This window comes from Somniosus microcephalus, chromosome 1 (genome assembly GCF_052327205.1).
Source record: "Somniosus microcephalus isolate GS21.2 chromosome 1, FLI_Smic_1.0, whole genome shotgun sequence".
In the NCBI taxonomy this organism is placed as follows: domain Eukaryota; kingdom Metazoa; phylum Chordata; class Chondrichthyes; order Squaliformes; family Somniosidae; genus Somniosus; species Somniosus microcephalus.
Genome location: NC_140987.1, coordinates 329,133,298 through 329,277,476, shown reverse-complemented (window position 1 = coordinate 329,277,476; position 144,179 = coordinate 329,133,298). Strand labels below are relative to the sequence as shown.

The window sequence follows — 144,179 nt, the reverse complement described above, 5'->3', positions numbered from 1 at the left end:
TTCTTCTCGGGTCAAGCTTCAATTCTCAGGGGTCAATCTGTTCTTCTCAGGGGTCAATCTCTTCTCAGCGGTCAATCTCTTATTCTCAGGGGTCAATCTCTTATTCTCAGGGGTCAATCTCCAATTCTCAGGGGTCAATCTCTTCTTCTCAGGGGTCAATCTCCTATTCCCTGGGGGTCAAACTCCTATTCTCAGGGTTCACGCTCCACACTCGGATGAATCTCCTATTCTCAGGGGTCAATCTCCTATTCTCAGGGGTCAATCTATTCTGGGGTCAATCTCCTATTCAGGGGTCAATCTCCACACTCGGGTCAATCTCCTATTCTCAGGGGTCAATCTTCTATTCTCGGGTCAATCTCCTATTCTTGGGTCAATCTCCTATTCTCGGTCAATCTCCTAATCTCAGGGGTCAATTTCCACACTCGGGTGTCAATCTCCTATTCTCGGGTCAATCTCCTATTCATTGGTCAACCTCCTATTGTCAGGGGTCAATCTCCTATTGTCAGGGGTCAATCTCCACACTCAGGGTTTAATCTCCAATTCTCAGGGGTCAATCTCCTATTCTTGGGGGTCAACCTCCTATTCTCGGATCAATCTCCTATTCTCGGGGGTTAACCTCCTATTCTCAGGGGTCACTCTCCTCACTCGGGTCAATCTCCAATTCTCAGGGGTCAATCTCTTATTCTCAGGGGTGAATCTCCAATACTCAGGGGTCAATCTGTAATGTATATACGTTTAACGGGGGAACTACTGGGAGGGGTTTAAATGAAAAGCCTTGCCAGGGCTTATGTGTGGTGGCCGGGAATCGATAAACAAATCGAGGACCTGACCAAGAGCTGCTCAGGATGCCAGAAAGCCCAAAATGCACCACCACATGCCCCTCTCCACCCATGGGAGTGGCCCTCATCTCCATGGCAACGGGTGCATATTGATTTTGCTGGTCCATTCATGGACTCAATGTTTTTAATAGCCGTGGATGCGCACTTGAAATGGCCTGAGGTCATCAAAATGTCCTCCACCACCACGGAGAAAACTATTGCAGTCCTACCGACCATTTTTGCCAGGAACGGCTTGCCAGAACAGATTTGCTCCGATAGCGGACCACAGTTTGTGCCGAAGAGTTCCGGAGGTTTATGAAGAAGAATGGGGTAAGGCATTACACATCCGCCCCATATCATCCAGCCACAAATGGATTGGCTGAGAGGTTCGTACAAACCTTTAAGAAGGCAATAAAGGCTATGTACAATGACAACATTCCGCTGCAGCATAAGGTGGACAATTTCCTGTTCGCCTACCGGAATGCGACACATGCAGTCACCAACCAGGCCCCGGCCATGATGCTCTTTAACCGAAGGTTAAGATCTCGCTTGGATTTGCTCAGACCAAACGTACGAAGAGATGTTGAGAGTAAGCAATTCCAGCACATCCATCAGAAGCCAACAAGGAGCTTCAATGTAGGGCAACCAGTCTTTGCCCGCGACTACCGAACAGAAAAATGGCAGCCAGGAACGATATGCACACGGCAGGGCCCACTAATGTACACAGTGGACGTTGGGGAGAACATCGTGAGACGCCATGCTGACCAGAAACTAGAGTCACAGGAACAAGTCAACCCCATGCCTCGCCCATACGTACCTGGTGAGGAACCCGACGTACAGGTCGCATCACCCCAGAAACAGTAGCATCGGAAGATGATGACCCAACCGACAACAGGGTGCCAGAATCGCCTCCGCACCAAGCGCGAGTGATGCGCTATCAATTACTCATAAAAGACTGAGGGTTAGAAGAGTAACTAAAGGCTTTTATTAACAACAGAATGGAGGTCTGCCTCGCGTGGTCGACCGGTCCATGATACTAAGGGCTGGGGAGCAGTCACCTTTATACTAGGACCTGTGGGAGGAGTCAGCCGAGGCATGTCCAGGCATGTACACAGTGGAATACAAACAGGACAAACAGGAATACAAACAGTGGTTTACCACATTCACCCCTTGTTTAAAATTGAGTCCGGCGGGGTGAAGTGTATTAAAAGTTAGTGTATTGGAGTCTCTCCGGAGGTCTTGTCTGCCGCTGTGATCTGCGTGGCGACGGCAGGGGTAGTGAAGTTTCCGGTGTCGAGTCCAGCGTAGGCTGTGGCACAGGCGTGTCGTCCTCGTAGATGTCGAGCGGGTCGCGGGGCCCAGGCCTGCCGTCTGCTGGGGCTGGATATCGGATCGTGGGGGGGGGTGGTAGTGGGTAGTGGGTTACTGCGGCCCCCGAGGGTGCAAGGTCTCTTATGGAGACTGTGTCCTCCCGCCCGTCCGGGTATGCGATGTAAGCATACTGGGGGTTGGCGTGGAGGAGGTCGACCCTCTCGACCAGGGGGTCCGTTTTATGGGTCCTCACGTGTCTTCTCAGTAGGACCGGCCCTGGGGACGTCAGCCATGGCGGTAGCGATGTCCCCGATGTGGACTTCCTTGGGAAGACAAACATTTTCTCATGAGGGGTGGCGTTAGTGGCAGTGCAGAGCAGTGACCGAATAGAGTGGAGCGCATCGGGGAGCACATCCTGCCAGCGGGAGGTTGGAAGGCCCCTAGACTTTAAGGCTAGCAGGACGGCCTTCCAAACTGTCGCATTTTCTCTTTCCACCTGTCCGTTCCCCCGGGGGTTGTAACTGGTGATCCTGCTTGTGGCAATACCCCTAGTTAGCAGGTACTGACGGAGTTCGTCGCTCATAAACGATGAGCCCCGGTCGCTATGGATATAGCTGGGGAAGCCGAACAGGGTGAAGAGGTTGTTCAGACATTTAATGACCGTGGCACTGGTCATGTCCGGGCAGGGGAAGGCGAACGGGAAACGGGAGTACTCATCAATAATATTGAGGAAGTACACATTGCGGTCGGAGGAGGGGAGAGGCCCTTTAAAATCGACGCTCAGGCGCTCGAAGGGGCGAGTGGCTTTTATCAGGTGGGCCCTGTCTGGTCTATAAAAGTGCGGTTTGCACTCAGCGCAGACTTGGCAGTTCCTGGTCATGGTCCTGACCTCCTCAATAGAGTAAGGCAGGTTGCGGGCCTTGATGAAGTGGAAGAACCTGGTGACCCCCGGGTGGCAGAGGTCATTGTGGAGGGCCCGCAGTCTATCGATCTGCGCACTGGCGCAGGTGCCACGCGATAGTGCATCCGGGGGTTCATTTAGCTTCCCGGGCCGGTACAAGATCTCGTAGTTGTAGGTGGAAAGTTCGATTCTCCACCTCAAGATCTTGTCATTTTTGATTTTGCCCCTCTGCTTGTTGTTAAACATAAAAGCAACTGAACGCTGGTCAGTGAGCAGGGTAAATCGTTTTCCGGCCAGGTAGTGCCTCCAATGACGCACAGCCTCCACAATCGCCTGGGCCTCCTTCTCAACAGCGGAGTGTCTGGTCTCCGGGCCTTGGAGGGTTCGTGAAAAGAAGGCCACGGGTCTCCCCGCCTGATTGAGGGTAGCGGCCAGGGCAAAGTCAGACGCGTCGCTTTCCACCTGGAAGGGGATGGATTCGTCCACTGCGTGCATGGTGGCTTTGGCAATGTCCTCCTTGATACGGTGGAAGGCTAAGCGGGCCTCTGCCGTCAAGGGAAAAGAGGTGGACTTGATCAGCGGACGGGCCTTGTCCGCATAGTAGGGGACCCACTGGGCGTAATAGGAGAAAAACCCTAGGCACCTCTTCAGGGCCTTGAGGCAGTGGGGCAGTGGAAGTTCCATAAGGGGACGCATCCGGTCGGGGTCGGGGCCGATGACTCCGTGTTCCACAACACAGCCAAGGATGGCGAGGCGGTTTGTGCGGAATATGCACTTCTCCTTGTTATATGTCAGGTTTAGGAGTTGGGCGGTGCGGAGGAATTTTTCGAGGTTTGCGTCATGGTCCTGCAAGTCACGGCCGCAGATGGTCACATTGTCCAGATATGGGAAAGTGGCCTGCAACGCATTTTGATCTAACATCCGGTCCATCTCCCTTTGGAAGACGGAGACCCCGTTGGTGACGCCAAAGGGAACCCTAAGGAAGTGATAGAGGCGGCCGTTTGCCTCAAAGGCAGTGTACTGGCAGTCCTCAGGGCGGATGGGGAGCTGGTGGTACGCTGATTTCAGGTCAATGGTCGAGAAGACGCGGTACTGCGCGATCTGGTTGACCATATCAGCTATACGGGGGAGTGGGTAGGCGTCCAGCAGGGTGTAGCGATTTATTGTCTGGCTGTAGTCGATGACCAGGCGCTGCTTCTCGCCGGTCTTAGCGACCACAACCTGGTCTCGCCAGGGGCTGGTGCTGCCCTCAATAATCCCTTCTTTCAGGAGCCGCTCCACTTCGGTTTTAATGAAAACCCTGTCCCCGGCACTGTATCGCCTGCTCTTTGTGGCGATGGGCTTACAGTCGGGGGTGAGGTTAGCAAACAGTTGGGGGGGGGTGACTCTGAGTGTGGAGAGGTTGCACCTGGTGCGCGGCGGGCAGTTTGGAAGCTGCTGGCTGCGGACTGTGAGTGGGGGTAGGGGTCCACCGTACGCCATCGTAACACTTTTAAGGTGGCACTGAAAATCTAACCCCAGCAGGACGGCAGCGCAGAGGTCAGGCAGGACCAGAAGTTTAAAATGATCGTACACGGTCCCGTCTACTACGAGTGTCACCACGCAGTAGCCGCCGATGTCCGCCGACTGGGACTCGGAGGCCATAGAAATCCGCTGTTGCGCAGGCAGGACTGGGAGAGAGCAACGCCGCACCGTGTCGGGGTGGATGAAGCTCTCCGTGCTCCCAGAGTCAAAAAGGCAGATTGTATCGTGACCATTTACCTTAATGTCCATTGTGGAACTGGCCAGTTGGTGCGGTCTCGCTTGGTCCAGTGTAACGGATGCCAGCGTAGGGGTCGGTGTGTCGCTGCGGGTATCAGATGAGGCGGTGTCGGGGGCCTGCTGCGTCCCGGCTGTCGTCCAAGATGGCGGCGTCCATGATCCCCATGTGGCTGGAGGCGTCCAAAATGGCTGCTGTACCGGTGATTCGCACATGGCCGGGGAGGTCCAAGATGGCGGCCCGCATGGCCCACACGCGGCGCTGCTGGGGTTCGGGGTGGCTTTGGCCCTGCAGACGCTAGCGTAGTGTCCCTTCTTCCCGCAGCCCGAGCAGATCGCGTTTTTCACCGGGCAGCGCGCTCTGGGGTGTTTTGCCTGGCCACAGAAGTAGCATTTCTGGCCTTGGGGCACTGCTGTCTGGCCTTGGGACACTGCTGCGGTAGTTGGGCCGTTGTTGGGGTGTGGCTGGGGTGGCACGGCGCTATGAGGCGGTCCTACCGTGTCCCAGGCTGTCATTCCCCGCGGCGTCCACGGTGCAGAGGAGTAGGCATCCATGCCCTGGTAGGCTGCATCCAACGATAGTGCGAGTTCAGAGGCCTTGTTGAGGTCGAGGTTACTCTGCTCCAGCAGTCGCTGTCGGGTGTAATTGGATCTGTGGCCCGCTACAAAAGCGTCCCGGATAAGTTCCTCTGTGTACACGGCGGCCTTTACATCCTTACAACCACAGGCCCGGCGAAGCACAGACAGTGCCTGAAGGTATTCCACGGTCGATTCCCCAGGTTGTTGCTTACGACTCCCCAGGAGGTGCCTGGCGTACACTTCGTTCACTGGGCGCGTGTACTGGTCCTTGAGGAGCTTGATAGCGTCCGCGTACGAGGTCGCATCTTGGATGACCGAGTACACTCGGTGGTTCACTTTGGAGGTCAGGACATCCAGTTTGTCCTCGTCCGATTTGATTGCTTCGGAGGCGGTCAGGAATTTTTCGAAACACTTAAGCCAGTGAGTAAACTTGGTGGATGAGTCCGCCTCCCGATGATCTAAGTCCAGGCATGCTGGTGTGAGGATCTTCTCCATTATAAAAATGTTGTTAATAAAATTGATGCGCTATCAATTACTCATAAAAGACTGAGAGTTAGAAGAGTAACTAAAGGCTTTTATTAACAACAGAATGGAGGTCTGCCTCGCGTGGTCGACCGGTCCATGATACTAAGGGCTGGGGAGCAGTCACCTTTATACTAGGACCTGTGGGAGGAGTCAGCCGAGGCATGTCCAGGCATGTACACAGTGGAATACAAACAGGACAAACAGGAATACAAACAGTGGTTTACCACAGCGAGACACTCGGGAAAGGCGCTATCCAAAAAGGATCAGGAAGCCTCCCCAAAGACTGAATATATAAATGGACTATTTTCAGCTGACGTTGTGTGATAAAAGTATTAATTGTAATTAGTTTGATATTTAATTGTTAAATGAGTGTTATGGTACTGTTAATATAAAAGGGGAGGAATTGTAATGTATATACCTTTAAGGGGGGAACTACTTTTTACAGCTCATGTAAACTGTAGTACCGGCAGTGACCACACCTGTATATAGCACTGAGTAGAATTCTGTACAGTTCAGTTCCAGAGTGAGCCACGTTGAGTAAACACCTGTTGTACCGTTCTCCTGCAGTCTGTGTCTTACTACTGATGGACACAACACAATCTCTTCTTCTCAGGGTTTAATCTCTTCTTCTCAGGGGTCAATCTCCAATTCTCAGGAGTCAATCTCTTCTTCTCAGGGGTCAATCTCCAATTCTCAGCGGTCAATCTCTTCTTTTCAGGGGTCAATCTCTTATTCTCGGGTCAACCTCCTATTCTCAAGGGTTAATCTCCTTTTCTCAGGGGTCACTCTCCACACTCGGGTCAGTCTCCTATTCTCAGGGGTCAAACTCCTATTCTCGGGTCAATCTCCAATTCTCGGGGGTCACTCTCCATTACTCGGGTCAATCTCTTCTTCTCAGGGGTCAATCTCTTCTTCTCAGGGGTCAATCTCCTATTCCCTGGGGTCAATCTCTTATTCTCAGGGGTCACTCTCCATTACTCAGGGGTCAATCTCCAATTCTCAGGAGTCAATCTCTTCTTCTCAGGGGTCAATCTCCTATTCCCTGGGGTCAATCTCTTATTCTCAGGGGTCAATCTCCTATTCTCACGGGTCAATCTCCTATTCTCAGGGGTCAATTTCCTAATCTCAGGGTCAGTCTCCTATTCTCAGGGGTCAATCTACTATTCTAGTGTAAATCTCCTATTCAGTGGTCAAACTCCATACTCGGGTCAATCTCCTATTCTCAGGGGTCAATCTCCTATTCTCAGAGGTCGCTCTCCACACTCGGGTCAATCTCCAATTCTCAGGGGTCAATCTCTTATTCTCAGAGGTCAATTTCCTATTCTCAGGGTCAGTCTCCTGTTCTCGGGGGTCAATCTCCTATTCTAGTGTAAATCTCCTATTCAGTGGTCAAACTCCATACTCAGGTCAATCTCCTATTCTCAGTGGTCAATCTCCTATTTTCAGGTGTTAACCTACTCACTCAGGTCAATCTCCACTCTCAGGTTCAATCTCCTATTCTCAGGGGTCAAGCTCCTATTCCCAGGGCCAATCTGCTCACTCAGGTCAATCTCCACACTCAGGGGTCAATCTCCTATTCTCAGTGGTGAATCTCCTATTCCCAGGGGTCAGTCTCCTATTCTGAGGGGTCAATCTCCTATTCTGAGGGGTCATTCTCCTATTCTAGGGCGTCAATCTCCTATTCTCGGGGGTCACGTCCCTATTTTCGGGGGTCAATCTCCTATTCTCGGGTCAATCTCCTATTCTGAGGGGTGATTCTCCTATTCTTGGGCGTCAATCTCCAATTCTCTGGGGTCAAACTCCTATTCCCTGGGGTCAATCTCCTATTCCCTGGGGTCAATCTCCTATTCCCTGGGGTCAATCTCCTATTCTCGGGTCAATCTCCTATTCTCAGGGGTTAATCTCCTATTCTCAGAGGTCGCTCTCCACACTCGGGTCAATCTCCAATTCTCAGGGGTCAATCTCTTATTCTCAGAGGTCAATTTCCTATTCTCAGGGTCAGTCTCCTATTCTCGGGGGTCAATCTACTATTCTGGGGGGTCAATATCCTATTCTCAGAGGTCAATCTCCTGTTCTCGGGTCAATGTCCTATTCTCAGAGGTCACTCTCCAAACTCGGGTCAATATCCTAATCTTGGGGTTCAATCTCCTATTTTAAGGGTCAATCTCCTATTCTCAGGGGTCAATATCCTATTCTCGGGGGTCAATCTCTTCTAGGGTAAATGTCCTATTCTTGGGTCAGTCTCCTATTCTCGGGGGTCAAACTCCTATTCCCTGGGGTCAATCTCCTATTCTCGGGTCAATCACCAATTCTCTGGGGTCAAACTCCTATTCCCTGGAGTCAATCTCGTATTCTCGGCGGTCAATCTCCTATTCTCGGGTCAATCTCCAATTCTCAGGGGTCAATCTCTTCTTCTCAGGGGTCAATCTCTTATTCTCAGGGGTCAAGCTTCAATTCTCGGGTCAATCTGTTCTTCTCAGGGGTCAATCTCTTCTCAGCGGTCAATCTCTTCTCAGGGGTCAATCTCTTATTCTCAGGGGTCAATCTCCAATTCTCAGGGGTCAATCTCTTCTTCTCAGGGGTCAATCTCCTATTCCCTGGGGGTCAAACTCCTATTCTCAGGGTTCACGCTCCACACTCGGGTGAATCTCCTATTCTCAGGGGTCAATCTATTCTGGGGTCAATCTCCTAATCAGGGGTCAATCTCCACACTCGGGTAAATCTCCTATTCTCAGAGGCCAATCTGCTCACTCAGGTCAATCTCCACAGTCGGGTCAATCTCCTATTCTCAGGGGTCAATCTTCTATTCTCGGGTCAATCTCCTATTCTCGGGTCAATCTCCTATTCATTGGTCAATCTCCTATTGTCAGGGGTCAATCTCCTATTGTCAGGGTTCAACCTGCTATTTTCAGGTGTCAATCTCCTATTGTCAGGGGTCAATCTCCTATTCGCAGGGTTCAATCTCTTATTCTCAGGGGTCAATCTGCTCATCCCCAAGGTTCAATGTCCACTCTCAGGTGTCAATGTCCTATTCTCAAAGGTCAATCTCCTGTTCTCAGGGGTCAGTGGCCACTCTCAAAGGTCAATCTCTTATTCTCAATAGTTTATCTCCTATTCTCAGGGGTTAATCTCCTATTCTCAAGGTCAACTTCCTATGCTCAAGAGTCAATGTCCACTCTCAGGGGTCAACGTCCTATTCTCAGGGGTCAATCTCCTATTCTCAGGGGTCAATCTCCTATTCTCAGGGGTCAGTCTCCTATTCTCGGGGGTTAATCTCCTATTCCCTGGGGACAATCTCCTACTCTCGGGTCAATCTCCTATTCTCAGGGGTCAATCTCAACTCTCAGGGACAATCTCCTATTCTCGGGGCAATCTCCTATTCTCAGTGGTCAATCTCCTATTCTCAGGGGTCAATCTCCAATTCTCAGGGGTCAATCTCCAATTCTCAGGGGTCAATCTCCTATTCTCAGGGGTCAATCTCCAATTCTCAGGGGTCAATCTCCTATTCTCAGGGGTCAATCTCCAATTCTCAGGGGTCAATCTCCAATTCTCAGGGGTCAATCTCCTATTCTCGGGTAAATCTCCTATTCTCGGGTCAATCCCCTATTCTCAGGGGTCAACCTCCACTCTCAGGGGTCAATCTCCACTCTCACGGGCAATCTCCTATTCTCGGGTCAATCTCCTATTCTCAGGGACAATCTCTTATTTTCTGGTCAATCTCCTATTCTCAGGGATCAATCTCCTATTCCCAGGCGTCAGTCTCCTATTCTCAGAGGTCAATATCCTATTCTGAGGGGTCAATCTCCTATTCTGGGGGGTCAATCTCCTATTCCCAGGGGTCAATGTCCTATTCTCCGGGGTAAATCTCCTATTCTTGGGTCAATGTCCTATTTTCAGGGGTCACTCTCCAAACTCGGGTCAATATCCTAATCTCGGGGGTCAATCTCCTATTCTCAGGGGTCAATCTCCTTTTCTCAGTTGTCAAACTCCTATTCTCAGAGGTCGATCTCCTATTCTCAGGTTCAGTCTCCTATTCCCAGGGGTCAATCTCCTATTCTTGGGTCAATGTCCTATTCTCAGGGGTCACTCTCCAAACTTGGGTCAATATCCTAATCTTGGGGTTCAATCTCCTATTCTCAGGGGTCAATCCCCTATTCCCAGGGCCAATCTGCTCACTCAGGTCAACCTCCACACTCAGGGGTCAATCTCCACTCTCGGGGACAATCTCCAATTCTCGGGTCAATCTCCTATTCTCAGTGGCAATCTCCTATTCCCAGGGGTCAGTCTCCTATTCTCAGGGGTCAATCTCCTATTCTGAGGGGTCATTCTCGTAGTCTTGGGTGTCAATCTCCTATTCTCGGGGGTCAATTCCCTATTTTCAGGGGTCAATCTCCTATTCTCGGGTCAATATCCTATTCTGAGGGGTCATTCTCCTACTCTCAGGGTCAGTTTCCTATTCCCAGGGTTCAATCTCCTATTCTCAGGGGTCAATCTCCTATACTCAGGGGTCAATCTTCTATTCTCGGGTCAATCTCCAATTCTCTGGGGTCAATCTCCTATTCTCAGGGGTCAATCTCTTCTTCTCAGGGGTTAATCTCCTATTCTCGGGGGTCAACCTCCTATTCTCGGGTCAATCTCCTATTCTCGGGGGTCAATCTCCTATTCTCAGTGGCCAACCTCCTATTCCCAGGGGACAGTCTCCTATTGTGAGGGGTCAATCTCCTATTCTCGGCGGTCAATCTCCAATTCTCAGGGGTCAATCTCCTATTCTCAGGGGTCAACCTCCTATTCTCGGGGGTCAACCTCCTATTCACAAGGGTTAATCTCCTATTCTCGGGGTCACTCTCCACACTCGGGTCTGTCTTCAATTCTCAGGGGTCAAACTCCTATTGTTGGGGGTCAAACACCTATTCTCGGGTCAATCTCCTATTCTCGGGTTAACCTCCTATTCTCAGGGGTCACTCTCCACACTCTGGTCAATCTCCAATTCTCAGGGGTCAATATCCTATTCCCTGGGGTCAATCTCTTATGCTCAGGGGTCAATCTCCTATTCTCACGGGTCAATCTCCTAACGTCGGTGCTCAATCTCCTATTCTCAGGGGTCACGCTACACACTCGGGTCAATCTACTATTCTCGGGGGTCAATCTCCTATTCCCAAGGGCCAATCTCCTATTCTCAGTGGTCAATCTCCTATTTTCAGGTGTTAACCTACTCACTGAGGTCAATCTCCACTCTCAGGTTCAATCTCCTATTCTCAGGGGTCAAGCTCCTATTCCCAGGGCCAATCTGCTCACTCAGGTCAATCTCCACACTCAGGGGTCAATCTCCACTCTCGGGGACAATCTCCAATTCTCCGGTCAATCTCCTATTCTCAGTGATCAATCTCCTATTCCCAGGGGTCAGTCTCCTATTCTGAGGGGTCAATCTCCTATTCTGAGGGGTCATTCTCCTATTCTTGGGCGTCAATCTCCTATTCTCGGGGGTCAAGCAGCTATTTTTGGGGGTCAATCTCCTATTCTCGGGTCAATCTCCTATTCTGAGGGGTGATTCTCCTATTCTTGGGCTTCAATCTCCAATTCTCTGGGGTCAAACTCCTATTCCCTGGGGTCAATCTCCTATTCTCGGCGGTCAATCTCCTATTCTCGGGTCAATCTCCAATTCTCTGGGGTCAATCTCCTATTCTCAGGGGTTAATCTCCTATTCTCGGGGGTTAACCTCCTATTCTCGGGTCAATCTCCTATTCTTGGGGGTCAATCTCCTATTCTCAGAGGTCAATCTCCTATTCTCAGAGGTCACTCTCCACACTCGGGTCAATCTCCAATTCTCAGGGGTCAATCTCTTATTCTCAGAGGTCAATTTCCTATTCTCAGGGTCAGTCTCCTATTCCCAGGGGTCAATCTCTTACTCTCAGGGGTCAATCTAATATTCTGGGGGGCCAATCTCCTATTCCCAGGGGTCAATCTCCTATTCTCCGGGGTCAATCTCCTATTCTCGGGTCAATGTCCTATTCTCAGAGGTCACTCTCCAAACGCGGGTCAACATCCTAATCTTGGGGTTCAATCTCCTATTCTAAGGGTCAATCTCCAATTCTCAGGGGTCAATATCCTATTCTGGGTGGTCAATCTCCTATTCTAGGGTAAATCTGCTATTCTCGGGTCAATCTCCTATTCTCGGGGGTCAAACTCCTATTCCCTGGGGTCAATCTCGTATTCTCGGCGGTCAATCTCCTATTCTCGGGTCAATCTCCAATTCTCTGGGGTCAATCTCCTATTCCCTGTGCTCAATCTCCAATTCTCAGGGGTCAATCTCTTCTTCTCAGGGGTCAATCTCCTATTCTCGGGGGTCAACCTCCTATTCTCGGGTCAATCTCCTATTCTCGGGGGTCAATCTCCTATTCTCAGGGGTCACTCTCCACACTCGGGTCAATCTCCAATTCTCAGGGGTCAATCTCCAAACTCGGTTCAATATCCTAATCTTGGGGTTCAATCTCCTATTTTAAGGGTCAATCTCCTATTCTCAGGGGTCAATATCCTATTCTCGGGGGTCAATCTCCTCTTCTAGGGTAAATGTCCTATTCTCGGGTCAAACTCCTATTCTCGGGGGTCAAACTCCTATTCCCTGGGGTCAATCTCATATTCTCGGGGGTCAAACTCCTATTCTCAGGGTTCACGCTCCACACTCGGGTGAATCTCCTATTCTCAGGGGTCTATCTCCTATTCTCAGTGGTCAATCTATTCTGAGGTCAATCTCCTAATCAGGGGTCAATCTCCTATTCTCAGTGGTCAATCTATTCTGAGGTCAATCTCCTAATCAGGGGTCAATCTCCTATTCTCAGGGGCCAATCTGCTCACTCAGGTCAATCTCCACAGTCGGGTCAATCTCCTATTCTCAGGGGTCAATCTTCTATTCTCGGGTCAATCTCCTATTCTCGGGTCAATCTCCTATTCATTGGTCAATCTCCTATTGTCAGGGGTCAATCTCCTATTGTCAGGGGTCAACCTGCTATTTTCAGGTGTCAATCTCCTATTGTCAGGTGTCAATCTCCTATTGTCAGGGGTCAATCTCCTATTGTCAGGGGTCAATCTCCTATTCGCAGGGTTCAATCCCTTATTCTCAGGGGTCAATCTGCTCATCCCCAAGGTTCAATGTCCACTCTCAGGTATCAATGTCCTATTCTCAAAGGTCAATCTCCTGTTCTCAGGGGTCAGTGGCCACTCTCAAAGGTCAATCTCTTATTTTCAATAGTTTATCTCCTATTCTCAGGGGTTAATCTCCTATTCTCAAGGTCAACTTCCTATGCTCAAGAGTCAATGTCCACTCTCAGGGGTCAACGTCCTATTCTCAGGGGTCAATCTCCTATTCTCAGGGGTCAATCTGCTCACTCAGGTCAAACTCCAATTCTCAGGGGTCAAATTCCTATTCTCGGGGTGAATCTCCTATTCCCTGGGGACAATCTCCTACTCTCGGGTCAATCTCCTATTCTCAGGGGTCAATCTCAACTCTCAGGGACAATCATCTATTCTCGGGGCAATCTCCTATTCTCAGTGGTCAATCTCCTATTCTCAGGGGTCAGTCTCCTATTCTCAGGGGTCAATCTCCTATTCTGAGAGGTCATTGTCCTATTCTCGGGTGTCAATTTCCTATTTTCTGGGGTCAATCCCGTATTCTCAGGGGTCAATCTCCTATTCTCAGGGGTCAATCTCCTATTCTCGGGTCAATCTCCAATTCTCTTGGGTCAAACTCCTATTCCCTGGGGTCAATCTCCTATTCCCTAGGGTCAATTTCCTATTCTCGGGTCAATCTCCTATTCTCGGCGGTCAATCTCCAATTCTCTGGGGTCAATCTCTTCTTCTCAGGGGTCAATCTCCAATTCTCGGGTGTCAACCTCCTATTCTCGGGTCAATCTCCTATTCTCAGGGGTCACTCTCCACACTCGGGTCAATCTCCAATACTCAGGGGTGAATCTCTTCTTCACAAGGTTCAATCTCTTCTCAGGTGTCAATCTCCAATTCTCAGGGGTCAATCTCTTCTTCTCGGGTCAATCTCCTATTGTCAGGGGTCAATCTCCTATTCGCAGGGTTCAATCTCTTATTCTCGGGTCAATCTGCTCATCCCCAAGGTTCAATGTCCACTCTCAGGTATCAATGTCCTATTCTCAAAGGTCAATCTCCTGTTCTCAGGGGTCAGTGGCCACTCTCAAAGGTCAATCTCTTATTCTCAATAGTTTATCTCCTATTCTCAGGGGTTAATCTCCTATTCTCAAGGGTCAATCGCCTATTCTCAGGGGTCAATCTCCTATTCTCGGGGGTCAATCTCCTATTCTCAGGGGTCAATCTCCTATTCTCAGGGGTCACTCTCCACACTCGGTTCAATCTCCAATTCTCAGGGGTCAATCTCTTATTCTCAGGGGTCAATCTCCAATTCTCAGGGGTCAATCTCCTATTCTCGGGTCAATCTCCTATTCTCGGGTCAATCCCCTATTCTCAGGGGTCAACCTCCACTCTCAGGGGTCAATCTCCACTCTCACGGGCAATCTCCTATTCTCGGGTCAATCTCCTATTCTCAGGGACAATCTCCTATTTTTGGGTCAATCTCCTATTCCCAGGGGTCAGTCTCCTATTCTAAGGGGTCAATCTCCTATTCTGGGGGGTCAATCTCCTATTTCCAGGGGTCAATCTCCTATTCTCCGGGGTCAATCTCCTATTCTTGGGTCAATGTCCTATTTTCAGGGGTCACTCTCCAAACTCGGGTCAATATCCTAATCTCGGGGGTCAATCTCCTATTCTCAGGGGTCAATCTCCTTTTCTCAGTTGTCAAACTCCTATTCTCAGAGGTCGGTCTCCTATTCTCAGGTTCAGTCTCCTATTCCCAGGGGTCAATCTCCTATTCTTGGGTCAATGTCCTATTCTCAGGGGTCACTCTCCAAACTTGGGTCAATATCCTAATCTTGGGGTTCAATCTCCTATTCTCGGGTCAATCTCCTATTCCCAGGGCCAATCTGCTCACTCAGGTCAATCTCCACACTCGGGTCAATCTCCACTTTCAGGGACAATCTCCAATTCTCGGGTCAATCTCCTATTCCCAGTGGCAATCTCCTATTCCCAGGGGTCAGTCTCCTATTCTCAGGGGTCAAACTCCTATTCTCAGGGGTCAATCTCTTCTTCTCATGGGTTAATCTCCTATTCTCGGGGGTCAACCTCCTATTCTCGGGTCAATCTACTATTCTCGGGTCAATCTCCTATTCTCAGTGGTCAATCTCCTATTCCCAGGGGTCAGTCTCCTATTCTGAGGGGTCAATCTCCTATTCTCGGCGGTCAATCTCCAATTCTCAGGGGTCAATCTCTTTTCTCAGGGGTCAATCTCCTATTCTCGGGGGTCAACCTCCTATTCTTGGTTCAATCTCCAATTCTCTGGGGTCAAACTCCTATTCCCTGGTGTCAATCTCCTATTGTCTGCGGTCAATCTCCTATTCTCAGGTCAATCTCCTATTCTTGGGGGTCAACCTCCTATTCTCGGGTCAATCTCCTAGTCTCGGGGGTCAATCTCCTCATCTCAGAGGTCACTCTACACACCCGGGTCAATCTCCAATTCTCAGGGGTCAATCTCCTATTCTCAGGGTCAGTCTCCTATTCTCGGGTCAATGTCCTATTCTCAGGTGACACTCTCCAAACTCGGGTCAATATCCTAATATTGGGGTTCAATCTCCTATTCTAAGGGTCAATCTCCTATTCTCAGGGGTCAATATCCTATTCTCGGGGGTCAATCTCCTATTCTAGGGTAAATCTCCTATTCTCGCGTCAATCTCCAATTCTCTGGGGTCAATCACCTATTCCCTGTGCTCAATCTCCAATTCTCAGGGGTCAATCTGTGCTTCTCAGGGGTCAATCTCCTATTCTCGGGGGTCAACCTCCTATTCTCGGGTCAATCTCCTATTCTCGGGGGTTAATCTCCTATTCTCAGGGGTCACTCTCCACACTCGGGTCAATCTCCCATTCTCAGAGGTCAATCTCCTCTTCTCAGGGGTCAATCTCTTCTTCTCAGGGGTCAAGCTTCAATTCTCAGGGGTCAAACTCTTCTGCTCAGGGGTCAATCTCTTCTCAGGGGTCAATCTTTCATTCTCAGGGGTCAATCTCCAATTCTCAGGGGTCAATCTCCTATTCTCGGGGGTCAATCTCCTATTCTCAGGGTTCACTCTCCACACTCGGGTGAATCTCCGATTCTCAGGGGTCAGTCTCCGATTCTCAGGGGTCAATCTCCTATTCTCAGGGGTCAATCTCCTATTCTCAGGGGTCAATCTATTCTGGGGTCAATCTCCTATTCAGGGGTCAATCTCCATACTCGGGTCAATCTCCTATTCTCAGGGGTCAATGTTCTATTCTCAGTTCAATCTCCTATTCTCGGTCAATCTCCTAATCTCAGGGGTCAATTTCCACACCCGGGTGTCAATCTCCTATTCTCGGGTCAATCTCCTATTCTTTGTTCAATCTCCCATTTTCAGGGGTCAATCTCCTATTGTCAGGGGTCAACCTGCTATTGTCAGGGGTCAATCTCCTATTGTCAGGGGTCAACCTGCTATTGTCAGGGGTCAATCTCCTATTGTCAGGGGTCAATCCCCTATTGTCATGGGTCAATCTCCTATTCGCAGGTTTCAATCTCTTATTCTCAGGGGTCAATCTGCTCATCCCCAATGTTCAATGTCCACTCTCAGGTATCAATGTCCTATTCTCAAGGGTCAATCTCCTATTCTCAGGGGTCAGTGGCAACTCTCAAAGGTCAATCTCTTATTCTCAACGGTCAATCTCCTATTCTCAGGGGTTAATCTCCTATTCTCAAGGTCAACTTCCTATGCTCAAGAGTCAATGTCCACTCTCAGGGGTCAATGTCCTATTCTCAAGGGTCAATCTCCTATTCTCAGGGATCAGTCTCCTATTCTCGGGGGTCAGTCTCCTATTCTCGGGGGTCAATCTCCTATTCTCAGGGGTCAACCTACTCACTCAGGTCAATCTCCACTCTCAGGGTCAATCTCCTATTCTCAGGGGTCAATCTGCTCACTCAGGTCATACTCCAATTCTCAGGGGTCAATTTCATATTCTCAGGGGTCAATCTCCTATTCCCAGGTCAAACTCCTATTCTCAGGGGTCAATGTCAACTCTCGTTGACAATCTCCTATTCTCGGGGCAATCTCCTATTCTCAGTGGTCAATCTCCTATTCTCAGTGGTCAATCTCCTATTCTCAGTGGTCAATCTCCTATTCCCAGGGGTCAGTCTCCTATTCTCAGGGGTCAATCTCCTATTCTGAGAGGTCATTCTCCTATTCTCGGGTCAATCTCCTATTCTCGGGGGTCAATCTCCTATTCTCAGTGGTCAATCTCCTATTCCCAGGGGTCAGTCTTTTATTCTGAGGGGTCAATCTCCTATTCTCGGCGGTCAATCTCCAATTCTCAGGGGTCAATCTCTTTTCTCAGGGGATAATCTCTTATTCTCGGGGGTCAACCTCCTATTCTTGGGTCAATCTCCAATTCTCTGGGGTCAAACTCCTATTCCCTGGTGTCAATCTCCTATTGTCTGCGGTCAATCTCCTATTCTCGGGTCAATCTCCAATTCTCTGGGGTCAATCTCCTATTCTCAGGGGTCAATCTCTTCTTCTCTGGGGTTAATCTCCTATTCTCGGGGGTCAACCTCCTATTCTCGGGTCAATCTCCTATTCTCGGCGGTCAATCTCTTATTCTCAGAGGTCACTCTACACACCCGGGTCAATCTCCAATTCTCAGGGGTCAACCTCTTATTCTCAGAGGTCAATCTCCTATTCTCAGGTCAATGTCCTATTCTCAGGGGTCACTCTCCAAACTCGGGTCAATATCCTAATCTTGGGGTTCAATCTCCTATTCTAAGGGTCAATCTCCTATTCTCAGGGGTCAATATCCTATTCTCGGGGGTCAATCTCCTATTCTAGGGTAAATCTCCTATTCTCGCGTCAATCTCCAATTCTCTGGGGTCAATCTCCAATTCTCAGGGGTCAATCTGTTCTTCTCAGGGGTCAATCTCCTATTCTCGGGGGTCAACCTCCTATTCTCGGGTCAATCTCCTATTCTCGGGGGTCACTCTCCACACTCGGGTCAATCTCCAATTCTCAGAGGTCAATCTCTTCTTCTCAGGGGTCAATCTCTTCTCAGGGGTCAAGCTCTTCTTCTCAGGGGTCAATCTCTTCTCAGGGGTCAATCTTTCATTCTCAGGGGTCAATCTCCAATTCTCAGGGGTCAATCTCTTTTTCTCAGGGGTCAATCTCCTATACCCTGGGGGTCAATCTCCTATTCTCAGGGTTCACGCTCCACACTCGGGTCAATCTCCTATTCTCAGGGGTCAATCTATTCTGGGGTCAATCTCCTATTCAGGGGTCAATCTCCACACTCGGGTCAATCTCCTATTCTCAGGGGTCAATGTTCTATTCTCGGTTCAATCTCCTATTCTCGGTCAATCTCCTAATCTCAGGGGTCAATTTCCACACTCGGGTGTCAATCTCCTATTCTCGGGTCACTCTCCTATTCTTTGGTCAATCTCCTATTGTCAGGGGTCAATCTCCTATTGTCAGGGGTCAATCTCCTATTGTCAGGGGTCAACCTGCTATTGTCAGGGGTCAATCTCCTATTGTCAGGGGTCAATCTCCTATTGTCAGGGGTCAATCTCCTATTCGCAGGTTTCAATCTCTTATTCTCAGGGGTTAACCTGCTCATCCCCAAGGTTCAATGTCCACTCTCAGGTGTCAATGTCCTATTCTCAAGGGTCAATCTCCTATTCTCAGGGGTCAGTGGCCACTCTCAAAGGTCAATCTCTTATTCTCAACGGTCAGTCTCCTATTCTCAGTGGTCAATCTCCTATTCCCAGGGGTCAGTCTCCTATTCTCAGGGGTCAACCTCCAATTCTGAGAGGTCATTCTCCTATTCTCGGGCGTCAATCTCCTATTCTCAGGGGTCAACCTACTCACTCAGGTCAGTCTCCACTCTCAGGGGTCAATCTCCTATTCTCAGGGGTCAATCTCCTATTCTCAGGGGCCAATCTCCTATTCCCTGGGGACAATCTCCTATTCTCGGGTCAATCTCCTATTCTCAGTGGTCAATCTCCTATTCCCAGGGGTCAGTCTCCTATTCTCAGGGGTCAATCTCCTATTCTGAGAGGTCATTCTCCTATTCTCAGGTGTCAATCTCCTATTCTCGGGGGTCAATCTCCTATTCTCAGGGGTCAATCTCCTATTCTCAGAGGTCAATGTCCTATTCTGATGGGTCATTCTCCATTTCTCAGGGGTCAATCTGCTATTCTCAGGGGTCAATCTCCTATTCTCGGGGGTCAATCTCCTATTCCCTTGGGTCAATCTCCTATTCTCAGTGGTCAATGTCCTTACTCAGGGGAGGGGGTATGGGGGAGGGGTTGTGGGGCGGTGGAGTAGGGTGGAGGGTGAATGGGATGGGAGAGGGCGAAGGCGAAGGGTTGGCCCAGTGTGGGGGTGGGTAGGGCAGGTCGGGTCGGGTCAACGTAGTGTGCGGTAATAATGAATTAATCTGCGTCACATAAAGACTGCTTTTCCACTTGACTAAGCTGCTGCTTTCACAAAATTATGAAATCATCAGCCCAGTACAAGTTGTGCAATGAAAAGTTTGTCATTTCCTTAAATGCCCTGTGGTTGCACTCTGCTATCTGCTGATTGTGCTAAATGGATTTGGCAATTTTGTGGTCCAAAGGAAAGCCCCATTGCAAGATTGAGTTTAGTCATTGGCCACTTCCTGGGCAATGCACAGGGTTGGACGCCTTGGATCAGCAATCCGGACATTGCACCGTCTAATCCATGTTAGCACTGAATGCAAAGCACGTCTCCTGCAGTGGCAACGGACAGCTTGTGCTCACTGCTCCAGAATTGATCATGTGACTCTGGTGTGCCAGCTTCACACAATGACTTCTCACAGCAAAGGTCATGGTGGTGTAGTGGTTATGTTACTGGACTAGAAATTCAGAGAACATATCTTAAGGTGACCATATTTTCTGAACTGAATCCGGGGAGAGACAGGGCGGGAGCACAGCAAAGTACCAGGACAGAAAATGTAGGTTGTGCAGCGTAGCGAGGCAAAAATTTAAGCAGCCTATATTTTAACAGTTGCACAGATACACTACAAATGCAAAACAAATGTGCATATAAGCCTGGCTAACTCTTAATCTCAGGGTCGTGGGTATGTGTCAGCACCCTTGCCTCCGAGTCAGAAGGTTGTGGGTTCAAGTCCCACTCCAGAGAACTGAGCACAAAATCCAGGCTGATACATCCAGTGCAGTGCTTAGGGACAGCTGCACTGTCAGACGGTGCCATCTTCCAGATGAGACGTTAAACTGAGGCCCCGTCTGTGTATTGATTTCTTTGTGGGTTCAATGACGAGACATTTATGAAAGAGAATGTCTTTTAATCTAAAGTCTGTTCAACTCTTTATACAGCTTTACAGGAGACACGATGCTAGTGATGCATCTAGAACGAAACTGAAACTAAACTAAACTGCCTTGCTTGTCTCGGTCACATGCCCTCTGCTGGTCAGGCACAAGCAATCAATACCTGCAAACATGCTGTTAAGGCATCATAATCGAACAGGCAAATACCATCTCTATTTGCTGATATCATTACATCTCCTTTTCTTAAAACAAAAGTATTTTACTTTTAACTAACAACATGTTTTCTTTGTATTAATCTGCATTTTAACTGTAACACTTAATGAACTTACATTATCATTATCATGATCAAGGTTTTTTAACCTTGCTTTGTGTGTTCACATGAAATATGTCAATACACGAGAACTTGAAGAAAGAATAAGATAACATTACTTCTTTCTATAACAATAGTCCTTAAATTTGCTCAATGAGTCTCTCAGGAGGCTTCACGTGTCTTGAGGATTTTCTGATTGATTGTCCTTGAATCTGAGTTGTTGCCTCAGATGATTGGTTCTCAGCTGTGTGATCAGGTTGTTCAACAGTATCAGTCTCTTGACCTGCTGTGGCTGGACCCATGAGAAGATCTCGACAATTTCTTCTCAGAACAGCACCCTCATCTGTCTGAATGGTGTATGATCTTGGTTGAACTTCACTCAGGACAGTTCCCTTCTGAGTCCATGTGTTTGTTTTGTCTTTCAACCTTACTTGGTCACCAGTGTGGAGTTCAGGTAGGTTTTGTGTTCCTCTGTCATAGTAGTACTTTTGCTTTACTTTCTGTTGTTCTTTGAACTTCCTCACTTTCTCCCCCTCTTTTGTTTTCAGGAGGTTCTCCGGGATGGGTAGGTTTGACCTTAGCCGACGTCCCATCAGGAGTTGGGCTGGTGACTTACCACACTCGAGCGGCGTTGTGCGGTATACAAGCATGCTTTGGTAGAAGTCAGTTCCACTGTCTTTTGCCTTGTACATCAGTCTTTTCACTGTCTGGACCGATTTTTCCACTAGTCCATTGGACTGTGGATAGTGAGGACTTGACATTGTGTGGACAAAGTCCCACTCTTTGGCAAAGTGTCGGAAACTTGCATTGTAAAACTGGGGTCCGTTGTCTGTGAAGACCTCGCTTGCCACGCCATGTCTGGAGAATATGGCTTTCATACATGTTATCACAGCATCTGCACTGGTGGTGTACAGTCTACAAACCTCTGGATACAGAGAGTAACAGTCTGTGACTACAAGATAGTCCTTCCCTTGACATACGAATAGGTCAGCGCCTACCTTCTGGTAAGGTCTGTCTGGTGCTGGGTGTGGCTTTAGTGGTTCTACCGGATTGCTTGCTCGATATTTCAGGCATATTGTGCAGTTTGACACCTCATTTGTCACATCTTGGTTGATTCGTGGCCAGTACATCACCTCTCGTGCTCTTTTCTTACACTTTTCGATTCCCAGATGTCCTCCATGGATCTTTTTTAACATTTCTTTTCTCAGACTCTTTGGGATAACTATTTTACTTCCTTTGTAGATGATGTCTTCGACCACTGATAGTTCCGCCCTGCAGTTCCAGTACTCTGCCATGTCAGGTGAGCAGTCTTGCTTCATGTTGGGCCATCCATCCAAGATGCTTTTCCTCAGTCGTCTCATTGTTTCATCTTTGTTTGTCTCAGTCTTTATGAGCTCCATTTTTGCATCTGCTATGGGCAGTGCACTTGTGATCATGTCCACGTAGGCGTTCACTTTGTCATCCATTGTGGTGTTTCCGGGCTCACTTGGGTCAACAGCTCTGGACAACGTGTCTGCTGTATACATCAGCTTACCCGGTGTGTACGCAACATTCAGCGTATAGCGTTGCAGCCTGATCATCATTCTTTGTATTCTAAGCGAACAGCTATTTAGTGGCTTTTGGAACAATGCAATCAAGGGCTTATGGTCAGTCTCTACACTGATTGCTTGTCCTGCCACAAACTGGTGAAATCTTTCACAGGCGTATGTGATGCTGAGCAGCTCCTTTTCTATTTGATGCATATGCAATAGGTTGCCAGTAGTCATATTTTTGCAGAAGAACGGCACCGAGCCCACTCTGTGATGCATCTGATGACATCTTGATGGGTCTCGCTGGGTCATAAAACCTCAGAACTGGTTCCTCTGTGAGCAGCTTCTTTAGATCGCTCCATGACTTCTCATGCTCATGATTCCATTCCCATTCTATGTTCTTTTCAGTTAGTCTTCTCAGTGGCACCATCTTTTCTGAGAGGTTGGATATAAATTTCCCCATGTAGTTGATCATTCCATTAAACCTCTGCACGTCCTTTTTGCATTGTGGCTTTGGCATATTCTCAATGGCGGACACCTTTCTGGGATCTGGTCTGATGCCCTCACTGCTAAGGATATTTCCCACGAATGTCAGTTCTGTCACCCCGAGCTGGCATTTCTCTCTATTCAGCTTCAGGTTTGTTTTCCTTGTTGCTTCCAGCACTTTTTTCAGTCTCTCGTCATGCTCGGTTCTTGTGATTCCCCATACTATGATGTCATCCATTGATGTATCAACTCCCTCCAGGTGCTCATAGATCATATGGATAGTCTTGTGATACACTTCAGGAGCTGAGGCAATGCCAAATGGTAACCTTAGGAATCTGTATCTGCCAAATGGACTGTTGAACGTGCACAGTCTTGAACTTGCTTCGTCCAATTTCATCTGCCAAAATCCTAATGATGCATCTAACTTGCTGAAATACTTTGCATTTGCAAACTGTGCCATGATTTCCTCACGTGTAGGAAGCTTGAAGTGCTCTCTCTTTATTGCTCTGTTTAGATCTCTTGGATCCAGGCAAATTCTGAGCTTTCCATTCTTTTTGTCCACAACGACGAGGGAACTCACCCACTCAGTTGGCTCATCTATCTTCTGAATCACGTTCAGGCTTTCCATCCTATCCAACTCTGCCTTCAGTTGCTTTTGAAGAGCAAACGGAACTTTTCTGCATGGATGTATGACCGGTGTCATACTTTTATCTACTCTGATCGTGTGTTCTCCTGGAATGCAGCCTAGACCCTTAAATAGGTCTTTGTACTCTTTCATGAGTTCATCATAGACTGCCTCTCCTTCGCTTTCCACAACGAGGACTCTCTTTACCAGGTTCAGTCTCTCACAGGCTTTTAAACCTAGTATGGCTTGCACCTCCTTTGGCAACATGATTAATGCTAACGTGTGCTCTCTGTCCTTGTGTGTCACTTTGAAAATGCATCTTCCTTTCACTGGTATTTCAGTACCTGAGTATCCTGTCAATTTCACTTTGATTCCATGTATCTTTGGTCTGGGTCTAATTTTCTTAAAATCAGTCTCTGATATCACATTAACTTGTGCTCCAGTATCCAATTTAAATGGAATGTGTATGTCATTCACTTTTAGTGTCAACATCCAGTCTCTTTCTTCTTTTTTGTTTTCAGACGCAACATCTACATAGAACTCCTCTATGTCGCTTTCATCTACTGCATGGACCTTGCTTTGTTGCATTTGGTTCTTACAGCAACGGGCATAATGGTTGTTTTTGTTGCAACTATTGCATGTTTTACCATATGCTGGACACTTTCTTGGTGGATGCTGTGTACCGCATCGACTACATGACTTTCGATTGTCCCTTTCATTTTCGTTCGCTGGCCACGCCTCTTTTTTCACATTGGCGCTCTTTTTGTTAAACGGTTTGTATCCGTTCATTCTCACTGCATCCACGTTGCAGCTACTGTCACCGAACAGCTCCTTTGCCTGCAACTTCACAGTCTCTGTAGCCCTACACAGTGCTATGGCTTTTCCCAGGTCTAGATCTTGCTCTCTTAGCAGTCTTTCCCTTAGACCATTATCTGGAATACCACACACCAGTCTGTCTTTTATCAGCGAGTCTGTCAGTCCCCCAAATTCACACGATTTGCTTCTGTTTCTCAGTTCAGTCACATACTGATCAATAGTCTCACCCGCTTTCTGTACACGTGAAAAATCTGTGCCTCTCAAACGTCACGTTATGTTTAGGTATGCAGTAGGCCTCAAACTGTTCCATTATTTTATCTAGCTTCATTTTGTCTCCATCAACAGCGAATGTGAAATTATTATACACCTCCAGCGCTTCATCACCCATGACATGTAAGAACACTGACGATTTCTTATTATCACTTTTCTCGTCAGCTCCGATTGCCACTAAATACAACCCCACACGTTGTTTGAATCTCCTCCAATTTTCAGCCACATTACCTGTCAACTGAAGCGTCGCCGGTGGGAGTAAACCTTCCATTTTTCACTTCGTTAGCTATTCTCTAATGGTAAGTAACGATGTTCTCTTTTGGCTTGCTAATTTGTGGAGAGCTGATTTAACTTCAGATTTTTTCTCTTCATCTCTTTCAATCACTTCTGACACCATGTATTGATTTCTTTGTGGGTTCAATGACGAGACATTTATGAAAGAGAATGTCTTTTAATCTAAAGTCTGTTCAACTCTTTATATAGCTTTACAGGAGACACGATGCTAGTGATGCATCTAGAACGAAACTGAAACTAAACTAAACTGCCTTACTTGTCTCGGTCACATGCCCTCTGCTGGTCAGGCACAAGCAATCAATACCTGCAAACATGCTGTTAAGGCATCATAATCGAACAGGCAAATACCATCTCTATTTGCTGATATCATTACAGTCTGCTCTCTCAGGTGGACGTAAAAGATCCTATGGGACTATTTCGAAGAAGAGCCAGGGGAGTTATCCCCGGTGTCCTGGCCAATATTTATCACTCAATCAATGTCACTAAAACTGATTATCTGGTCATTATATCATTGCTGTTTGTGGGAGCTTGCTGTGAGCAAATTGGCTGCTGCATTACAAGTGATTACACTTCAAAAAAAAACTTCTTTGGCTGTAAAGCACTTTGGGATGTCCAGTGTCTGTGAACGGCGCTATATAAATGCAAGTCTTTCCTTTTTTTTCTTTTTTTATCACCGCGGATGTGTCATCACTCTATTGAAGCGCATGCAGACACGGCCTAGAGATGCCCGACTCCTGATCTCCCTCCCCCGGCACCATGCCCTGATCTCCCACCTGCCTACGACCCCTGCCACTCCCAATCCCCCACACTGCAGCGAAGTTTCCAGGAAGTTCAGCTATCACACCAGTTTTACACCAATGCCTGCAGTAATGGGAATGTAAATGAGCACACCCAGGAAACTTGTGTGCAATTCCCAACACGAGAAATTAAAAGTTAGGGTATTCGGGGAAGCATTTTGTGAACTGGGGACTCTTCTGGGGACACTGTTTGCCCGGGGACACAGTACCTCATCTGCGGACTGTCCTTGGAAAACGGGGATGTATGGCCACCCTAACGTATCTGGAATTAAAAGCTGGTGTAATGAAGCAGTTGGATTGTCGTTAAAACCCAACTAGTTCACTGATGTCTTTAGGGAAGGAAACATGTCGTCCTTAGTCTAGATTTGGATCAGCCATGATCCTATTGAATGGCGGAGCAGGCCCGAGGGGCCGTATGGCCTACTCCTGCTCCTACTTCTTATGTTCTTACCCAGTCTGATCTATATGTGACTCCAGCCCCACACCAATGCGGTTAACTATTAACAGTTCTCTGAAGTTGTCTCATAAGCCACTCAGACTGCTACAAAGCATTAGAAGAATATAAGCAGATGGACCACCTGGCTGTCACCTAGGCATCCAATCAGGACGTGACAAAGGCACACCCAGCCCTAACAACCCTGCAAAGTCCTCACTAACATCTGGGGATTCCTCAGGTAATGAAGCATTCCATGCCAGCATGCAACAAGACCATACAGACTGATAAGTGCCAAATAACATTCGTGCCAGGAGATGATCACCTCCAACAAGAGAGAGCCTAACCACGTCATTGAATCACACACCTTCAACATCCTGTGGGTTACCATTGACCAGAACTTCAACTGGACCAACCAGATCAATTTTGTGGCTACTACAGCAGGTCAGAGGCCATGTATTCTGCGGTGAGTGGCTCACCTGATTCCCCAAAACCTCTCCACCTCCTACGAAGCACAAGTCAGGAGTGTGATGAAATATTCTCCAGTTGCCTGGATGAGTGCAGTTCCAACAACACTCACAAAGCTCGACACCATCCAGGACAAAGCAGTCCACTTGATCGGCACCCCATCCACCACCTTAAATAGTCACTCCCTCGACCACCAACGCACCGTGGCTACAGTGTGTACTATTTACAGGATGCACTGCAGCAACTCACCAAGGCTTCTTCAGCAGCACCACACAAATCTGTGACCTCTTCCACCTAGAAGCAAAAGGACAGCAGGTGCATGGGAACACCATCACCTCCAGGTTCCTCTCCAAGTCACATACCATTGTGACTCGTACATATATCACCATTCCTTTATCGTCTCTGGGGCAAGATGCTGGAACTCCCTGCCTAACAGCACTGTGGGAGTACCTTCAGCACACGGATGGCAGCGGTTCAAAAAGACCCACCACCAGCAGCTTGGCCAGCGATGCTCACATCCCGAGAATGAATAATTATTGAAAACAACTGTGACTTGAGATGCTCCATAGAATAAACCAGTGGTTCTCAAACTTTTTTGGTTGAAAGACCCCTTTTCAAATTGATCTGTAATCATGGGCACCCCATCTAAATTATAATACTGTATAATGCTCATAATAGAGTCATAACAGCACAGAAGGAGGCCATTCGGCCCATCGAGTCCGTGCCGGCTCTCTGTACAGCAATCCAGTCAGTCCCATTCCCCCGCTCTATCCCTGTAGCCCTGCAAGTTTATTTCCCTCAAGTGCCTATCCAGACTCCCCTTGAAAACATTGAGGCCTAGAAATTCAGTTGTTTGCGCCAGCCGCTAGCGCCTTAGGAGGAGGAGAAGTGGGGCACTAAGCAGCTAGCGCCCGGGCGCAGCGCGATCTGCGCCTCTCGCGAACTACAGTTAAGATTTAGCGCCGGCGCAAAACCGCAGCACCCGCTCAGCTGCGCGCGCAGATCCTGTTGTCATTTCACGGTGCAACGCCCTTTGTGCGCCCCGAACCGGAAATTCAGTGGCGCCGGCCTAATGTGCGCCTGGCGCCCCTAGCGACTGGTAGAGGGGAACGGTTCCCAGTCACTGCGGGGCACGGGGGGCGCTAATTAAAGGGGACTCCTCCTGCAGTATAAATGGCAGCCATTTTGCTCCAATCCTTCTTTGTGAGAGATGGATATTTGGAGAGAGACAAAGGGAGAGAGCTTACTGGTTTGACTCAACGCTCGCACAGGCACTTGTGGCTTCAGGCCAGATCTTTGCACTTGCATTTAACTTTCAGTGCCATAGCCTTGATTGGAAACATATAATGGGGGCTGCCATGGGTGGAAACGTTGACTTGCTGCATTGCATTCAAAGGGCTCAGAGACGCCGTGAGAGAGTGCCAGTCATGGCCAGATGGAGAAGGGCAACAGGCGTCGGCACAGGAGGCCTTACCCACCCAGGGTTTACCGCCAGCAGTTCTCATATCTGAACATGTCTGAGGAGCAGTGTGTTCGGAGGCTGCGATTCAGAAGGGAGGTGGTCAATGAGATCTGCCACCTGCTTCGCAGAGATCTGCAGCCACAGCTGAGGATCAGGACGTCTCTGTCGGTGGCAATGAAGGTGATGGTGGCTCTCAACTTCTATGCCACCGGCTCCTTCCAATCTGCTACTGGGGACATTGCCAACATCTCCCAGTTCACGGTACATTGCTGCATCTGCCAGGTCACCAATGCCCTTTTCAGAAGGAGACGTCAGTTCATCTCCTTCCCCATGACCCTGGACAAGCAGCAAGAGCGTGCAATGGGATTTGCAGCATTAGCGGGCTTCCCCGTGGTGCAGGGCGCCATTGACTGCACGCATGTGGCTTTGCGGGCACCTCTAGAGAATGCCGAGGATTACCACAACTGGAAGGGCTACCATTTGCTCAACGTGCAGTTGGTGTGTGACCACAGGCAGCTCATACTAGCTGTCAATGCCCGCTTTCCAGGCAGCAGCCACGATGCCTTCATCCTGCGCCAGACTTCTGTGGCAGACATTTTCGAAGCCCAGCCTCACCCATGAGGGTGGCTTCTCGGGGACAAAGGCTATCCTTTGTGCACCTGGCTGATGACCCCGCTCCATGCGCCCAGCACCCCTGCTGAAGAGCGATACAATGACAGCCATCAAGCAACCAGGAACATCATTGAGCACACAATCGGCGTGCTGAAGCAACGGTTCCGCTGTCTGGACCATTCTGGGGGAGCCCTACAGTACTCGCTGGAGCGAGTCTCCCATTTCGTTGTCGTGTGCTGCATGCTGCACAACCTGGCTATCCGCAGGACTCAACAACTGCCAGCAGACATTGGAGGACCACCAGAGGAGGAGGAGGAGGAGCACCAACACGGGAGGGAGCCACAAAGTGCAAGGGCCGTCCGTCGGCGGCTTATTGCAACTCGGTTCTAGGCCCCCTCTCAGGGAATGGCTTGTGCCAATGAAAGAAGATGAATGTAGCCGCTCCGCCAGCCCTGAGCCGGTCAAGGCAACAAATACTTAAAAAAACAAACATGGACAGTGCGATTCCAGAAATTTTTTTGCTGTGCAAACTCTGTGCCCTTCCCGCATAACAAACTAATTCAGAGAAACCCCCCCAAAAACAGTCAGAGACATAACTGGCTCTCACAACCTTCAGAAAATGCAACAAGCAATTAACCCAAAATGACCATGATCCTCAGCCTTAATAAAAAGCAATCACAACAGTCTCGGCCTTTATATATAAAAGAACACAACAGTCTCGGCCTTCATATATAAAAGAACACAACAGTCTCGGCCTTCATATATAAAAGAACACAACAGTCTCGGCCTTCATATATAAAAGAACACAACAGTCTCGGCCTTCATATATAAAAGAACACAACAGTCTCGGCCTTCATATATAAAAAAATCATTTGGCCACACCTTCTACTTTTCCCCTGCGAGGGTGAGCTGTCTCGCTTGCGTGAGTGGCCCCTTCCCGCCCTGCAGCTCCTCCTCAATGGGGCCCCAGTGGCTGCAGCAAGGCTGGGGGAAGGCTGCTGAGGGTCAGATGGTGAGACGGCAGATGTCCTTGGGGGTCGGCCTGGACCAGCTCTGGGCCTGGAGAGGCCGGCTGCTGACTGCTCCAACTCTGCTTGGGCGGCAGCAGTCTGTCCTACTGCTGGTGGCAGCTGCAGTGGAGGAGTGACAGTGTTGGCTGCAGGAATGCTGCCAACCTGACAGAGCACAGGCACTCCCTGGTCGGCTGATACATTGGCACTCGCACGGGCCAGCACTGCAGCATGCGCAGCAATCTGCTGAAGCACAGACTGCTGGGCTGCTGCGGCGCAGCGAGTGCCCCGGCGAAGCCTGGCCGATCCAGCGAGGGTGGCAGCAGTTAGTGCCCGTGTGGCCCTGGTCTGTGTCTGCATCACACCAGCCAGTGAATGCACGGCATGACTGAGCACTTGGCTGGAAGCCACCTGTGCTGCCATGAAGTCCTGAAGACTCCTGGCCTGTGCTGCCCCGAATTCTTGTACACTCCTTGCCAGTGACTCTATGGAGTCAGGCATCCTTGCCACTGCAGCCATGAGCTCAGTGTGCCTGCGCTCAGCCTGGGTGCCCATTTCCGCAAGGAGCCGCACCTCCTCTGCGCTCACCGTAGCAGGACTGGAGGCCGCACTCACCCTCCGGGGAGAAGGCTGCCGAGCTTCCCCACCCCTCCTGCATTGCTGCAGCCCGCTGGGCCCCGGAGCTTCACTCTCCTCCGACCCTTCCCCCCTGCTCCCCTCCAGGGAAGATGTGTCCCCATCATGGCCATGGGCTGCCTCGGCTGAGGGTGGCTCTGATGGGCCGGCTTCCTCTTCCTCCTCCTCGCCTTCTGATTCACTCACAGTGCCAGCTTGAGATACCGCCTCCTCACCTGGCAATTCACCATCTGAAAGCAGGGAGGCACAAGAGTTGCTTTAGAGTGAGGACAGGGTGGCAGCGAGGGAGGCATGAGTGCTGCTATGCACTGCATTGGTCCGACAGTGGCAAAGGATGCTGGTGTGTGGCGCAAGTGGAAAGAGAGAGGTCAAAAAGGTGATGCCCTTACCATTGGGGCCCACAACAAGGTCGGCATCTCCAGTGGCAACGGGGCCAATCAGCCGGCCTGACATAATGCGCTACACATGCTGCTCCAGGTCGCTGAGCTGTTTCAGGTCAGGACGGCCTCCCCCGGTCTGTTGCTGCTGCCTTCGGTTGTGCTCCAGCTTGCCCTGCAAGAGAATGGATGGCCTCTACGTACAGTGTGAAGCCCTCATCTAGCCTGCACTGCCTCCCATGGTGGAATAGCCCTGACAGCGTGAAGCCCTGATCTAGCCTGCACTGCCTCCCATGGTGGAATAGCCCTGACCGTGTGAAGCCCTGATCTAGCCTGCACTGCCTCCCATGGTGGAATAGCCCTGACAGTGTGAAGCCCTCATCTTGCCTGCACTGCCTCCCATGGTGGAATAGCCCTGATAGTGTGTAAAGTCCTGAATGTGCAAGTGATTTTCATGACAGTCCCATAGGTGTTGGATGAGGGCTGGGCATTAGGGCTTTCAGGTCCCTTTGCCCATAAAGTGAGGTGCACATGCAGGGATGAGGAGGACAGTGGAAAGGGTACTCACCCTGACAACCGAAGTGAGGTCATTGAACTTTTTTCAGCATTGGACAGGAGTCCTGGCAACCACGCTGTTGGAGGTCACCCTGTTTGACACCTCCCTCCAGGCTTTCTGGTAGGCGCTGGGCAGCGGCCTCCTGCCACCTTCAGGGAACAGAACATGGCGCCTGCGTTCCACTGCGCCAACCAGCACCCTCAGGTCACCCTCGCTGAAGCGCTGCGCTCTCTCCCTGGCCTTCTCCATTGTCCTGGGCGTTGAGCAGTTCAAGCAGCAGTGGTCAGGCCTTGCTTCAGGGCTGCAGTGTGCAGGGCGTGGCAGCCAAACAAATCCACCCTCCCCCTTTAAGAGCTGACCGGTGCCAGAGTGTCTGCCTTCAATCAGCAACTTGCTGCGCCCGCCCTCGGTGGTAGCGCCCCAGTCCGCCGGCTTAGCGCCTAATGATAGTCGTGCATCACCTGCTTTAGTGCAGCAGCAACCTCTTGGGGCGATGCAACTGAATATCGGCGAAGGTGGCGCTAAGTTGTGCCGGGCGCAAAATTTAGCGAACACCCAGCTGTAGCGCCCCAAACGTGGCTATACCGAATTTCTAGGCCTGAGTGTTTCCACTTCCACCAGTTCCGTTGGCAGCGAATTCCAGGTCCTCACCAGTCACTGCGCAAAAAAGTTTTTCCTCACATCTGTATGTAAAGAGTGTTTTAATAATGCTTTTAAGAAAATAAGTATTTACTTACAGATATCTGTGAGATGGGTGTGCCTGCTTCTCACTGCAGAGTCTGTCTATCCTTGGTGTGATGTTTGACAATGACACTCGTAAATCATTCTCCACTTCCAGACGGGATCTGTACTTTGTCTTCATTGCTGCCAGAGCAGAAAATTATGTTTCACTGATGTGTGTTGTTGGGAAATGGCAGTATGAAGTTGTTTCAAATACTTAGTTTACTCACGCACACTCACATACTATCTTCGCTCTGTCTGGGGAAAGAGTTGTTCTGTATTCCGATCAACTTCTTGGTTCCCATCAGCCTTGGTAACTGCAGGTCTACCTTGTGATCTTCATGCTGCTCTTGTAGAATAGAGCTTATCTGTATGGTTTGATAATGTTTTAAATGTAATGCTTTTCTTAAAAATACTATGATATATAATAATGTATGTTAGAAGCATAAAAACCTCTGTTACAATATGTATAACCTTAGTTAAAAAGACACAAGGTTGAGAAGTAAAGCATGATGGTAAAATTAAGCCAACATTATGTTAACTGCGAGAATAGTGCTGAGGGAGTGTCGATTTTCTGTTATGTTAAAAACAAGAAGCCAGTGAAGGACAAACAAGTTTCAAAGTAAGATTGAGGGTTTTCAACGCCTAACATCCCTTATCGTTGAAGTTTCAGACCAGGCTAGATAATGGGCTATGGGAAAGGCAAAAGACATCTGTTGTACTTCATGGGAAGTCTGTTTGTGTAAAAGTTCTCAGAGAAAAGCTCATTCAGAAAAAGGGAGGGAATCATTAGCAACAAGAATGATGAAATAGCCCAAGAAGCTGCAAGTTGACAAGTATTTTGTGAGGGAAAATATATAAAAAAGCAGCAATTGAACACTGAAGGCAGCGCGAAACCAGAGGACGAGAAGCTTCAGTCAACAGAACAAAGCAAGAGTTAAAGAGACTGCGCCACAGTCACCCGAAGGGCTTGTCAGGGTTTCAAGGAATAGACTGCAACTATCATCTTGTTAAGTATTACTTCTTTGTACTGGATGTAAAGTACTTAATAAATCTGTTGTACTTATACACAATATACCTGTACCCGGAGTGGTCTGTTATAGTCATGGAAAAATTAATTCAGAGCGTTTAAAAGCTACACTCTCAGCGCTCCTCCATGTGCACGCCCCTCTTAGGTGAGACAGCCAGCCCATTCTGCGCTGCACACGTGGCGGCCGCACTCCGTTCCAGCCTCCCAGCTCCAGCCGGAGGTGGACTTGGAGCGAGCCGGGAGGCAGAAGCGGAGTATGGCTACCACAGTTCCCGTAAAGCCAGCCCTGCTTGGTACTCACATTATTTTACGGATCCCCCAGGGGTCCACGGACTACAAAATTCAGCCAGAATTCCCAATCTCCAGCAGTTTTCCTCTTCACCGGTCATACTCGTGAGCTGCTGAGCTCTTTTTCCCCACCTGAGCATTTTTTTTCTTTGATGGTGCGGGTCTTGTAGGAAAGGGCAGTCCCATCTGCATTACACATATCTTGTGGCCTACAATATCAGGAATGTTGTCACTCACCCAGCTGTTAACGTTTGCTGGCGGAATGGTGCATGATTGTGTGGCGGTTTTTTTAACATTGGCTGATGTGTGACACAGAAATAATTCTTCAAGGTTGCTCAAGCATGACTCTGTGTCAGTCATGGCTCAGTTGGTAGCACTCTCCCCTCTGAGTTAGAAGTTGTGAGTTTGAGACCCACTACAGAGACTTGAGCACAAAATCCAGGCTGACACTCCAGTGCAGTACTGAGGAAGTGCAGCACTATTGAAGGATTCGTCTTTCAGATGGGACGTTAAGCCGAGGCCACATCTGCCCTCTCAAATGGACATAAAAGATCCCATGGTAGTATTTGAAGAAAAGCAGGGGCGTTCTCCCCAGTCTCCTGGCCAATATTTATCCCTGGATAAACATTGCTAAAACAGATTATCGGATCATTGTCACATTGCTATTTGTGGGATCTTGCTGTGTGCAAATTGGCTGCCCTGTTTCCTACATTACAACAGTGACTCCACTTCAAATATAGTTCATTGGCTGTAAAGTGCTGACGTCCTGAGGTTGTGAAAGGCGCTGTATAAATGTAAGTTTTTTCTTTTCTTTCAGGTAATAGTTTCAGCAAAATGGTTGCTCTTTGTTACTCTAAAGCTGTGCGTGCATTATTATTTTAAAGTGGAACCGAGTGCTGTCCGAACAGCTCTGCATATTAAAGTTGCTCTAATATTGATTTTGTGCCATGCTTGAGTTGCTATCTCCTGATGTGCAGCAACACTAACCCAAGACAACAACTTGCTTCACTGGAGTGTTATCAAACAAAGATTGAAGGAGATATTCGGACAGGTGACCAGAAACTTGTTCAAAGAGGTAGGTTTTAAAGAGCGTCCTAAAGGAGGAGAGAGTGGTGGAGAGGCAGAAAGTTTTCGGGAGAGAATTCCAGAGCTTAGGACCCTGGCAGCTGAAGGCATGGCCACCAATGGTGCAGCGATTAAAAGCAGGGGGTGCGCAAGGGGCCAGAATTGGAGGAGCGCAGAGATCTCAGAGGGTGGTAGGGCTGGAGGAGGTTACAGAGATAGGGAGGGGCGAAGCCATGGAGGGTTATGAACACAAGGTTGAGAGTTTTAAAATCAAGGCGTTGCTTAACCAGGAACCAATGTAGGTCAGCGAGCACAGGGCTGATGGGTGAATGGGACTTGGTGCGACTTAGGATACGGGCATTAGAGCTTTGAATGAGATCTAGTTTATGCAGGGTGGAAGATGGGAGCCGGCCAGGACAGTGTTTCAATAGTCGAGTCTGGAGGTAACGAAAGTATGGATGTGGTTTTATTCTAAAGGTGAGAAGGCCTTTTTTTTCACTACTGCAATGTCTATAGCAATGAGAGTGACAGTCATCTTCAGGAAGTAATTTTTCAGCTTGGTGTAGCTTTAAATGAATTTGCATAACTCTTAATGTTAAGACCACATTGGGAACCTACATCCTTGTAACATTATATATCTTTAATATATCTGAAACAATAACACAATTGATCATGGATCACACCCACTGACTGTTTTGCATTCCATTGAATGTAACTATTATGTCTCTTGACTGGTGCTATTTTATACCAGGTAGTTTAAGAGCCATTGAATTAAACACTGAAAGGCTCTTCCAAATTTCACTAAAACGACTGATATGGGAAATGCAGATTTCAATATAAGAATCGTTCCTGCAAGGGAGAATCTACATGAAACTCACATAACTCGATGCACACCCCTAATCCACCAGTGTGTAAGGGTTAGATATTACACAAGAGCTGATTCTACCGTGCATCAGTAATAATCCAATGCTCCTCTAAGAATCTAGATGTCACTTTGCTTTTCCTTTTTTTAATTAAAATCAATTAATTGCCAAGTAAAAAAGAACCAGAATGCATCACTTTTAATGTAAAAAAAATCAGAATTTTCAGAGGAAGCATGAACCTTTAGAAAAGCATGGCTGAGTTTATACCTTCAACTTTGGAGATTTGTTAATTCATGTTTTTTTGCTCCAGTAAAAGTTGTAACTAACCACTCAAGTTACAAAGCCTGTGAGATTTTTGGAGGCTGTGTCGAGCTTTTTTTGTTTATGTTGCTGGTCGGTTTGTGCTAGATTCTGTGGTTGGCTCGTTGTACCAACGCCAAGTTGTTGCTGTAGGACCTAGGAATTTCCACAGAAGAATCAGACACTCCACTGTCTATGTACTTCATGAACCAGTAGAAGTATATACATAGATATAGGCATGGGGGCTGGGGAGAGATACGGAGGTGTAGTGGTCATCTTTCAGATGAGACATTAAACCGAGGCCCAGTCTGCTCTCTCAGGTGGACGTAAAAGATCCCAGGGCACTATTTCAAAGAAGAACAGGGGAGTTCTCCCTGGTGTCCTGGCCAATATTTATCCCTCAACCAACATAACAAAAACAGATTATCTGGTCATTATCACATTGCTGTTTGTGGGATCTTGCTGTGCGCAAATTGGCTGCCGCGTTTCCCACATTACAACAGTGACCACACTTCAAATCGTACTTCATTGGCTGTGAAGCACTTTGAGACGTCTGGTGGTTGTGAAAGGCGTTACAGAAATGGACGTCTTTCTTTTCTTTTTTACTGGACTTAGCAACTCAGAAAATATGAGTTCTATTCGCACCATGGCAGTTTGAGAATTTAAATTCAGTTTGAAAAATCTGGAAATAAAAAGCTGGTATCAGTTAAAGTGATCACGAAGCTGCCACAATGTTGTAAAAAAAACCCTATTAGTTCATTAGTGACCTATAGGGAAGGAAACCTGCTTTCCTTCCCAGTCTGGCCTACGTGACTCCAGTCCCATACTCAACCTGGTTGACTCTTAACTGCTCTCTGAGGTGGCCTCTTTTGCATCAAAGCAGCTTCAAGAAGAAGGCCCACCACCACCTCCTCAGGGCAATACATGCCAGCCTTGCCAGTGATGATTCACGAGACTGATGTTTTTAATACCACAGGACAGGTTTTAGATGTCATCGGTACATGTAGATATATTTTGGATCCTTCAGTATTGTAGTACATTTTGTGGACAATCTTTCTAAGGTCCTGGATACCTCCCTGTGGGGGCACATTGGTAAAGTTGATATTGAAATAGTATTTTAATAGCACTAACCAAGGTTCTACTTGTTGTTTTACTCTTGCATTTAAACAAGTTGGGAGTTTTATACAGCCTGAAAGTAAAACTATAAATGTGGAATATATCAGACTGTGGTTTGAGATAAAAACCTCAAGCCTCCCACGCCCCAGTGACGTTGCTGGGTGACTAATGTAAAACATTCTTCCGCTTCGAGGGAAACAGTGCGAGGGCTGAGCTGGGATCGAGCAGAACCGATCCGCCCTGGTGGTGGGTGAGAGGCGAGACACGCCGTGTGATCCTCCGTACCAACCGGGGAAGGATTGAGTGAGAGCCGGTCTATGGAAAGTGGCTGTAAACTGGGAGCGAGAGGTGGCCCAGTGCGAGATGCCGGGATCACTGCCCCGACTGCTGTTGGTCTACCTGCCCTGTGTGCTGGCTCTACCCCTGGCAGCGGGCAAGGTCTGCTGCACCTGGTCAGGTGAGTGCGCGCTCATTCTCAGCCCGTGTGTATTTTTCTTAAGTGAAACTCTTTCTTAAAATCGTTGTTATTCATCTTGAGCTTTCGGTTTGGGACCCCTTCCCCACTCCCCCGATTTTACACTGTTGCGGGCGGGGTTTGGAGCGAGTCCCAAAATCAGCGCAGTGTGGCTGCTGGTAACTGACGTAGACAACCCGACCTACACAATTCACAATTTTTCACAATTCAAATCGCTTTATTGGCATGATAAGTTACATCTTATGTTGCCAAAGCATCAAAATACATTTATGGTTTAGCACATAAACGCAGTTCTATTCATACAGTGTATAAACAGGTATATCCCTGAGTGTATAAATATACATTCGCATTGTTTATATATATTCTTTTCTTAGTTTACTGGTTGTCCCTCTGTTCATGGCAAGCTGTAACATAGTGTGCCGCCAGTGTTATACAGCTTCTCTCCTCTCCCAGTAGGAATGGGAGTTTTTGGTTGTCATTCAGATTTCTGAAATCAGGGCATATTTGTGAGAATTTTTGGTAGAAATTCTCCCTGATGCCCTGATATTTTCCACAAGCTGTGAGGAAGTGCATCTCTGTCTCCACCACTCCCTGACTGCAGTGAGAGCATATCCTGTCCTCTCTTGGCAGCCTGGTCTGCCTGTGTCTGCCTTTTTCGATCGCTAGGCTACCTACATCTTACAGTAAGATTGCAAGGGGGCTTCTGACCCAGTCTGAAGTTGCAAGACACTCTTCACCCACATGTTTCAGGAGTAGACCCTCAATTGAGCCCTTGAGAGAGTGCAGAGGAGATTTACCAGAATGGTTCCCGGGATGGGGGGGGGGGGTCTTACAAGGATAGGTTGGAGAAGCTGGATTTGTTTTCATTGGAGCAAAGGAGGTTGAGGGGTGATTTGATAGCGGTGTACAAGATTATGATGGGTTTGGGTAGGCTAGATGGGGAAAGGCTGTTTCCACTAATTGATGTTACAAGGATTAGGGGACACAGATTTAAGGTTTTGGGTAAGAGACACAGGGGGGATGTGAGGAAAAACTTTTTTACGCAGCGAGTGGTGAGGACCTGGAACTCGCTGCCAACGGAAGTGGTGGAAGCGGAGACACTCAATGTTTTTAAGGGGAGACGGGCTAGACACTTGAGGGAAATAAACTTGCAGGGCTACGGGGATAGAGTGGGGGAATGGGACTGACTGGATTGCTCTACAGAGAGTCGGCATGGGCTTGATAGGCCGAATGGCCTCCTGTGCCGATATGACTCTATGACATGATTCAGGAGTAGACCCTCAGCCAGCTCCACATGTTTCTGGAGCAGACCCTCAATCAGGGCCACATGTTTCAGGAGTAGACCCTCAATCAGGGCCACACGTTTCAGGAGTAGACCCTCAATCAGGGCCACTTGTTTCAGGAGTAGACCCTCAATCAGGGCCACATGTTTCAGGAGTAGACCCTCAATCAGGGCCCCTTGTTTCAGGAGTAGACCCTCAATCAGGGCCACACGTTTCTGGAGTAGACCCTCAATCAGGGCCACACGTTTCTGGAGTAGACCCTCAATCAGGGCCACATGTTTCAGGAGTAGACCCTCAATCAGGGCCACACGTTTCTGGAGTAGACCCTCAATCAGGGCCACATGTTTCAGGAGTAGACCCTCAATCAGGGCCACATGTTTCTGGAGCAGACCCTCAATCAGGGCCACGTGTTTCAGGAGTAGACCCTCAATCAGGGCCACACGTTTCAGGAGTAGACCCTCAATCAGGGCCACGTGTTTCAGGAGTAGACCCTCAATCAGGGCCACATGTTTCTGGAGCAGACCCTCAATCAGGGCCACTTGTTTCTGGAGTAGACCCTCAATCAGGGCCACATGTTTCAGGAGTAGACCCTCAATCAGGGCCACACGTTTCAGGAGTAGGCCCTCAATTAGGGCCACGTGTTTCAGGAGTAGACCCTCAATCAGGGCCACATGTTTCAGGAGTAGACCCTCAATCAGGGCCACACGTTTCAGGAGTAGACCCTCAATCAGGGCCACATGTTTCTGGAGCAGACCCTCAATCAGGGCCACTTGTTTCAGGAGTAGACCCTCAATCAGGGCCACTTGTTTCTGGAGCAGACCCTCAATCAGGGCCACTTGTTTCAGGAGCAGACCCTCAATCAGGGCCACTTGTTTCTGGAGTAGACCCTCAATCAGGGCCACTTGTTTCTGGAGTAGACCCTCAATCAGGGCCACTTGTTTCTGGAGCAGACCCTCAATCAGGGCCACTTGTTTCAGGAGTAGACCCTCAATCAGGGCCACTTGTTTCTGGAGCAGACCCTCAATCAGGGCCACTTGTTTCAGGAGTAGACCCTCAATCAGGGCCACTTGTTTCAGGAGTAGGCCCTCAATCAGGGCCACTTGTTTCAGGAGTAGACCCTCAATCAGGGCCCCTTGTTTCTGGAGTAGACCCTCAATCAGGGCCACTTGTTTCAGGAGTAGACCCTCAATCAGGGCCACTTGTTTCTGGAGCAGACCCTCAATCAGGGCCACTTGTTTCTGGAGCAGACCCTCAATCAGGGCCACATGTTTCAGGAGTAGACCCTCAATCAGGGCCACGTGTTTCAGGAGTAGACCCTCAATCAGGGCCACTTGTTTCAGGAGTAGACCCTCAATCAGGGCCACTTGTTTCAGGAGTAGACCCTCAATCAGGGCCACTTGTTTCTGGAGCAGACCCTCAATCAGGGCCACTTGTTTCAGGAGTAGACCCTCAATCAGTTGTTGACAAAGTGTCTGCATGTGAAACATTAACAACAACAACTTATATTTATAAAGCACCTTTAACATAGTAAAACGTCCCAAGGTGCTTCACAGGAACGTTGTCAGACAAAATTTGACCCTGAACCACATAAGGAGATAGCCCATCTTTTCCCTTTACAGAAGCTTGCTCTGTACTTCCAGCATTTTCTGATTTCTTCTAGGCTTTGTGTTCTCCTTGTACCCAGGGTTTGGGGACCTGAACGAGGTCCATTTTTCATTTCCCCCTCCCCCTAACCTTGCAGATTCCACAATAGGGAAGATAATGTACTATTGCAAATCAGCATTAAAGGACACAGACTCGCTAGCGCAGCGTCAGGAATATGTAGCGATCCCCAGACTAGTGTTCTTTTTGGTAGTTGATTGTGTCCTTGAAATGTCTACGATTCTGAGGGGGATTGACAGGGTTGATGCTGAGAGGCTGTTTCTCCTGGCTGGAGATTCTAAAACTAGGGGCCATTTAGGACTGAGATGAGAAATTTCTTCACTCAAGAGGGTTGTGAATCTTTGGAATTCTTTACCCCAGAGGGCTGTGGATGCTCAGTCAATGAATATATTCAAGACTGAGATCAATGAATTTTTGAGCACTAAGGGAATTGGGGATAGGACGGGAAAGCGGAGTTGATGTAAAAGTTCCGTTTATTGAATGGCGGAGCAGGCTCGAAGGGCCGTATGGCTTACTCCTGTATTTTAAAAATTCATTCATGGCACTTATTCCCATCCCTAATTGCCCTTGAGAAGGTGGTGGTGACAACTGAGTGGCTAGGCCATTTCAGAGGACAGTTACATATCTGGAGTCACATATAGGCCAAACTGGGCAAGGGCAGCAGGTTGCCTTCCTACGACAATCCGATAGGTCACCATTACCTATGCTAGCTTTGTCCAGATTTATTTAATTAACTGAATTCAAATACAGCTATGATGGGATTTGAACTCACGTCTCCATGTGCCATTATCTCTGTCATAAGTCTCATATCATACTTTATCAAATGCTTTTCAATATGTCCATACAAAGAAAGAAATCCATACAAAGCACATCCATTGCATTTTCCTTAATGATATTTCTTCAAAGAATTTTATACATACCATTTCTCTTAGAACACAAAGCTCCACTAACTTTTCTACACCCACCTCTGGTGGCTCTACAATCCCAGTTATTTATTTAGAGTCATTGCCATTCCCTCACTCACCACTACAAGCCTGCCTCCTTCATCTCTTACTGGCCTTGCCTGGACCTTGCCCATCCTTTGCCTATAGAAAGCCTTTTTAATGCCCACTTTTTGTTTTACTATTTTTTTTTTCTCTCATGCTCCCTCCTAATTTCTAATCTCCCTTTTGTAGCTTTCCTGTATTTTTTATTTGCCCAAGTTTCCATTTCATCGCCTGCCCTCTAAGCATAAACTGGTCCATTTACTATAATAAAAACAGAAAATGCTGGAAGTACTCAGCAGGTCAGGCAGCATCTGTAGAGAGAGAAACAGAGTTAACGTTTCAGGTCGATGACCTGTCGTCAGAACCGGAATAAGTTAAAGATGTATCAGGTTTTAAGCAAGTGCAGGGGCAGGGAAAGGGAGGGGAGGAAAGAACAAAAGAGAAGGGCCTAGAAATTCAGTTGCGTTCGCCAGCCGTTAGCGCCATAAGAGGAGTAGATCTCGAGCGCTAGGCACTTAGCGGCCGGGCGCAGAACGATCTGCGCCTACGCCCAACTTCAGTTGACATTTAGCGCCGGCGCAAAGTGTTTGCGCGCGCTCAGCTGCGCGCGCAACTTATGACGTCATTTCGTCGTGCAACGCCGTTTGTGCGCCCCAAACCGGAACTTCAGTGGCGCCCGCCCAATGTGGGCGTGGCGCTGTTAAGAACTGTGAGGTGGAACGCAGCAGAGGCCCTGTGGGCCTCGGGGAGCGCTAATTAAAGGGCACTTACACTGAACTATAAAGGGCAGCCATTTTGCTGCAATGACTTTAGTGCTACGGATTTCTGGACAGAGACCAAGGAAGAGACCTTACTGATTTGGGCCAACATAGGAGAGGTATTTTTGGCTTCTGGCCAGAGCTTGGAAATTTGACTCATTGTGATTTCACTGTTTGCAAGTATATTATGGGGGCTGCATGGGGTTCCAACCCTCAGTTCCAGCATTATGTGCGAAGGGCTCGCAGACGCTGTGTGAGAGGGCCAGCCATGCCTAGACGCAGAGGGGCCATCAGGCGTCGGCAACGTAGGCCTTACTCACTCAGGGAATACCGGCAGCAGGTGTCCTATCTCACCATGACTGCCGCGCATTGTGTTAAGAGGCTGCGCTTCAGAAGGGAGGTGGTTGCAGAGATCTGCCAGCTGCTTCACAGAGATCTGCGTCCACAGCTGATGTGCAGGACCTCTCTGTCGGTGGAAGTGAAGGTCACGGTGGCTCTGAACTTTTATGCAAGCGGCTCCTTCCAAGCCGCTGCTGGGGACATAGCGAACATCTCCCAGTTCGCCGTGCATCGCTGCATCCGGCAGGTCACCGATGCCCTTTTCACAAGGAGACACCAATTCATCTCCTTCCCCATGACCCTAGAGAGGCAGGAGCAGCGTGCAGTCGGATTTGCGAGGATCGCCGACTTCCCCATGGTGCAGGGCGCCATTGACTGCACGCATGTGGCTATGCGGGCACCTATCGACAATGCCGAGGATTACCACAACCGGAAGGGCTACCATTCCCTCAATGTACAGCTGGTGTGTGACCACAGGCAGCGCATCCTAGCTGTCAATGCCCGCTTTCCAGGCAGCAGGCACGATGCATTTATCCTGTGCCAGACTACTGTGGCTGACATGTTCCAGGCACAGCCTCCCCCAAGAGGATGGCTTATCGGGGACAAAGGCTATCCTTTGTGTACATGGCTCATGAACCCGCTCTGCGCGCCCAGGACCCCTGCTGAGGAGGCATACAACGAAAGCCATCAAGCCACAAGGAACATCATAGAGCAAACGATTGGCATCCTCAAGCAACGGTTCCGCTGCCTGGATCGCTCTGGCGGATCTCTCCAGTATTCGCCGGATAGAGTCTCCCAGTTCGTCGTCGTTTGCTGCATGCTGCACAACCTGGCTATCCGCAGGACTCAGGCACTGCCACCTCACGTTGGACCACCACCTCAGGAGGATGAGCAGGAGGACCATGAGGAGGAGGAGGAGGAGGAGGAGTACCAGCCCAGGAGGGAGCCACAAGGTCCAAGGGCCGTCCGTCGGCGGCTTATTGAACGACACTTCTAGGCCCCCTGTCAGGGAATGGCTTGCGGCAATGAAGGCACATGAATGCAGCCGCTCCGCAAGCCCTCAGCCGGTTAACGCAACAACCACTTGAAACATCACACATGGACAAGCTGAATAAATAAAAAGCTTTATCGAACAAACTCAGGGCCCTTCCCACATGAAACCCAAAAACAGACAAGACCCCCAAAAAACAGTCAAAAACATATCTCACTCCCACAACCTGGGGAGGAATAACAAAACTTGTCCATCCAAATGGCCTTCATCCTCGGCCTTACCAAAAGAACCCCCCCCATAGAGAACACAACCACCCCCATATAAAAAAACATTTGGCAACACACTCTACTTTGTGTGCCGAGAGGGCGAGTCCTTGTCCAGGCTTTTCCGGCCCCTGGCCGACCTGCTGCTCCGGCTCAACCTGGGCCCTGTGGGTGTTGCAAGGCTGGGGGAAGGCTCCTGAGGGGCACATTGCGTGACGGCAGATGCCCTTGGGGGTCGGCCTAGACCAGCTCCGGCCCTCGAGGGGCCGGCTGCTGACTGCTGCAGCTGTGGCTGGGCAGCATCAGTCTCTCCAGCAGCTCGTCGCAGCTTTGCTGGGGGAGTGGCAGTGGCGGCTGCAGCAATGGGGGCAAGCTGGCTGATGCCAGGCGCTCGCTGGTCGCCAGAGACACTGGCACTCGGCCGGGCTGGCACTGCAGCAAGCGCAGCAATCTGGTGAAGGCCAGACCGCTGTGCTGCAGCAGTGCGGCGGGTGCCCTGGCGATGCGTGCGTGACACAGCGAGTGTGGCAGCAGTGAGTGCCCGTACTGCCCTGGCCTGTGCCTGCATCAGACCAGCCAGTGACTGCACGGCACCACTGATCAACCCTCTACTCGCTGCCTGTGCTGCCCTGAATTCGGCCCGACTCGCGTCCTGTGATGCCCTGAATTCGGCCCGACTCGTGTCCTGTGATGCCCCGAATTGTGCCCGACTCGCGTCCTGTGATGCCCCGAATTGTTCGAGACCCCTGGCCTGTGCTGCCGCGAGTTGTTCGAAACCCCTGGCCTGTGAGGCCCCGAAATCGGCCACACTATGAGCCAGGGACTCAATGGCCTCAGGCAACCGTGCAACAACCCCCATGAACTCGGTGTGCCGACGATCCGAGTCCGCGGACATTTGATCAAGGAGGCGCACCTCCTGGGCGAGGACCGTCTCCGGACTGGAGGCCGGACTCTCCCTCTGGGGAGAAGGCCGCCGAGCTGCCCGACCCTTCCCGCGTGACTGCACGCCACTGGGCCCAGGAGCTACACCCCCCTGCTACACTTCCCCCCTCTGGGGAGAAGGCAGCCGAGCTGCCCGACCCTTCCCGCGTGGCTGGACGCCACTGGGCACAGGAGCTACACCCCCCTGCAACACTTCCCCCCTCTGGGGAGAAGGCAGCCGAGCTGCCCGACCCTTCCCGCGTGGCTGGACGCCACTGGGCACAGGAGCTACACCCCCCTGCAACACTTCCCCCTGGCTCTCCTCCAGGGATGACGTGTCCCCTCCATTGCCATCCCCTGGCGCGGATGAGGGTTCCCCCGATGTGCCGCCTTCCTCTTGCTCCTCCTCATCCTCCTCTTCCGAGGGACTGACACTCGCAGCTTCAGGGACCACCTCCTCACCAGCTGAAAGCAGGAAGGCTCAAGAGTAGCTTTAGAGTGAGGACAGGGCGTCAGCGAGGGAGGCATGAGTGGTGGCATTCTGCGCATTGGTCGGACAGTGGCAAAGGATGTAGATCTGAAGCGCAAGGGGAACGAGAGAGGTCCAAACGGTCATGTCCTTACCAGTGGGGCCCAGCACAGGGTCGGCATCTCCAATTGCAACGGGGCCAATCACCCGGGCACCCATGAGTCGACCCACGCGCTCCTCCAGGTCACTGAGCTGCTGGAACTGGGCACGGCCTCCCCCGGTTTCAGTCCGGCTCTTCAGATTCTGGGCCAGCTTGGCCTGCAAGAGAAAAGACGGCCTCTAAGTACAGTGTGGTGCCCTGTTGTTGTGTGCACTGCCTCCCATGGTCGAATAGCTTGGCCAGTGTGTAAAGTGCAGAAAGTGCAATTGATGTTCATGCCAGTGCCATAGCTGCTGGATGAGGGCTGGCCATTAGGCCTTTGAGGTCCCTTTGCCCATAATGTGAGGTGCACATGCAAGGATGAGGAGGACACTGGAAAGGGTACTCACCCTGACAACCCGAGTGAGGTCGTTAAACTTTTTCCGGCATTGGTCAGCAGTCCTGGGGACATCGCTGTTGGCTGTGACCCTCTGGGCGATTTCCCTCCAGGCTCTCCTGTACACCCTCTTGGGAGGCTTCTTGCCACTGTCCGGGAACAAGATATGACTTCTCTTCTCCAAAGCCCTAACCAGCACCTTTAAATCATGGGCAGAGAAGCGCTGCGCTCGCTCACGGGCCCTCTGCATCCTTGCTGGCGCTATTTCTCTCCAGCAGCAGTGTTTAGGCCTAGCTGGAGGGCTGCAGTATCCAGGGCGTGGCAGCAGACCAAGTCGACCCTTCCCCCTTTAAGAGCTGGCCGGCGCCAGGGTGTCTGCTGTCAATCAAAACATGACCGCACCTGCGCTGCGCCCGGCCTCGGCGGTACCAGTCTGCACCGCTGGCTTAGCGCCTAAAGATAGGCATGCAATGCCAGTTTTAGCGCTCGAGCAAACTCCTTGGCCAAAGCTACTGAATATCGGCGAAGTGGCCTCCACTTTCCGGCGGGCGCAAACTTTAGCGCCCGCCCGACTTTACCGCCCCAAAAGTGGCTATACTGAATTTCTAGGCCAAGGTCTTTGAAAGGATGGAAGACAGGAGAGATTAAAAGACAAAGAGATGATGGTGCAAGGCTGTAAGGTGCCTAACAGAAAGATGAGGTGCTATTCCTCGAGCTTACACTGAGCTTCATTGGAACAGCGTAAGAGGCTGAGGACAGAGAGGCCAGAGTGGGAGTGGGGCAGATAATTACTCTGCTCCATTTACTAGTTTCAATTTTGCTCTAATCTCCTTATTCAGGTATGGAAACCTAGCCTTTGACAAACTTCCCTTTGTTCCCAACTGTAATGTACTTGATTTGTGATCTTTCCTTCTCCTGTTCAAATAGTTCCCATTGCTAATCTGATTCCAATCGCTAGTTTTTCCTTCCATTTAATCTGGGCAAGTCTTTTTCTCACTAAAATTTGCTTTATTCAGCCACATGCCTTTGTTCTCAACTCTTCCTTTCCCTTTTCTATTTTTAGAACTTGAGCACATAAAGCTAGACTGACACTCCAGTACAGTGCTGAGGGAGCTAGACTGACACTCCAGTACAGTGCTGAGGGAGTGCTGCACTGTCGGAGGTGCCGTCTTTTGGATGAGACGTTAAACCAAGGCCCGTCTGCTCTCTCAGGTGGACGTAAAAGATCCCATGACACTATTTCGAAGAAGAGCAGGGGAGTTATCCCCGATGTTCTGGCCAATATTTATCCCTCAACCAACATCATTAAAACAGATTATCTCGTCATTATCACATTGCTGTTAGTGGGAGCTTGCTGTGCGCAAATTGGCTGCCGCGTTTCCCACATTACAACAGTGACTGCACTTCAAAAAGTACTTCATTGGCTGTAAAGTGCTTTGAGACGTCCGGTGGTCATGAAAGGTGCTATATAAATGCAAGTCTTTCTTTCTTTTACACTTAACTGATTTGTACTGTGGTCACGGTTTCTAAATGCTCCCTTACTTTTAGATTGCCTACTTGCCCAATTCATGACCGAGAACCAGGCTACATGTATCTTTCCTGTGGGCAAAGGAACATATTGACCGAGAAAACAGCTCTGATCACATTGCAAAAAAAAACACCCCTTTTTACACCACAATCATTTCGATATTACAACAGTGACTACACTTCAAAAGTACTTCATTGGCTATAAAGTGCTTTGGGATGTCCCGAGGGCGTGAAAGACACTATGTAAATGCAAGTTATTTCTTTTACAAACACTTATCCCAATCTGTTGTAGAATAAATAAAATTTCTGACCATTACAAATCTCCTGTTAATACAAAAATTAATTTCGCAAGCTTCTGGGAAACAAATCCAATATTAACTTCTTCTCATTTATGTACAAATTTCATCCTCTCCTTCAGCAGTCTGTAATACACTCAAGAACGTGACTAATCCCTTGCTCAATCCACAGGATTGACCTGTGTTTCTGTTTAATTCCTGTGCTGTGACACTGTCTCGAATTAATGCTGCTACCTCTCTCACCTTTCCTTCTTATCCCTCCTGAAATTTTGGTATTCAATTCCTCGTGGAAGTTCATTAATAAATTAGTTGCCTTTACCTTATCATAGAATCCTACGGCTCTTTGAAAGAGCTATCCAATTAGTCCCACTCTCCTGCTCTTTCCCATAGCCCTGTAAACTTTTCCGTTTCAAGTATTTATCCAATTCCATTTTGAAAGTTACTATTGAATTTGCTTCCACCACCCTTTCCAGATCATCATATCTTGCTGCATGAAAAAGCTCTCCTAATCTCTCCCTTGGTTGTTTTGCAATCGCCTTAAATCTGTGTCCTCTGGATACTGACCCTCCTAGTAGTGGAAACAATATCTCCTTATCTACTTCATCAATTTCATAATTTTGAACACCTCTATTAAATCTCCCCATAACCTTCTCTGCTCTAAGGAGAACAAACACAGCTTCTCTAGTCTTTCAACATAACTGACGTCCCTTATCCCTGGTACCATTCTAATAAATCTCCTCTGCACCCTCTCCGAGGCCTTGACATCCTTCCTAAAGTGTGGTGCCCAGAATTGGCCACAATACTCCAGCTGAGGCCTAACCAGTGTTTTATAAAAGTTTAGCATAACTTCCTTGCTTTTGTACTCTATAGGCTGGATTTTCATTCAGGAGTCGGGTAGGAGGCGGGACTACAACTTTTGGGGTTGTAGTCCCGCCTCCATCGAGATGTGGCCAATCCACGTGATTTTAACTTGATTGACCTTGTTGAGCCCGCCCAGCTGGCTCAGCAGGCCAATTAAGGGCCACCCGGCAACAGGTGACATCACAGACTGAAATTTCATCTGTCAAGAGGTTTTGACAGATGAAATATCAATGTTTCACAGCTGTTTGAAGCTGTCAAACACTGACAGTCTTACTTTTAACCTGAGTCCTTCTCCACAGCCTCAGTTATAAATCTCTCCTGCACAGAAAGCTGCAGGCTGTCACTTTTGACAGTTTGCAGACATTCTGCTTTCTGTGGCGGTGAGATGAGGGACTCCTGAGACCTAAAGGAAAGAAGGCTGAAAAGGTAAGAAAAGGTAATTTAAACTTCTTTAAACACTTTAGACACACCAAATACACTTACCTTTGCACTCATGCACACATCACTCACCTGAACACCGACATCTCGACCTCTCCAAGTCCTTCAACCCGACGGCCCGCCTCGCAAACTTGGCATGGTTTGGAGCCGTCGGAAATCCTGCACTTCAGCATTAAAAATAGGGAATAGGCTAAAAACTGCCTGTTAACTACCTGTTAACAGGCAGTTAATTGGCACTAATCTCTTCCCACCTCGGGTAGGCGGGTCTCAGTGCGGGGCAGGTACCCGTCTCCTTTGAAACTGGCATGGAGGCGGGTTGGGTGCGGGATGGGGTCGGGACCCCTGATTTGGGGATTTTAACCCCCCACATGCCTCCAATCCTGACTCCATGGCCCAATGAAAATCCTGCCCTATGCCTCTATTAATAAAGCCAAGGATCCCATTTTAACAGTCTTTTTAACAGTCTCATCAACTTCAGGTCTCTCTGTTCCTGCACCCCCTTTAACAACATCACTAAAACAGATTATCTTGTCATTTATCTCATTGCTGTTTGTGGGAGCTTGCTGTGTGCAAATTGGCTAAGACATTTGCCACATTACAACAGTGACTACACTTCAAAAGTACTTAATTGGCTCTAAAGCACTTTAGGACGTCCTGAGGTTGTGAGAGCTTGGTTCTGCAATATTTCCTTGTTGGCAGCTGGTGAGAGAGGGAGAGCAATGACATTTAAACCTGCTGAGCAGCTCGGTTCACTAAGGCTAAGTTGTGCAAATGGAATGCCTGCTTTGGGGAAGACAAAGCCAGGGGGAGGAGTAAATCTACCAACTTCCTAGATGTTGTTACATCTAAGCATTTTGCCTGTGTGCTTGGAAACCTCGAGAATGAGAGCACAAGATATATATTCCATCTGTGAATATTGTTCAGGAATGAAAGTATGTACAGGGCAAATAATGACGTGTTATTTGTGCTCTCATGCACAATGAAGAAGAAATTGCATTTATACAATGCTTTTCACAACCTTGGGATGTCCCAAAGTGCTTTACAGCCAATTAACTATTTTTTGGAGGGAACTCACTTGTAATGTAGGAAACACAGCAGCTAATTTGTGCACAACAAGATCCCACAAACAGCAACGTGATAATGACCAGATAATCGTTTTTTTTTATAGTGATTTTGGTTAAGGGATAAATATTGGCCAGGACTCTGGGGAGAACTCCCCTGCTCTTCTTCAAAATAATGCATTGGGATCTTTTCTATCCACCTGAGAGCAGATTTAACATCTCATCTGAAAAGCGGCACTTTCAACAGTGCAGCACCCTCTCAGTACTGCACTGGAGTGTCAACCTAGATTTTGTGCTCAAGATTTCTGAGGCTTGAACCCACAACTGTCTGACTCAGGCGAAAGTGCTTCCACTGAGCCACGGCTGATACCTTCGAACTGCTGATACTGCTGTCTCACCAGCCAAGAGCTGAGCCACCACGGATGCCATTCCCAAAGCCAGGCAATCGTCTTCTGTACAATAGCAAAATACTGCAGATGCTGGAAATCCGAAATAACTACAGAAAATGCTGGAAAAACTCAGCAGGCCAGGCAACATCCGCAGAGAGAGAAATAGAGTCAATGGCCTAGAAATTGAGTTGATGCCGCGCCAGGGCTTTAGCGCCGGAAATTTAGCGCCGGCGCTAATTCCCTTGCGCGCGCCAAAAATTCAGTAGCGCCACGCCCAGACGGCTGCCGGCGCTACTGGCGGGCGTGAGTGCCTCCCAATGGGCGCTGAGTGCCGCATTGCAGCGCTAATCCGGCGCTGCGGCACCCGATGCGGTGCGGCAGGCTGGGGAAGTGCAGGCCTCCTCCTCCCGTTAAGGAGGCGCTGCCTTCACCCGATCGCTGGCCGTTTGATTTTTTCAAAAATGAGCCCGGCACCTCGGACAAGTGCCGGGCTTGCAGGCCAGACGCATCTGATCCGCGGGGGGGGGGGTGGAGGAGTCCGGGGAGGGAGGTGCGGGCAGGCGACCGGCGGGAAAGCGGCCGGCCGCCGCGCGACCTTAATGCGCCGGCGCTAACTTGTGTAAGACTCGGTTGCCAGAGTCTTAGGCCTAGAAATTGAGTTGATGCCGCGCCAGGGCTTTAGCGCCGGAAATTTAGCGCCGGCGCTAATTCCCTTGCGCGCAGCCAAAAATTCAGTAGCGCCACGCCCAGACGGCTGCCGGCGCTACTGGCGGGCGTGAGTGCCTCCCAATGGGCGCTGAGTGCCGCATTGCGGCGCTAATCCGGCGCTGCGGCACCCGATGCGGTGCGGCAGGCTGGGGAAGTGCAGGCCTCCTCCTCCCGTTAAGGAGGCGCTGCCTTCACCCGATCGCTGGCCGTTTGATTTTTTCAAAAATGAGCCCGGCACCTCGGACAAGTGCCGGGCTTGCAGGCCAGATGCATCTGATCCGCGGGGGGGGCGGTGGAGGAGTCCGGGGAGGGAGGTGCGGGCAGGCGACCGGCGGGAAAGCGGCCGGCCGCCGCGCGACCTTAATGCGCCGGCGCTAACTTGTGTAAGACTCGGTTGCCAGAGTCTTAGCTGCGGCTGCCACGGGCGAGGCGGCCGCAACTGAATTTCGGCGTTCGGGCGCGTTGCCACGGCAACCGGGACGCTGCGCACACCGATGACGTCATCGGTGCTGGCGCAGCGCAACCGGCTAACGCCGATGGCAGCGCCGAAGTGAATTTCAGAAACGGCTATCATTGCGGCGCTAGGCCCTCTAGCGCCGCAAAATGGGCGCTAACCCTACTGAATTTTCAGCCCAATGTTTCAGGTCGAAACCCTTTGTCAGGACTGAGAGAAAACACAGGAAATGAAACAGATTAAAAGGCCAGTTTGGGGGCTGGGAAATGGGGATGAAAGAACAAAAGAGAAGTGAAGAGACATAAAGAGGTATTCAAGACGAGGTGAGACGAGATGGTGATAGGACTAGTAAAGAGACAAAAGACGGCTCTAGATGTTTATTAAATGGATGCAGTGTGAAGTGTGAAACGCGCTGGCAGAATGAGAGACAGCTGCCATGTGGGAGAGAAAAAAGGGGGAAGGGCACAAAACAAAGGTGTGGATAAAAAATATATGAAAATGTTACAGGGGCCGAGGTTGTGAGCTGAAATTGTTGAACTCGATATTGAGTCCGGAAGGCTGTAAATTGCCTAATCGGAAGATGAGGTGCTGTTCCTCAAACTTACGCTGGGTTTCTGTGAAACAATGCAAGAGCCCGAGGACGGTGAGGTCCGAGTGGGAATGGGGCGGTGAATTAAAATGACAGGCGACCGGAAGCTCAGGGTCACCTTTACAGACTGAACGGAGGTGTTCCGCAAAGCGGTCACCCAATCTGCATTTGGTCTTCCCAATGTAGAGGAGACCACATCGTGAGCAGCAAATACAGTATACTAGATTGCAAGAAGTACAAGTAAATCGCTGTTTCACCTGGAAGGGGTGTTTGGGGCCCTGGACAGTGGGAAGGGGGGATATATAAGGGTAGGTGTTGCATCTCCTGCGCTTGCACGGGAAGGTGCCGGGCGAAGGGGAAGGGGTGCTGGGGGTGATAGAGGAGTGGACTAGGGTGTCTCGGAGGGAGCGGTCCCTATGAATGCTGAAAGGGGAGGGGAGGGGAAGATGCGTTTGGTGGTGGGATCACGTTGGAGGTGGCGGAAATGGCGGAGGATGATCCGTTGAATATGAAGGCTGGTGGGGTGAAAGGTGAGGACAAGGGGAACCCTATCGTGGTTCCGGGAGGGAGGGGCAGGGGTGAGGGCAGAAGTGTGGGAAATAGAACGGACACGGTTGAGGGCCGTGTCAACCACGGTAGAGGGGAATCCTCGGTTGAGGAAAAAGGAAGACACGTCGGAAGCACTGGTGTGGAAGGTGGCATCGTCGGAGCAGATGCGGCGGAGATGGAGAAACTGAGAGAATGGAATAGCATCCTTACAGGAGGCGGGGTGGGAGGAAGTGTAGTCCAGGTAGCTGTGGGAGTCAGTGGGCTTGTAGTGAATGTTGGTCAATAACCTATCCCCAGAGATGGAGACGGAGAAGTCGAGGAAGGGAAGGGAAGAGTCGGAGATGGACCATGTGAAGGTGAGGGAAGGGTGGAAATTGGAGGCAAAGTGAATGAAATTGTCTAGTTCAGAGCAAGAGCAGGAAACAGCACCGATACAGTCATCAATGTACCGGAAAAAGAGGTGAGGGAGGGGACCCGAGCAGGTGTAGCTAGGACCCATGCAGGTACCCATAGCAACACCTTTAATTTGGAGGAAATGAGTGGAGTCAAAGGAGAAGATGTTCAATGTGAGAACTAGTTCAGCCAGGCGGAGGAGGGTGGTGGTGCATGGGGACTGGTTGGACCTCTGTTCAAGGAAGAAGCGGAGCGCCCTCAGGCCATCCTGGTGGGGGATGGAGGTGTAGAGTGATTGTACGTCCATGGTGAAAAGGAGGCGGTTGGGGCCAGGAAACTGGAAACTGTTAAAGTGGCGGAGAGCGTCAGAAGAGTCGCAGATGTAGGTGGGAAGAGACTGGACAAGGGGAGAAAAGATAGAGTCGAGATAGGAAGAGATAAGTTCGGTGGGGTAAGAACAGGCTGAAACGATGGGTCTACCAGGGCAGTCCTGTTTGTGGATCTTGGGAAGGAGGTAGAAGCAGGCTGTGCGGGGTTGGGGAACTATGAGGTTGGCGGCCGTGAGGGGAAGATCTCCAGTGACAGTCTTGGAAACGGTGGTTGGATGTTCGGTAGTGGGGTCATGGTCCAGGTGGAGGTAGGAGGAGGTGTCGGAGAGTTGGCGTTCAGCTTCCGCTAGGTAGAGGTCGGTTCACCAAACAACAACAGCAACACCCTTGTCAACAGGTTTAATAACAATGTCGGGGTTGGATCTGAGAGAATGGAGTGCTGCAAGTTCAGAGGGAGATAGGTTGGAGTGAGTGAGGGGAGCAGAGAAATGGAGACGGCCGATGTCACGGCGGCAGTTAGCAATGAAAAGAGCTAGAGAGGGTAAGAGGCCAGGGGGAGGGGTCCAGGTAGAACGAGAATTCTGAAAGCGGGAGAAAGGGTCAGCCGTGCGGGGGGAAGACTCCTGGCCAGCGAAGTGGGCACAGAGATGAAGGCGGCGGAAAAAGAGCTCAACATCGTGCCGAGCTTGAAATTCACTGAGGTAGGGGCATAAGGGGAAGAAGCTCAGGCCTTTGCTGAGGACTGATCGTTCGGGGTCAGAGAGGGGAAGGTCAGAGGGGATAGCGAAAACGCGGCAGGGGGTGAGATTGGGAGAAGGGGATCAGAGGAAAATGAAGGGGAAGAAGGTTCTGGAGGGGCGTTGGTGTTCAAGAGTTGATGAAGCTTGCGATCCTTTACATCGGAAAGGAAGAAAAAAAGTTTTTTGTTGAAGCGTTGGATGAGTCGAAGGATGAAATGTAACTGGACCCGGACAGCTTTGAGATAGAGTGTGTCGGTGCTGCTGAAGAGAGAGGTTGAGAGTGTTCATGTGGTGCCGCATGGCGTTGAGCGTGGATCTCAAGAGGCAGCGAGAGCAGTAGTTCGAGGAACGATGAATATCTTGGAGATATTTGTAATCCTGGGTGGATCCGAAACACGAAGGTTGGAAGTTTAATTGGAATCCACGTGGAATAAGCCAGAACCGGAGACAGTTGCTGAGGAAAATGATGTGGCTGTGAAACCGAGTCTTAGCAGACAGCTTTGAGATAGAGTGCGTCGGTGCTGCTGAAGAGAGAGGTCGAGCAAAATACTGTGGATGCTGGAAATCCGAAATAACAATAGAAAATGCTGGAAAAACTCAGCAGGCCAATCATCTTCTGTTGCTGGCTGCTTTTCTCCGCCTGCTACTTCTTTGTCTAATGTTTGGGTGAGACGTGGACATGTACAGTGATTGTTGTGGTTGCATTGCAGTGATTCTCCCATCCCCAACTCACTTGGCTGTGACATTGGAGGGGATTGGTTTTATTAACTACACCTGGGCCTGGAAACCACCAAGTGATCTCGAAAATTCCACCAACCTTCTCGTCAGATATGAAAGTTCATTTAAATACGATGGTGCTGAGTGGGAGGTAAGTTGAAATGTTCATTGTTTGCCTTTTCCATTGGGTTGTGTGTATCAAATGTAATTTCAGTTCTGTATCCTTCACCGGTAGGTTTGGATGAAAAAGCCCCTCTAGCCCATTTGATCGCATCCCACCAGAATGCCAACCCTACCATCTTCTCCTGGCAGCATCCAAGTGTTTCCTAAATGATCCCAATGTCCTGGTCTCAATTACTCTCCCTGGTAATCCAGTCCAACTGTTGATCTGGCTCCGTGTAAAGAAATACTTCTGATCATCTGTCCTTAGCTTGCCTTTCTCCACCCTGAACCTGTGCCCTCTAGCCCTGCCATATTGTCCCGGGTTCTACTTTGGCTCTCCCTTTAGTAGCTCATGTACCTTGATAAGGACTTCTATCAGACATCCTCTTTTCAAGGCTGCATCATCCTGGCTTATCGGTTTGCTTCCTTATAGCACTTCCTTCTTACTTGGTGAACCCTACTCGTTGCTCTCCTCTCACTGCCTGTAAGGGCTCTGTTGGTGGAGGGATAATTAAAATTTGGGGTAATGGTCGTACTTATAATTTACTCCTCAAATCAATAGGGTTTGCAATATTGAATGTCAATGCCAGAACTGGGCAGAGTAGTCCAGGTGTGGTCTGACTAGAACTGGACCCAGTACTCCAGGTGTAGTCTGACTACAACTGGACTCAGTAGTCCAGGTGCGGTCTGACTAGAACTGGACCCAGTACTCCAGGTGTGGTCTGACTAGAACTGGACCCAGTACTCCAGGTGTAGTCTGACTAGAACTGGACTCAGTAGTCCAGGTGTGGTCTGACTAGAACTGGACCCAGTACTCCAGGTGTAGTCTGACTAGAACTGGACTCAGTAGTCCAGGTGTGGTCTGACTAGAACTGGACCCAGTACTCCAGGTGTGGTCTGACTAGAACTGGATCCAGTACTCCAGGTGTAGTCTGGCCAGAACTGGACTCAGTAGTCCAGGTGTGGTCTGACTAGAACTGGACCCAGTACTCCAGGTGTAGTCTGACTAGAACTGGACCTAGTACTCCAGGTGTGGTCAGACCAGAACTGGACCCAGTACTCCAGGTGCAGTCTGACTAGAACTGGACTCAGTAGTCCATGTGCGGTCTGGCCAGAACTGGACCCAGTACTCCAGGTGTGGTCTGGCCAGAACTGGACCCAGTACTCCAGGTGCGGTCTGGCCAGAACTGGACCCAGTACTCCAGGTGTGGTCTGGCCAGAACTGGACTCAGTACTCCAGGTGTGGCCTGACTAGAACTGGACCCAGTACTCCAGGTGTAGTCTGACTAGAACTGGACCTAGTACTCCAGGTGCAGTCTGACTAGAACTGGACCCAGTACTCCAGGTGTGGTCTGACTAGAACTGGACTCAGTACTCCAGGTGTGGTCTGACTAGAACTGGACCTAGTACTCCAGGTGTAGTCTGACTAGAACTGGACCTAGTACTCCAGGTGTGGTCTGACTAGAACTGGACCCAGTACTCCAGGTGTGGTCAGACCAGAACTGGACCCAGTACTCCAGGTGCAGTCTGACTAGAACTGGACTCAGTAGTCCATGTGCGGTCTGGCCAGAACTGGACCCAGTACTCCAGGTGTGGTCTGGCCAGAACTGGACCCAGTACTCCAGGTGCGGTCTGGCCAGAACTGGACCCAGTACTCCAGGTGCGGTCTGGCCAGAACTGGACCCAGTACTCCAGGTGCAGTCTGACTAGAACTGGACCCAGTACTCCAGGTGCAGTCTGACTAGAACTGGACCCAGTATTTCAGGTGCAGTCTGACCAGAACTGGACCCAGTACTCCAGGTGCAGTCTGACTAGAACTGGACCCAGTACTCCAGGTGTAGTCTGAGTAGAACTGGACCCAGTACTCTCGGTGCGGACTGACCAGGTCTTTGTACAGCTTCTGCATGATAGTTGGAGATGTGAATTGAATTGGTGTGGTGATGTAACCCAGAGTCCTGCTTATGCATTGTTTATTACTTTTATTTAGGGAAGAGAAATAAATCCATCTTTGACCCGTACAGAAGTGGTGATCCTAAACCAAGGCATCACTTTCAGAGTGAAGGCATTGGTGGAGCCTGAGAACGGCAGTTATCAAGAAAGCAACTGGACTGATATATACATCCCTCCAGGGGAAGGTAATGCAAGGTTCACGTTGTTACATTATTTAACAGAGTTGTAAAATTAGTCCTTAAAATAGTTAGCATTTCTTAGCCACATGGTTTTGGGATGCCACAGGCTGGCTTCTAAAGTGGGTAGAAATGGATTTATATTAACGTATCATCAGAAGAGACACCCAGTTTTACATTGGCCTGTTTCTGTGCTACATATCCTTTCAGCCCAACCAGTCCATGCCGGCATTTATGCTCCACTTGAGCCTCCTCCTGGCTTTCCTCACCTAACTCTATCAACATAACCCTCTATTCCCTTCTCCCTCATATGCTTATCTAACTTCCCCTTAAATGTATCGATACTATTCACTTCAACCACTCCCTGTGGTAGCGAGTTATACATTCTCACCACTCCCTGTGGTAGTGCGTTCCACATTCTCAACACTCTTTGGGTAAAGAAGTTTCTTCTGAATTCCCTATTTGATTTCTTGGTGACTACTTTATATTGATGGCCTCTAGTTATGCTCTTCCCCACAAGTGGACACACTCTCTCTGTATCTACTCTATCAAAACCTGTCATAATTTTAAAGACCTCTATTAGGTCACCCCTCAGCCTTCTCTTTTCAAGAGAAAAGAGACCCAGCCTGTTCATCCTTTACTGATAGGTATACCCTTGCATTTCTAGTGTCATCCTTTTAAATCTTCTCTGCACCCTCTCCAGTGCCCCTATATCCTTTTTATAATATGGCAACCAGAATTGTATGCAGTACTCCAAGTGTCGTCTAACCAAGGTTCGATTCAAGTTTAGCATAACTTCTACTTTTCAATTCTATCCCTCTAGAAATAAACCCAAGTGCCTTGTTTGCTTTTTTATGGCCTTGTTAACCTGTCACTATTTTTAGTGATTTGTGTATTTGTACTCCGAGATCCCTTTGCTCCTCTACCCCACCCAGACTCGCACCCTCCAAGTAACAAGTGTCCTCCCTATTCTTCCTATCAAAATGTAATACCTCACATTTATGTGTTGAAATTCATTTGCCAATTATATGCCCCTTCTGCAAGTTTATTAATGTCTTCCTGTAATTTATTGCAGTCCTCCTCAGTATTGACTATCGTCCCCCCAAATTTGGTGTCATCGCAAATTTAGAGCTTGTGTTTTTGATTCCAAAGTCTAAATCGTTAATATAAATTGTGAACAACAGTGGTCCCAGCACTGATCCTTGAGAAACAACACTTCCCACCTTCTACCCTTTATCCCTACTCTCTGCTTTCTGTCTTGAAGCCAGCTAGCTGTCCATTCTGCTACTTGTCCCCATACTCCGCATTCTCTGACCTTATTCATTAATCTATTATGTGGCACCTTATCGAAGGCCTTTTGAAAATCTAGATAAATTACATCTACTGCACTACCCTTGTCTACTGTCTGTGTTACCTCTTCAAAAAATTCAATGAGTTAAATCAAGCAAAACTTTCCCTTTTGAAATCTATGCTGACTATTCATTATTATATTTTTGGTTTCTAGATGTTCTTCTATTTTTCTCCTTTAGTAGGGATTCCATTATTCTTCCTACCACCGATGTTAAGCTGACTCATCTATAGTTCCCTGGACATGTTCTATCTCCCTTCTTAAATATAGTTATTACGTTAGCTATCCTCCAGTCCTCTGGCACTACACCTTTTTCTAACAAATTATTAATTATGTGTAGTAATGCCTCTGCTATCTCTTCCTTAGATTCTTTTAAAATGCGTGGTCCATTCAGACCAGGGGTTTTATCCTCTTTGAGTTTGATTAGTTTATTTAGTATATCTCCTCTTTTTATTTTAAATGCACTTATCTCATTACTAATCTCATCATCTGATGTCATGTCCACCTGTTCTATCTCCCTGGTAAATACTGCAGCAAAGTAATTATTTAATATTTCTGCCAACTCTCTATTGTTGCCTGTGGTATTATCCTGTCCATCCCGACCTTCCATTTTTTTATGTGCCTGTAAAATATTTTATTATTTTGTTTTATGTTCCTTGCTAATTTAATTTCATAGTTCCTTTTTGCCTTCCTAATTTTTTTTTTGACTTCTCTCCTAGCCTCTTCGTATTCTCCATTGTCATGCTCTCCCCTGCTGTCCATGTACTCAATGTATGCCTCTTTCCTTATCCTTAATTTTTCCCTCATGGCTTTATTCATCCATGGTGTCTCATTAGTGTTTAGTTTGTTCTTGCTCTTATGTGGCTGGCCTCTCTTCTATCTGTTCATTATTTTTTTGTTCACTGCAGTTAGTTCAGAATCAGTGCTGCGTAAATAGCCAACCTTTGCTACAGCACAGACTGATATAGTACAAGCATTTATAGATGCATAGGAGTAATTACTAGAATGGTACCAGTGATGAGGGACTTCAGTTAAGTGGAGAGACGAGTGAAGCTGAGATTGTTCTCCTCAGAGCAGAGAAGGTTAAGGGAAAATCTAATAGTTTCTCTAATCTATCGAAACCCCTCAAAATTATGAGGGGTTTTGATAGATTAGATAGGGAGAAACTATTTCCAGTGGCAGGAGGGTCAGTAACCAGGGGACACAGATTTGAGGTAATTGAAAAAACAACCAGAGAGGAGATATGGAGACATTTTTTTATGCAACAAGTTGTTGTGATCTGGAATGCACTGCCTGAAAGGGCAGTGGAAGCAAATTCAATAGTGACACTTAAAAGGGAATTGGATCTATACTTGAAAAGGAAAAATTTACAGGGCTATGCGGAAAAAGCAGGGGGAGTGGGACTAATTGGATAGCTCTTTCAAAGAGCTGGCACAGGCACAATGGGCTGAATGGCCTCCTTCTGTGCTGTGAGATCCTAAGATTCTGTGACCAACTTGGAGGAAACAGATTTGTTAATGAACTTCCACGAGGAATGGAAGGAAAATCCAGCAAGTTCTATAAGGGGTGTGCGATCCTCCCAGCCAGATATTCCTTTCTATGCTCTGTCCAGACAATGCTTAACACTCAGCTGGAAAAGGCACAAATCTACTCCATAACAAGGACAACTTGTGTGTGTATGTAGCACCTCTGACATAGAGAAATGGCCCAAAACACAGACCGCACACAAATGGACATCAAGCTAAAGAAGGAGATATTAGGAGGGGTGATCAAAAGCTTGGTCAGGGATGTGGCTTTTAAGGAGGATCTTAAAGGAGGTGGAGAGACGGAGAGATTTAGGGAAAGAATTCCAGAGCGCAGGGCCTAGACGGCTGAAGACATGGCCGCCAATGGTGGAGCAAAGGGAGGGAGGGGTGAGGCTATGGAGGGATTTGAACACAAAGATGAGAGGGGCACAAGAGGCCATGGTCGGAGGAAAGGAGAGAGGTGGGGGGGGGGGAATTGTAGGATGGGAGGAGGTTACAGAGATTGGGAGGGGTGAGGCTATGGAGGGATTTGAACACAAAGATGAGAATTTTAAATTGGAGTCGTTGGGGGACTAGGAACCAATGAGGATATGGATGATGGGTGAACAGGGCCTGGTGCATAGTGTTGTTGCCTTAAATATTGCATTGTTGATGTGTAGAATAGCATCTTGTTCCACGTTAATGAGGTGTGACAATCACAAGAAGTTCGGAATGATTCTATGAAATGGGTGGCAAATAGCTGTGGATTCTTTATATTTTGAACCCTTGATTTGAAGTAATTTTGTTTGGATGTACACAAGGAACAGACAATATATGGCACTTTACAGAACTGTGACGTGTTTGAGCAGTGGTTGGCATCGTACCACATCTTAAACTGCTGTGAAATAACCTCAGCCTCAGAAAACAGCCCGATACCTCTCCCTGAAGCTTCATTGCGGTATCGCCTTGTAGATAGTAAGGGGGTCATTATCACTTTAAAGAAAGACTTGCATTTATACAGCACCTTTCATGACCTCCAGATGTCCCCAAGCGCTTTACAGCCAATGAAGTACTTTTGACTGTTACAATGCAGGACATTGGTTCTCAAACTGTTTTGGTTGACAGACCCCTTTTCAAATGGATCAGTAATCATGGATCCCCATCTAAATTACAATACTGTAAAATGCTCATAATATGAAAGTGCTGCAAGTGTTTTAATAATGCTTTTAAGAAACAGGTATTTACTTACAGATATCGGTGAGATGGTGTGCTTGCTTCTCACACCAATTCTGGGAACTCTGCAGCAACAGCTGGCCACTATTTGCCACTTAGTGCTGGGCAATTTTTAAAGCCGTCAGCAGGCTGGCCAAGTGAGTGAGAGCACGAGCGCCCTTGCACATGCTGGGATGTTGCTGGAAGCACGACTCACCGCCGCACTGTCCCACTGGCATGTTCTGTAACAGCTGCACCGTGGGATCGTACGTGTTTGCGTGAACACGTTCAGGCACATGTTTGAAGGGTCCTGCAGACGCTCTGATCATGTGTCGAGAGGATGGCACAGGGCGAGGAATCGGCTCGACTGGCAGGGAGCACTCGTTGCAAACTGAGTGAGAGCTGTGGGCCTCTGTGAGGAGGCGGGCCCAGCCGTTGAGAATAAATCGCAAGAACTGAATCAGTGTCGGCTTTATAAAGAGGAGCAGGCTTGAAATTAGCTGATTATATGATCACTAAAACTAGTGAACAGTTTCATGAATCAGGCTGACTTTTGGTACCATCAACACCCTTGTCAACAGGTTTAATAACAATGTCGGGGTTGGATCTGAGAGAATGGAGTGCTGCAAGTTCAGAGGGAGATAGGTTGGAGTGAGTGAGGGGAGCAGAGAAATGGAGACGGCCGATGTCACGGCGGCAGTTAGCAATGAAAAGAGCTAGAGAGGGTAAGAGGCCAGGGGGAGGGGTCCAGGTAGAACGAGAATTCTGAAAGCGGGAGAAAGGGTCAGCCATGCGGGGGGAAGACTCCTGGCCAGCGAAGTGGGCACAGAGATGAAGGCGGCGGAAAAAGAGCTCAACATCGTGCCGAGCTTGAAATTCACTGAGGTAGGGGCATAAGGGGAAGAAGCTCAGGCCTTTGCTGAGGACTGATCGTTCGGGGTCAGAGAGGGGAAGGTCAGAGGGGATAGCGAAAACGCGGCAGGGGGTGAGATTGGGAGAAGGGGATCAGAGGAAAATGAAGGGGAAGAAGGTTCTGGAGGGGCGTTGGTGTTCAAGAGTTGATGAAGCTTGCGATCCTTTACATCGGAAAGGAAGAAAAAAAGTTTTTTGTTGAAGCGTTGGATGAGTCGAAGGATGAAATGTAACTGGACCCGGACAGCTTTGAGATAGAGTGTGTCGGTGCTGCTGAAGAGAGAGGTTGAGAGTGTTCATGTGGTGCCGCATGGCGTTGAGCGTGGATCTCAAGAGGCAGCGAGAGCAGTAGTTCGAGGAACGATGAATATCTTGGAGATATTTGTAATCCTGGGTGGATCCGAAACACGAAGGTTGGAAGTTTAATTGGAATCCACGTGGAATAAGCCAGAACCGGAGACAGTTGCTGAGGAAAATGATGTGGCTGTGAAATCGAGTCTTAGCAGACAGCTTTGAGATAGAGTGCGTCGGTGCTGCTGAAGAGAGAGGTCGAGCAAAATACTGCGGATGCTGGAAATCCGAAATAACAATAGAAAATGCTGGAAAAACTCAGCAGGCCAATCATCTTCTGTTGCTGGCTGCTTTTCTCCGCCTGCTACTTCTTTGTCTAATGTTTGGGTGAGACGTGGACATGTACAGTGATTGTTGTGGTTGCATTGCAGTGATTCTCCCATCCCCAACTCACTTGGCTGTGACATTGGAGGGGATTGGTTTTATTAATTACACCTGGGCCTGGAAACCACCAAGTGATCTCGAAAATTCCACCAACCTTCTCGTCAGATATGAAAGTTCATTTAAATACGATGGTGCTGAGTGGGAGGTAAGTTGAAATGTTCATTGTTTGCCTTTTCCATTGGGTTGTGTGTATCAAATGTAATTTCAGTTCTGTATCCTTCACCGGTAGGTTTGGATGAAAAAGCCCCTCTAGCCCATTTGATCGCATCCCACCAGAATGCCAACCCTACCATCTTCTCCTGGCAGCATCCAAGTGTTTCCTAAATGATCCCAATGTCCTGGTCTCAACTACTCTCCCTGGTAATCCAGTCCAACTGTTGATCTGGCTCCGTGTAAAGAAATACTTCTGATCATCTGTCCTTAGCTTGCCTTTCTCCACCCTGAACCTGTGCCCTCTAGCCCTGCCATATTGTCCCGGGTTCTACTTTGGCTCTCCCTTTAGTAGCTCATGTACCTTGATAAGGACTTCTATCAGACATCCTCTTTTCAAGGCTGCATCATCCTGGCTTATCGGTTTGCTTCCTTATAGCACTTCCTTCTTACTTGGTGAACCCTACTCGTTGCTCTCCTCTCACTGCCTGTAAGGGCTCTGTTGGTGGAGGGATAATTAAAATTTGGGGTAATGGTCGTACTTATAATTTACTCCTCAAATCAATAGGGTTTGCAATATTGAATGTCAATGCCAGAACTGGGCACAGTAGTCCAGGTGTGGTCTGACTAGAACTGGACCCAGTACTCCAGGTGTAGTCTGACTACAACTGGACTCAGTAGTCCAGGTGCGGTCTGACTAGAACTGGACCCAGTACTCCAGGTGTGGTCTGACTAGAACTGGACCCAGTACTCCAGGTGTAGTCTGACTAGAACTGGACCCAGTACTCCAGGTGTGGTCTGACTAGAACTGGACCCAGTACTCCAGGTGTGGTCTGACTAGAACTGGACTCAGTAGTCCAGGTGTGGTCTGACTAGAACTGGACCCAGTAGTCCAGGTGTGGTCTGACTAGAACTGGACCCAGTACTCCAGGTGTGGTCTGACTAGAACTGGACCCAGTACTCCAGGTGTAGTCTGACTAGAACTGGACCCAGTACTCCAGGTGTAGTCTGACTAGAACTGGACCCAGTACTCCAGGTGTAGTCTGACTAGAACTGGACCCAGTAGTCCAGGTGTAGTCTGACTAGAACTGGACCCAGTAGTCCAGGTGCAGTCTGACTAGAACTGGACCCAGTACTCCAGGTGTAGTCTGACTAGAACTGGACCCAGTACTCCAGGTGTGGTCTGACTAGAACTGGACCCAGTACTCCAGGTGTGGTCAGACCAGAACTGGACCCAGTACTCCAGGTGTAGTCTGGCCAGAACTGGACTCAGTAGTCCAGGTGTGGTCTGACTAGAACTGGACCCAGTACTCCAGGTGTAGTCTGACTAGAACTGGACTCAGTACTCCAGGTGTGGTCTGACTAGAACTGGACCCAGTACTCCAGGTGTGGTCTGACTAGAACTGGACCCAGTACTCCAGGTGTAGTCTGGCCAGAACTGGACTCAGTAGTCCAGGTGTGGTCTGACTAGAACTGGACCTAGTACTCCAGGTGTGGTCAGACCAGAACTGGACCCAGTACTCCAGGTGCAGTCTGACTAGAACTGGACCCAGTACTCCAGGTGCGGTCTGGCCAGAACTGGACCCAGTACTCCAGGTGCGGTCTGGCCAGAACTGGACCCAGTACTCCAGGTGTGGTCTGGCCAGAACTGGACTCAGTAGTCCAGGTGTGGTCTGACTAGAACTGGACCCAGTACTCCAGGTGTAGTCTGACTAGAACTGGACCTAGTACTCCAGGTGTGGTCTGACTAGAACTGGACCCAGTACTCCAGGTGCAGTCTGACTAGAACTGGACCCAGTACTCCAGGTGTGGTCAGACCAGAACTGGACCCAGTACTCCAGGTGCAGTCTGACAAGAACTGGACCCAGTACTCCAGGTGTGGTCAGACCAGAACTGGACCCAGTACTCCATGTGCGGTCTGGCCAGAACTGGACCCAGTACTCCATGTGCGGTCTGGCCAGAACTGGACCCAGTACTCCAGGTGCGGTCTGGCCAGAACTGGACCCAGTACTCCAGGTGCGGTCTGGCCAGAACTGGACCCAGTACTCCAGGTGTAGTCTGACTAGAACTGGACCCAGTACTCCAGGTGTAGTCTGACTAGAACTGGACCCAGTAGTCCAGGTGTAGTCTGACTAGAACTGGACCCAGTAGTCCAGGTGCAGTCTGACTAGAACTGGACCCAGTACTCCAGGTGTAGTCTGACTAGAACTGGACCCAGTACTCCAGGTGTGGTCTGACTAGAACTGGACCCAGTACTCCAGGTGTAGTCTGACTAGAACTGGACCCAGTACTCCAGGTGTGGTCTGACTAGAACTGGACTCAGTAGTCCAGGTGTGGTCTGACTAGAACTGGACCCAGTAGTCCAGGTGTGGTCTGACTAGAACTGGACCCAGTACTCCAGGTGTGGTCTGACTAGAACTGGACCCAGTACTCCAGGTGTAGTCTGACTAGAACTGGACCCAGTACTCCAGGTGTAGTCTGACTAGAACTGGACCCAGTACTCCAGGTGTAGTCTGACTAGAACTGGACCCAGTAGTCCAGGTGTAGTCTGACTAGAACTGGACCCAGTAGTCCAGGTGTGGTCTGACTAGAACTGGACCCAGTACTCCAGGTGTGGTCTGACTAGAACTGGACCCAGTACTCCAGGTGTAGTCTGGCCAGAACTGGACTCAGTAGTCCAGGTGTGGTCTGACTAGAACTGGACCTAGTACTCCAGGTGTGGTCAGACCAGAACTGGACCCAGTACTCCAGGTGCAGTCTGACTAGAACTGGACCCAGTACTCCAGGTGCGGTCTGGCCAGAACTGGACCCAGTACTCCAGGTGCGGTCTGGCCAGAACTGGACCCAGTACTCCAGGTGTGGTCTGGCCAGAACTGGACTCAGTAGTCCAGGTGTGGTCTGACTAGAACTGGACCCAGTACTCCAGGTGTAGTCTGACTAGAACTGGACCTAGTACTCCAGGTGTGGTCTGACTAGAACTGGACCCAGTACTCCAGGTGCAGTCTGACTAGAACTGGACCCAGTACTCCAGGTGTGGTCAGACCAGAACTGGACCCAGTACTCCAGGTGCAGTCTGACTAGAACTGGACCCAGTACTCCAGGTGTGGTCAGACCAGAACTGGACCCAGTACTCCATGTGCGGTCTGGCCAGAACTGGACCCAGTACTCCAGGTGTGGTCTGGCCAGAACTGGACCCAGTACTCCAGGTGCGGTCTGGCCAGAACTGGACCCAGTACTCCAGGTGCGGTCTGGCCAGAACTGGACCCAGTACTCCAGGTGCAGTCTGACTAGAACTGGACCCAGTATTTCAGGTGCAGTCTGACTAGAACTGGACCCAGTACTCAAGGTGCAGTCTGACTAGAACTGGACCCAGTATTTCAGGTGCAGTCTGACCAGAACTGGACCCAGTACTCCAGGTGCAGTCTGACTAGAACTGGACCCAGTACTCCAGGTGTAGTCTGAGTAGAACTGGACCCAGTACTCTCGGTGCGGACTGACCAGGTCTTTGTACAGCTTCTGCATGATAGTTGGAGATGTGAATTGAATTGGTGTGGTGATGTAACCCAGAGTCCTGCTTATGCATTGTTTATTACTTTTATTTAGGGAAGAGAAATAAATCCATCTTTGACCCGTACAGAAGTGGTGATCCTAAACCAAGGCATCACTTTCAGAGTGAAGGCATTGGTGGAGCCTGAGAACGGCAGTTATCAAGAAAGCAACTGGACTGATATATACATCCCTCCAGGGGAAGGTAATGCAAGGTTCACGTTGTTACATTATTTAACAGAGTTGTAAAATTAGTCCTTAAAATAGTTAGCATTTCTTAGCCACATGGTTTTGGGATGCCACAGGCTGGCTTCTAAAGTGGGTAGAAATGGATTTATATTAACGTATCATCAGAAGAGACACCCAGTTTTACATAGGATATGTAGCACAGAAACAGGCCATTCAGCCCAACCAGTCCATGCTGGCATTTATGCTCCACTTGAGCCTCCTCCTGGCTTTCCTCACCTAACTCTATCAACATAACCCTCTATTCCCTTCTCCCTCATATGCTTATCTAACTTCCCCTTAAATGTATCGATACTATTCACTTCAACCACTCCCTGTGGTAGCGAGTTATACATTCTCACCACTCCCTGTGGTAGTGCGTTCCACATTCTCAACACTCTTTGGGTAAAGAAGTTTCTTCTGAATTCCCTATTTGATTTCTTGGTGACTACTTTATATTGATGGCCTCTAGTTATGCTCTTCCCCACAAGTGGACACACTCTCTCTGTATCTACTCTATCAAAACCTGTCATAATTTTAAAGACCTCTATTAGGTCACCCCTCAGCCTTCTCTTTTCAAGAGAAAAGAGACCCAGCCTGTTCATCCTTTACTGATAGGTATACCCTTGCATTTCTAGTGTCATCCTTTTAAATCTTCTCTGCACCCTCTCCAGTGCCCCTATATCCTTTTTATAATATGGCAACCAGAATTGTATGCAGTACTCCAAGTGTCGTCTAACCAAGGTTCGATTCAAGTTTAGCATAACTTCTACTTTTCAATTCTATCCCTCTAGAAATAAACCCAAGTGCCTTGTTTGCTTTTTTATGGCCTTGTTAACCTGTCACTATTTTTAGTGATTTGTGTATTTGTACTCCGAGATCCCTTTGCTCCTCTACCCCACCCAGACTCGCACCCTCCAAGTAACAAGTGTCCTCCCTATTCTTCCTATCAAAATGTAATACCTCACATTTATGTGTTGAAATTCATTTGCCAATTATATGCCCCTTCTGCAAGTTTATTAATGTCTTCCTGTAATTTATTGCAGTCCTCCTCAGTATTGACTATCGTCCCCCCAAATTTGGTGTCATCGCAAATTTAGAGCTTGTGTTTTTGATTCCAAAGTCTAAATCGTTAATATAAATTGTGAACAACAGTGGTCCCAGCACTGATCCTTGAGAAACAACACTTCCCACCTTCTACCCTTTATCCCTACTCTCTGCTTTCTGTCTTGAAGCCAGCTAGCTGTCCATTCTGCTACTTGTCCCCATACTCCGCATTCTCTGACCTTATTCATTAATCTATTATGTGGCACCTTATCGAAGGCCTTTTGAAAATCTAGATAAATTACATCTACTGCACTACCCTTGTCTACTGTCTGTGTTACCTCTTCAAAAAATTCAATGAGTTAAATCAAGCAAAACTTTCCCTTTTGAAATCTATGCTGACTATTCATTATTATATTTTTGGTTTCTAGATGTTCTTCTATTTTTCTCCTTTAGTAGGGATTCCATTATTCTTCCTACCACCGATGTTAAGCTGACTCATCTATAGTTCCCTGGACATGTTCTATCTCCCTTCTTAAATATAGTTATTACGTTAGCTATCCTCCAGTCCTCTGGCACTACACCTTTTTCTAACAAATTATTAATTATGTGTAGTAATGCCTCTGCTATCTCTTCCTTAGATTCTTTTAAAATGCGTGGTCCATTCAGACCAGGGGTTTTATCCTCTTTGAGTTTGATTAGTTTATTTAGTATATCTCCTCTTTTTATTTTAAATGCACTTATCTCATTACTAATCTCATCATCTGATGTCATGTCCACCTGTTCTATCTCCCTGGTAAATACTGCAGCAAAGTAATTATTTAATATTTCTGCCAACTCTCTATTGTTGCCTGTGGTATTATCCTGTCCATCCCGACCTTCCATTTTTTTATGTGCCTGTAAAATATTTTATTATTTTGTTTTATGTTCCTTGCTAATTTAATTTCATAGTTCCTTTTTGCCTTCCTAATTTTTTTTTTGACTTCTCTCCTAGCCTCTTCGTATTCTCCATTGTCATGCTCTCCCCTGCTGTCCATGTACTCAATGTATGCCTCTTTCCTTATCCTTAATTTTTCCCTCATGGCTTTATTCATCCATGGTGTCTCATTAGTGTTTAGTTTGTTCTTGCTCTTATGTGGCTGGCCTCTCTTCTATCTGTTCATTATTTTTTTGTTCACTGCAGTTAGTTCAGAATCAGTGCTGCGTAAATAGCCAACCTTTGCTACAGCACAGACTGATATAGTACAAGCATTTATAGATGCATAGGAGTAATTACTAGAATGGTACCAGTGATGAGGGACTTCAGTTAAGTGGAGAGACGAGTGAAGCTGAGATTGTTCTCCTCAGAGCAGAGAAGGTTAAGGGAAAATCTAATAGTTTCTCTAATCTATCGAAACCCCTCAAAATTATGAGGGGTTTTGATAGATTAGATAGGGAGAAACTATTTCCAGTGGCAGGAGGGTCAGTAACCAGGGGACACAGATTTGAGGTAATTGAAAAAACAACCAGAGAGGAGATATGGAGACATTTTTTTATGCAACAAGTTGTTGTGATCTGGAATGCACTGCCTGAAAGGGCAGTGGAAGCAAATTCAATAGTGACACTTAAAAGGGAATTGGATCTATACTTGAAAAGGAAAAATTTACAGGGCTATGCGGAAAAAGCAGGGGGAGTGGGACTAATTGGATAGCTCTTTCAAAGAGCTGGCACAGGCACAATGGGCTGAATGGCCTCCTTCTGTGCTGTGAGATCCTAAGATTCTGTGACCAACTTGGAGGAAACAGATTTGTTAATGAACTTCCACGAGGAATGGAAGGAAAATCCAGCAAGTTCTATAAGGGGTGTGCGATCCTCCCAGCCAGATATTCCTTTCTATGCTCTGTCCAGACAATGCTTAACACTCAGCTGGAAAAGGCACAAATCTACTCCATAACAAGGACAACTTGTGTGTGTATGTAGCACCTCTGACATAGAGAAATGGCCCAAAACACAGACCGCACACAAATGGACATCAAGCTAAAGAAGGAGATATTAGGAGGGGTGATCAAAAGCTTGGTCAGGGATGTGGCTTTTAAGGAGGATCTTAAAGGAGGTGGAGAGACGGAGAGATTTAGGGAAAGAATTCCAGAGCGCAGGGCCTAGACGGCTGAAGACATGGCCGCCAATGGTGGAGCAAAGGGAGGGAGGGGTGAGGCTATGGAGGGATTTGAACACAAAGATGAGAGGGGCACAAGAGGCCATGGTCGGAGGAAAGGAGAGAGGTGGGGGGGGGGGAATTGTAGGATGGGAGGAGGTTACAGAGATTGGGAGGGGTGAGGCTATGGAGGGATTTGAACACAAAGATGAGAATTTTAAATTGGAGTCGTTGGGGGACCAGGAACCAATGAGGATATGGATGATGGGTGAACAGGACCTGGTGCATAGTGTTGTTGCCTTAAATATTGCATTGTTGATGTGTAGAATAGCATCTTGTTCCACGTTAATGAGGTGTGACAATCACAAGAAGTTCGGAATGATTCTATGAAATGGGTGGCAAATAGCTGTGGATTCTTTATATTTTGAACCCTTGATTTGAAGTAATTTTGTTTGGATGTACACAAGGAACAGACAATATATGGCACTTTACAGAACTGTGACGTGTTTGAGCAGTGGTTGGCATCGTACCACATCTTAAACTGCTGTGAAATAACCTCAGCCTCAGAAAACAGCCCGATACCTCTCCCTGAAGCTTCATTGCGGTATCGCCTTGTAGATAGTAAGGGGGTCATTATCACTTTAAAGAAAGACTTGCATTTATACAGCACCTTTCATGACCTCCAGATGTCCCCAAGCGCTTTACAGCCAATGAAGTACTTTTGACTGTTACAATGCAGGACATTGGTTCTCAAACTGTTTTGGTTGACAGACCCCTTTTCAAATGGATCAGTAATCATGGATCCCCATCTAAATTACAATACTGTAAAATGCTCATAATATGAAAGTGCTGCAAGTGTTTTAATAATGCTTTTAAGAAACAGGTATTTACTTACAGATATCGGTGAGATGGTGTGCCTGCTTCTCACACCAATTCTGGGAACTCTGCAGCAACAGCTGGCCACTATTTGCCACTTAGTGCTGGGCAATTTTTAAAGCCGTCAGCAGGCTGGCCAAGTGAGTGAGAGCACGAGCGCCCTTGCACATGCTGGGATGTTGCTGGAAGCACGACTCACCGCCGCACTGTCCCACTGGCATGTTCTGTAACAGCTGCACCGTGGGATCGTACGTGTTTGCGTGAACACGTTCAGGCACATGTTTGAAGGGTCCTGCAGACGCTCTGATCATGTGTCGAGAGGATGGCACAGGGCGAGGAATCGGCTCGACTGGCAGGGAGCGCTCGTTGCAAACTGAGTGAGAGCTGTGGGCCTCTGTGAGGAGGCGGGCCCAGCCGTTGAGAATAAATCGCAAGAACTGAATCAGTGTCGGCTTTATAAAGAGGAGCAGGCTTGAAATTAGCTGATTATATGATCACTAAAACTAGTGAACAGTTTCATGAATCAGGCTGACTTTTGGTACCATCAACATATTGGATAAGACATTCCGACCGCCACCGCCAGAGGTTTTCCTCTTCTCCCAGTACAATTCCTGATTAAGAAGGCAAGCACATGGCCTGTTCACAAACCTCTGCCACTGGAGCCGGGTGTAAACAGGTATGCTGCAGCCTCCACACTCAGGAGAAAGGAACTCGCTCAAATCAACAACTCAGCACGCGCACCAAGTATAGACCCGGACCTACAGTCCATCAAAGGGGCACTGTGATCCATCACAACTTAGCAACCAGCTTCAAACCGAATAAAATGAGCCGGAGGTTAAACGAGCCCGGAGATCAGCCGCCAGCAAACCACAGAGGAGGCGACCCAGTATGAGTAACCCGGACCGGGAACCAGTGAAGCCCCACTGCAAGCGGGGCCGGGAACGACCTGAGAACCCTGATTCTGGGGTAGAGGGAGGGGCAGGAGGCCTATCCCACTGCCCATTCAGTGACCTGCCCCACCCCACACCGGCGGCTCAGGCTCAGGCTCAGGCTCAGGCTGGGCTCAGGCTCGGGCTCAGGCTCAGGCTGGGCTCAGGCCCAGGCTCAGGCTCAGGCTCAGGCTCAGGCTGGGCTCAGGCTCGGGCTCAGGCTCAGGCTGGGCTCAGGCTCATGCTCAGGCTCAGGCTTGGCTCAGGCTCGGGCTCAGGCTCAGGCTCCGGCTCGGGCTCAGGCTCGGGCTCAGGCTCAGGCTTGGCTCAGGCTCGGGCTCAGGCTCAGGCTCGGGCTCAGGCTGGGCTCGGGCTCAGGCTCGGGCTCAGGCTCAGGCTTGGCTCAGGCTCGGGCTCAGGCTCAGGCTCGGGCTCAGGCTCAGGCTCAGGCTCAGGCTCAGGCTCAGGCTGGGCTCGGGCTGCGCTCGGGCTCAGGCTCAGGCTCAGGCTCAGGCTCAGGCTGGGCTCAGGCTGGGCTCGGGCTCAGGCTCAGGCTCAGGCTCGGCTCAGGCTGGGCTCAGGCTCAGGCTCAGGCTCAGGCTGGGCTCAGGCTGGGCTCAGGCTCAGGCTGGGCTCGGGCTCAGGCTCAGGCTCAGGCTCAGGCTCAGGCTGGGCTCAGGCTCGGGCTCAGGCTCAGGCTCAGGCTCGGGCTCTGGCTCGGGCTGGGCTCAGGCTCGGGCTCAGGCTGGGCTCAGGCTCAGGCTCAGGCTGGGCTCAGGCTCAGGCTCGGGCTCGGGCTCAGGCTCAGGCTCAGGCTCAGGCTCAGGCTCAGGCTGGGCTCAGGCTGGGCTCAGGCTCGGGCTCAGGCTCAGGCTTGGCTCGGGCTCGGGCTCAGGCTCAGGCTTGGCTCGGGCTCGGGCTCAGGCTCAGGCTCAGGCTCAGGCTCGGGCTCAGGCTCAGGCTGGGCTCAGGCTGGGCTCAGGCTGGGCTCAGGCTGGGCTCGGGCTCAGGCTCAGGCTCAGGCTCAGGCTGGGCTCAGGCTCGGGCTCAGGCTCAGGCTGGGCTCAGGCTCAGGCTGGGCTCAGGCTCGGGCTCAGGCTCAGGCTGGGCTCAGGCTCAGGCTCAGGCTCAGGCTGGGCTCAGGCTCGGGCTCAGGCTCAGGCTGGGCTCGGGCTCAGGCTGGGCTCAGGCTCGGGCTCAGGCTGGGCTCAGGCTCAGTCTGGGCTCGGGCTCAGGCTGGGCTCAGGCTCGGGCTCAGGCTGGGCTCAGGCTGGGCTCAGGCTCAGGCTCAGGCTCAGGCTCAGGCTGGGCTCAGGCTCAGGCTCGGGCTCAGGCTCAGGCTCAGGCTGGGCTCAGGCTGGGCTCAGGCTCAGGCTCAGGCTTGGCTCGGGCTCAGGCTCAGGCTTGGCTCAGGCTCAGGCTCAGGCTCAGGCTGGGCTCAGGCTGGGCTCAGGCTCAGGCTCAGGCTCAGGCTGGGCTCAGGCTGGGCTCAGGCTCGGGCTCAGGCTCAGGCTCAGGCTCAGGCTGGGCTCAGGCTGGGCTCAGGCTCAGGCTCAGGCTGGGCTCAGGCTGGGCTCAGGCTCGGGCTCAGGCTCAGGCTCAGGCTCGGGCTCAGGCTCAGGCTGGGCTCAGGCTCAGGCTGGGCTCAGGCTCGGGCTCGGGCTCAGGCTCAGGCTGGGCTCAGGCTCAGGCTTGGCTCGGGCTCAGGCTCGGGCTCGGGCTCAGGCTCAGGCTCGGGCTCAGGCTCAGGCTCAGGCTCGGGCTGGGCTCAGGCTCGGGCTCGGGCTCAGGCTCAGGCTCAGGCTCAGGCTGGGCTCAGGCTCAGGCTGGGCTCAGGCTCAGGCTCAGGCTCAGGCTGGGCTCAGGCTCAGGCTGGGCTCAGGCTCAGGCTGGGCTCAGGCTCAGGCTCAGGCTCAGGCTCCAGTCACCGTCTCCTGGCCCCAGCTCGCAGGCCCAAGCAGCAGCCGCAGCTCCTCTTCCCCTCTCTCAATAATGACAAGGTGCTCAGCGTGGGTCTTACCTGGTCCCGGAGTGTGAGGAAAACCATGGCCCCAGTGCTGCGGGGCAGGGCGGCGGAGAGCGGTCAGGCTGCGGACCCTCTGGAAAGTCTCTATGGACCCCAGTTTGAGAAAAGCTGATGTAGGAAATGCCACAGCCTACTTGCACACAGCAAGCTCCCACATCAGCCGGAGGTTAAACGAGGCTGGAGATCGGCCACCAGCAAACCATAGAGGAGGCGACCCAGCACGGTATGAGTAACCTGGAGGGAACCAGTGAAACACCACTGCAGCCGGGACCGGGAGTGACCAGATAATCTGTTTTTAGTGATGTTGGTTGAGGGATAAATATTAACTAGGATACCAGAGAGAACTCTCCTGTTCTTCTCCGAAAAGTGCCATGGGAACTTTTACGTCCACCTGAGAGGGCAGATGGGGTCTCGGTTTAAAGTCTCATCTGAAAGGCGGCACCTCCGACAGTGCAGCACTCCATCAGTACTGCACGGGAGTGTCAGCCTAAACTGGGAGTCTCGAGTGGAACTTAAACACACCACCTTACGACTCAGAATATTGCTACTGTCCAAGGTGTGGATGGAAGTAATTTCAATGAAGGCACGAGACTTGGTAACAAGCTGCACCAGGTCTAAATTGGCAGCAGTTCATTCTTAAAATAAAACCGAGCAGATTCCTGTAACTTGTAGAACTGGAAGAAGTGGCATTAAGATTTGAGAGTTGGAGGAAACTCACAACACCATGTTTAGTAGGCAGCCAGTTCCTTGTTCTCACCAGGTATGCTGTTTAGGGAGCCTACTAACGACCTGGTGTTCCTTACACTTCCTGATAGCAGTAACTCACTTTTCAGTCGCCGTTCTCTTGAGGTGTTTGAAGCGCTGCCACTGTATCACTTTACCAGTGAGGTGCAGCAGCTCAACATTTAAAATAAAAGCCTTTCCAGCACACCTGCCTTTCAGCTGCTGAATCATTCATCCCTTACGTATTACTTTCGAAGGTGGACATGCGACCTTTGGCACTTCACCTCTGCCATCATTCAGACACGGACTGGTTTCTGAACACTCATCTCCGCCCATTGATTCGAGAGGCAGGTGTTGTCCCGACAGGCTGGTGCATGCCTAGCTCCAGGAACAGCTTGCTCTAAGGGTTGCGTGACTGCTTGATTGGCAGTTCTGCAGTAACACATGTGATCGTTGTAATGCAGTGTTCTTCCCTCTCTCCTGCCCTCCAGGTGCTGCCTTACATGGGGTACGGTTTCACTAAAGCCAGATGCCCTCTGGCACCTCACTTGAGTGGCCATTCTTCATGTGCGAGCCTGGGCTATTCAACTGCAGAGGCTTCCTAATTGAGTCGGATCCTGTCCAAACCAGGACACTTCCCAGCAGGGCTGATTTGCAGAATGATTGAGAGTTCCCCTCCCCCCGACACTCTCTTTGTAACCAGGCTTAAATCAGCTAACTTGGCACAGGCTAGGGATAGAACCCTGAGGTGTTATGCTAATCAGTACCACACTAATCCATGCAGTTACTCACATGGCCAGCGGGGGAGCCGCTGTTCATATAATCATACAACACAGGAGGAGGTAATTCGGCCCATCATGTCTGTGCTTTGAAAGAGCTATCAATTAGTCCCAATCCCCTGCTCTTTCCCCATAGCCCTGCAATTTTTTTTTTGCTTTCAAGAATATGCCTTTTGAAAGTTACTATTGAATCTGCTTCCACCATGTTTCAGGCAGTGTTAAACTTAGAAAAGATTTTCTTTTTTAATGCTGGCTTGCTTTCACAACATCCCAAAGCACTTTACAGCCAATGAAGTACTTTTTTGAAGTGTAATCACTGTTGTAGGAAATGCAGCAGCCAATTTGCGCACAGCAAGCTCCCACAAACTGCAATGAGATAATGAGCAGATAATCTGTTTTTAGTGATGTTGGTTGAGGGATAAATGCTGACTAGGACACCGGGGAGAACACCCCTGCTCTTCTTCAAATAGTGTCATGGGATCTTTTATGACCACCTGAAGGGGCAGACACACCTTGGTTTAATGTCTCATCCACAAGGTGGCACTTCTGACAGTGCAGCACTCTCTCAGTACTGCACTAGAGTGCCAGCCTAGATTTTGTGCTTAAGTCTCTGGAGTGGGACTTAAACCCATGACCTTCTTACGGAGGCGAGAGTGCTACCCACTGAGCCACTGCTGACACCTACAGCTTCCTCGTCCGTAGCTGTTGAGTTGCAGAGGTCAACAATGAATAAGCAGGGAGGAGGAAGAGTGATTAGGAAAATAATTCAAATTCAGAAAAATTGAATGAGGACAAAGACAGAATGGGTCGGAAAGTATAACAGTACAGTTTCGATTAAAAACATTACATAAAAAGGAAGGAAAGTGTATGGGGGATAGAGCGATGACTACATACAAGTAAGGCTTGTGTTGTGCAATGCTGATTCAGTCAGATAATGCAGTAGTTTGGAGCTGATGGTACAATTAGCAAAGTATTCACAAAGGTCAGTCCAGATGAAGGAGGCTATTCGTCCCATCTATCGCATCCTCTGTAGAACAACAACAGCCTTGGTTTATATAGCGTTTTAATGTAGGAATTGTCCCAAGGCAACTTCACAGGAGTGTAATTAGTCTAAAATTAACACTGAGCCAAAGAAGGAGATATTAGCACAAGTGACTAACAGCTTGGTCAAAGAGGTTGGTTTTAAGGAGGGGCTTAAAGGAGGAATGAGAGGTGGAGAGTTTTAACACATGATTACCAATCACAGTTTCTACGTGTCTCTTGAATGAGTGCAGAATTTCTGCCTCCACTCCCTTAACATTCCAGGGATTGATGACGCTCTCTGTGAAGAAGTCCAAACGTACCTTTAACCGTTTTGTATCTGTGTTCCCTTATCCAGCAGTCGGGTTTCACCTTGAAATAGTGACTCTTGTTAATCTTTTCTATTCCATTCGGTACATTCCATTCCTCTATACGGTCCCCTCTCACTTGCCTCCTTTCAAGGACAAAGTGCCCCGAGGTTTTCTAACCTGTCTTTGTTTACTCAGTTGCCTGACGCTAGGGACCAGCCTGTGGTCATTCTCTGCCCTGTTTATAGGGATTGGAGGTTTCTCCAGGAGGTCAAGTTAACATAACTTACCTGACAGAATTGGATTCACTGACTGTGTTCAAATCCCCCCATGACCTCATCCCTCCCTATCTCTGTAACCTCCTTCCAGCCCTACAACCCTCCGAGATCTCTGGGCTCCTCCAGTCCTAGCTTCTTGCGCTACCCCAATTTTAATTGCTCCACCATTGGCATCTGTGCTTTCAGCTGCCAAGGCCCTAAGCACTGGAATTTCCTCTCTAAACCTCTCTGTCTCTCCACCTCTCTTTCTTCCTTTAAGATGCTCCTTAAAACCTACCTCTTTGACTGTGCTTTTGGTCACTTGTGCTAATGTCTCCTTGTGTGGCTTGGTGTCAATTTTTGTCTGATAACGCTTCTCTGAAGCGCTTTGGGGCATTTTACTATGTTAGAGGCACTATATAAATGCCGAATGGCCTCCTTCTGTGCTGTACTATTCTATGATTCTATAAGTACAGGAACTTCATGCCATTCAATACATTTGAATGGGGAGCCAGTCAGCGAGATGGCGTTTTCGCGCAGTTTACGGAGCAGTGGCACATCTCGGACAGCGGCTTCCAGATTTTCGCGTTTAATTGCACATCTGCGCTCGCCTGCAGTTGCTTTCTGATTTGAGCATAAATAACGGTTAGCCTCAGTTATTTTTACAGTAAATTCTGGTCCATTGTGTTTGGAATTAAAATCAACAACTTTATTTCATTATCAATTTTGGTACATAGTGTCTTGTCATTGCTGTTTGTTGGTCTGCATTGTCAGAATGTCATTGCTAGTGGTTGTGAGTGGTTAGGATCTGGAATGCACAGCCTGAAAGAATGGTGGAGGCAGACTCAATCATGACTTTCAAAGGGGAATTGGATAAGTATCTGAAGGAAAAGAATTTGCAGGGCTATGAGGAAGGGGTGGGGTAGTGGGACTAGCTGAAGTGCTCTTGCATGGGCTCGATGGGCAGAATGGCCTCCTGTGCTGTAACCATTCTATGATTTATGATCCCCCCCAATCAGGACACCTCCTCATCCCTGCACCAATCACCCGAACTAGTAGCTGCGGCCTCCGCACATTCAGCCAATTCATTATCCATCTCTTATGTTTTACCTTGGATACCCACTGCCTTAGGTTTGTGCAATTGCCTCTCAAGTGAAACTTTATGAAAGGCTATCTGGAAGGCTAAGTACACGATGTTATAAAGCACAGTGTCAGCCGTGGCTCAGTCGGTAGCACTCTCACCTCTGAGTCAGAAGGATCATGGGTTCAAGCCCCACTCCAGAGACTTGAGCCTTGAGCACACAATCCAGACTGACCCCTCAGTCCAGTGCTGAGGGAGTGCTGCACTATTGGAGGTGCCGCCTTTCGGATAAGATGTTAAACTGAGGTCCCGTCTTCTCTCTCCGGTGGATGTAAAAAATCCCACGGCACTACTTCAATAGAAGAACAGGGGCATTCTCCCTGGTGTCCTGGCCAATAGTTATCCCTCAACCAACACATAAAACAGATTATCTGGTCATAATCACATTGCTGTTTGTGGAACCTTGCTGTGCACAAGTTTGCTGTTGCGTTTCCTACATTACAACAATGACTACAATTCAAAAAGTACTTTTTTAGCAGTAAAGCACTTTGCAACATCCTGAGGTTAAGAACGATGCTATATAAATGCAAGTCTTTCTTTTCCCCAGGTATCCATTTGGGATGATAAAGTTATTCCCTGATCGGTTATTTTCACACACGTGCTCCTCAAGTTTGTCCCTAATGGTCGATTCCATCATTTTGTCACTTGCTGATGTAAGATTAAGGGTCTGCAGTTACTTGGATTGTGTTATTGCCATTGGCTTGTTTCCAAACCAATGGGGGCTCCCCTGTCTTCATCAACTTCCTCTTGATGACTATTAAAACTTCATGGGTTTTGTCCCTAGTCCATTTATTACTGTGATATTTGTCTGTGAAATCTCTGTTCCAGTACTGGAATTCGTCCAACCTTATGAACTGGTGTCAAAGGGGCAGTTTGCAGAAGCACATTGATTCTTCTATGTACTGAAACTTGTGCTCTTGCGTAATCTTACAGCACAGAAGGAGGCCATTCAGTCCATCGTGTCTATGCTGGCTATTTGAAAGAGCATAAACCGGGTTTTCACTGAAGTTATAGCGGCCGATCAGGAGAACCCCAAAAGGAAATTCCCAGTGAATCTGTTTAGAAACTATTAAAAATCTGATATCCTACCAGTTCTTTACAGTAGCTTATAACAGAGTCCCTGATGAAACATCACATGGCTGCCTCAAAATAGAATGGCCCATGTGAAACAGGCTACTGTCCAATTATGTCCAGAGTTGAAGCAGGCCCATTTGAAGATCAAATGGATTCTTCTCAATCGTCAGGCAATTAAGATATTAACCATCTCTAACATTTAAGAAGACAAGAGTTGAACAGTAATGTCTTGTCGCTCTGGTAGTTTGTCAGTTAGTTATTTTGTTTATGATACTTGACCACATCTTGTCTAACGTTTGTGCTTTTAGCAATGTTTGAAATAATAAGACTATCTCAGGATTCGGCCATTAGAGTTCATGATTTTATCGACTTATTTCCACCTGCAAATTTTCATACATCAACAACAACTTGCATTTATATAGTGCCTTTAATGTAGTAAAACATCTCAAGGTGCTTCACAGGAGTGTTAGCAAACAAAATTTGACACCGAGCCACATAAGGCGAAATTGAGGCAGATGACCAAAAGCTTGGTCAAAGAGGTAGGCTTTAAGGAGCATCTTAAAGGAGGAAAGAGAGGTAGAGAGGCAGAGAGGTTTAGGGAGGGAATTCCAGAGCTTAGGGCCCAGGCAGTTGAAAGCACGGCCGCCTATGGTGAAGCGATTAAAATCAGGGATGCTCAAGAGGCCAGAATTGGAAGAGCGCAGATATCTCGGAGGATTATAGAGCTGGAGGAGATTACAGAGATAGGGAGGGGCGAGGCCATGGAGGGATTTGAAAATAAGGATAAAAAATTTAAAATGGAGGTGTTTCTTAACCAGAAACTAGTGTAGGTTAGTGAGCGCAGGAGTGATGGGTGAATGGGACTTGGTGCGAGTTAGGACACGTCGAAAGGGCTGGACCCAGACATCTACTAATGTTCTGACACAAAAACAAATAGGAAATGTTTTTAATAGGGCAAATCCAAAGCCACTCTTTAATTCATTTTATTATGTCTATCTAAAATCATATAAAAATATTATACAGTCTAATCCTAATAATTCAGTCATATTTTGGAACCAAATTCTAAACCATTCCAATTGAGCAACTAAAGACACAGCAGAGTTATTTAGTGATAAAAATGTGGATTAAACGACTGTGCTTATTTAGCCCATCCTCCATCACAACAATTTTTAAGTCGACTGGAATATGTATCCAAAATTAGAGAAAGGATCCACAAGAGAGCAAGGGGAAGTGAAGCTGAAGAACGTGAGAATGACAGACGAGGATGATGCCTCAATCTAGAATCTTAGGGCTGGATTTTCTCAATGGGGAGCTTTTGGAGGCGGGACTCCCAGTTGTCGGGTTTTAGTTCCGCCTCCATCGACTTGTGGTCAACCCTCGCTATTTTCCCTTGATTGACCTTGTTAAGCCCGCCCAGCGGGTCTAGCAGGCCAATTAAGGGAAAGTCAGTTACAGGTGACATCAGCGAGTGACATTTCATCTGTCAAGAGCTTTTGACAGATGAAATGTCAGCATTTTACGGCTCTGTGAAACTGTCAAACACGGACAATCTGTCCTCTAAGTTGAGCCCTTCCACTCAGGCTCAGTTAGAGATCTCTCCAGACCAGAAAGCAGAGGCTGCAGCTTTTGACAGTTCAGCGGCCATTCTGCTTTCTGTGCCGGTGAGATGAGGGTCTCCCGAGACCTGAAGGGATGAAGGCTGCAGGAAGAAGTAAAGGTAAGTAAAACTTATTAAAACACTTTACACACACCTCACACACTCACCTCTCCACACTTGCACCCATAACTCACCTGCACACCAGACATCTCGGCCCCTGTGAACCCCGCAGACCGACAGCCCACCTCGCTGACCCTGGCGTGGTTCGGAGCCGTCGGAAAGCCCGCACTTCAGGGCTGAAAACAGGGATTCTCAAAAAAACTGCCTGTTAACTACCCAGGAGGTGGGTACCCGGCGCGGGTCGGGTTACCACCTCCTGGGAAGATGGCACGGAGGCAGGTTGGGGGCAGGATGGGTACCCGCCCCCAGATTCTGCCATTTTCCTGGTAATCCCGCCTTAATACCCGCCTCCCCAGGGCTGGCAAAATCGCCCCCAGAGTAGCTGTTTCACATTTCTCCCTTTCAAACACAACGTTGAACTCAATCATATTGTGATTGCTGTTAGAAAAATGTTCACACATCGTTAGGCTGTAAACTAAATCTGGCTCTTTACTCGTTATTAAATCTAATATGGCCTGCCCCCTTGTGGTTTGGTGCAGCAAAATAGACCCCTCTACATTCGAAGCAGGATCCTTGCCCCTCCTCCCACCCCCTCTGGTGTTGGCCATGGCTAGTCTGGGGTGCGGAGCATGGTTGTGATGTTTAACTGCTAACCTGGCCAGAGTACTCCCTGTGGGAGTCCAATTAATTGTAACTGCTCATGGATTGCGGAGACCAGTTTGAAATTAGTAAATCGCTTGTAGGTTTCACGTGGCAGGTTAGAAAAACCCCAGATGATATGTCTGACCTCGTCTTTTAATAATCTCGTTTTGCATTTGTAGCAAAGTTTGGTGCTGCGAGTTTGCCAAATGCACAAGAGAGACAAGATATTTGTGGATATATACGCATAAGTGTTGGAGAGAGACTTGTGATGGGCAGTAATACTGGGAGGAATTCCTATTCAGTTATTTTTTCTCCCTGTGATGTTAGTCTCTCTGACTTTCTTTCTTTCTGTTATTTCCTTTTGTAGGTGATGCTGACACTGCCGTCACAAACTTTGGCTGTGTTTGCTACAACTTTGAATACATAAATTGTACTTGGGACATCGGAAATAAAACACCCTCCGACACAGTCTATGACTTCCATTACTGGTAACTAAGTATTGAGTCTTTAAATGGCAGAGGAAACTTTGATCTGGTGTACATATATGTGCGGACTAAATGTGCCTTGTGATCATGTAGGCAAAAGGAAATGGACGTCATTCAGAACTGTACCAGTTACATATTAAAAGATGGCAGGGCCTCTGGTTGCCACCTTCAACACAATGAGTTCAAGGATGGATTTGACTTGAATACTCGTGTCACAGGAGTAAGTGCTGGTGCGAAGATAAAGCCATTCTTCTTCAACCTGGAAAGCAATACCTTCGGTAAGTTGCACATTCTGTGCCATCAAAATCCGTATTAATCGGATGCAGTGATTTCCTGAGTCAGTGCCATTCTCATCAGACTGAGGAATCTTTTGAGTAGATTTTCAACTCGAAGCCCAAGCGGAAGACAGCTACTCCGACGGTTCAGTGCTCCCTCAGTACTGCCACTCCGACAGTGCGGTGCTCCCTCAGTACTGCCCCTTCGACAGTGCAGTGCTCCCTCAGTACTGCCACTCCGACAGTGCAGTGCTCCCTCAGTACTGCCACTCCGACAGTGCAGCGCTCCCTAAGTACTGCCCCTCCGACAGTGCAGTGCTCCCTCAGTACTGCCACTCCGACAGTGCAGTGCTCCCTCAGTACTGCCACTCCGACAGTGCAGCGCTCCCTCAGTACTGACACTCCGACAGCGCAGCACTCCCTCAGTGCTGCCCCTCCGACAGTGCAGCGCTCCCTAAGTACTGCCCCTCCGACAGTGCAGCGTTCCCTCAGTACTGCCCCTCCGACAGTGCAGTGCTCCCTCAGTACTGCCCCTCCGACAGTGCAGTGCTCCCTCAGTACAGCCCCTCTGACAGTGCAGTGCTCTCTCAATACTGCCACTCCGACAGTGCAGTGCTCCCTCAGTACTGACCCTCCAACAGTGCAGCACACCCTCAGTACTGTCCCTCTGACAGTGCGGCGCTCCCTTAGTACAGATCCTCCGACAGTGCAGCACTCCCTCAGTACTGCCCCTCCGACAGTGCAGCGCTCCCACAGTACTGCCCCTCTGACAGTGCAATACCCCCTCAGTACAGCTCCTCTGACAGTGCAGCACTCCCTCAGTACAGCCCCTCCAACCATGCAGCACTCCCTTAGTACTGACCCTCCGACAGTGCAGCACTGCCTCAGTACTGCCCCTCCCACAGTGCAGCACTCCCTCAGTACTGCCCCTCCAACCGTGCAGCACTCCCTCAGTACTGCCCCTCCGACCATGCAGCAGTCCCTCAGTACTGCCCCTCCGACAGTGCAGCAGTCCCTCAGTACTGCCCCTCCGACAGTGCAGCACTCCCTCAGTACTGCCCCTCCAACCGTGCAGCACTCCCTCAGTACTGCCCCTCCGACCATGCAGCAGTCCCTCAGTACTGCCCCTCCGACAGTGCAGCAGTCCCTCAGTACTGCCCCTCCGACAGTGCAGCACTCCCTCAGTACTGCCCCTCCAACCGTGCAGCACTCCCTCAGCACTGCCCCTCCGACCGTGCAGCAGTCCCTCAGTACTGCCCCTCCGACCGTGCAGCAGTCCCTCAGTACTGCCCCTCCGACCATGCAGCAGTCCCTCAGTACTGCCCCTCCGACAGTGCAGCACTCCCTCAGTACTGCCCCTCCGACCATGCAGCAGTCCCTCAGTACAGCCCCTCCAACTGTGCAGCACTCCCTCAGTACTGACCCTCCGACAGTGCAGCACTGCCTCAGTACTGCCCCTCCCACAGTGCAGCACTCCCTCAGTACTGCCCCTCCAACTGTGCAGCACTCCCTCAGTACTGCCCCTCCGACCATGCAGCAGTCCCTCAGTACTGCCCCTCCGACAGTGCAGCACTCCCTCAGTACTGCCCCTCCGACAGTGCAGCACTCCCTCAGTACTGCCCCTCCGACCATGCAGCACTCCCTCAGTACTGCCTCTCCGACCATGCAGCAGTCCCTCAGTACTGCCCCTCCGACAGTGCAGCACTCCCTCAGTACTGCCCCTCCGATTGCAGCGATTTGAACCCACGACCTTCTGACTCAGTGGTGAAAGTGCTACAACCGAGCCATGGCTAGTATCAATAACAAGTAGCCGAGCTCCAATTTTACACCCATATAGTGACTGGGTGGTAGAGTGGCATAGCTCACTGTGCATTCACCTCCTCAACTTGGGTTCAAATCTAATTTGGACTGTTGGGTGAAAAGTATCCTCTTTTTGCTATCTTTAAGGATCCCAAAGAAATTGAGTTAAGTCAGCCTTGAATAAGTCCCATAAGACAAAATTCCCTTAAGCATCACACTGTGCTGAACAGATGCAGTTTAAATAAATAAATTGACTGGCTCTGCCTTCAGTGTTGTGAAATCAGTTGGCTGGTGTCCAACCCGGTCAAGAAACAACACTCCAACTATGTAAAGGGGAGGGTTTAACATTTCAGTATCATTTACTGTCTGTCTGTGTTGATCTTGGCAGCTACTGTTGTACCAATTTGTAAAGCAGGAAATTGGGAGTGGGGGAGTTTACTGTTAAGCTTTCCCCAGCTATAATGAACACATCAGAAGTTAATGGTTGATGTGTAAGCAGCCAGAGCAAATAGGCATACAGGGTAGAAGCCAGATAACATTGGAATACTGGGCAGTGCCAATACCCGGAAATACCACCCACTGCTATTTTAGGATACATATAAATGCTTGGGAATTAGTGTTCTGGATATTAGTGCTCTTGGCAGTGAAAGGACAAGGACAGCACGTAGGAAGTCCACCACACACTTTGTTAAAAAGAAAGAACTTTTATTTATACAGCGCCTTTCATGACCTCGGGACATCCGAAAGAACATTACAGCCAATGAAGTACTTCTGAAATGTAGTCACTGTTCTAATGTAGCAAGGGTGATAGCCAATTTGCGTACAGCAAGCTCCCACAAACAGCAATGTGATAATGACCAGGTAATCTGTTTTAGTGATGTTGGTTGAGGGCTAAATATTGGCCCCAGGACACCGGGGAGAACTCCGCTGCTCTTCAAATAATGCCGTGGCATCTTTACATCCACCTGACTAGTAGTGCTATTACCCACTGCCCCTTTCATGCCCACTCTACAGCAGTGCAAAAGGCAGTAGCATTCTTAATGGGTATGGTAGTGCAGTGGTTATGTTATTGGATTAGTAATCTGCGAGGCATGAATCCAAAACATGAGTTCACAATCCCACCGTGGCAATTTCAGAATTTGAATTCAGTTAAAAAAAAATACAGACAAAAAGAACCTGGATATCAGTAAAAGTAACCATGAAGCTGTCAGATTGCCTTTACAAACCCAGCTAACTCATTAATGCCTTTTGTGGAAGGAAACCTGCTGTCCTGAAGCCAGTCTGGCCTATGTGACTCCAAACCCACACCAACATGGTTGACCTTAACTGCTCTCTGAATTGGCAGAGCAAGCCACGCAGTTACATGAAATCTGCTACAAAGAAGGTCCGCCACCATCTTCTCAGGGCAACTAGGGATGGGCAATAAATGTCGGCCTTGCCAGAGAGGCCCACATCCTGAGAATAAATAAAGCATTTAAATTGAGCAGGTGGTGCTGCCTCTGAGACGCAACCAATGAGATCTAGGCAGTGTTTCCAGACACTAGAATATGGCCCAAGCAGTGTGCAATGAGCGTGTGCTACCAGACGCAAGTGAAGTGGCATGATTTAACGAAGGTCGCTGTTACGTCCGTGTAATAATAAGAAAAGGACTGCAGAGAATGGTACAACAGGTGTTTACTCAACGTGGTTCAAACTGCAACTGAAACAACAGATTACTACTCAGCATTATATACAGGTGTGGTCACTGCCGGTACTACAGTATACATGAGCTGTAGAAAGTAGTTCCCCACTTAAAGGTACATACATTACAATTCCTCCCCTTTTAGATTAACAGTACCATAACACTCATTTAACAATTAAATATCAAACTAATTACAATTAACACTTTTAACATGCAACATTAGCTGAAAATAGTCTCTTTATAAATTCAGTCTTTGGGGAGGCTTCCTGATCCTTTCTGGATAGCGCCTTTCCCGAGTGTCTTGCTCTTGGTGCGGAGGCGATTCTGGCCCCCTGTCGTCGGTTGGTTCATCAGCTTCCGATGCTACTGTTTCTGGGGTAGATGCTACCTGTACGTCGGGTTCATCACCAGGTACGTATGGGCGAGGCATGGGGTTGACTCATTCCTGTGACTCTAGGATCTGGTCAGCATGGCGTCTCACGATGCTCTCCCCAATGTCCACTGTGTACATTAGTGGCCCCTGCCATGTGCATATTGTTCCTGGTTGCCATTTCTCTGTTCGGTAGTCGCGTGCCAAGACTGGTTGCCCTACATTGAAGCTCCTTGTCGGCTTCTCATTGATGTGCTGGAATTGCTTACTCTCAACATCTCTTCGTACATTTGGTCTGAGCAAATCCAGACGAGATCTCAACCTTCGGTTAAAGAACATCATGGCCGGGGTCTGGTTGGTGACTGCATGTGTCGCATTTCTGTAGGCTAACAGGAAATTGTCCACCTTATGCTGCAGTGGAATGTCGTCATCGCACATGGCCCTTACTGCTTTTTTAAAGGTTTGTACGAACCTCTCAGCCAATCCATTTGTGGCTGGATGATACGGGGCGGATGTGTAATGCCTTACCCCATTCCTTTTCATAAATCTTCGAAACTCTTCAGACACAAACTGTGGTCCGTTATCAGAGCAAATCTGCTCTGGCAAGCCGTTCCTGGCAAAAATGGTCCGTAGGACTGCAAGTTTTCTCCGTGGTGGTGGAGGACATTTTGATCATCTCAGGCCATTTTGAGTGTGCATCCACGGCTATTAAAAACATTGAGTCCATGAATGGACCAGCAAAATCAATATGCACCCGTTGCCATGGAGATGAGGGCCACTCCCATGGGTGTAGAGGGGCATGTGGTGGTGCATTTTGGACCTTCTGGCATCCTGAGCAGCTCTTTGTCAGGTCCTCGATTTGCTGATCGATCCCCAGCCACCACACATAAGCCCTAGCAAGGCTTTTCATTTTCACCCCTCCCAGATGACCTTCATGAAGCTCATTGAGCACTCTCTCCCTTAACTTGGGTGGAATTACCATTTGGGATCCACACATCAAGGTCCCCTGGCATACTGACAGCTGTTCTCTTCTGGATGAGAATGCTGGCAACAGTGAGTCGCCATGTGCTGGCCATCCCTTCACCGTCAAATCATATACCCGAGACAGTGTCGGGTCATTTCGGGTCTCCTTCTCTATACCAGCGTTAGTTACTGGCAAGCATTCAATTATAGTCGAAAGAAATATTTCGACAGGATCCACTGCTGGTGCTTCCTCCGCAGTAGGCAGTGGCAGGCATGATAGCCCATCAGCGTTTCCATGGTGTTTCGTGCCCTTATACTCGATTTCATATTGGTGCGCCCCTAGAAAAAGGGACCATCTTTGTAGCCGTTGCGCAGTCATCACCGGAACGCCCTTCTTTGGATTAAAGATGGAGACAAGTGGGTGGTGGTCAGTCAGCAAGGTGAACTTCTGCCCGTACAGATAGTGATTGAAATTTTTCACTCCCCACACTAGGCTGAGGGCCTCCCTGTCAATCTGGGCGTAGTTACGCTCGGCTGAGGTTAGTGACCGAGACGCAAAGGCTACTGGCCTCTCCGAGCCGTCCGGGAATTTGTGCGACAGCACCGCTCCAATGCCATAGGGTGATGCATCACACGCCAACTGAATTGGTAGTGCTGGGTTGAAATGAGCCAACACCTCTTTTGATGTAATCAATGCTTTGCTCTTCTGGAAAGCTTGTTTACATTCGTCACTCCACTTCCATGGTACCCCCGTTTGCAGTAGGGTGTTCAGTGGGTGTAGTACGGTAGACAAATTCGGCAAGAACTTATGGTAGTAGTTCACCAGCCTGAGGAACAACCTCAGTTGTGACACATTTTCCGGTGCTGGAGCCTTGACTATTGCCTCAATCTTTTCAGGGGACTTATGTAACCCCTCTTTATCAATAACATGACCACAATACGAGATCTGATTCTGGAAAAACTCGCATTTGTGGCGGTTAGCTCGGAGCCCATATTCCTTCAATCTAGTGAGCAGCTGCTCCAGGTTGGCGAGGTGACCACTGTCATTTTCGCCCGTGACCAGGATGTCGTCCAAATAACACTGGGTCCCTGGAATCCCTTGCAGGACTTGTTCCATTGCCCTTTGCCAAATAGCCGGAGCAGATGCTACCCCGAACACCAGCCGGTTGTATTGGTAGAGACCTTTATGAGTGTTGATCGTGAGGTACTGTTTCGAGGCTTCTTCTACCTCCATTTGCAGGTATGCCTGGGCCAGACCAATCTTAGTGAAGCGTTTCCCTCCAGATAGCGAGGCGAAAATATCTTTAATCCACGGAAGCGGATATTGTACAGTGTGAAGGACTGGGTTCACTGTCACCTTAAAGTCCCCACAGATGCGAACCTTCTTTGGTTCCCCAGGCGTATTACTCAATGACCTCTTCATTACAGGAGTGATGGGTGTAGCCCACTCGCTCCAGTCCACTTTGGACAGTACTCCTGAACGTTCCAAACCTTCCAGCTCTGCTTCGACGGCTGGGCGGATCGCATAAGGTACCGGTCTGGCCTTAAAAAGCTTTGTGCTTGCATTTTCCTCTATTTTGATCATTGCTGTTATGCCTTTTAGTGTTCCGAGTCCCTGCTGGAACACTTCTTGTGCATCAGTTAGCATTTTTGACAGTCGTCCAGGTGTGACGTCATCATCCTTTTTGGCATCTACTGTCAGTGCTTGTATGGAATGCCAATCTAGCTGTATCTTCCGGATCCATTCACGTCCTAGTAGTGGTGGTCCTCCATCTGGCAATACATATAGGTCAATTTTTGGTGTTTCCTTGCCGTTATATATAACGTTCACCCTTATTTTTCCTTTGGGGTAGACTTTTTGCCCCGTGTACGTCTTCAAGACAATCTTTGTATCTCTCAAGGGTATATGTGAGAATAGCCGCTTGTAGTCCCTTCCGGTTATGACTGTTAGGGCTGATCCTGTGTCCAATTCCATTTTCACTTGGACTCCTGCTATCTTGAGCGTGACCCAGATAGTTTGGTGATCCTCCATTTTGATCACATTATGTCGTTTCAGACAACCCAGCTCCTTGCTTCCGGAGTCTGTATCACTCTTCTGTTCGTTTGAACTACTCTCCGTCACCTTATGTACCTTCTTGTACTTCTCCTGTGGAGATTTCTTGCTGCTGGTTTTCTTTCCCGACCTGCAGACTCTTGCTATGTGTCCTACTTTTCCACACTGTCTGCACACTTTGTCCTTGAACCAGCAATAATTATGGTCGTGTGTTGTTCTGCCGCAGCGATAGCACTTCACTGTTCCGTATGACATTTCACTTGTGCCATATTCTTGCGGTCTCCGTTGTATCTCTGCAGCGCCCCGTGCGGCTGCTTCGTGTGATACTGCAATGCTGAAAGCCTTGTCCAGCGTAAGATCCTTTTCTGATAGAAGCCGTTTCTGGGTTCCTTCACTTTGAAGCCCACACACAAACTTGTCCCTTAAAGTATCTGCTAGTCCCGTTCCAAGCTGGCAGTGTTTCGATAGCTTGCGCAGTTCCGTTAAATACTCAGCATTACTTTCATCTTTATGCTGGTTCCTTTTGTGAAACTTAAATCTTTCTGCTATCAGCAGCGGTGTGGAGTTTAAGTGGTCCTGTAGGATTGACACTGTTTTCAAAATCCTTTTCTACTGGCTTCTCTGGGGTTACTAGGTTTCGTAGTAAGCCATACGTTTTTGCACCCATTGAATTCAACAATACCAGCGCTTTCTTGTCATCTGGCACTTCATTCACCTTGCAGTATACTTCTATGCGTTCGACATATGTCGTCCAATCTTCGACTTCATTGTCGAACGCTGTGATACTGCCACTCTTTGGCATTTTTGGGTGCGGTTAGACTGGCTTAAAATGGCATCTCCCGCGCTTTCCTTTCTTCCCCGCTGCGGCTTAAAATGGCGTCTCCCGCGCTGCTGCCAACGCCGCTCTCGGCGGCCCTCGTGGCAAATGGCGACGCCCTGTGGGTTTCGCGCACTGCTCCTGCGCTGCTGCCAACGCCGCTCTCTGCGGTCCTCGGGGCAATGGCAGCGCCTCGCATTTTCCTGCGCGCCTCTCTCCCCTGTTGACGCCGCTCGGTCCTGAACACCGGCTGCGCCCTGTGCGCTCTGCCCGCTCTCTCTCCCCCGTTGACGCTGCTCGGCCTTTTTCTGTGCCGCTCGGTCGGGCTCTAGCCCGTTGCTGTCCGGGAAGGGTCTGCACAGTACCTGTTGCCAGCCCATTTCGCTGGACCACCATGACTGGAAAGCCAAGCCTGGCTCTCGACAGCCTCCCCTGCGATGCTCAATCTCCGCTGGATGACTGGGCGGTTGCCCGTGGTCGACGCCCATGCTTCTGGACTCGACCTTCTTCCACTGTTCTCCAGGAGCGAATCCCTGGGAGGTGATGCAGAGTTGCAGGTAGGTTCGAACTTGCTCGTCGCCACAGTTATGTCTGTGTAATAATAAGAAAAGGACTGCAGAGAACGGTACAACAGGTGTTTACTCAACGTGGTTCAAACTGCAACTGAAACAACAGATTACTACTCAGTGTTATAGACAGGTGTGGTCACTGCCGGTACTACAGTATACATGAGCTGTAGAAAGTAGTTCCCCCCTTAAAGGTACATACATTACAGTCGCTGCCATTACTGGTGCTGTGTGTGGCGCCCTGACCGTGGCACCCATTGCAAGATGACCGATTTGTGCAAATTTCAGGGTGAAATTGAGAAATATGATGGCCAAAACACCAGTAAAAATCCCATGTAATAAAAAACAAAACTTGACCTCACTTGAAACGGTGGTCCAATTATTGGAGTCCTATGTTGCAGTGGCATCATAGCATACTGTTAATATTTGTGTTCGTTGGGCAACATTGCTATTTTCTACTTTCTTTTAGTGAAACTGTGTCCTCCTTGGGGAATAAATATAACGAAGACTGGCGATGGGTTTTACATCAACTGGGAGATCCCTGCCTTATGGAACCCAAACTGTGTGCATTATCAACTGCAAATGAAGAGCAGCATGAACAGTCAAGGGAAAGTCCGTGAAGTGAGTGTCTCTATAATAGATACGCGACTGATGATCTTTGTGACAGAAGCAGAGCTTTAGCAAACAGGAAATATGTCTGTATTATATTTTTGTTATGTGACCTTAGAGACCTCTGATAGTAATGTGAACGGGTCAGCAACTAAGATTGGCATTTGGCTTTTATTCATTTTTAAAAGGAGGGTCATGGGGTAAAGAAGTGGTGTGAGGGTAGTTGTGGGGTCTGAGTAGCGGGATGGACGTGGTGTTCCAAGGGCCTGGCAGTGGGGGGCAAGTGGTTTTGGAGTCTTAGGAGACGAGTGTTGGAGCGTTAGAGTAGCAGATTGGCTGCCAGGATGCGTGGGAACACTGGGTCTAGTGTTTTGGGATCTTGCCTTGGTGGGAGAGGGGTTGTGCAAGCGCAAAGGGGTGTTCTTAAAGTCTGGGTGCCCTGCTATAAGCGATGAAGGGAGTTGGCAAGATCTGGAGGTATTGGGGGAAAGGAAGTTCTGGAAAGTTCCGAACAAAGAGCTAAATTTAACAGAGAACACCCAACCATTTATCTCCTGTGACAGCGCCACCACAGGTGGGAGGAGAACACACAATAGAACACACAATACATAACATTTCCTCCCCTCTTAAATGGAAGGTCCACATTATTCCTCAACAAGTAAGTTACTTTCAATGCACTCAACGAACCTAGAGTAGAGGTAGACTGCCTCAAACCCTGACTTTACCCTGGGGTTTATTCTGCCCCAGTCTTGTGGGTAAGTCACTAAGCCTACAGATCCAAGCGTCTTGGAGGCCGCCGCTCTCTGACAGGATACCGGCGGTCATCGCTGGCTTCCACAGCAGTAGGAATTGACACAGGCCTGGATGGAGAAGGTGCCTGTGTCAGTCGAAAGTCAGGAGTTTGCACAGGTGGAACAGTCTCTTTGACTTCCTGTGTTGGAGAAGAGCACTGTGGCAAAGGATGCTGGTTTGCGGTATCATCCGGAAACAGTTCAGGCCAACCAGCCGTTGGAGCCTCTGTGGCTGTCTCTGCTACTAGCAACAGTTGATCTGTGTGTCTTCTCCAGACGACGTCCTCAGCAGTCTCAACCGTGTAAGACACAGGGTCCGTCTGCACGATCACCATAGCAGGAACCCATTTCGGTCCAGTGTTGTAGTTTCGAGCTAGGACGTGCTCTCCAGGGTGAAACCGTCTCTCCTTGGCTCTTTTCTCTCTCTTTTCAACTTGAGCTTGTTGTTAACAATGGACAACCTGTTCTGCCCTTGGAGGTTTGAGTAAGTCAAAACTTGTCCGCAACTGCCTCTTCATCATGAGCGAAGCGGGGGAAGTTTTGGTTGTGGCATGCGGCTCGTTCCTGTAGGACAACAGGAAGCTGTTCAGACGTTGGTGGATTGAGCCCTGACCTTGCGATGCCTTCAAGGCGTGCTTCAAAGTTTGCACAAACCTTTCTGCCTGGCCGTTAGTAGAGGGATGATAGGGTGCAGACCTGATGTGTTGGACACCATTCACATGCAGGAAGGTTGCAAACTCCTGTGATACAAATTGTGGACCGTTGTCACTTACGAGTTGTTCCGGTGAGCCACAACGGCTGAACATCTCACCAAGTTTCTCAATTGTTTTCTCTGCCGTGGTAGACCTCATCACAGCGACCTCCGGCCACTTGCTACGAGCGTCCACAACCACCATAAACATCTTCTCTTCGAAACGACCGGCGAAGTCCACATGTACTCGCTGCCACACTTCTGCAGGCCAATCCCAGGGGTGTAGGGTTGCCAGCTGTGGAACATTCCGGACCCTTTGACATGGGGAACATGTTTTGGCTTTCTCCTCAATATTCCCATCGAGACCTGGCCTCCAGAAGTAGCTTCTTGCCATTTCCTTCATCCGAACCATCCCACTGTGGCCTGTATGAAGTTGTTGCAGTATAGGTTCCCTCAGAGGTGGCGGAATGATGACACGGCGTCCCCAAAGAAGACAACCTGCCTGGACGGAGAGCTCATTTCTTTTTGAAACGTAAGGTTTCAAACTAGGAGAATCTCCTATCGCTCTCCCTCGAATGACATCGTCCATTACCTCAGACAGGACTGGATCGTTGCAGGTGTACCTTCGCACCTGAACTGCAGTGACAGGTGCTCCCTCCACTTGTCTAAAGTGGAAGATGTCTATCTGACGAGGTTCTGGGGGAGTAACAGGCAAGGGTAGCCTCGAGAGACCGTCTGCGTTGCCGTGCAAGTCTGATTTGCGATATTTGATGTCGTATGTGTGTCCTGACAACAATAAAGCCCACCTTTGCATCCTGCTTGCAGCGAGAGATGGAATTCCGGTGTGGGGCCCGAAGATTGAAGTCAATGGACGGTGGTCCATCAGGAGTGTGAACCTTCTCCCAAACAGGTACTGATGAAATTTTCGAATTCCAAAAACGATTCCCAAGGCCTCGCGCTCGATCTGCGCATAGTTACTCTCGGCCTTGTTCAAGGTGCGTGATGCGAAGGCGATAGGTTTCTCTTCACCCGAAGGCATGATGTGGGATATGACTGCTCCCACACCATATGGTGATGCATCACATGCTAGCTGCACGGGTAGCTTTGGGTCGAAGTGTGTCAGGACCTCCGATTTCAGCAATGCTTTCTTTGCTTGGGCGAAAGCTTCGTTGCACAGTTCAGTCCATTTCCATGTTTTGCCTTGACATAGCAACTGATGTAACGGCTTCAGCAATGTTGCTAAGTCTGGAATAAACTTCCCATAGCAGTTAAGTAGCCCCAGAAATGAACGTAACTGGCTCACATTCTGGGGTGCTGGGGCCTCCACGATCGCCTTGACCTTTGATGGCGCCTTAGTGGCATAGTGGTTAGCACTGTTGCCTCACAGCGCCAGGGACCCGGGTTCGAATCCGGCCTCGGGCGACTGTCTGTGTGGAGTTTGCACATTCTCCCCGTGTTTGCGTGGGTTTCCTCCGGGTGCTCCGGTTTCCTCCCACAGTCCAAAGATGTGCGGGTTAGGTTGATTGGCTATGATAAATTGACCCTTAGTGTTAGGGGGATTAAATACGTGGGGTTACGGGGATAGGGTGGGATATGTGTTGGTGTAGGGGTTACAGGGATCGGGTGGGATATGCGTCGGTGCAGGCTCGATGGGCCGAAATGGCCTCTATCTGCACTGTGGGGTTTCTGTGATTTCTGAGTAGCGTCAATCACATGCCCCAGGTACTCAACTGAAAACTGAAAGGATTCACATTTGTCTTTACGAACTTTGAGTCCGTACTCTTTCAGTTGTTGTAGAGTCGCATCCAAGTTCAGAAGATGATCCTCCTCATTTGTCCCAGTGACAAGGATGTCGTCCAGGTAGCACTGGACTCCTGGCAGTCCACTCAAAATCTGATCCATTGCCCTTTGGAATAGAGCAGGGGCCGATGTAATTCCAAACGGAAGGCGGCAGTACCTGTATAGCCCCTTGTGTGTCACAATTGTCAGCAGCTCCTTTGATTTGTCATCGACATGCATTTGTAGATAAGCCTGGCATAAGTCTATTTTGCTGAACTTTTGCCCTCCGGCCAGGCCCGTAAAAAGATCATCAATGAGGGGAAGAGGGTACTGTTCCACAGACAGCACCGGGTTAATAGTCACTTTAAAATCCCCGCAGATTCGAACAGATCCATCCTTTTTCAGGACAGGAACAATGGGTGTGGCCCATTTGCTCACGCTCACAGGCTCCAGGACTCCTTTCTTGACTAAGGCCTCCAAGTTAGCCTCAACTTTTGGCCTAATTGCATAGGGTACAGGTCGGGCTTTGTGAAACTTCGGCTTGCTGTCAGGTTTAATGTCCAGTCTCACGCTGATCTTTTTCATGCCCCCAAGTTCCCCCTTGAAGAGTTCTGCATGTTTGTTTAACACTGCAGTCAGACCTGACTCCCCTTTTGACATCATGCGGACTGCAGGCCAGTCCAGCGTGATTTTCTCTAGCCACGCACGTCCCAGTAGCGATGGGTAATTTCCCTTTACGACATATAGTGGCAGTTTTGCAGTCTGTCCGTTCAATTTAACTGTCACCTCAATGACGCCTCTCATGGCCACAGGTTCGCCGGTATACGTCTTTAGCACAATGTTTGTTGGCTGAAGGGTAAGATGCTTTAGCATTTTGTTGTAGACAGTGTCTGAAACAAGGGACACAGCCGCGTCTGTGTCCACCTCCATCCGCACTGATTGTCCCTCCACCAGTGGTGACACCCAGTAGCCATTTAAATCACCTGCAACCGTCAGTATGTGCACCTCTTCCTCCTCAGAGGTGTCGCTCCCCTCTGTTTTGCTTGTTCCATCATACTGCACTGAATGAACACTCTTTTTCCTCTCTTGTCCAAATACAGACATTTTGCTTCCAGCTCTGTCTGTTTTTTTACCTCTACAGGCACGTTCAATGTGACCCTTTTTGCCACAATTTCGGCATTCCAGCTCCGTACACCAGCAGTCATTAGCGTGATGGCCCGTTTTCCCACAACGGTAACATGTGCCGTTCCACGCACCTTTAGGCTCAGACGACACCTTGTGAACTCTCCCTGTTGAACTCAACTGGTGAGCCTCCTTTTCTGCCATCTCCATGGAGACACTAACTTCAATGGCCTTTTCAAGAGTAAGGTTGTCCTTAGTAAGAAGGCACTTCTGTGTGGCTGCATTTTGCAGACCACACACCAGCCTGTCTCTAATGGTGTCATTCAGCACCTCCTTGAACTGGCAGTGTTCCGACAACCTTTTTAAAGCAGCAATAAACATTGTCACTGATTCCCCCTCCTCTTGATTCCATTTATGAAATCTAAATCTCTCAGCAATAACCAGAGGTTTTGGTGAAAAATGTGCTCCAAGAATTTCCACTAGTTGCTTATATGTTTTAGTTCCTGGCTTATCTGGTTGGCCCGATTACACTCAAAAGGTAGGCACGACTTTTTCATTTGCCACCGCATTCGCCAATACAAAATAGTCAAAACGTTTTGTATAAGCGCTCCATTGCTCCACATTTTCATCAAAATCACCGATATTTCCTAATATAGTAGCCATCTCACGTTCCAAATTAAATTTTCTGTTTACTCACTGCACCCGTAACGTACGCAGATTCATCCGCTCCTCGTTGCCACTTGTTGTGTCGGTACCTTTCTATCTAGACACAATTTAGGACTCAGAACTCAGAGATTCAAACATGAAGTGCTTTATTGGAAGGAAAGGAAGTTCTGGAAAGTTCCGAACAAAGAGCGCTAAATTTAACAGAGAACACCCAACCATTTATCTCCTGTGACAGCGCCACCACAGGTGGGAGGAGAACACACAATAGAACACACAATACATAACAGTGGGTGCTGGGGTGTAGTAGTGCTCAAGGAGATGGGGATTGTAGGTTTTTTTTGGTGGTGGGGGTTGGGGGGAGAGAATGAAGGATGTTTTATCTTTAGATTCTCCCTCTGCCCAAGAAGCTTTAGAACAGCGGTTTTGGTTTCCCGGTACTGAGCTAGGAAACTTTACTTAGTTAAGGCACTTAATGTGTTTTTCAGTGTAACTGCAGTATGTGCTCTAAATAAGGGAGCATCCCAGCTCTGTGCTTGGAACACCATTGGGAATCTTGCGTCCAGACTGAGGAAACCCAACAGCTTCTCTTTAAATCTGTGGTATTGACAGAAAGGCTTTCAGTTTCCTTGTTTTTGGAAGCTGTTAAGTTGTTGATTTTAAGTTGAGGTTCCTTTGCAACGATGTGTTATTGTCTCTCTCAGATGTCTAGGTTATGCCTCCTGTGGACTCTCTGCAATCATCTCTTTTCCTAAGTTCATCAGAAGTCCTCAACTTACCCCATGAGTGTACTTATAAGCTTACACTGTAGATTTTCCACTCTGTGTGAACATTGATCTGAAAACCTAGACCTGTATTTCTTTCAGAACCTTATGTTCTTGAATGAACTGGTCACAATAACCGCTGGACCTCGCTTTGAACTAAAATTAGTGCTTTCAACTGTTCTTGCATAAACACCTCCTTTATTGCAAACCTTATCATCTCAGGCTCCTTCTTCTTCCCTTTCCCAGTCTGAGACAGAATCCATCTTCTGCTCTCTGCCATTTTTGCTGACAGTACCTTATTCATCCTCTGCTCGGAACAACTGAGAGAAATCCCCATTTCAATATTTGGGTTTTGCTTTTAGGAACATGGGAACAGGAGGAGGCCATTCAGCCCCCTCGAGCCTATTCTGCCATTCAATAAGATCATGGCTGATCTGTATCTTAACTCTTTGGTTCCATAACCCTTAATACCCTTACCTAACAAAAATCTATCGATCTCAGTTTTGACATTTTTAATTGACCCAGCATCCATAGCTTTTTGGGGGAGAGAGTTCCAGATTTCCACTACCCTTTGTGTGAAGAAGAATCTTGACTTTTAAAAACACTTAGGCAATTGTGATCTGGATGAGTTAGTGGGAGTGAAAGTCTGGTCCTACACTGGAAATGGACCAGGCTAAGTTCATTGGTTACACCTGCCATTGGTCAGTCTTACAGGCTTTGTAGAGCCTAAAGGCTAGAAATTCCCCTCGAGCCCCGTTTGGGACACTAAATCAGAAAAGCTGGAAAAGTTAGCGCCAGCCGCTAACCTCTTCCAGCCTCTCTAAAATTCCCATTTTTTGCTCCATGAGGGAAGTGGAGCGATAAATCAAGCGCTCCACTTCATTATTGGAGCGCAAGAGGGGGTTGAAGTTCGCGACCCGGGGACCAAGGCTCAGCAGTGCCACACATTGGGGACACGTGGCGCTGCCACATTGCAGGGGCTCTTCCCTGAATTAAAGGGAAGGACCCCACGCTGAAAACTCTGCAGTTTTTTTTTTAACTTACCTGGACCACCGGGGAGCAGGGGTGCCGCACAATCAGCCCGACACTCAAGCAGAGTGCTGGTGTGACCGATCGCGGCACGGACCCCGCGTCCGGAGGTACAAAAAAAAATGTTTATAAAAATCTGACATTTTTCAGAGTGGCCGGCCACCTCACCTTTAACTTTTGCTCCTCTAGCGGCCGGCCACCCTGCTCACGTCCCCCGCAGCTGTCGCTGCCATCGCCCGGCACTGCTGCAGGGGGCGATGGGGAATTTTTCTGCCGTGGCGCTACCGGGGCTATGCGGCCGGAGATGACGTCATGATCTCCGGATGCATGAGATCGTGGAATTTAGCGGGAGGTGAGGTCAGCGCCGCGCCCGGGCGAAAAGGCCTTTGTGCCCTGTTAGCGCCCACCACGGCAGGCGCAAAGGAGGGGAATTTCTCCCCCTAAATGTCTGATGAATTATGAGGTTGCCTCATATCAAAAGTGTATTTTATACATGGTGTAATTTCAGTACCTCAGATATAACACCTCTTCAGAAGTGTAACTGAAGAAGGACGAGCTGCTTCCTTTGCTCAATTGTTTATGCCCACAACCCTTTGTTGTTTTTCAATGTCTTCAAATCACAGTAGCTCCCAGCTTCTTAAGAATCCCCAAATATGAAAGCGTTTTAACCGTGCACTCTCTGGGCCAAATTTGTTCCTAATTGTTCTGCAGGTTGCTGGGAATCTTTTGGAAATTGCTATACATTTCAAATGCTTTGAATGCTGTCCTCCAATAATTTAAAATTAGAATGGATTACATAGGAACATGGGAATTGCTGGACAAAAAAACCCACGGTCCATCTAGTTCGCCTTCTACCATCCTGGTCGTCACATGATACATAGGATTACATAGGATATACGGCATAGAAACAGGCCATTCGGCCCAACCAGTCCATGCTGGCATTTATGCTCCACTTGAGCCTCCTCCCGTCTTTCCTCATCTAAATCTATCAACATAACCCTCTATTCCCTTCACCGTCATATGCTTGTCTAGCCCCCCCCTTAAATGCATCTATACTATTCGCTTCAACCACTTCCTGTGGTAGCGAGTTCCACATTCTCATCACTCTTGGGTAAAGAAGCTTCTTCTGAATTCCCTATTGGATTTCTTGGTGACTATCTTATATTGATGGCCTCTAGTTATGTTCTTCCCCACAAGTGGAAACATTCTCTCTCTATCCACTCTGTCAAAACCTTTCATGATTTTAAATACCTCTATTAGGTCACCCCTCAGCCTTTTTTCAAGAGAAAAGAGACCCAGCCTGTTCATCCTTTCCTGATATGTATACCCTCGCATTTCTGGTATCATCCTTGTAAATCTTCTTTGCACCTTCTCCAGTGCCTCTTTATCCTTTTTATAATATGGCGACCAGAACTGTATACAGTACTCTAAGTGTGATCTAACCAAGGTTTGATACAGGTTTAACTTCCCTACTTTCCAATTCTGTACCTCCAGAATTAAACCCTAGTGCTTGGTTTGATTTTTTTTATTGGCCTTGCTAACTGTGTCGCAACTTTTAGTGATTTGTGTATTTGTACTCTGAGATCCCTTTATTCTTCTACCCCACCTAGACTTGCACCGTCCAAGTGGTAAGTGACCTCCCTATTCTTCCTACCAAAATGTAATACCTCACATTTATCTGTGTTGAAATTCATTTGCTAATTATATGCCCAATCTGCAAGTTTATTAATGTCCTCCTGTAACTTGTTGCAGTCCTCCTCAGTATTGTCTATCCCCCGCAATTTGGTGTCATCCGCAAATTTAGAAATTGTATTTTTGATTCCAAAATCTAAATCGTTAATGTAAATTGTGAACAACAGTTGTCCCAGCACTGATCCTTGTGGAACACCTCTACCCACCTTCTGCCACTGTGAATAGCTACCCTTTGCTCCCACTCTCTGCTTTCTGTCTTGAAGCCAGCTAGCAATCCATTCTGGTACTTGTCCCCTGGCTCCGCATTCTCTGACCTTATTAGTCTATTATGGGGTAACTTATCAAAGGCCTGTTGAATGTCTAGATAAATTACATCTACTGCATTACCATTGTCTACTCTCTCTGTTACCTCTTCAAAAGATTCAATGATGTTGGTCAAGCAAGACTTTCCCTTTTTAAATGCATGCTGACTATTCATTATTATGTTTTTGGTTTCTAGATGCCCTTCTATTTTCTCTTTTACTAGGGATTCCATTATTTTTCCTACCACCGATGTTAAATGAACTGGTCTATAGTTCCCTGGACATGTTCTATCCCCCTTCTTAAATATAGCTATTACGTTAGCTATCCGCCAGTCCTCTGGCACTACACCTTTTTCTAATGAATTATTAAATATTTGTAGTAATGCCTCTGCTATCTCTTCCCTAGATTCTTTTAAAATGCATGGTTGCAATCCGTCCGGACCAGGGGTTTTATCCTCTTTGAGTTTGATTAGTTTGTTTAATATATCCCCTCTTTTTATTTTAATGCACTTATCTCATTACTAATCTTATCATCCAATGTCATGTCCACATGTTCTAGCTCCCTGGTAAATACTGAAGCAAAATAATTGTTTCATATTTCTGCCATTTCTATGGTTACCTATGGTATTATCCTGTCTATCCCTTAATGGCCCTATTCCCATCCCAATTTTCCACTTTTTATTGATGTGTCTGTAAAATATTTTACTATTTTGTTTCATGTTCCTTGATAATTTAATTTCATAGTTCTTCTTTGCCTTCCTAATTGTTTTTTGACTTCTCTCCTAATCTCTTCATATTCTCCCTTATTATGCACTCCCCTGCTGTCTATGTACTTAATGTATGCCTCTTTCTTTACCCTCAATTGTTCCCTTATGGCTTTATTCATCCATAGAATCTCATTAGTGTTTAGTTTGTCCTTTCCTTTTAGCGGAATATATTGTTCCTGCACTCTGTTTTAAATGTTTCCCATTGCTGTTCTACATCGTTGTTTGCAAATATTGTTGCCCATTTTATTTTCCCAAGTTCTATTCTCAGCCCCTCAAAATCAGCTTCTCTCCAATCTATTACCTTGGTCTTCATCATACTTACGTCCTTCTCAATTATCATCTTAAAGCGTATTATATTAAGGTCACTGTTGCCTAGATGTTCCCCTACTTTTACTTCTCTTATCTGCTCTTGTTCACTCCCTATTACTAGATCCATTAGCGAATCCTCCCTTGTTGGGCTTTTTACATGTTGGGTTAGAAAGGAGTCCTGTACACATTGTAGGATCTCCATTCCCTTATCCCCTTTACCTACTTCTGTGGTAAACCACTGTTAACTCTGTACAGGTCCGGGCATGTCTCCGCCCCTGGCTCCACCCCTAAGCCCGGGTATAAAGGTGACTCACCACCCTTCCCCCGGGAGCTCTTAGGATGGATCCACTAGCAGAGGCATGCTCCAGTTCTTAGTCAATAAAAGCCTACTTCGTATAAGTTCAACTCGTAGTCTTTGGTGTTGTTGATAGTGCATCAATTTTATTGACTAAATTTTCGACATGGAGCAAATCTTGAAGCCGGAACGTTTAGACCTGGATCCTCAAGCAGCAGATGCAGCCAATAACTTTGAACACTGGCTGAGCTGTTTCGAAGCCTTCCTGGAGGCCTCCAGCACTACCGTCACTACAGATGACGCGAAACGGCTTGTCTTGAACTCACGGGTGAGCCACCGAGTCTACTCGATCATCCGAGACGCCACAATTTACGCGGCTGCCATTGCGACGCTAAAGGAACAATACGTGAGGCCTGTTAACGAGGTCTACGCCAGACACCTCCTGGCTACACGAAAAGAGCGCCCCGGGGAATCGGGCGCCGAATATTTACTGGCACTGAGAGTCCTCGGCCGGGCCTGTAATTGCAAAGCGGTGATGGCCAAGGAATGCACGGAAGACCTGATCCGAGACGCCTACGTAGCCGGCATCAGGTCCAACTATACATGGCAGAGGCTGCTGGAACAGAGGGGGCTCGACCTGCAGAAGACGGTGGCCCTCGCTAACTCGGTAGACGTGGCCCTCCAGAACATGGACGCCTACACCCCTGATCGGATGGCCACGTGGATGTCACGGGAGCAGCCATCTTGGGACCCGGTAAGGCCACAAGCCGCCAGCAGCCCAACTACAGCTGCAATGACCAGAGGCCAGAAATGCTACTTCTGCGGCCAGGCCAAACACCCCAGACAGCAATGCCCAGCAAAGGACGCAACCTGCTCCAAATGCGGCAAGAAAGGCCACTACGCGAGAGTGTGCAGGGCGAAATCGACCCCCAATCCAGCAGCGCCGCATGTGAACCGTGCAGGCCGCCATTTTGGACCCCACCAACCACGTGTGAGCCGTGCGGGCCGCCATTTTGGGCACCACCAGCCGCGGGGGAGCCGCCATCTTGGACACCATTTCGGGACCAGGCCCCCGGCGCGGGCGAATACTACAGCGACCCACCGACCTCGACGATGGCCTCCATCACCCTGGACCAATCTAGGCCCCATCAACTAGCCAGGTCCATGATGAACGTAAAGGTAAATGGCCATGCCACAAATTGCCTTTTCGACTGCGGAAGCACGGAGAGCTTCATCCACCCCGACACGGTGCGACGCTACTCCCTATCGGTTATGCCCACACGCCACCAGGTCGTTATGGCCTCAAAGTCCCATACGGCGGATGTCGGTGGCTACTGTGTAGCGACTCTGACAGTGAACGGCGTGGAGTACAGAGATTTTAAATTCCTCGTCCTGCCACAGCTCTGCGCTCCCGTACTGCTAGGATTAGACTTCCAGTGCCGTCTGGAGAGCGTCACGATGGCATATGGCGGGCCCCTGCCCCCACTTACAGTGTGCAGCCGGCAGAATTTAAACACGGCGCCGCGCAAAGTATGCAGCCTGTCCACCCTGAAGGTCAAACCCCCCCCGTTGTTCGCTAACCTCGCCAAAGACTGCAAGCCAATTGCTACTAAAAGCAGGTGGTACAGTGCTGGGGATAGGAGCTTTATTAAATCAGAAGTAGAAAGACTCCTGAGGGAAGGGATTATCGAGGGCAGCACCAGCCCATGGCGAGCCCAAGTGGTGGTAGTGAAGACCGGTGGAAAACAGCGCCTGGTTATTGATTACAGCCAGACGATCAATCGATACACGCAATTAGATGCATACCCACTTCCCCGCATATCTGACATGGTCAACCAGATAGCACAATACCGGGTATTCTCGACGATTGATCTGAAGTCGGCATACCACCAGCTCCCCATCAGGCCTGAGGACCGCCAGTACACGGCCTTCGAGGCTGACGGTCGCCTCTACCACTTCCTCCGAGTCCCCTTCGGCGTCACCAACGGGGTCTCGGTCTTCCAAAGGGAGATGGACCGGATGGTTGACCAGAACGCGCTGCAGGCCACCTTCCCCTATCTAGACAACGTCACCATCTGCGGCCATGACCGGCATGACCACGACGCCAACCTAGAAAAATTCCTCCGTACGGCCCAACGGCTGAATCTGACATACAACAGAGAAAAATGTATGTTCCGCACCACGCGCCTCGCTATTCTTGGCTGCGTGGTGGAAAACGGAGTCATCGGCCCCGACCCCGACCGAATGCGCCCCCTCCTGGAACTACCCCTCCCCCACTGCCTAAAAGCCCTGAAGAGATGCCTAGGGTTCTTCTCTTACTACGCCCAGTGGGTGCCCAACTATGCGGACAAAGCCCGGCCCCTCATCAAGTCAACCTCCTTCCCCCTGACGGCAGAGGCCCGTGCGGCCTTCACCCTCATAAAAGAGGACATTGCGAAGGCCACAATGCACGCAGTGGATGAGTCCATCCCTTTCCAAGTGGAGAGCGATGCATCCGACTTCGCCCTAGCCGCAACCCTTAACCAGGCGGGGAGACCCGTGGCCTTCTTTTCACGGACCCTCCAGGGCCCCGAAATTCGACACTCCTCAGTCGAGAAGGAGGCCCAGGCGATAGTGGAGGCTGTACGGCACTGGAGGCATTACCTGGCCGGTAAACGTTTCACCCTGCTCACTGACCAACGGTCAGTTGCATTTATTTTTAACAACAGACAAAGGGGGAAAATGAAAAATGATAAGATATTGCGGTGGAGGATCGAGTTATCCACCTACAACTACGATATCTTATACCGGCCCGGGAAACTTAATGAGCCCCCAGACGCCCTATCCCGTGGGACATGTGCCAACGCACAAGTCGATAGGCTACGGACCCTCCACAATGATCTCTGCCACCCGGGGGTCACCAGGTTCTTCCATTTTATTAAAGCTCGCAACCTGCCTTACTCCATCGAGGAGGTCAGGACCATGACCAGGAACTGCCAGGTCTGCACCGAATGCAAACCGCATTTTTATAGGCCAGACAGGGCACACCTGATTAAAGCCACCCGCCCCTTCGAACGTCTCAGCGTCGATTTCAAGGGGCCCCTTCCCTCCTCTGACCGCAACACATACTTCCTCAATATTATTGACGAGTACTCCCGTTTCCCCTTCGCCATCCCCTGCCCGGACATGACCAGCGCCACAGTCATCAGGTGCCTCAACGACCTGTTCGCCATATTTGGCTTCCCCAATTACATCCACAGCGACAGGGGCTCGTCGTTCATGAGCGACGAGCTGCGCCAGTACCTGCTCGAGAAGGGCATAGCCACGAGCAGGACTACCAGCTACAACCCCCGGGATAACGGACAGGTAGAGAGGGAGAACGCAACGGTGTGGAAGACCGCCACGCTCACCCTAAAATCCAAGGGCGTCCCAATCTCCCGCTGGCAAGATGTCCTCCCTGATGCGCTCCACTCCATATGATCACTGCTCTGTACTGCCACAAACGCCACCCCTCACGAGAAGATGTTCGTCTTCCGCAGGAAATCCACCTCGGGGACATCACTATCGCCATGGCTGACGTCTCCGGGACCCGTCCTGCTCAGGAAACACATGAGGAGCCATAAGACGGACCCCCTGGTCGAAAAGGTTCACCTCCTCCACGCCAACCCACAGTACGCCTACGTGGTGTATCCTGATGGGCGGGAGGACACAGTCTCAATTCGAGACCTCGCACCCTCAGGTACCACCCGAAATGCCATCGATCACCATCCACTACCTCCACTCACCACCACTACCCACGACGCACCACCGGAGTGTCTACCACGAACTGACGACATGCCGGTGCCATCCCTACCCCGAGAGGACGACACGCCAGTGCTCCGTCCCACGCGAGAAGCAGCCGCGGGCAAAGAACCGCCGCAACCGGCACCACGAAGATCATTACGGCAGACAAGACCCCCGGAGAGACATTCGTATACGAACTTTTGAAACACTTCACCCCGCCGGACTCTTTTTTAAACGAGGGGTGAATGTGGTAAACCACTGCTAACTCTGTACATGTCTGTGTGGTAAACCACTGTTAACTCTGTACAGGTCCGGGCATGTCTCCGCCCCTGGCTCCACCCCTAAGCCCGGGTATAAAGGTGACTCACCACCCTTCCCCCGGGAGCTCTTAGGATGGATCCACTAGCAGAGGCATGCTCCAGTTCTTAGTCAATAAAAGCCTACTTCGTATAAGTTCTACTCGTAGTCTTTGGTGTTGTTGATAGTGCATCAACTTCTTCTGTCCAAATAATATGGGAGTAGTTGAAATCCCCCATGATTATTATTCTATGTTTACTACTCATTTCCCTAATTTGTCTGCATATTTCTTCCTCCACCTCCCTTCCACTATTAGGTGGTCTGTCGACTACACCTATTAGTGTGATTGATCCTTTATTATCTTTTATCTCTATCCATATGGATGCTATTTTTGTCTTGCTGGTAGCTGTGTCACTTTTTTCTACTGCTATTACGTTATCCCTAATAAGTACAGCTACTCCGCCTCCCCTTTTTCCCGCTCTATCTTTTCTAAATATGTTATACCCTAAAATATTTAATTCCCGGTCCTGATTTTTCTGTAGCCATGTCTGAGTAATCCCTACGATGTCTGGTTGCTCGCAACGCATGATTGCCTGCAGCTCCCCTGTTTTATTACAGACACTGTGTGCATTGTTGTACCGACAGTTTAACTCATTTTTAATTGGATTTCCTCTCACTTTATGTTTAACCAACTTTTTAGACTCCTGTTCTATAACCCTATGTATTCCCTTGCCATCAATGTCCTCCCTTACGTTATTCTCTCCTATGCTCTCTTTTCCTGTTTTGTTTATAATTAGGCTGGTTACATTTCTTGTAGATCCCTTCCCTCCATCTTACTAGTTTAAAGCCTTTGCCACCTCCCTATTGACCCTTTCCGCTAGGACACAGGTCCCACTCTGGTTCAGTTGGAGCCCGTCCCATTGGTACAGCTCCTTCCTGTCCCAAAACTGGTGCCAGTGTCCCATGAAAAGGAACCCCTCTTTCCCACACCAGCCCTGTAGCCATGTGTTAATTCTCCTGATCTGTCTGCTTCTATGTCAGTTTGCACATGGCTCGGGCAATAATCCCGAGATTATTACCCTCGAGGTCCTGCTTTAGAGCCTAACTGCTGATACTCTTCCAGCAGGACCTCCTCCCTGTTCCTACCGATGCCGTTTGTTCCAACATGAACCACGACAACTGGATTTACTCCCTCCCTTTCTAAGTTCCTCTCCAGCCGTTGTGAGATATCCCTCACCCTGGCACCGGGTAAGCAACACACCCTTCGGGATTCTCGTTCTTGGCTGTAGAGGACACTATCTATCCCCCTAATTATAGAGTCCCCTATCACTACCACATTTCTATTCTGCTCTTCCCCCCCCTTGGACAGCCTTCTGAGCCACGGTGCCTTGGTCTGCATTGTGGCTGTCCTCCCTGCAGTCTTTCTCCTTGTCCTCACAGATAGCGAGTACTTCGTACCTGTTGGACAAGACCAGTGTCTGCGGGACCTCCTTCTCAACCTCTCCTAAATCCCCGCTACCCGGCTCCCTTCCTGAACCTGTACTTTCCTCTGGGGTGTGACTGTATTCTGGATAAAACTGTCCAGAAATTCCTCCCCCTCCGTTATGTGTCAGAGTGTCTCCAACTCACACTCCAGCTCAATGACTCTGAGCCGGAAAGATTCGAGATGGAGACATCTCCTGCAGACGTGTTCGCTCAGGACAGTCTCGCTGTCCACAAACTCCCACATACTGCAGTCCAGACATCCAACCTGCCCTGCCATATCTTAGGCTAGACTTATTTTATTTATTTAATTAGTTAAAGTCTTTATTCAACAATTATTTATAGTTATATTAATTAGTTTAACTAGTTAAGCTATAAATTTAATATAGTACTTTGTAGTTTCCCACACCTAGTTTAAACCACTGTCCTAGGTTAGAGAGAAAAGAGAAAAAAAAAACCTTAATACTCACCAACCAATCACCTACCTGCTGTCCTGTGATGTCACTCCTTGTTTTTTTGGAAATCGTCAAAGGTCGGCCGCCACTGATAGCGCCTCCAATTAGGTCTGCGCTGCCCGGTCTCCCGCTGTTTTAAGTACCACCGCTGCTGATACCGCCTGAAATTAGGTCCAATTAGATGCAACGATAATGAAGCGTTGACGAATCACAGCATCAATCTCTATCAATGAGTCTACAACAGACTCCGACATGAGGTGAGGGAAACCCCAGTGGTGGAGAGCTTTGGGAACCACAGGTCCAAAGTCACCTGTTCCTCCCGAGCCTGCTACACTCACCACATGTTAGGACTCAAATTACTCATGCACTGTAACCCACAATGTTATTTTCTGAAAGAAATCTATCTAATTTGCATTTGAATGAATCAACACTAACTGCTTCCACCGTTTCCCGAGGGAGCCTGTTCCACAGATTGACCACTCGCTCACTGAAATAGTCTGTTCCACAGATTAGTTTTGAATTTCCCCCCTTCAAGCGCAGGCCGTGTCCTCTGGTTCCTCTGTTCTGGACAAGGTGAAACAGCTCGTCACGGTCGACATTATCTAGTCCCTTTAGAATCCTAAAAAACACCAATCATCTCACTGGAAAATAGAAGGTTGAGAGGTGACAACAAGCCCAATTTACATAATCGCTCCTCGTTATCCAATCCCTCCATTCCCTCAATCATTCTGGTTGCTCTCTTCTGTATCCTTTCAGTAACTAATATACTTTTTGTACTGCGGCGATCAGATCTTTACACAGTGCGGTCACACCAATGATTTATAAAGTGACAGGATTACCTCACAATTGGGTTCAATATTGACCTTTTAACACATCCCAACATCTGATTTGCTTTACTCACTGCCACTGAGCATTGTTGCGACAGCTTCAATTTCTTATCAATCAGGACCCCCCAGATCTCTTTAATTTTCCATGCAGTTTATTTTCTTCCCATTTAATTAATCGTCCCCTCCTGGATGTTTTTGTCGCCGTATGATGTTTTCTTCCTCCAAGTAGCTGAAGCCAGAAGTGAGAATTTTTGACGCAGTACCGCATGTTAAAAACACAGTCCAAGTGCGGGCCAAGTACACCCATTGCGGAGATGATGGAATTTGGAGTGAATGGAGCGCCGAGAAATACTTTGGTAAGAGAAACCGTCACCGTAAATCTGGCCAACTGACTTCAGGAGAGCGAAGTAATACAGAAACTGAAATTTACATTAAAAAAAAAACTCCCTTTGTGGTTTTTCTAAAGAAAACGTGGAAATGAGGCAGCCAATCTACGCACAGCAAGATCCCAAACTCAGTACTGAAATAACTGATCAGATACTCTATTTTAGAGATGTTGATTGAGGGATAAATATTGGCCAAGACACCAGGGAGAACTCCCTTGCTTTTCTTCGAATAGTGCCATGAGATCTTGTACGTCCAACTGAGAGAGCAGACGGGGCCTCGGTTTTAACTGCTGCAGGAGAGTTCTCCACGGTGTCCTGACCAATATTTATCCCTCAACCAACATTGCTAAAAAAAAATCAAGTCATTTTCTCATTGCTGTTTGTGGGAACTTGCTGTGCACTAATTGGCTGCCGTGTTTCCGACATTACAACATTGACTACACTTCAAAAGTACTTCATTGGCTGTACTACACTTTGGGATGTCCTGTGGGCATGTGAGGCACTCAATAATGCAAGTCTTACTTTGTTTTTTATGTAAGGCTGGTTATGGGAGCACATAAGGCAATGTGGGCGCAGTCTATGGCACCTTGCACCCTGGGGAAGCCTGCACTGCAGGTGAAACCTAGTACTCTCTCGTCCTGCTTTGCTCTGTCAATAGGGAAGGAGATGTAAATGTTCCTCCTGGGGCAGAAAGCCTCGGTGACCTCCCTGATACAGTGCTGGACTGCAAACTGGGAGATGTTGCTGTTGTCACCGGCGGCAACCATGAAGGAGCCTTTGGTCTAAAACTTAAGGGTCACCATGGCCTTGACGGCCACAGGCAGTGGTGCCCCTGCCCTGGTGCGAGGCTGGAGTTGTGGCTGCAGCAGGTGACATCGCTCAGTGACAGCCTCCTTGGTGAAGTGAAGGTGCCCAAGACATTGCTCCTCAGTGAAGTTCCTGTAGGTGAAGAGCTCCCTGAAGACCCTCTGTGGGTATGGCCTCCTGTGCAGTGCCCTCTTCCTCCCTCTTCTCCCAGCTGCTCCTGCTCTCTGCTGTCTTCATTGCTGCTCCCGCTCGTCCTCCAGCCCCAAAGGCAGACCTACCAGACCAGCCATGACTGTAGTACAATGGATTTTATGGCAGACACGAACAATCCTGCACTAGCAAAAACTTCTTCTCAGCAGTCAAACTGAACTTTCCAAAGTCATAGTTAACCAGCAACATGACATGACAAACCTGTAAGTTCTGCACAAACCCTTTAAATAGCAGTGGTGAAAGGTGCATCCTGCCTGTTGGCGCCATGAGTTGCTGAGTGAGTTCATCATGTGGCGAATCAGCTGCTGGGGAAGACCAAAATCAGAAAAGGGTCTTCCAAGAAGCACAGGACTCTAACTTAAATAAGTTATTAATTGCTTTATATCGTTCTAGCATGCGCTCTGGATGCCTAGGGAGAAGCTCAATCCAATATGGCGGGCAGCGCACTTACGGCTGAAAATGAGCGAGCGCTTCCTGCCCTCCATATTGGTGACTTAGGCGCCCATTTAGCACCTGAAAAATGGGAGCACCGCGATCGAGCTTCTAGGCCCCGGTTTATGGTGGCGTAAAGATTTTTTATTGAAATATTTAAGAACGTGACTCATGCAGTTTTGTAAAGAGAAATACATATTTGTTCCACCTGAATAAAACAACGATATTCTTCACAGGGGAAGAGATGGGACAAGGCTGGAATTGGAGTGTTGCTTTGATTATCATCGTCCCAATACTCGTGGCAGCAGCAGCAATCGTGCTCCTTACCTACTTGAAACAGTAAGAGCTTTCTATCCAGGATCAAAAATAACCCTTTCACTTCTATTATAAAATATTCCTCTATTTCGCAAGAACAGCCAAAAGACTCCACAAAGTGCAGAGAGAAAAATAAAAATACTCGACAGCGTCAAGATTTTAAAAGTTGCTGTGTGGGGCCTCCTCGTTGGAGCAGTCACGTCAGTGGAACTTACAAGGCTGGCTGTTGAGATCTAGCTGTTGGCATCTCTGATATAAAACGTAACAGGGAATTGGATAAGTATTTGGAAAGAAAGAATATAAGAGGACACGGAGAAAGTGCTGAGATTAGAGCAGACAGCAGCAGTGGAAGAACAGTCGCAGGTCTCATTAAGTGAGTGGGCAAAACTATAGCAGATGGAATTCAATGTTAGCAAGTGTGAGGTCATCCACTTTGGACCTGACAAAGCTAAATCAGAATATTTTCTAAATGGTGAGAAACTAGGGACTATAGAGGAGCAAAGTGATCTGGGAGTCCAAGTACACGGATCATGTGAAGCTAATAAACAGGTACAGAAAGCAATCAAGAAGGCTAATGGAATGTTGGTCTTTATCTCAAGAGGCTGGAATATGAAAGGAAGGAAGTGATGCTTCAGTTGCACAGATCCTTGGTTAGACCCCGTCTGGTGTACAGCATTCCTTTTTGAACACTGCACCTCAGGAAGGATATTGGAAGGGGTGCGGCGCAGAATCACCAGAATGCTACCAGGGCTCAGAGGGTTAAATTATGAGGACAGGCTGAATAAACATGAATAAATGTATTCCCTTATGTATAAAAGATTGAGAGGTGATCTGATCGAGGTGTTTAAAATGTTGAAAGGATTCGATAGAGTAGATACAGAGAAATGATTTCCTCTGATGAGGGAATCAAGAACATAATCTTAAAATTAGAGCCAGGCCATTCAGGAGTGAAATCAGGAAGCACTTTTTCACACAATGGGTAGTGGAAATCTGGAGTTCTTACCCTCAAAAGGCTGTGGATGCTGGGACAATTGGAGCTTTCAAGACTATGATTGGATATTTGCTGGGTAAGAGTATAGAGAGATATGGAGCAAAGGCAGGTAAATAGAGTTGAGGTACAGATCAGCCATGATCGAATTGATTGATAGAACGTGCTCAAGGGGCTGAATGGCCTCCTCCTGTTGATATGTTCCTATTTCTCCTTCTGCGCTGTAATATCTATAATTCTATGGTAGACTAGTTGAACACAGGCTAACAAAATACTCTAATCTTAATAAAGTTCTGCTAACAGATTGGCTAACCACATGCTGTGTAATTATCTTGTATTACTGAACTGGCTTTGATGGGCGTGAGGCCATATTTGTCTCGTGAATTTCTCTCTTTCCATTCAGCTAATTGACTTTTCACATTTAAGGCTTCAGATATTGATCCTTCCGCCAATTCCTGATCCGGGAAAACTTTTTAAAGGCGTGTTTGGAGAGTCAAACGGAGACTATTCGGTAGGTCAACATGTGTTGCTTTCCGAAGTTAACTACTTTCAATGTTTAACAGTGCCATGGGAAAGGAAATCCTTGATGCGCAAGAGGCCAGAGTTGGAGGAGCACAGAGAACTCGGAAGATTGTAGGGTTGGAGGAGGTTACCGAGATAGCGAGGGGCAAGGGTTCAATTTTGCTCCTGACTGATTTCCACGTTTGCCCTACTTCTTTCTTTTAACCTTCATCTGCCCTGTGTCAGTGCTCATCACAGTGTGGGCTGAGCCACTCAGCGCACTGGCAGACAGTAACTCTGCCTGGCCTGTGGGAGCAGCATTTACATTTTAAGCAACAATCAATTGCAGCTGTCAGTCAATAATGAACGAAGAAATGGATTGAATTCAACAAGAGCATCAGATAAGTTGCCTTTCAATTTGTATTCTCCCTTTCTTTTAATCTAGACGTGTTGGCCGTGGCTCAGTGGGTAGCAGTCATGCCATTGAGTCAGAAGGTCGTGGACTCAAGCCCCACTCCAGAGACTTGAAAACATAATTCAGTCTGACACCCCAGTGCAGTGCTGAGGGAGTGCCGCACTGTCGGAGGTGCTGTCTTTCGGATGAGACATTAAACTGAAGTCCCGTCTGCCATCTCAGCTGGACTTAAAATGGACTGTTCAAAGAGCAGGGGAATTTTCCTTGGTGCCCTGGCCAATATTTATCCCTCAGCCGACATCATTAAAAAAAATCAAGTCATTATCTCATTGCTGTTTGTGGGAGCTTGCTGTGCACAATTTGGCTGCCACGATTCCTACATTACAGCAGTGACTACACTTCAAAAGTACTTCATTGGCTGTAAAGTACTTTGGGACATAAAGGGCGCTATATAAATGGAAGCCTTTCTTTCTAAACTTAGATTTGTTGGAGCTACCTTTGGCTACTGCTTTCATTAACAAAATAATAATGTCACATGGGGTTTTAAGAGATCAGACAGAACTATGTAATGCTAGCGCTGAGATAGTAAGGAATGAGAGTATTATGTACAGTTTTGGTCTCCTTACCTAAAGAAGGATATACTTGCCATAGAGGGAGTGCAATGAAGGTTCACCAGACTGGTTCCTGGGATGGCCTAATCCTGGCTCCTATTTCTTATGTTCTTATGTTCTTAATAGACTGAGTGCTTTTTTTCTTGCAGATGTGGAGTAAGCCAGACAAGGGAAGCCTGACTTTCAAACCAATAGAAGAAATAATCTGGAAGGTGACAACTGTGGAGCAATTAGAGGGTCCTGCAGAAAGGGGAGAGAAGCTGTGTGAGAATGAGGGATCGGAGGAAGACACTTTCATTGTGTGCGTGGATGAGGAGATCCCTGTGGATGATGATTACATGAAATATAACCTGGTGACGTCATAAATGGGCATTTTCCAGTGTTACGTTATTTATATAGGTGAAGCCACCTAACTTCTCTGACTTGCAAATAGGCAATTCTCATTCGCAAAAATTCACACTCAACTGCTCAGGACAGTGCCGGTTAGTGGAATCCAAGAGCGGGGGGTTGAGCTGTCAGACTGGTATCTTCCGACTGTTCCAAATCTCGACCCCTCCAGTTAAACACGGCAACACGTAACACAGATCGCCGCAGGTCCAGTTCTCGGCACACTTCATCGAATCATGATACAGTTCTGGCCTCATGCTGTGCAGTTGGTTCCCAGTCAGTGAGTTACTCGCCTGTCCGTTCTCTTGTTTGCCAGTCCATGGCAGTGAGCTGCTAGGAATTTTCTGTTATTGCTGCATGAAAGACAGATCGCAGGCAGGTGAGAAGAACGGGCAAATCAAGTGCAAACTACCCACTTAGAGATCGAGCGTGTCAAATAGAAATACTTTTACTTGAGGATGTCCAAGTGTGTATTGTCTCATCTTGTCACGAGACACAATTTACTGTCATTTGTAAGATTGTAGAGGTTAATGTATCAGGAATCATCTCGCTAGTTGACACACACACACAGATGCACACATACCCATGCACACACACACACACACACACACACACACTCGTATACCAGACACACACACTCACACTCTCACTCCAGACACACACACACACATTCACACTCGCATACCAGACACACACACGCACACTCCAGACACTCACACTCGTATACCAGACAGACACACACTCACACTCGCATACCAGACAGACACACACTCACACTTGCATACCAGATACACACACACACACACACACACACACACACTCACACTCACATACCTGACACTCACACACACACTCACACTCACACTCCAGACACTCACATGCACACTTGCATACCAGACACTCACACTCACACTCCAGACACACACTCACACTCAAGATACACACTCACACTCACATGCACACACACAGTCGATAGATATGATTTGAGATTTTCAAACTGTTCCTTCAGCAGAGTTTACCAGCGGAGTCTGACAGTCTACATTAGTGTTTCTTCCAATGCATTAACTTAACCAAACATCTGAACAACGGCGAAAGGTGGAATTGTTCTTTTAAGAAGGTTGTTTGGCTAGGAGTTTAAAAGACCAAACAAAACTACTTCCAAAGGTCTATTTTCAAATTGGAATTTCACAATGAGGTTCAAATGGAAACATCAATACTTCCATTAATCTAACAATTCAAATTAAGCTAATGAAAAGAAAAGAACAGTCTAAAGCACAAAGTCCAAGCCCTGGTTATGTGTCACTAATCTATCGATAACTTTGCTATGATTCAATGCAAAATCCCAGCGAACATTTAGAATCGCAAACCAAACGGAATGGCCTACACTGGTTGAATTGTGAAATTTACTGTCTCTGGAAGAACATCAGTTGGTTCTGTGTTTCAATCAAGTGATCTAAGGCATGTTCCTTCAAAAGAAGATATGGGACAATAAAAAAGAAATTTCAGGGGTTGGGGGGAGGGGCGTTTGAACATCTACCCCTGCCCCCCAAACATCCATTCCTGGTTAATCTGAATGAACTTTTATAAATCGCGGTTTGAGTTTCCACCTTGTGAGTCAGATTGTCCTGAAGGAACAGGCTCCTTTCAATGATCGCTGTTCCTGGCATACTTTTGGCACTGTTTGTTTTTCAAAAGCAATTTGCATTTTATCGCAGCTGCAATTATCTGCACATGTTTGAACTGGCTGTGCATGCTGAAGACTGCTGCTGTACTGGCAGGAGAAACCATGCCAGTTAGATAGGTGTGTTCCCTTTGGGGAGCAGAGAAAACGCTTCAAAGATGTCCTCAAAGCCTCCTTGAAAAAATATAACATCCTCATCGACTCTTGGGAATCTCTGGCCCAAGTCCACTCAAATTGGAGGAGAAGCATTCGAGTAGGCGGCGAACACTTTGAGTTTCTTCGTCGGGAGCGCTTGGAGGCCAAGTACAAACAGCAGAAGGAGCGTATGACAAACCAAGCTCGCGTCCCTTCAGCCACCACCTGCCCCATCTGTGGCAGAGTCTGTAGATCCTGCATAGGACTCATTCGTCACCTTAGCACCCACAATATTGGAGTGGAAGCAAGCCATCCTCGACTCCGGGGGACTGCCTAAGAAGAAGAAGTGTTTCCCTTTGGGTACATTGTGCCACACAGCAGCCCACTCCTCAGTGAACTTCCTGATGATTTCACATAAACCGACCATTACATTTTCTGAGAATAATTGTGCCTGGACATTCTAGCCTTGCTGCTCTTATAGAAAAATGTTTACTGTATATATTGTGAGAGTCTTTGACACCAGTCAAATCTTCAATAAAACTTTTATTACAGTTGCCGATCTTCATTTCCAAACACGATTGTCCCTTGGAGGTTTTCCGGAGAGAAAGAAAAACGAAAGAAGACTTGCATTTGTATAGCACCTTTCATGACCTCAGATCATCCCAAAGTGCTTTAAAGCCAGTGGGGTACTGTCGAAGTATTGTCACCAGTGTTCCCTGTAATTTTTTTTTGGTGCACGGGCGCTTTAACTGGTTGCGCTGACCATTGAATTATTCACACACACGCGGTTATTTCCATTGGAAAGCCGGCGAGCGGCCCGTGGGGAACCTCCAGACTGCTGTGTGGCCACACAGCTTAGCAGGAACGTTGGCAGTCACTGTTGTAATTTAGGAAAGGCAGCAGCCAATTTGTGCACAGCAAGCTCCCACAGAGAGCAATGAGATAAATGGCCAGATAATCTTTTTTAATGATTTTGGTTGAGGGATAATATTGGCCAGTTACAAGGGCTGGAACTTTTTCTGCCACTGGTGTTTTTACTCCCTCCACTTGTGAGCTTCATGCCTTCTTGACTGACCACCTGCCCCGTGTTACTCGATGGGAGGGTTTAAAGGTGCATTATTGCTTTAACAGGGGGCAAGGGTCACTTGCTGGAAGAGGCAGGAACAGCCTACTGTGTAACAGCCTGTGATCCAGGGCGACATCGCCAGGCACTACATTCCTGGCCAGGCTGACCTTTGCCGTATCATAAGCCATATCTTAGTGCGTCACTTACAGCAGTATAACACAGACCCACATGGGCCTCATCTAAACTGGCGCAGGACAAAAACACAACACAGAATGCAGGATGGTGTCATTAGGACTCCTTCTGAAGTTTTTAAATTAAGACTGATCACAGGGGCAGGGTTGAGAAGGAAGTTTTGTTTTACACTTTTTGCTTTGTGAAACTCAACAGGATCCCTTGATATTGGAAACAAGCCTCAAGCAAAGTTTGAGAATAGACAATAGAAGACTTTCCTCGACCTGAATAGTGAACAGAAAAGGAATTGATCTGGGGTCACTTTAAAAGGGAACTGGATTGACAGTTGCAGAAAAACAAACTTAAAGGGCTAGAAATTCGCCTCCTTTGCGCCTCCAGTTAGCGCCTCTGGGGGGCGAAAACGGGGCACTAACGGCTTTGCTACCGGGCATGGAAGAGTACCAACGCCCGCAAAATTCCTGTCTAGGTTTGCAGCGGCGGTAACGCCTAGCGCTACAATCTGCTGTGCCCGGAGATCATGATGTAATCGTGCTGCGCAGCGCCCTGGACCTGAAATTCAGTTCTGTCCCCTGCAGCATCACCGGGTGTCAACTCCGACAGCTGCAGGAGGCGTTGTCAGGGAGTCCGGCTGCTTGGGGAGCGGTATTTAAAGGTGATGATGGTTGCGTGAAAAAAAAAATTTCTTACTGCCTTACGCCCATTTTTCAGCATTTTCTTCAGCTACGATCGATCGGCCCTGCACTCTGCTAGAGTGCTTGGGGTTGATTGTGTCGGATAACGGCTGCCGTCGGTGATGAGGGACCTCGTTTCAATGTAGCGCCTGCAGCGATGGCCCTTCCCTTTAAGGGAGGGAAGGAGCCTCTTCTTAGCAGCGCTGCCCTCGACATTGGGCAGTGCTGTACCGCTACTGCTCCTCTTGCCGGCTTTAGTGCTTCAAGGGAAGTGGTAGCGCTTGATTTAGCACTCCACTTCCTTCCTAGAGCGCTAACAGCCAATTACTGGAAGCTCACAATCATTAGCGCCTGCCGCTAATTTTTCAAGATTTCAAAAGTTAGTGCCCTGTTTCCGAATTTCTCCCCCATAGACTGGCATTTATATTGCGCCTTTCATGACCTCAAGACTTTACAGACAATGAAGTGTAGTCACTACTGTAATGCAGGGAAATACAGCAGCCAATTTACACACAGCAAGATCCCACAAACAACAATGTGATAATGACCAGGTAATCTATTTTGGCCAGGACATGGGGGAAAACTCCCCAGCTCTTCTTTGAAATAGTGCCATGGGATCTTTTACATCCTCCTGAGAGAGCAGACGGGCCTCGGTTTAATGTCTCATCTGAAAGACAGCACCTGCGACAGTGCAGCACTCCCTCAGCACTGCACTGAAGTTTCTGCCTGGATTATGTGCTCAAGTCTCTGGAGAGGGGCTTGAACCCATGACCTTCTGACTCAGAGGCGAGATGTTACCAACTGAGATAGCTACCCTTTCAGATAGTGCGTGATCATAACAACCTTCTGTGTGAAATAATTTCTCCTCATTTCCCTACTAGTTCTTTTGCCAAATATATTAAATCAATCTCTTTTTATCCTATCCATTATCTTTACTCTCGTCTCCTCTACTGCAACATTAACTTCATCCACTTATTTTGTGAAAACAGATGCAAAGTCTGATTCAGTACTTCAGTCATGCCCTCTGCCTCCACAAGATTTCCTTCTTAGTCCCTAATCGGCCCCACCATTCCTATAACTCTATCACATGGAGATTTATATTTTAAATTTCACCGGAACAAATCTCTTTCTGGGATTAAATCATCAAGCCCAGTTAAGAATGGACAACTGGGTCACATGAATCCTTTGTAATGTGTCAATCAGATTTGATGTTCATAGGCCAGGAATTGTGATAGTCAAATTTCTCACATTTTGGTGGATGTCCGACCATTTGGTCAGTGTTTACATCTTTTAACATTCTGTAGCAAGTAGCTACAGGTAGAGGCCACAATTCCGGCTTTGATATCTCCTTAAAAGCCCCTCTTATTTATCTCGCTTGACCCAACAACCTGCCTTTCAGGCTATTGTCATTTATTTAATTCATTCTCGGGATGTAGGCATCGCTGGCAAGACTGCCATTTACTGTCCGTCTCCAGTTGCCCAAGGTTTGATACAACTTCCTTCCCCAAAAGGACACTAGTGAACTAGTTGGGTTTTTACAACAATCCGACAGCTTCATGGTCACATTTACTGAGACCTGCTTTTTATTGAGATTTTTTTGTCTTGACATGTTTGTAACTGTTTTATTTCCAGATTCCTCAATCAGAGATTCGTTGCTTATCTGTATGTGGAAATATTTGACCTTTCAGTTGTCTGGGATTTATGATAAGCCCATATCCCAGAATTAACCCTTTTTGATTCTCCCAGAATTCAGTAGTGTGGTTCAGAGGCTCAATATCCTACATCACATTAACATGTTCCGTTAGTTTGACTCATGATGTGTTACTGAAGGCTGTGCATTTTTTTCGATCTCCCAAGTGAGCACCGTTCATGACCATGACTCACATCAATCAGAGGGAAAACCTGAATCCCACCCTTGGCACTCAGCTTCACTGATTCACGGGACAGCAGAGTCCGACACACACTGGAGGAGGGAGAACATATGACTGACAGGTTGACCAGCCATACACAGGTTGAGTTAAGCATGAGTGATGATCAATAGAACCAATTAGGCTGTATGCCGATTGGCTGCTGTGGGATAGGTCATCTAAAAAAGGAGAAATGGAGTAGGCAGTGGAAGTTCATGGGTCAGATCTGCAGGTAATAAGGGAACATCTATAATTATGGGGGATTTCAACTATCATATTAATTGGACAAATCAAATTGGGCAGGGCTGCCTTGAGGATGAGTTCATTGAGTGTATTAGGGATGGGTTTCTTGAGCAGTATGTAACTGAACCGACCAGGGGGCAAGCAACCTTAGATCTGGTCCTGTGTAACGAGATGGGATTAATTAAAAATGTCCTAGTAAAGGATCCCCTTGGAATGAGTGACCATAACATGGTTGAATTCTATATTCAATTAGAGGGTGAGAAGGTTGGATCTCAAACAAGCGTGCTAAGCTTGAATAAAGGAGATTATGAAGGTATGAGAGCGGAATTGAGTAGAGTGGATTGGGAAAATAGATTAAAGGGTAAGACGATACATGATCAGTGGTGTACATTCAAGGAGTTATTTTACAACTTCCAAAAAAAATATATTCCACTGAGAAGAAAAGGGTGTAAAAGAAAAGACAGCCATCCGTGGCTAAGTAAAGAAATTAAGGATAGTATTCGACTAAAAACAAGGGCATATAAGGTAGCCAAATCTAGTGGGAGGATAGAGGATTGGGAAAACTTTAAAAGACAGCAAAAAATAACAAAAAGATTGATTAAGAAAGGGAAGATAGATTATGAAAGTAAATTAGCAAAAAATATAAAAACAGATAGTAAGAGTTTTTATAGTTATATAAAAAGAAAAAGGGTGGCTAAAGTAAATGTTGGTCCCTTAGAGGATGAGACTGGGAAATTAATGGTGGGAAATATGGCGATGGCAAAAACACTGAATGAATATTTTACATCAGTCTTTACAGTAGAAGACACTAAGAATATCCCAACACTGGACAAACAGGGGGCTAAAGGGGGGGAGGAGCTAAACACGATCAAAATCACTAAGGAAGTGGTACTCGGTAAAATAATGGGACTCAAGGCGGATAAATCACCTGGACCTGATGGCTTACATCCTAGGGTCTTGAGGGAAGTGGCGGTAGGGATTGTGGATGCATTGGTAATAATTTTCCAAAACTCCCTGGACTCGGCAAAGGTCCCGGCAGACTGGAAAACTGCTAATGTAACACCCTTATTTAAAAAGGGCAGTAGACAGAAGGCTGGAAACTATAGACCGGTTAGCCTAACATCTGTGGTAGGTAAAATTTTGGAGTCCATTATTAAGGAGACAGTAACAGGACATTTGGATAATCATAATTTAATAGGACAAAGTCAGCATGGTTTTATGAAGGGGAAGTCATGTTTGACAAATTTGCTGGAGTTCTTTGAGGAAGTAACATATAGGGTGGATAAAGGGGAACCAGTGGACGTAGTATATTTAGACTTCCAAAAGGCATTTGACAAGGTGCCACACAAAAGATTATTGCTTAAGATAAAAAATCACGGGATTGGGGGTAATATTCTAGCATGGATAGAGGATTGGCTATCTAACAGAAGGCAGAGAGTTGGGATAAATGGTTCATTCTCAGACTGGCAATCAGTAACTAGTGGTGTTCCGCAGGGGTCAGTGCTGGGTCCCCAACTCTTTACAATCTATATTAACGATTTGGAGGAGGGGACCGAGTGTAACATATCAAAGTTTGCAGATGATACTAAGATGGGAGGGAAAGTAGTGAGTGAGGAGGACATAAAAAACCTGCAAGGGGACATCGACAGGCTAAGTAAGTGGGCAGAGATTTGGCAGATGGAATACAATACTGGAAAGTGTGAGGTTGTGCACTTTGGCAGGAAAAATCATAGAGCAAGTTATTATCTTAATGGCAAGAAACTGGAAAGTACTGAAGTACAAAGGGATCTGGGGGTCCTGGTGCACGAAACTCAAAAGGTTAGTATGCAGGTGCAGCAAGTGATTAAGAAGGCCAATGGAATGTTGGCTTTCATTGCTAGGGGGATAAAATATAAAAATAGGGAGGTATTGCTTCAGTTGTACAAGGTATTGGTGAGGCCGCACCTGGAATACTGCGTACAGTTTTGGTGTCCCTACTTAAGAAAGGACATACTTGCTCTCGAGTCAGTACAAAGAAGGTTCACTCGGTTAATCCCGGGGATGAGGGGATGGACATATGAGGAGAGGTTGAGTAGATTGGGACTCTACTCATTGGAGTTCAGAAGAATGAGAGGCGATCTTATTGAAACATATGAGATTGTGAAGGGGTCGGATCGGGTGGATGCGGGGAAGATGTTCCCGATGATGGGTGAAACTAGAACTAGGGGGCATAGTCTTAGAATAAGGGGCTGCTCTTTCAAAACTGAGATGAGGAGGAACTACTTCACTCAGAGGGTGGTAGGTCCATGGAATATGCTGCCCCAAAAAGCTGTAGAAGCTACATCATTACATAAATTTATAACAGAAATAGACAGTTTCCTAGAAGTAAAGGGAATTAAGGGTTACGGGGAGCGGGCAGGAATTTGGACATGAGTCTAGGTTCGGATCGGTCATGGCCCTGTGGGTAGCGGAGCGGGCCCAGGGGCCGTGTAGCCTGATCCTGCTCCTATTTCGTGTGTCTAATTCTGTTAGATTCAGGAGATGGTTCTGTGATAGTGGATTGGCGGTTAGGATCAGATCAGCCATGATCTTATTGAATGGCGGAGCAGGCTCGAGGGGCCGATTGGCCTACTCCTGCTCCTATTTCTTATGTTCTTATGTTCTTATGTTCATGATCTACAATGACCAGCAAGTCATAATTTGAGCACCTTTATCTTTTCCAGCTATCTGTTGAAGCTGCCAATTGGCAAAGCATCAATTATTTTCATTGGGATTCTAAAAAAGGAGGCTTTGAGGGTGTCCTTGAGGCGTTTCCTCTGGTCTCATTCGGCCCTTAATGTTATGCCCGTGACTTCTAGCTGTGTCCTCACAGTCCAAGTTGAGTAGCCTGTCTCTGTCAGTATTACCTACATTTTAAGGAATCGTGTTCTTTCTCAATGAAAACAAGTTCAGTCTGTCAGTCTGTCCTCCCTTTAATTCCAAGTTCAGTCTGTCCTCAATTTAATTCCAAGTTCAGTCTGCCCTCACTTTAAGTCCAAGTTCCGTCTGTGAGTCTGTCCTCACGTTAATTCCAAGTTCAGTCTGTCAGACTGTCCTCACTTTAATTCCAAGTTCAGTCTGTCCTCACTTTAATTCCAAGTTCAGTCTGTCCTCAATTTAATTCCAAGTTCAGTCTGCCTGTCCTCACTTTAATTCCAAGTTCAGTCTGTCACCCTGTCCTCACTTTAATTCCAATTTCAGTCAGTGAGCTTGTCCTCACTTTAATTCCAAGTTCAGTCTGTCACCCTGTCCTCACTTTAATTCCAATTTCAGTCAGTGAGCCTGTCCTCACTTTAATTCCAAGTTCAATCTGTCCTCACTTTAAATCCAAGTTCAGTCTGTCAGTCTGTCCTCACTTTAATTCCAAGTTCGGTCAGTCAGTCTGTCCTCAGTTTAATTCCAAGTTCAGTCTGTCAGTCTGTCCTCACTTTAATTCCAAGTTCAGTCTGTCAGTCTGTCCTCACTTTAATTCCAAGTTCAGTCTGTCCTCACTTTAATTCCAAGTTCAGTCTCTCAGTCTGTCCTCACTTTAATTCCAAGTTCAGTTTGTCAGCCTGTCCTCACTTTAATTCCAAGTTCAGTCAGTGAGCCTGTCCTCACTTTAATTCCAAGTTCAGTCAGTGAGCCTGTCCTCACTTTAATTCCAAGTTCAGTCTGTCAGTCTGTCCTCACTTTAATTCCAAGTTCAGTTTGTCAGCCTGTCCTCGCTTTAATTCCAAGTTCAGTCAGTGAGCCTGTCCTCACTTTAATTCCAAATTCAGTCTGTCAGTCTGTCCTCACTTTAATTCCAAGTTCAGTCTGTCCTCTCTTTAATTCCAAGTTCAGTCTGTAGCGGTTTGTGTAGATCGCCACTAAATAAGACTTCGACAAACTATTAACAAGTTGTTTATTTACAGGAATAGACTAATTACATCAAGTAAGATGGCAGGTAAGATGGCTGACTGTAGGAGCACCGTGGTATAGGTCTTGTCCCAGCGGGGACTCCACGAGGACTGAGTTCGCAGTCCTGTGGGGAGCGTGATGACGTCATCGCGTTTGTGTTGTGACGTCATCACATTGTTCGCGTTTCCCGCGCTTAGGGCGTCTCGTGATGCGCGTCGTTGCGTCGCTGGCCGTTGAGGCCGAAGTCTTGAGGCCGGGCTGTGCCGGTGCTTGCTGCAGGAGTGGAAGATCGCGTCGCTCCTGTCGGCTGGCCGTTGAGGGCGAAGACGCTAGGCCGGGCTGTGCCGGCGCACGCACATCACGTCGTACGTGACGTGACGTCAGCGCGCTAGGGCGCGTCTTAAAGGGGCAATGGCCCCAACAGGTAAATTAAAGGGGCAACGGCCCCAACAAGTAAGTTATACATACAGTAAGGTAAGTTAAAGGGAATTATGTATATCTTTATGTAAGGTACAACCAGTGGTACCGCCACATAGGCCCCCCCAGAATTTGCTTTAACGAAAGTCCAAGGATGAGATGGTCTGACGAGCTGGTGGTCACGGCGGTCATGCTGTCTCGACTTAGTAGGCGAGGTATGAAGATGCTGCTCGTGAGCGGATCCTTACGTGCGTCGTGGCGAATAAAACGTATCCATCAGGCGAAGGACCATGGAGACGTGCGAAACAGCAGGCCTTGTCAGAGTGACAGGCAGGTTGGGCGGACGCGGGCGATGTCTCCGTTGATGTTGAAACAAGTCCTTGTTCCGACGAACTCTGCAGGAACGCCAAACGAGCGATCCAGAAGGACTTGACAGGCGAGGTCGGTGAACTCGCCGACAGGTGAGCGAAACCTTCTGGAGGCTGGAATGCACGGAACGGTGCGTGCCATAGTGCTACGACGATAACACAATGGAGGGTGAAGAGTTGCTGCGTTGATCAGTGATCGGTGAGGCCAGCAACTTTCACGTGGCTGATCGCAGCCGCAGGATGCCCGTTGGACCCATCCTTGATGTGAGCAGCGTCAGTAGACATTTGAGTTTGTTAAAGGGAAAACTGGAGAAAGGGCGGCAACGGTCCAGGTTGTTGTTGCTTTCAGGAGGGGTTAACTCTGCCTGGAGGGCGGCAACACTTGTAACAGTTCTTGCTTTAGGAGAAAACAGCCGGGAGGGCGGCACGCTTTTTGTTCACGCCGAATCGTGTAGTAGGTAACACAACCAGCAGGCTGAAGGGCTGGTGTGTCGTCGGCGGGGAAGGAGTCGTCGGTGTTCACGAGGGATGGGTTCTCGTGGTTCGCGAGGGATGGGTCTTCGTGCGCGAGGAGTGGGTCCTCGTGTTTCGCGGGGGTGAGTCCTCGTGGTATCCCCGCAGGGCGCGCTCCGATCTTGTGGGCCCGAACATGCTGTACCCCGCGCTTGGAGAGATGTATACTTGCTGTTGCTTTGGACGTAGAGGCAGACGATCCGTGTGGCGGTAGAAGAGTCGAATACGGAGACCGTGAGCACGTGCGTGGTCTGTGCCGCATCGATGTTCTCGGCGAACAGGGCTTCTTCCTTCATAAAGCACGAGGGAGACCGTGGCTCCCTGGATTGCGGTAGCGACAGCGGAACGGCTGATGCTTCCATAGCGTGCTTCATTTGTGAAAGACGTTCACAAACCCACCAATTGTAGCGCTGGTGGTCGATGGTTGCCATTGGTCGTGCTCTACCTCTGTGAGATCGTTCGTGAAAAACGGGCTCACCTCCAAGCTGCGCTTCCGTTGCGAATACGTACGCAAAGACGGGGTTGCTTTTGGTGGAATCGATGTTAGGCGGCTGCTGTTCCATGGTTGTTCGTTGGTTGTGCGTTGGTCATCTTGTGGGAAGACGAGGTTCAGGCGCGCGTTGCTACCGTGAAAATCGTTCACGGACACGGGTTCACCAATTGTAGCGTTGGAATTGATGAGCTCCCGTATTCACGTCGTTGGGTCACCAATGTAATGGTTCGTGTAGATTGCCACTAAATGAGAGAGTTTGACTTCGACGAACTATTAACAAGTTGTTTATTTACAGGAACAGACTAATTGCATTAAGTAAGATGGCAGGTAAGATGACTGACTGTAGGAGCACTGTGGTATAGGTCTTGTCCCAGCGGGGACGCCACGAGGACTGAGTTCGCAGTCCTGTGGGGAGCGTGATGACGTCATCGCGTTTGTGTTGTGACGTCATCATGTTGTTCGCGTTTCCCGCGCTTAGGGCATTTCGTGATGCGCGTCGTTGCGTCGCTGGCCGTTGAGGCCGAAGTCGTGAGGCCGAGCTGTGCCGGTGCTTGCTGCAGGAGCGGAAGATCGCATCTCTCCTGTCGGCTGGCCGTTGAAGCCGAAGACGCTAGGCCGGGCCGGCGCACACACATCACGTCGTACATGACGTGACGTCAGCGCGTTAGGGCACGTCTTAAAGGGGCAATGGCCCCAACAGGTAAGTTATACATACAGTAAGGTAAGTTAAAGGGAATTATGTATATCTTTATGTAAGGTACAACAAGTGGTACCGCCACAAGTCTGTCAGTCTGTCCTCACTTTAATTCCAAGTTCAGTCTGTCAGTCTGTCCTCACTTTAATTCCAAGTTCAGTCTGTCAGCCTGTCCTCACTTTAATTCCAAGTTCAGTCAGTCAGTCCGTTCTCACTTTAATTCCAAGTTCAGTCAGTGAGCCTGCCCTCACTTTAATTCCAAGTTCAGTCAGTGAGCCTGTCCTCACTTTAATTCCAAGTTCAGTCTGTCAGTCTGTCCTCACTTTAATTCAAAGTTCAGTCTGTCAGTCTGTCCTCACTTTAATTAAAGATCAGTCAGTCAGTCTGTCCTCACTTAAATTCCAAGTTCAGTCTGTCAGTATGTCCTCACTTTAATTCCAAGTTCAGTCAGTCTGTCCTCACTTTAATTCCAAGTACAGTCTGTCAGTCTGTCCTCACTTTAATTCCACGGTCTGTCTGTCAGTTTGTCCTCACTTTAATTCCAAGTTCAGTCTGTCAGTCTTGTAATGATCAATAACATGTCATTCTATAGTGGACACTAGGTGGAGCCGTAGAGCTGTGTAGAGCTGTATATAGCTGTATGTATAAGACTACACTACGCAGCTGTATGTATATTAAGACTACATTACCCATGAGGCACTAGGCTACCCACAAGGCAACAGTCAAGATGGAAGCCTCTACAGATACTGTACCTAGTCCACATGTGCTCAATAAAGTGTCTAGCAAAAGCTAGCTGTGTTCATAATAAGAATATATATTTATTAATGAACATAAGATGGTACCAGGATGGTGAAAATCTGCTGAAAATTGTGAAAAGTGAAATGGAGAATTTGAAGCCACCAGAGCGTTTGAATCTCACAGGAAACATCGACTACAATTGGCAGACTCTTAAACAACAATTCGAACTCTACATTGCAGCCATCAGATTCGGTACGAAGCCAGACGCAAGGAAGATAGCGTTGCTGCTTACGGTTGCAGGCCCACAGGCGATAGAGGTATTTAATACATTTGTATTTAATCCAGAGGAGAACAGAGAAAAATTAGAAGATGTGCTAAAAAAATTTGATGCACATTGCTCTCCCAAAAAGAATGAGACGTATGAAAGATACATCTTCCATTCTCGGACACAGCAACAAAATGAGATTTTTGATAGCTTTATAACTGATCTGAAACTGAAAGCACAGACATGTAATTTCTCTGTGCTGAAGTCATCCATGATTCGTGACCAGATTGTGTTTGGTATTCATGATAAAAAAGTCAGGGAACGTCTGTTGCGAGAAACCAAACTAAATTTGGAAAATGCAGTGAAAATATGCCAAGCCAGCGAGCTAGCTCGAAAGCACGCGAAGACTTTCAGTGAAATCAATAATGATGCGATTGTAATGAGTGATAATGCTGCTGTCGGTGCTGTGTCCTATAAGGGGAAGAAACATGGGCAGAACAGAAATGAAAAGCAATCGGAGGATGACATTTTTAATTGTAAACGCTGTGGTTACAAACACCAGTTAAAACAATGCCCAGCATTTGGAAAAATGTGCACAAAGTGTAATGGAAAGAATCACTTTGCCAAACAGTGCTTTTCAAAATTAAAAACAATGAAAGGGCAACAAGTTAATGTGATTGAGGACACTGATTTAAGTGAGACATTTTTTGTACGAATATGTCATGTGTCGATATCAAAAAAGATACAGAAAATGTGCAGCCCTCAGAAATGGACAATGCTGAACATAAAGTCAATGCAGTAAAAGTGGACAAATGGATGATCCCACTGCAGATAAATGGAGCATTAGTTACATTGAAACTGGACACTGGGGCAAAAGCAAACTTAATCAGTATGAGTGACATAAAAAATATGAAAGAAAAGCCCAAAATACAGAAAAAGTCAGTATTACTGAAGAGCTATAATGGACAGAAAATAGATAGCTTAGGTGTATGCAGACTTAAAGTGACAGTCAAAGACAAAGTGCATCATCTCATGTTTTCTGTTGTGGCTGAAATCCTTGATTCGATACTAGGTGACAAAGCTTGTGAAGACTTAGAACTGGTCAAGAGAATCTACCGTATAAACTGTGCCATAAGCAGACCAGATGACTCAGGTGATGAAGCAGAGAGCCCATCAAGGATGACAAGGCCAAAGGGTATCCATGTCTTCAAAAAGCCTAGTTTCTCCAGAAGAAAGAAAAAGACATTAAGGTCAAAGAGAAGCCAAAGGAAGAAAAGCACAAAGAGGAAAAACACAAGGAGAAAAAGACCAAAGACATAACCGCAGCAGATGTTGTTAAGCAGTGGAAAGAGAAAAAGAAAAAGAAGCCTGCACCAGAGCAGGAAGCAGTTCCGGTGGATACTCCTTCTTCCCTCAGGCCAATCTTTGGTGTTCCATTAGCTGAGGCTGCTGAGAGGACTATGCTGTATGATGTGATCCAGCTACCAGCAGTTTTTCGAGAGTGCACTGACTACATTGAGAGTTATGGCATGTAGAGTGAAGGAAACACTGAAACCCTCTCCAAGCAAAGATCGCAAGGAGACCTCGATCTATACAAGAGCAGATTGATGATAATGCCGCAACTGCATCTTGTTATTCACCGCCAGAACAATCTCATGAAGACACATCAGATTTACCCGTGTTGAGAAGATCCACACGTGAAGTAAAAGAGCCTGATAGACTTAACCTTTGAGTACAATGTAAAGCTTTGAAAATGTGTTGACTGTTTTGAAAATGTTTATGTTTATCGAGCACTAACAAAAGTGTTACTGATATTATCTTTATTGTTTTCTTGAAAGTTGATTGATATTGATTAAGTTAAACCGCAAAGAAAGGGGGATGTAATGATCAATAACATGTCATTCTATAGTGGACACTCGGTGGAGCCGTAGAGCTGTGTAGAGCTGTATATAGCTGTATGTATAAGACTACACTACCCAGCTGTATGTAAATTAAGACTACATTACCCACGAGGCATTGGCTATCCACAAGGCAACAGTCAAGATGGAAGAATCTACAGATACTGTACCTAGTCCACATGTGCTCAAAAAAAATGTCTAGCAAAAGCTAGCTGTGTTCATAATAAGAATGTCTATTTATTAATGAACATAAGAAGTCTGTCCACACATTAATTACAAGTTCAGTCAGTGAGCCTGTCCTCACTTTAATTCCAAGGTCAGTCTGTCCTTACTTTAATTCCAAGTTCAGTCTGTCAGTCTGTCCTCACTTTAATTTCAATTTCAGTCAGTGAGCCTGTCCTCACTTCAACTCCAAGTTCTGTCAGTGAGCCTGTCCTCACATTAATTCCAAGTTGAGTCTGTCAGTCAGTCCTCACTTAAATTCCAAATTCATTCTGTCCTCACTTTAATTCCAAGATCAGTCAGTCAGTCTGTCCTCACTTAAATTCCAAGTTCAGTCTGTCAGTCTGTCCTCACTTTAATTCCAAGATAAGTCAGTCAGTCTATTCTCACTTTAATTCCAAGTTCAGTCTGTCAGTCTGTCCTCACTTTAATTCCAAGTTCAGTCTGTCAGTCTGTCCTCACTTTAATTCCAATTCAGTCTGTCAGTCTGTCCTCACTTTAATTCCAAGTTCAGTCTGTCAGTCTGTCCTCACTTTAATTCCAAGTTCAGCCTGTCAGTCTGTCCTCAAATTAATTCCAAGTTCATTCTGTCAGCCTGTCCTCACTTTAATTCCAAGTTCAGTCTGTCAGTCTGTCCTCACATTAATTCCAAGTTCAGTCAGTCAGTCTGTCCTCACTTAATTCCAAGTTCAGTCTGTCAGTCTGTCCTCACTTTTATTCCAAGTTCAGTCAGTGAGCCTGTCCTCACTTTAATTCCAAGTTCATTCAGTGAGTCTGTCCTCACTTTAATTCCAGGTTCAATCAATGAGCCTGTCCTCACCTTAATTCCAAGTTCAGTTTGTCAGCATGTCCTCATTTAATTCCAAGTTCAGTCAGTCTGTCCTCACTTTAATTCCAAGTTCAGTCAGTCTGTCCTCACTTTAATTCCAAGTTCAGTCAGTGAGCCTGTCCTCACTTTAATTCCAAGTTCAGTCTGTCAGTCTGTCCTCACTTAATTCCAAGTTCAGTCAGTCAGCCTGTCTTCACTTTAATTCCAAGTTCTGTCAGTCAGCCTGTCCTCACTTTAATTCCAAGTTCAGTCAGTTAGTCTGTCCTCACTTTAATTCCAATTTCAGTCTGTCAGTCTGTCCTCACTTTAATTCCAAGTTCAGTCGGTGAGTCTGTCCTCACTTTAATTCCAGGTTCAGTCAGTGAGCCTGTCCTCACTTTCATTCCAAGTTCAGTCAGTCTGTCCTCACTTTAATTCCAAGTTCAATCAGTCTGTCTGTCCTCACTTTAGTTCCAAGTTCAGACTGTCAGCATGTCCTCACTTCAATTCCAATTCAGTCAGTCAGTGAGCCTGTCCTCACTTTAATTCCAAGTTCAGTCAGTCAGTCCGTCCTCACATAAATTCCAAGTTCAGTCAGTCAGCCTGTCCTCACTTTAATTCCAATTTCAGTCTGTCCTCACTTTAATTCCAATTCAGTCTGTCTGTCCTCACTTTAATTCCAAGTTCAGTCAGTGAGCCTGTCCTCACTTTAATTCCAAGTTCAGTCTGTCAGTCTGTCCTCACTTAATTCCAAGTTCAGTCAGTCAGCCTGTCCTCACTTTAATTCCATGTTCAGTCAGTCAGCCTGTCCTCACTTTAATTCCATGTTCAGTCTGTCAGCCTGTCCTCACTTTAATTCCATGTTCAGTCTGTCAGTCTGTCCTCACTTTAATTCAAAGTTCAGTCTCTCAGCCTGTCCTCACTTTAATTCCAAGTTCAGTCAGTGAGCCTGTCCTCACTTTAATTCCAAGTTCAGTCTGTCAGTCTGTCCTCACTTAATTCCAAGTTCAGTCAGTCAGCCTGTCCTCACTTTAATTCCATGTTCAGTCAGTCAGTCTGTCCTCACTTTAATTCCAAATTCAGTCAGTGAGTCTGTCCTCACTTTAATTCCATGTTCAGTCAGTCAGCCTGTCCTCACTTTAATTCCATGTTCAGTCAGTCAGCCTGTCCTCACTTTAATTCCAAGTTCAGTCTGTCAGTCTGTCCTCACTTTAACTCCAAGTTCAGTCTGTCAGTCTGTCCTCACTTTAATTCCAAGTTCAGTCAGTCAGCCTGTCCTCACTTTAATTCCATGTTCAGTCAGTCAGTCTGTCCTCACTTTAATTCCATGTTCAGTCAGTCAGCCTGTCCTCACTTTAATTCCAAGTTCAGTCTGTCAGTCTGTCCTCACTTTAACTCCAAGTTCAGTCTGTCAGCCTTTCCTCACTTTAATTCCAAATTCAGTCAGTGAGCCTGTCCTCACTTTAATTCCAAGTTCAGTCAGCCTGTCCTCACTTTAATTCCAAGTTCAGTCTGTCAGTCTGTCCTCACCTAAATTCCAAGTTCATTCTGTCAGCCTGTCCTCACTTTAATTCCAAGTTCAATCTGTCAGCATGTCCTCACCTTAATTCCAAGTTCAGTCTGTCAGCCTGTCCTCACTTCAATTCCAATTCAGCCAGTGAGCCTGTCCTCACTTTAATTCCAAGTTCAGTCAGTCAGTCCGTCCTCACTTTAATTCCAAGTTCAGTCAGTCAGCCTGTCCTCACTTCAATTCCAATTTCAGTCAGTCAGTCTGTCCTCACTTTAATTCCAAGTTTAGTCTGTCAGCCTGTCCTCACTTTAATTCCAAGTTCAGTCTGTCAGTTTGTCCTCACTGTAATTCCAAGTTCAGTCAGTGAACCTGTCCTGATTTTAATTCCAAATTCAGTCTGTCAGTCTGTCCTCACTCTTATGTTCATTAAAAAATAGACATTCTTATTATGAACACAGCTAGCTTTTGCTAGTTACTTTATTGAGCACATGTGGACTAGGTACAGTATCTGTAGAGGCTTCCATCTTGACTGCTGCCTTGTGGGTAGCCTAGTGCCTCATGGGTAATGTAGTCTTAATATACATACAGCTGGGTAGTGTAGTCTTAATACATACAGCTATATACAGCTCTACACAGCTCTACAGCTCCACCTAGTGTCCACAATAGAATGACATGTTATTGATCATTACATCCCCCTTTCTTTGAGGTTTAACAAAATCAATATCAATCAACTTGCAAGAAAACAATAAAGATAATATCAGTAACACTTTTGTTAGTGCTCTATAAACATAAACATTTTCAAAACAGTCAACACATTTTCAAAGCTTTACATTGTACTCAAAGATTAAGTCTATCAGGCTCTTTTACTTCACGTGTGGATCTTCTCAACACGGGTAAGTCTGATGTGTCTTCATGAGATTGTTCTGGCGGTGAATGTCAAGATGCAGTTGCGGCATTGTCATCAATCTGGTCTTGAATAGTCTCTTGTGTTTTTAGGAGGGAACGGCGGTTCCTCCTGAGAATCTGTCCTACCTCAGTTCTAACAGTGTATGACCTTGGTCCTACTTCCTCAAGAACTGTAGCTTTCCTGTTCCATGCATCTGGATCCTCAATCCTGACAACATCATCCCTTGTCAATGGTTTTAGAGTTTTGGATGACTTGTCATAGTATGATTTCTGTTTCAGCTTTAACAGTTGAAGTCTCTGTCTCAGTTCCTCACTTTGCTGTTCTTTTGCACAGCAGGGTAGCGTGATGCGCAACTTGCGACCCATTAGTAGTTCAGCAGGTGAAGAACCACAGTCTAAAGGTGAGGCTCGGTAGCTCAGCAGGGCGAGATAAGGATCAGAATTGCTTTCTGTCGCTTTCTTCAGTAGCTGCTTGAGAACTTGAACACCTTTCTCTGCCTTACCATTTGACTGAGCATACAAAGGACTGGATGTGATGTGCTGAAAGTCATAATGTGCTGCAAACTGTTGCCACTCCTTACAGTTGAAGCACGGACCATTGTCGCTAACGGCAATCCTGGGAATTCCATGTCTGGCGAAGATGGATTTCACATGCATTATGACACTGCTTGCTGTGGTGCTTGAGAGCAGCGCCATCTCAGGATAGTTAGAATAGTAGTCAATCACTATTAGATAGTCTTTACCATTTAAATGAAAAAGGTCCATACCAACCTTTTGCCATGGTGCTGTTGGTATGTCAGCTACTATCATTGGTTCCTTTGCTTGATTGTTTTGGTGTTTCTGACATGTCTCACATTTGCCTATCATGTTCTCAATGTCCTTATTTATGCCAGGCCAATAAACAGTGTCTCTTGCCCTCCTTTTGCATTTTTCAATTCCGAGGTGTCCCTCATGAATCCTTTTGAGCATTTCTTGACGTAGAGCCTGTGGAATGACTATTCTGTTCTGTTTTAGTAATAGTCCACTTGCGACACTCAATTCTGACCTTATGTGAAAATATTTTGGACAGGAACCTTTTGGCCAACCATGATGAATGTTCTCTATTACTGTTTGTAATATTGTATCTTTTACTGTTTCTTCTGCTATTTGCTTTGATTTCGTGTCTGACACGGGCAGCGCAGCAGTGTCCATACTCACATGAACATCCACGTCTTCTTCAGTAGAGCTCACATGACTCATTGTGGGTGCTCGGGATAGTGCATCGGGATAGTGCATCTGCTAACACTATGTATTTGCCTGGTGTGTAGATCAGTTGAAAGTCATATCTTTGCAGCTTCATCATGAGTCGTTGAATCCTTGGAGACATCTCATTCAGGTTTTTTTTTATGATGGCAACCAGAGGGCTGTGGTCTGTCTCAACTGTGAAGGTGGGAAGTCCATATATGTAGCCATGAAACTTTTCTAGTCCAACTACCAAGCCTAGACATTCCTTTTCAATCTGGGCGTATCGACACTCAGTATCAGTCATAGACCTGGAGGCATAGGCAACAGGCTTCCAATCTTCACCCTCTGCTTGTAGCAAGACCGCAACTAGGCCATCTTTTGATGCATCCGTTGACACTTTGATTCTTTTTGTTGGGTCAAAGAAGGTGAGTACAGGTGTGGTTGTCAGCACTGTTTTGAGGTTTATCCACTCTTGTTCATGTTTTTCTGTCCATGCGAACTCATTTGTTTTATGTAGCAGGTCTCGCAAACAGGCTGTCTTGGCTGACAAGTTAGGAATGAACTTTCCAATGAAGTTTATCATCCCCATGATGCGTAGCACTCCTTTTTTGTCAGTGGGTCGGGGCATTTTGAGTATGGCGTTTACTTTTTCCATATCTGGCTCTATTCCTTTACCAGATAGATTATCTCCTAGGAAAGTGACTTCCTGGACGCCAAACTGACACTTGGCTTTGTTGAGCTTCAGTCCATTCCGGCGTATGCTCTGTAGCACTTTAGTCAGTCTCTCATAGTGTTCTTTCAGTGAGGAGCCCCAGATGATGATGTCATCAACATAGACCCGAATTCCTTCCAGACCTTCAATTATGTGTTCCATCACTCTATGAAAGATTTCAGATGCAGATATTATCCCGAAAGGCATTCTGAGGAAACAAATCCTGCCAAATGGTGTGTTGAAGGTACAGTATTTGGTGCTCTCTTCATCCAGTTTTAGTTGCCAAAATCCTTGTGAGGCATCGAGCTTTGTAAAGTATCTGGCACCTGATATTTCACTGGTGATTTCTTCTCGCTTGGGAATCTGGTAGTGTTCACGTTTTATGTTTGCATTTAAGTCCTTTGGATCCATGCATATTCTTAGATCATTGTTCTTTTTCTTTACACATACCATGGAGTTAACCCAGTCTGTTGGCTCTTCGACTTTCCTGATGACTCCTAGTGTGGTCATTCTGTCCAGTTCATTCTTGAGCCGGTCACGCAGGGGTGCTGGAACTCTTCGTGGAGCATGTACCACTGGCTGAGCATCCTCCTTTAGCTGGATCTTGTAAGTGAATGTTAGAACTCCAAATCCTTTGAACACATCCTGGAAATTATTCACTATAGAATCCATCGAGTCATCTGGTCTGCTTATGGCACAGTTTATACGGTAGACTCTCTTGACCAGTTCTAAGTCTTCACAAGCTTTGTCACCTAATAGTGAATCAAGTCTTTCAGCCACAACAGAAAACATGAGATGAAGCACTTTGTCTTTGACTGTCACTTTAAGTCTGCATACACCTAAGCTATCTATTTTCTGTCCATTATAGTCCTTCAGTAGTACTGACTTTTTCTGTATTTTGGGCTTTTCTTTCATATTGTTAATGTCACTCATACTGATTAAGTTTGCTTTTGCCCCAGTGTCTAGTTTCAAGGTAACTAATGCTCCATTTACCTGCAGTGGGATCATCCATTTGTCCTCTTTTACTGCATTAACATTATGTTCAGCATTGTCCATTTCTGAGGGCTGCACATTTTCTGTATCCTTTTTGATATTGTCACATGACACCATTCGTACAAAAAATGTCTCACTTAAATCAGTGTCCTCAATTACATTAACTCGTTGCCCTTTCTTAGTTTTTACTTTTGAAAAGCATTGTTTGGCAAAGTGATTCTTTCCATTACACTTTGTGCACATTTTTCCAAACGCTGGGCATTGTCTTAACTGGTGTTTGTAACCACAGCGTTTACAATTAAAAATGTCATCCTCCGATTGCTTTTCATTTCTGTTCTGCCCATGTTTCTTCCCCTTGTAGGACATAGCACCGACAGCAGCATTATCACTCATTACAATCGCACCATTATTGATTTCACTGAAAGTCTTCGCGTGCTTTCGAGCTAGCTCGCTGGCTTGGCATATTTTCACTGCATTTTCCAAATTTAGTTTGGTTTCTCTCAACAGATGTTCCCTGACTTTCTTATCATGAATACCAAACACAATCTGGTCACGAATCATGGATGACTTCAACACAGAGAAATTACATGTCTGTGCTTTCAGTTTCAGATCAGTTATAAAGCTATCAAAAGTCTCATTTTGTTGCTGTGTCCGAGAACAGAAGATGTATCTTTCATACGTCTCATTCTTTTTGGGAGAGCAATGTGCATCAAATTTTTTTAGCACATCTTCTAATTTTTCTCTGTTCTCCTCTGGATTAAATACAAATGTATTAAATACCTCTATCGCCTGTGGGCCTGCAACCGTAAGCAGCAACGCTATCTTCCTTGCGTCTGGCTTCGTACCGAATCCGATGGCTGCAATGTAGAGTTTGAATTGTTGTTTAAGAGTCTGCCAATTGTAGTCGATGTTTCCTGTGAGATTCAAACGCTCTGGTGGCTTCAAATTCTCCATTTCGCTTTTCACAATTTTCAGCAGATCTTCACCATCCTGGTACCATCTTATGTTCATTAATAAATAGACATTCTTATTATGAACACAGCTAGCTTTTGCTAGTTACTTTATTGAGCACATGTGGACTAGGTACAGTATCTGTAGAGGCTTCCATCTTGACTGCTGCCTTGTGAGTAGCCTAGTGCCTCATGGGTAATGTAGTCTTCATATACATACAGCTGGGTAGTGTAGTCTTAATACATACAGCTATATACAGCTCTACACAGCTCTACGGCTCCACATAGTGTCCACTATAGAATGACATGTTATTGATCATTACACTCACTTTAATTCCAATTTCAGTCTGTCAGCCTGTCCTCACTGTAATTCCAAGTTCAGTCTGTCATTCTGTCCTCACTTTAATTCCAAGTTCAGTCTGTCAGTCTGTCCTCACTTTAATTCCAAGTTCAGTCTGTCAGTCTGTCCTCACTTTAATTCCAAGGTCAGTCTGTCAGTCTGTCCTCACTTTAATTCCAAGTTCAGTCAGTCTGTCCTCACTTTAATTCCAAGTTCAATCAGTGAGCCTGTCCTCACTTTAACTCCAAGTTCAGTCAGTGAGCCTGTCCTGACTTTAATTCCAAGTTCAGTCTGTCAGCCTGTCGTCACTTTAATTCCAAGTTCAGTCTGTCAGCCTGTCCTTGTTGTGTCTGTGTGTTGATAGAGACACTGAAGACAGGAGTTGGTTTGATAGATGTTTACTAAACAGAGTCTGGAGGGGAACTAACGGATACAACACAATACTCAGGCTTATATAGCCGAGTGGCCATTACCGGCATTACAGCACATATGGGGCTCTTAAAGGCACATACACTACAATTCCTCCCCTTTTAGCTAACCAGTACATAATATTTTAAGTAATTATTAATTACATGTTACAAGAAAAATAATCTATACATTGCTGCAGTTAATTAATTATAAGTCAGTCTCTCTGGAGGCTTCCTGACTCGGTCCGGATAACGCCTCGGTGGTGTAGTAGTTTCTGGTGGTGTAGTAGGTTCTTTTGGCAAGGCTGATTCGGCTTGAATGCCAGTGTCGGGTTCATCGGGTTCCAGTATCACTGGATCGGAGGTAGATATGGGTATCTCTACTTCATCGTTAGGCGTATAGAGTTGTGGTGTAGGTTGTCCCTTTTCGGATGACTCTATGATTTGGTCAGCATGGCGCCTTATTATGCTTTCTCCGATGTCCACGGTATACATCAGCGGTCCTAGTCGTGTGCAGATAGTTCCAGGCTGCCATTTCTCGGTACGGTAGTCCCGGGCCAAAACTTGTTGACCTATCTGGAAGGTTCTAGTTGGCCTTTCATTCATGCCTTGAAATTGTCGGTTCTCCACGTCCCTTCTGATGTTGGGCTTGATCAAATCCAGCCGGCATCTTAGGCTTCTATTGAAGAACATCATGGCGGGAGTTTGGTTTGTAACCATATGTGTTGCATTCCTGTATGCGAACAAGAAGTTATCCACCTTGTGCTGAAGTTTTATGTCTTCATTACCCATGGCCTTTATGGCCTTCTTGAAGGTCTGGACAAACCTTTCAGCCAATCCATTGGTGGCGGGATGGTATGGGGCGGACGTGTAGTGCTTAACCCCATTGTTTTTTAAGAACTTCCTGAATTCTTCGGACACAAATTGCGGTCCATTATCAGAACAGATCTGTTCCGGCAGCCCATTCCTGGCAAATATGGTCCTTAATACTTTGATGGTTTTTTCCGTGGTGGTGGAGGACATCTTTATTACCTCCGGCCACTTGGAGTGTGCATCAACCGCGATTAAGAATATTGAGTCCATAAATGGACCAGCAAAGTCGATGTGTACCCTTTGCCAGGGAGATGAGGGCCACTCCCATGGATGTAGAGGGGCTTGGGGTGGAGCGTTTTGGACCTTCTGGCATCCTAGGCAGCTCTTGCTCATTTCTTCGATGTCTCCATCGATACCTGGCCACCATACAAACGCTTTGGCTAGGTTATTCATTTTTACTCCACCCAGATGCCCCTCGTGAAGCTCCTTTAGCACTTTATCCTGGAGTTTAGGTGGAATCACCACTCTGGATCCACACATCAAGGTTCCTCGGCACACTGACAGCTGTTCTCTTCTTTGCGAGAATGCTGGCAACAGTGGTTCGCCATGTGCTGGCCATCCCTTCACCGTTAAGTCGTAGACTCGTGAGAGTCGGGTCATTTCTCGTTCCCTTTTCAATGGCAGAATTTGTTACTGGTAGACATTCCACTATGGTTGAGTGGAACATTTCCACTGGGTCTACTGTAGGTGCCTCTTCTACCGTTGGCAACGGTAGGCGCGATAAACCGTCAGCATTCCCATGCTGTTTTGATCCTTTGTATTCTATGTTGTATTGGTGTGCCCCTAGAAAAAGGGACCACCTTAGTAGCCTTTGCGCTGTCATAATGGGGACACCCTTTTTAGGGTTGAATATGGAGATGAGGGGTTGATGGTCAGTCAACAAGGTAAATTGTTGTCCGTGTAGGTAATGGTTGAATTTCTTCACTCCCCATACCAGGCTGAGTGCTTCCCTGTCGATTTGGGCATAGTTACGCTCAGCTGAGTTCAATGAGCGTGACGCAAAAGCTATCGGCCATTCCGAGCCATCAGGGAATTTATGCAATAATACTGCTCCTATGCCGTAAGGGGATGCATCGCATGCCAGTCTGATTGGCAGTGATGGGTTGTAATGAGCCAAAACTTCTTTGGACGTGATTAAGTCTTTGCATTTATGGAAGGCACGTTTACAGTCTTCGCTCCATTTCCAAATTACTCCTGTTTGTAACAGTTCATTAAGAGGGTGTAGAAGAGTTGATAAGTTCGGTAAAAATTTATGATAGTAATTTATTAATCCCAGGAACGACCTTAATTGTGAAACATTTTCAGGTGCTGGGGCTTTTATGACTGCTTCAATTTTTTCAGGTGACTTATGCAACCCTTCCTTATTAATTATGTGGCCACAATATGATATTTGATTTTGGAAAAATTCGCACTTGGGGCGATTTGCTCATAGGCCCCGTTCTCTCAGCCTAGTGAGCACCTGCTCTAAATTGGCAAGGTGCTCGTTGTTGTTTTCTCCTGTTACAAGGATGTCGTCTAGGTAGCATTGAGTCCCCGGAATCCCTTGGAGGACTTGCTCCATCGCTCTTTGCCAGATAGCTGGAGCGGATGCTACTCCGAAAACCAGTCGATTGTACTGGTACAGACCTTTGTGTGTATTTATCGTGAGATATTTTTTAGAGGCCTCTTCAACCTCCATCTGTAGATATGCCTGTGCCAAGTCAATTTTGGTGAAACATTTCCCTCCGGATAGTGAGGCGAAAATATTTTCTATCCTCGGAAGAGGATACTGTACCGTGTGAAGGACCGGGTTTACAGTCACCTTGAAGTCTCCACAGATGCGAATTTTTCTCTGTTCTTCAGATTTAACATTCTTCAATGCTTTCTTCATGACTGGGACGATGGGTGTTGCCCACTCGCTGCAATCTATTTTAGATAATACGCCTGCCTTTTCCAAATTCTCCAGCTCTGCCTCGACTGTTGGACGAATTGCGTATGGCACCGGTCTTGCCTTAAAAAACTTGAGAATTGCTGCATCTTCCACTTTTATTGAGGCGGTGATGCCTTTCAAGGTTCCTTGTTTCTCTTGAAACACTTCCTTGGCATTGGCCAAGATGTCGTTTAATCGTTCAGGTATGATGTCATCATCATTTTTTTCCTTACTGGTCACCGTCAGTGCCTGAACGGAGTGCCAGTCTAAACGTATTTTCCTGATCCATTCACATCCCAACAGCGGTGGACCACCATCTTGTAGAACGTATAAATACAACTTCTGTATTTCCTTGCCGTTGTATACAACAGGCACCCTTATTTTTCCTTTGGGGTATACTTTCTGCCCCGTATATGTTTTCAAGATAATGGATGTGTCTTTTAAAGGTATATGCGGAAATAGCCGCTCGTAATCCCGTCGATTTATGACGGTCAGAGCTGATCCTGTATCTAGCTCCATTTTAACTGGGGACCCTGCTATTGTGAGGGTAACCCAAATGGTCTGGTAATCTTCTTTGGCAATTACATTATGTAATTTGAGAGAGCTTAGTCTCTTGTTCCCGGAGTCGCTATCGCTCTTCTAGTCTTCGGAGCTACTGTCCGTCATCATTTGTACCTTTCTGTGCTTTTCCTTATTGATTTTTTTCCTGTTAGTGGATTTTTTGTTTCCAGATCGGCATACACGTGTAATGTGTCCCATCTTTCCGCATTGCCTGCATGCTTTGTCCTCGAACCAGCAGTCCCTCTGGTCATGGGTGGATCTGCCGCAGCGATAACATCTCTCGAAACCCCGTGTCATTTCATGGATGCCGAAGTCTTGTGGCTTTTGCTGTATCTCTGCAGCTCCTCTTGCACTGAAAGCCTTGTCCAGTGTTAAATCTTTCTCAGAATGTAACCTTTTTTGTGTTCCTACACTTAGGAGACCGCAGACGAATTTGTCTCGTAGAGAATCTGCCAGTCCTGCCTCGAATTGGCAGTGTAGGGTATCAACAATCTCCTTAAAATTCTTGTCCATCGGGTCGGCTGGAGTGATTAAGTTTCGTAACAGCTTGTATGTCTTTGCGCCCATTAGATTTAGAAGTACTGAAGCTTTTTTTTCATCTTCTATTCCATTTGCGGTGCAATATACCTCCACTCTTTCCACATATGTGGCCCAATCCTCTATCTCGTTATCAAAAGCATCAATATTGCCAGAATTAGGCATCTTAGAAAAGATATGGCGCTTCCTGCGCTTTTCTTTCTTTTCTGCAGAAAAGATATGGCGCTTTCCGCGCTTTCCCGCCGCTGCTGCCGATGACAACGCTGTTTCCCGCGGTTTCCGTTCTTTTTTATTTATTTATTTATTTACAGTTGGCGACTCGTTCCCGCCGGACTCTCTCTGTAGGTCAGAACGCCGACCTGCTTGCAGCGCCGGCCGTCTCCCGAGTGCTCCCTCCCCATCTGTTACTGCTTGCCTCCGCTTTCGCTGCTTGGCCCAGCTGTAGAGCCAGCCGCTGGAGCCCCAGCCTGACGCCCAGGAAGGATTACCACAGTACCTGCCACCAGCTTGGCCAGCTGGTGAAACAGCTTCTTTCACTTCTTGATCCTTCTGGACGCCAGAGGAATCGATGTCCTTGAGGTCCTGCCGAATTCTAGTTAAGTCCGTTTCCACTTCGTCGCCACTGTTGTGTCTGTGTGTTGATAGAGACACTGAAGACAGGAGTTGGTTTGATAGGTGTTTACTAAACAAAGTCTGGAGGGGAACTAACGGATACAACACAATACTCAGGCTTATATAGCCGAGTGGCCATTACCGGCATTACAGTACACATGGGGCTCTTAAAGGCACATGCACTACAGTCCTCACTTTAATTCTAAGTTCAGTCTGTCAGTCTGTCCTCACTTTAATTCCAAGTTCGGTTTGTCAGTCTGTCCTCACTTTATCTCCAAGTTCAGTCTGTCAGTCTGTCCTCACTTTAATTCCAAGTTCAGTCAGTGAGCCTGTACTCACATAATTCCAAGTTCAGTCTGTCAGTCTGTCCTCACTTTAATTCCAAGTTCAGTCTGTCAGTCTGTCCTCACTTTAATTCCAAGATCAGTCTGTCAGTCTGTCCTCAATTTAATTCCAAGTTCAGTCAGTGCGCCTATCCTCACATTAATTCAAAGTTCAGTCTGTCAGTCTGTCTTCACTTTAATTCCAAGTTCAGTCTGTCAGCCTCTCCTCACTTTAATTCCAAGTTCAGTCTGTCAGCCTGTCCTCACTTTAATCCAAGTTCAGTCTGTCAGCCTGTCCTCACTTTAATCCAAGTTCAGTCTGTCAGCCTGTCCTCACTTTAATTCCAAGTTCAGTCTGTCAGCCTGTCGTCACTTTAATTCCAAGTTCAGTCTGTCAGTCTGTCCTCACCTAATTCCAAGTTCTGTCAGTGAGTCTGTCCTCACTTTAATTCCAGGTTCAGTCTGTCAGTCTGTCCTCACTTTTATTCCAAGTTCAGTCTGTCAGCCTGTCCTCACTTTAATTCCAAGATCAGTCTGCCCTCACTTTAATTCCAAGTCCAGTCAGTGAGCCTGTCCTCACTTTAATTCCAAGTTCAGTCTCTCAGCCTGTCCTCACTTCAATTCCAAGTTCAGTCTGTGAGCCTGTCCTCACTTTAATTCCAAGTTCAGTCTGTCAGTCTGTCCTCACTTTAATTCCAAGTTCAGTCTGTCAGCCTGTCCTCACTTTAATTCCAAGTTCAGTCTGTCAGTCTGTCCTCACTTTAATTACAAGTTCAGTCTGTCAGTCTGTACTCACTTTAATTCCAAAGTCAGTCTGTCAGCCTGTCCTCACTTTAATTCGAAGTTCAGTCAGTCAGTGAGCCTGTCCTCACTTTAATTCCAAGTTCAGTTAATCAGTCTGTCCTCACTTGAATTCCAAGGTCAGTCTGTCCACACTTTAATTCCAAGTTCAGTCAGTGAGCCTGTCCTCACTTTAATTCCAAGGTCAGTCTGTCAGTCTGTCCTCACTTTAATTCCAAGATCAGTCTGCCCTCACTTTAATTCCAAGTCCAGTCAGTGAGCCTGTCCTCACTTTAATTCAAAGTTCAGTCTCTCAGCCTGTCCTCACTTTAATTCCAAGTTCAGTCTGTGAGCCTGTCCTCACTTTAATTCCAAGTTCAGTCTGTCAGTCTGTCCTCACTTTAATTCCAAGTTCAGTCTGTCAGCCTGTCCTCACTTTAATTCCAAGTTCAGTCTGTCAGTCTGTCCTCACTTTAATTACAAGTTCAGTCTGTCAGTCTGTACTCACTTTAATTCCAAATTCAGTCTGTCAGCCTGTCCTCACTTTAATTCGAAGTTCAGTCAGTCAGTGAGCCTGTCCTCACTTTAATTCCAAGTTCAGTTAATCAGTCTGTCCTCACTTGAATTCCAAGGTCAGTCTGTCCACACTTTAATTCCAAGTTCAGTCAGTGAGCCTGTCCTCACTTTAATTCCAAGGTCAGTCTGCCAGTCTGTCCTTACTTTAATTCCAAGTTCAGCCTGTCCTCACTTTAATTCCAAGTTCAGTCTGTCAGCCTGTCCTCACTTTAATTCCAAGTTCAGACTGTGAGCCGGTCCTCACTTTAATGCCTCTGTAGTGGCGCTTCTTAATTTCCAAACATGTAGCCACTGAGCTTTGAGGCTTTTAACAACGAGTAGACGCGTGTTGAAATAAAACGTTCCCAAACGTAGCTTTGTCTTTTAAACTGTTTACTATAACACCTTACAAAATGAATTACAAAGCAAACATGTATAAACGAACACGTTCAAAAACTGTATTGCTCCAGCCCTCAAAAGCTTCTACCTTCTGCCTCGTGGAGTTTAAACTGTAAAATGGCTGCATACCATGTGACAATCTTAAGGACTGTACCATTGTAGCAAGAATGAAGGGGGTACCTCAGACTATACTACTGGAGCAGGAAAATAGGGGGTTTCTCAATACAATAAGTCAGTCAGGTAAATTAACTGTATTATACTATTTAACCAATATTTAGAGTATTTTCTTTCTTAAACTTTCATGGCTCTTACATTCCGGCCCCTAATTGACTAGGCACATGGAGCATATCAATTACTCAAACATTCTTAAGAGTCATAAACTAATGAGTTCAACATATTTACAATATAAGTGTCCACTTTTTTCGTTCAGGAACTTTTCACGCTGCTTCTTGTAGCAGGCAGAGCTTTGTGATCGGTCTTTCCAGGGTACTGGTCTTGGTTTGCAAACAAACGTGACGAACAACGCCTCTGGAGTCTGGCATGGTCTTAATTATTTTTCCCATCAACCAAGAATTTCTAGGGGCTGAATCATCCACGATTAAGACGATGTCTCCGACAATGAAGTTCCTCTTTATTTTTGACGCTCCTGTAGCAGAGGTAAGTATTCTCTTGTCCATCTGGTCCAGAAAAGGTCTGACATATACTGAACTTGCCTCCACTTCCGACGGGCATACAGATCTTCCTTTTTGAAGACTCCCAGGGGCGTGACTGGCTGTGTTTTCAACAACGACAGGTGGTTCGGAGTCAGGGCTTCGAGGTCATTGGGATCATCTGATGTCTTAGTTATCGGTCGGTCATTAATGATGGCTTCGACCTCACACAGAACGGTTTGGAGTCCCTCGTCGTCAAGCACTTGCTGCTTCAGTACAGAACTGAGTAGTTTTCTTACGGTGCGTATCTGTCTTTCCCAGACACCTCCATGGTGGGACGCAGCCGGAGGATTGAAGATCCACTTAATTCCTGTTTGCATCATGGCTTCCTGTATTTTAAGCTGATTCCAACCTTCAATAGCTTCCCGTAGTTCTCTCTCCACTCCGACAAAATTAGTGTCATTATCAGAACGCATAATGGACACCTGTCCTCTTCTACAGACAAAGCGCCGCAGGGCGTTAATACAGGAATCAGTGTCAAGCGTGTGTGCCACCTCAATATGAACTGCTCTGATGGTCAAACAAGTGAAAAGCACACCATATCTCTTGACAAGGCTCCGTCCTCGCTTTACCTCGAAGGGCCCGAAATAGTCCACCCCTACGTTTGTAAATGGGGGCTTGTCTGGTAACAAACGGTCTTCAGGCAGGTCTGCCATTTTCTGCTCCCCAGCTCTAGCGTGTAACCGTCTACAAACAATGCATTCAGAGAGTATTTTTCTCATTACAGAATTAGCTCCTGGAATCCAGTATCTTTGTCTTAGCTTCGCAAGCACGTGATTCCTCCCACTGTGTCCAATACTCTGGTGTATATGCTGAAGAATGAGAGTAGCAACCCGGAGGTCCTTAGAAAGGATAGCAGGATGCTTGGCCTCCTCTGGCATAGCAGATTTGTTTAGTCTCCCTCCCACCCTCAGTACTCCATCTTGCAGTGTAGGGTCCAGCTTGTAGATATGACTACCTTTCTTGATTGGAGTATTTCGCTGTAAAGCTTTGATTTCTTCTGGGTATCTTTGTCTTTGACTGAAGCAAACTATCTCCATCTCAGCCTTGGCCAAATCCTCCACGGTCAATGAATTCTTACCCAATGTGGTCTTGTGCTGATGCATATACTGCTGTAGAAGCATTCTCTGCTTATCGGGGTTACTTTCAGACTGACTGACAGTGGCTCGGTACTCTTTTCTCTTACCGCTCAGGTGTAGCAGCAACTCTTTCAACCTTAGAAACCATGCAACTGCTTTCCTCAACTGGTGCCATCCTGAGAAAT

At 47.6% G+C, this 144,179-nt stretch overlaps 1 protein-coding gene across 2 annotated transcripts; it reads left to right on the top strand.

The window, feature by feature from the left end:
- Nucleotides 1–36,577: 36,577 nt before the first annotated feature.
- On the top strand, nt 36,578–114,773 carry LOC147124902 (interleukin-13 receptor subunit alpha-1-like). Of its 2 annotated transcripts, XM_085994629.1 has the most exons (13): nt 36,578–36,837; nt 54,108–54,265; nt 56,264–56,411; nt 62,102–62,259; nt 65,868–66,015; nt 81,073–81,193; nt 81,284–81,468; nt 90,185–90,336; nt 98,774–98,791; nt 107,581–107,707; nt 109,423–109,525; nt 110,916–111,000; nt 112,166–114,773. In XM_085994629.1, exons 1-13 carry the CDS (start codon nt 36,744–36,746, stop codon nt 112,379–112,381), a joined length of 1,713 nt encoding a protein of 570 aa, XP_085850755.1. In that variant the 5' UTR covers nt 36,578–36,743; the 3' UTR covers nt 112,382–114,773. The 2 variants fall into 2 exon arrangements, with proteins under 2 accessions (XP_085850755.1, XP_085850765.1); XM_085994639.1 differs by lacking the exon at nt 98,774–98,791.
- The last annotated feature ends 29,406 nt before the right edge of the window (nt 114,774–144,179 follow it).

Excerpts from the sequence above, each read along its gene's own strand:
- LOC147124902 (XM_085994629.1), top strand. The coding sequence starts at position 36,744 with ATGCCGGGATCACTGCCCCGACTGCTGTTGGTCTACCTGCCCTGTGTG. Across the intron at positions 36,838-54,107 it reads GGTCTGCTGCACCTGGTCAG|TGATTCTCCCATCCCCAACT; the intron begins GTGAGTGCGCGC and ends GTTGCATTGCAG. Across the intron at positions 66,016-81,072 it reads ATACATCCCTCCAGGGGAAG|GTGATGCTGACACTGCCGTC; the intron begins GTAATGCAAGGT and ends TTCCTTTTGTAG.